Source organism: Ctenopharyngodon idella, chromosome 8 (genome assembly GCF_019924925.1).
Source record: "Ctenopharyngodon idella isolate HZGC_01 chromosome 8, HZGC01, whole genome shotgun sequence".
Classification (NCBI taxonomy): domain Eukaryota; kingdom Metazoa; phylum Chordata; class Actinopteri; order Cypriniformes; family Xenocyprididae; genus Ctenopharyngodon; species Ctenopharyngodon idella.
The window spans coordinates 4,166,328-4,310,506 of record NC_067227.1 but is presented as its reverse complement, the minus strand read 5'-3'; the positions used below and the strand labels follow the sequence as shown (position 1 = coordinate 4,310,506).

Below are 144,179 nucleotides of genomic sequence, written 5' to 3'. Positions count from 1 at the left end.
CCAAATTAGCAAAATCCTACTTGTGTATTCCAAGCACCTCAACGCCATCTGAATGTCTGTTCTCTGCTGCAGGCTACATAGCTTACAAAAAATGAGCCATGACCCAGAGCATGTGGACATGCTGACATTTTTGCATTCCAATTGTAAATTTTGTAAAAGTGAATAAGAAACATGTTCATATAAACAACTATGAAAAGTGACAGTTTTCCTGTTCTTCTGCATTCTATCTTATGCTACAGTAGCATTCTATCTCATGCTACAGTAACATTCATTGTTTGTTTATTATTTATGCTAATATCTTATTGCCAGCATGTTTATGTCCTAATTTCATAATGTGAATTTTATGAGTACAACTCAGTACTTGTTTTGCTTTTGTTTATTTATATTTTGGATATTTAATGAAGTTTTACTGTTCAAAAACTGGGCAAACTTTTGTTTTATTTAAGGTTTAAAATGTCAAAATTAAAGATAGTTAAACTCAATATGTGTCTCTTGCAATTTTTAAAGTACAATTATATACATAAATACCCTGATTTAGGGTTTTATATAGTTATAATAAGCAAACGTCTAATAAAAAAAAAAGGCTAAGTTTTTATCAGACTAATCAATTAATTAAAAATAATCACCCAATTAATCGATTATCAAAATAATCGTTAATTGCAGCCCTACCATTCAGTCAGTCATGTTCAACATTACGTCAATACTAACGTAATGGGGTCCCTATGGAACACACCACTGAACTGTGTTACAACTGTGTTGGAGATGCTGGCAAGCCACGGCGTGCCCTTTTGGCAACTGCTCCACAAATGTTGTAACCTACCCAGCGCCTGAAGTAAGCCTCCATACAGGCTCTTTCTCCATAAGAGAAGTCCTCCATACCGTACCGTTTACTGTCAAGGAAACCATATTGTGGACAATGATATTACCTGGCAGGGAATCCCATCATATGTGCATCTAGTTCGGTACAAGGGCTCACCCGCCGGGAATGCACACGAGTACTGGGCCTGGCGTCAGATGCCTCCGCCACATCTGACTGCCGAAGGATGCTTGAGGAACTCGATTCAGGGTTCACAGAGTGTGGAACTCACCTGAAGAGGAAATAGGCTCTCGTATTCTCCTGTTAGAGGGGAATGGAGCCGTAAGCAAGCCAGTATTCCTGCACGTTATCTGTTTGTTCCACCTCGCTGCCCCACTGTGGGTATGCCTACGGTCCCCTTGGTCCCGCTTGTACGGTCTCTGCGAGCCTGGCTAGCGCTCCCCAGTCCATTTCGCTGGCTCATTCGGACCATTCACTTCGCCCGGCGTCCCCCCAAGTTCAGGGGCGTCCACTTCACTACAGTGAAAGCTGTCGATGGCCATGTTTTGCATGCGGAGATCGCAATCCTACTGTCAAAGGACGCAATAGAGCTGGTCCCTCCAGCTGATATGAGGTCAGGGTTCTACAGTGCCTACTTCATTGTACCCAAGAAAAGTGGTGGGTTACGACCAATCTTGGACCTGCGAGTTTTGAGTTGGAGCCTCCACAAGCTACCATTCAAAATGCTCATGCAGAAACGCATAAGCCGTTCCTGCGCTTTGCGTTCAAGGGCCGAGCATTTCAGTACAAGGTCCTGCCCTTCGGGCTGGCCCTGTCTCCCCGCATCTTCACAAAAGTCGTGGAGGGAGCCCTTGTTCCCATGAGAGAACAGGGTGTTCGCATTCTCAACTATCTCGACGATTGGCTCATTCTAGCTCGGTCTTGGGATCAGTTGTGCGAACACAGGGAGCTGGTACTCAGTCACCTCAGCCAGTTGGGCCTTCAGGTCAACTGGGAAAAGAGCAAACTCTCCCCTGTGCAGAAGATTTCTTTTCTCGGTATGGAGTTGGATTCGGTCAAACAGACAGCACGCCTCACAGAGGAATGTGCTCAGTCGGTGTTGAACTGCTTGAATACGTTCAAAGGCAAGACAGCGGTCCCACTGAAATTCTTTCAGAGGCTCCTGGGGCATATGGCAGCCGCAGCGGCAGTAACTCCGCTCGGTTTCCTTCATATGAGACCGCTTCAGCACTGGCTTTATGGCCGAGTCCCGAGATGGGCGTGGCAATGCGGCACGTAACAAGTGGCAATCACTCCGGAATGTCCCCAAGCCTTCAGCCCATGGTCTTACCCCTTGTTTCTTTAGGCAGGAGTGGCCCTAGAACAGGTGTCCCGGCATGCTGTGGTATTCACAGATGTCTCTGCCACCGGCTGGGGTGCCACGTACAACGGGCATGCAGTATCAGGGTTGCGGACGGGCCCCCAACTGCATTGGCACGTCAACTGCCTCGGCACGTCAGCTGCCTCGAGTTGCTAGCAGTACGCCTTGCCCTGAGCCGCCTGAAAGGGCCATTACAGGGCAAGCATGTGCTGGTCCATATGGACAACACTGCGACCGTTGCGTACATCAACCATAAAGGTGGTCTACGCTCCCGTCGCATGTCGCAACTCGCCCGCCATGTCCTTCTTTTGGAGTCAGAAGCATCTGAGGTCGCTTCACGCCATTCATGTCCCCGGTGTGCTCAACCGTGTGGCCGACAAGCTGCGCTGCCGGGAGAGTGGTGACTCCACCCCCAGGTGGTCCAGCTGATTTGGAGAGGCTCAGGTAGACCTGTTTGCCTCGCCAGATACCTCTCACTGCCAGCTGTTTTACTCCCTGTTTGAGGGAACACTTGGTACAGATGCACTGGCACACAGCTGGCCCCGGGGCCTTCGCAAATATGCGTTTCCTCCAGTGAGCCTACTTGCACAGACCTTGTGCAAAGTCAGGAAGACGAGGAGCAGGTCCTGCTAGTTGCGCCCTATTGGCCCAACCGGACCTGGTTCCCGGAACTCACACTCCTCGCGACAGCCCCTCCCTGGCGCATTCCTCTGAGGAAGGACCTTCTTTCTCAGAGACGGGGCACCCTTTGGCACCCGCGTCCAGACCTCTGGAAACTCCATGTCTGGCCCCTGGATGGGACGCAGCAGTTCCAGGTGACTTACCCACCAAGATACTTAACACTATCACTTCAGCATGTGCACCATTTACGAGACATGCTTACGCCTTGAAGTGGAACCCGTTCGTCGAGTGGTACTCTTCTCGCTGAGAAGACCCCCGAAGATGTTCGATCAGAGTCGTGCTTTCCTTCTTGCAGCAAGGGTTGGAGTGTAGGCTGTCTCCCTCCACCCTCAAAGTTTATGCTGCCGCAATATCCTCATACCACAACCACATCGATGGTAAGTCTTTTGGTAAGTACAACCTGGTTGTCAGGTTCCTTAGGGGGGCGAAACGGTTAAATCCTCCTCGACCCCCCTCTATACCCTCTTGGGACCTTGCTCTGGTGCTTCGAGCACTCCAAAATGCTCCCTTTGAGCCCTTGCAGTCAGCAGACTTAAATATTCTGTCTATGAAGTCTGCTGCTGGTTGCATTGGCCTCCATCAAAAGGATAGGGGACCTGCAGGCATTTTCGGTCAATGAATCGTGCCTAGAGTTTGGGCCGGGCGACAGCCACATGGTACTGAGACCCCGGCCTGGCTTTGCTCTGTCCAGTTCACGCTTTGTGACTGTACAGAACTCAGAGTCTCAGGACCTCAGACCAGCTCTTTGTCGGTTACAGAGGCCAGCAGAAGGAAAAGGCTGTCTCCAAGCAGAGGATGGCCCACTGGGTAGTGGACGCCATCGCCTTGGCTTACCAAGCACAAGGCGTGCCCTGCCCGCCTCTCTGACAGATATTTGTAGAGCTGCAGGCCGGGCGACACCTAACACGTTCGCTAGATTCTGTAGCCTTCATGTTGAGCTGGTCTCCTCCCGTGTTCTCACCTCAACCGGTCAGAGGCACGGAGAGGCCCGAGCTTAGTGTCAGCTTGCTGCGCTTACATGTGCTTATTGCTCCAGAGAGTCCTTACAAGGCAGACCCTGTTGAGTCCTCCGATCACCCTTTGGCAGCCAGACGTGGCGGAGCATCTGGCGCCAGGCCTATACTCTGTTGTATCCTTGAGAACCGGATTTAGACTGGGTTCCATATGTGTGATCCTACAGGGATCCCATGTGTTATTCCACGGTTGCTCCTAAACGAAGCCTGTGTCTTTCCCTCTGGGAGAACCCACCTCTCATCAGGTTGGAGTCACCCCAGTACTTCCATATGTAGTACAGCCCTATGGGGTTAGTCCATATGTATTTCTCCACATAACTCCTGATTGACACTCTCTGTGTTAGCCCTGTCCCACCATCCTTAGGCAAGGGGGTACAGGAGGCTTGCAGAGAGCGCTGGAAGGGGGCAGCTCCTGTGGCACTTTGGTAGGGATTCCTATTCGTCGGTCTGTCCGACATACGTTGAACGTGACTGACTAAATGGGAACGTCTCAGTTACAAAGGTAACCCTCATTCCCTGAAGGAGTGAACGGAGACGTACGTCAGTTGCGGGACCCTGCTGATGCTGCCGCCTAACCTGTTCGGCTCATCATGCAACGTACCTGCTGCTCATTAAATACCCGCGCTTTGAGGCGAGCATCTGCTGCATATGATTGCATGCCAATGTGCATTGGCTCATTTTATTTACACTTGAAGCAGATTGGCCTCTCTAGCGAGATTCCTATTCTTCAGGGAACGAGGGCTACCTTTGTAACCGAGACATTTGGCATGCTCCAGTGCTCCGCCTAGAATAGATTTTAGTCCGTTACTAACCTGATCGTAGATTTAGCTGAACATAGATTTAACATAATCTACTAGAGATAATAATTTCAGAGTAAATCAGAATAAAATGTATCATGCCAACTCACCCTTCACAAAGACCCGCCCACCATTATTGTTGCTACATCCATCAAACCATGGTGCTCTGCTCTCACACTACACATCATGTTCTCATGTAGTGAAAAATACATTGCGGAGCAAAGAGGACACTGACGATGTGCCGACAGACAAAACAGAGTGAGTTACTTTTGGTATGAAACAAAGTCTAAGCTTTCAAATTCCCTTCTAGCCATAACCACTAACTCTCCTGTGTGGTTTGTTTGTCAGAAAAAATGGCAAATTCTGAATTATGATTGGTCAGATCACCTGTCAATCAAACTCCTGGTAAATTTAAAGATAATCATTACAATACATCAAATGCTAAGAAATAAAGAGTAAAAGATGCATTACCTGATATCTGAAGGATATATAATGCTTAGTGTCTGGCTTCAGAATCGCCCTGAGCCTTTCGCAACATTTCCTTAAGTACGCAGACCAAGGTAAACATTCTACAAATGGAGGCTTGGAAAACAACAATTGGAATTTGCATTCACTACGATCATAGACCAGGGGAGTTCGCACCCCATTGAGGAACAGGGGGTAATGTGGATGGAGACCCTCGGAAAGTGCACACTCTGTGTGGTAGGCAAAGTATCTCTAAACTCTTACTTGTATTACCTTTTGGTCTATTTCTCTGGACATGAGACCATTGTACCAGTCACACATTTCAAATAATACCAAACATGACTGTTAATTCAATTGCATTGACACAGAACATTATATTTTTTATACAATCATTCTGTGTGAATGGAGTGATAGGAAGAATGGGTAAAGGGAAGGAAGTGGGGGAGATGGAACAAATGCAAAGGAAGGACAGAAGGGAAAGAAGCTTTCCCACATCTTCACTTAGTGGGGAGTGGAGACGGATGCCTGTATGTGTTTGTATTGTTTGTATCCCAGGAGATTCTTCTTTCAGCCTTACATCAGTAATGTGTCTATTTATCTATATCTGTGTAAGGGAGGCTAGGCTTAATGAAGAAATGTCTGGCTTGATTCCAGAAGGGGTGTCTGTAAGAACAGAGTCCAGTAGTACAATTCCATTTGACCACTTTTTTAATCAATTGAAGCAGGTAGAACAAAGCAGATGAGCAGAGAGTACATGTTTTTTTTTTTTTCTAGACAAGAACAAATAAAAACAATTGAATCAAGATAAATCTTATTTAAATTACACAATCAAAAGATATAGAAACAGGGAAAATAAACTTACATTTCTACAGACCTACAGCCCAGCCTGTCACCACCTCTATCGACGGATGCTTCGCCAGAGCCCCCTGCAGACATGAAGCTTCTGCCTGCCGCGATGTTAGAGCCAATGCCCAAGGAAGGGAGGACAGCGGCAACCATAGCCCCGGAGCTGAAGCACCCCAGAGGCTAAGTTTACATGCAACCAAATAATCCGTTAGTAATCTAACAACTTAATCGAGTCGATTGATCTTGATCTGAATTAAATTTCCATCGGATTGAATGAGGTGGTGGTTTATTCCTTTTCTAATCTGATCGAGAGAACTCGTAATATGGGATTAAATTCCCACCTAAAGTATTGTGGTCATGGATCAAAAAATAATAAGCGTGAATCAAAAATTTAAAAACACATGTAAAAATATATTGCACAAACTAAAAAAAATAATGCAAAATGATCAGAATAGCAAACGTGGTCACGGATCAAAATATAATAAGCGTGAATCGAAAAATTAAAAGCGCATTTAAAAAAAATAAAAAGCATGAATCAGAAATTTAAAATCTTTGCACAGATCTTAAACTTGTTTATGTGTTCCTTAAAGTAGTTTTCCTTGGTTTTATTATTCTGTACTTTGTGCTCTTACATTTTCTGATCATATTTTACTCTTTTGTACACTTGTGCTGTTTTTCTCTTTGCTCTTCTTTCCATGTTCTGCTCTTGCTTTTCCAAATGTTGCAGTACAAGTTTCATGTAAATTAGCGTGGGCTTAAGTGTCACCATCGGTCCACTAGTTCTAGATTGACAGCTCCTCCTCTAGCCAATCAATCGAAGAGTGGGAGATGACATCATTTCAATGCGACTCATGGCTACTGATGCTCACAATCACACAGGAGAAGATAACCATCACAGCTGGCAATTTCCGAGCTGGGGTGAAATCTTTCCGTGGCAGGACACGTTATACTGTATGTGCCTGCAACTCGACCTGTCACCAGTATATATGTCTACCTGGCAATCTTTTATTGTTAAATTCACCATCCTAACGACAACCTGTCACTTTAATGCACCTACTACTGGACCTGACACCTCGAAACGCAACTGTCACTATGCAGTGGCCTCACAACGTTACTCTACCTCTCTGTCGGTCATGTTGCCTGCCAATGGTTACCCCCCCCACCATCAACTCTGCCGTGGGCTATCATCCTGTTGACCCGGGACCCTCTGGGTCAGCAACATCTGGCCACTCATCCCATCATATCTTCCATGGTTGCTTCCTCCATCCACTCCGCCTTGGTATATTCTTCCTGTTTTCACCATCCCTTCGTCACCTCCTTGTCCGCCTCGAAAGCCCCCACCCTCCCTCATCTTTTCTGTTATGGCGCGAGGTCGCGCCTTCCAGAAAGGGGCATAATGTAACATATATTAAATTATTTTTGTCTAATTAAAGTTTAATTTTCATGGACTTTCAGTTTGTTTCTATCCAGTTTCCCTTTTCCTTAGTTTTAGATTCCCACCAGTCTTTAGTTACTATGGTTACAAATATGATAACAGTTATTAGTTATTCAGTTCAGCTGTGTATCGTTAATTAACCTTATTTGCCTTAGTATTTAAGTTCCTGTGTTTTCAGTGTTCGGTTGTGTAATGATGGGTCAACAGAATGGGGATCCATTTGCAGCTTTTATTAAGAATAGTATACACACAGGTAAGGGCAGAGGCAGAGACGAGAACGGGGACAGGCAATGGTCGAGGCAGGCGGCAGACAAACGGTATCAGGAAGCAGGCAGAGATCAGGGCAGGCGGCAAACAAACACAGTCCAGTAAGCAGGCAAGGATCAAGGAAGGCAGCAGAGAATCACAAAAGGTAAACAGTCCAAACGGCAACAGTATAACAATCCACAGAAAACGCTTAGAAATGATCACCGGGGCAAATCAAGACTTCGCAGTGTGTGTGTGTGTGCATGCTGCTTAAATAGTGTGAGTGTGATGTGGTGCAGGTGTGTGTGCAATCAGTCCCAGGTATGAGGGCCTATGGGAAATGTAGTCTGAATGATGGTTATCAATATTCCGGTGAAGGCTCCCTCCGGTGGTGCGGGGGAGGAAGTGCGGGAGCCTCACTTGTGACAGGTTGTCAGCTCTCGTTAATGTTACATTGTGTTTTCTTGCCTGCCTTTTCTTGGAGATACCTTTGGATATTATTAAAGGCTGTTTGAACCTGATTCTTCATCTTCATGTGCTTTCCTACATCGTATCGTGACTCTGTCTGTCTAAAAACAATTTGGGCTCTTAGCTATTTTTATTATGCATCTATATTTTATAAAGTCTCTCTGTTACACTTGACAATTTCTGACAGATTTGTCATAACACGTTTACTTCAGCTAAATAACCTTTACAAAATTATTGATGCATGCACTGCATACAGCTGTACTTGTGACAAAGTTTTTTTTTTCCCATGACAAGCCACAGCAGCATAAATCCTCAAATGTTTTTCTGTCTTAGCTATCTCTCATCCAAATATTGCATGAATTGTATTTATCCACAAAAGAACTAGTTCCCCCAAAAATGAAAATCCTGTAATCAAAACTATAATTTCGTCCATGGAACGAAATTATACAATAGAAGTCAATGTCACCAAAACATTGGTTCTGATTTTTTGAAGATGGTTTTCCACTCAACAAAGCCACTTCCTATGTTATGCAATCTGCCATACAATTACTATATAGATTGGTCAATGATGTGACGGGTCATTTTTTTTGTCCAAAGGCCTTAATAATAATAAAAAACAAAGATATGACATCCAAAGTATGTAAGGTAATACAACTAGATCTCTTTTATTGAAGGTTTTAATTATATTTTGCTACATATAAAGGTATTTTAAAGATTTTGAAGTGCCAAAAGGTCATATGGTTTAACCGTCCAAAGGTCAATACAGCCATTTCATTTGTGATTAAAATATCTCAAAATGTAATAAATATGTATATATATTTTTATTTTGGCATGATTTTATTACCTTATATATCAACGTAGTGCAAAATGGTATCAAAATTATGTGTAGAAGTCATTGCTTTGTTATAAGAAAGAATGTCTGGAAAAGTGAATTTCATTTATGTCATTCAGAGTAACCTTTTGGCTTGTTCAAGGTGCATCGGCACTGCACAGACCGATGACATCAAAGTACCGCGAGAGTGATTCAAAAGCACAAGGAGTCTTATGCTCTCCAAATGCTCTCGCAGTACTTTGATGTCATATGCCGATCGGTCTGCGCAGCGCCGATGCATCTCGAACAAGCCTAATATAAAGGGACCGTTTTGGATCATGTAGTCAATATCATGTGACAGGATGTGACATCATTCAGACACCTGCAAAGGACCACATGGTTGTGAAGCAAAGTAACTAACTCTCTTTTAACTATTTGAAAAATTCATGTTTTCACTTGCTCATACACATGTCCTGAAACATCAGGTCATTCGGTACAACCGCTATAAAACATGGAAAATATTGTAATATTTTAAAAACCTGTACTAAATATAAAATGTTTGATTGTCCTTTTGTTAGCTAGCTAGTTAAATATCACATCATTCGGAATAACCAAATGTATCATTCTGTAAAACCGAAATTTTGGTTAAACTGAATGATATTTTTGGTGACAAATTTTGTCCATCTTGTAAAAAATGACAAAAGCAGTGTTAATTGATTATGAAAACCACACAATCTCATTGTTAACACTTAATAAAACTTCAAAATTAATTATATCTCCATTATGTTTTTTTTTTAAACTTTTAAAAACCTTATTCGTCAACGACCCAGATAACGTTTTCAATAAAAGAAGAATCTTTGCAGCTGCAAATGATATTATTCTATGGTGTGAAATCCAGATTTACCCAAGGCTGACGGAGGTGTGCTGGAGGCGGCTGAGCACACTGAAAAAATCACCGTTTTCTACATGGCTGCTTTATAGCTGAATTGAACTCATTTCATATTGATGGCCTTTACACAGTTATTGAACCAAACTGAATCAACAGTGAACTGATTTCAGCTGAAATATGACACTTTTTTTCTTTTTAGAGCTGCTTTAAAGCAAAAGCAGAGTTGATCTCTGTTTGCATCACTGAATCATTATTTTTCTATTTATACCTGTAAAGCTGCTTTGAAACAATCTGTATTGTATAAAGCGTTATAGAAGTAAAAGCGACTTGACTTGACTTTCTGATTTATTCATCCTCATGTCATTGTAAGAACATGACTTACTTTCTTCTGCGAACACAAAAAAAGATTCTGAAGAACATTGGTAACCAACATTTGTAACATTTTTGGTGAAAATGACTTTCATTATATGGAAAAAAAAGACATTTCTCAAATTATCTCTTTGTCAGTACAACCGTGCAATGTGTTATCACAAGTGCTGAGCTATTCTTGTATATTGTATATTCGTCTAAATTAGTAAAATTTGAGTTGAAAATACTATTATGTGTGATGTGTATGTTTAAATCTGCAGCCTGTCATACTACATGCTCAGTGCATAAACACACAATAACTATTTGTCCCACATGCATAGATCAGTGTGTAACTAATGAAATCGCTGAACGTGTGTTATGCGTATATTGTCAACACTTTTGCAGGAGCTAGTTGTCACACTTTTTCGAGCAATAATTTTGCTTATGTAAGCCACATACTATAAAATCTTTCCATCATTATTACTCAGAAAGATATAGTTAATTGAACACGATGACTTATAGCAATGCACATTGTCACACTATAAAGGGAAAGTTGTGCACTGTTGTTTATTGGCACAGGTAAAGAATATATTTTTTTAACATAATAATGAGATTGATTTATATATCTCTCATCAACAAAAGAGAAGCTTTAAGGTCTTCTTATAAAAGCTCTATAGAGCTTTATTTTAATGTTGAAAGCAACATCCATAAATATTATTGTAATTTTACCATTGTTCTGTAAAATTAAATTATTATTATAATTAAATATTATTTTTTTTATTTTGTATTATTACTACAGTAATATATTTCTTTACTGATTTGTTTAATTGTTATAATTTAATAGAATATTTAAATAATAATAATAATTATTATTATTTCAGTAGGCTACTATTCTATTAAATTATACAATTATTATTATTATTTTTATTATTAGTTTAACTATTAGTTTATTATTAGTTCATCTATTGTTTTTATCATTTAAACCTGTTTTTCTTGTTGTCCTTGTTTTTTTTTGTTTTTGTTTTTGTTTTTTGGTTAGTCATGTCAAGTCACATTTATTTTAGACAATACAGATGTTTTTTGTAAAATTAATTCATTATGAATTAAAGTAAACATCCACTTGGTTTAATATTTAGTTAGGCTGTATGATGCTTTATTACATTTTTAAATGTGTGTTGTGTCTTTATATGTAAAGTATTAGGCTCTAAACTTTTTTTTTTTTTTCCATTCACGCGTCAGCACGCGAGTGAAATGAAATGAATCTGACGACAAAACATTTTGACTCATCATCGTGTCCTGGACAACCGGACCCAGGAGATACCGCTCAACAGCACAGATTCCCCGCCGGTGGATGATTTGGATGTGAACACGGATATTTATTCCAAAGTGCTCGTGACGTTGATTTACGCGGTGCTGTTTGTTGTCGGTTTAATCGGCAACTCCATGACCCTCTACATATCCTTCCAGAGGAGATCCATCAAACATCTCCAAGGCACCGTCCATTATCATCTCGCCAGTCTCGTGGTGTCTGACATGCTCATTCTGGTGCTTTGTATGCCGGTGGAGCTGTACAACTTCATCTGGATTCACCATCCGTGGGCTTTCGGTGAAGTGGTCTGTAGGGGCTATTACTTTCTGCGGGACGGCTGCTCGTACGCGACGGCGTTCAACATCGTGAGTGTGAGCGTGGAGCGCTACATGGCGCTCTGCCACCCGTTCAAAGCAAAGAGTCGGACTCATCTGCGCGCTCTGGTGCGCGTCGCTCATTCTCGCCTCACCGATGCTTTTGACAATGGGGCAAATTTACGTAGGTGAAGAGAGCATCTGCACCACCGTGGCCTCCACCAACACCGCCAAAACTGTTCTACAGGTGGGCATGTAACTATTTCACCCTAAATGATCCATGTTAGTTCTTTGCATTTGTGTACTTTAGATAGCACTAACAATAACGTAGCTTCAGATTATTAGCAGTCTACGATGTACATTGACTTTCGTGGGTGTCTACGATTTTAAAGGAACTTACTGTAGGCCTACTGTATTGGCAATATCAGATTATTATCTTTGTTGTTTTGAACATGCGCCATGGTCGTGTCATGTTATCTTGGTACCTTGTAGTGCCATATAAATGCCATGAAATGAATATGGTCATTCAGTCAGGGGCGCAATGAAGAGTTTTAAGGGGGGTATGCAAGACATAATTTTGGGCACCCTTCTTGGATTTTCTTTTTTCTTCTTTTGACGTTTAATTACAAACTGAAATAATTTATTAATTAACATTTATATTATTTCAACATTTATATTCAACATTTATTTCAAGTAACGTCCCCCCTCCACCCCCGAAACGCGATTGATTTTAACCCTTTGACGCGTACAATCACACCGGTGTGATTAGAACGTTTAGTGCATCACTGATAATTCAAACCTGCTTTCCCGCTTTGGCTGGTGATAAACCAGAGACGGACGCATTCAGTGCTTTTCATAGCTATATCACAACTACTCAGTGTTTTCAAACACATACTGTTTATTTGAGGTTTCAGACATTTAAATAGACATTAAAATGAAGTACTGTAATAAAAAAATAAATAAATTAAAAAAAAACAAAAAACGAAGTGTTTTATTCATATCAGTCAGATACACGTTATGGAACAATAAAGTTAAGGCTACCTTATGCTACGCCCAGTTCACTGGCCACTTAGCCTACTTTTATGTATTTAGGGGAAAATTGATGAATTTACGTGATGTAAATCCGACAGATCCTCTGAATTGCGGAGCAAACTCACGGCGCATTATATCAACTAACATGATCATTAAAGGTATTTAAACGACACAACACATTCACTTCCACATATTTGACAATCGGAATAAATCATACAACTCATGATATAGGCTAGTTAACAAGTTATATATCCAATATTTTGAATAAAAAGAAAAAACGCAATAAAGCAATACATATCTGCCTGTGTGGCTGCATGACATCACCAATTAATTAATAGGCTACATTCTAAAATAATGTTGTAAATAGGCCTAAATAACAGTCGCCTCAAAAAAAGTCACACTGGTGGCTAGAATATAATAGAGTCCATAGAATATAAAGATATCCCCAGCCAACACAACCAAATTTGGGAATAATGATTCAAGGTTTCTCTGAAGAATAAAGTTACATTCCCTTTCGAGGGAACTCCCGCTGCGTCAGAACGACACTTTGGGGAACGCTTCCAGCGTGACAGCGTCTGAAGTACATATTGAACTAGTCCAATCTTGATTGATGTTGCGTGATGACGTCACGTGTGCCAGCGTCCCGGAAGCTATAAAGGCAAGCCAGCACACAACAGTGTCAGGTTTCTGTCTTCAGCAAGCGTTCTGTATTGATCTTGTCTATCTTATTTGGTGTTGTTTGTCACAATATATCATTATATCTATATATATCACTATTATGGCAACCCCAAAGCAGTTCAGACAGTGTGCATCTCCCTGTTATTCCCGAGGGAGATACACATTCACTGTGTGTTATCTGCCTGGGAGCGGAGCATGCACAGGCGGCAATCGAGGGTGCTGTCTGTGCAAACTGTGAGCTGCTGCCGCTCAGAACGCTCCGCTCCTGCCTGGCATTGTTTGATGAGTCAGGCCAGGCTCGCGCTCCCCGTGGATCAGGACCTGTGTCTGCCGATGCAGCACGCCATCTTTATTCATGGGGTTCGCAAATGGAGCTGGTGGAGGATGTTGAGACGGCTTCGGCCCTTTCTCAGCATTCAGAAACCAGCTCCGCTGTTCTCACTCAAGGCTCGGAAGCACGCTTTGTGGCTCCTTCCGACCTGGGTGAGGATCCGATGCTCGAAATGTCTGGTTCTGAGGAACTGGACGTTTTGAATATCAAGGCAGGTGAGATTGAGGATTCGCCACTTCAATCCCCTGCTTTTGAGGAGCTGCTGGAGGTTGTGACCAGAGCTGTGGCCAAATTAAATATTGAATGGCCATCTGAGAAGTAGGAAGCGTTAAAGAAAAGCAAGCTTGATGAACGCTTCCTGCAGGCTCAGTCACAGCCTTCACGTCGGAGCCTGCCTTTCTTTCCCGATCTCCATACTGAGGTGTCGAGATCATGGAAAAGGCCATTCTCTGCCAGACTGTCAAGCCCTAATGTACATAATTATTCCACCATTATGGGCTCTAAAGAGAATGGCTATAGGATGATGCTGCGGGTTGAAGAGTCTCTGGCATCATATATCTCACCCGACGCTGCGTCATCCATAAAGGCTCCGACAAAGCATATATGGCGGCTGGTCAAGCTGGGGCAGGCATACCAAGCCGACATTTTAAAAGAACTAGATGACGCAGGGGAGGTCACGCTCGACGATATTAAAGAGCTCCGTCGAGCTGCAGACCTGTCTCCCCATGCTACCAAGGAGATGGCCCATGCCATCGGCTGCTCCATGGCAGCATTGGTAGCAACGGAAAGACATTTATGGCTGAACCTCTCTGGTATCGGTGATAAGGACAGGGCCTTCCTCATTGATGCCCCGCTATCATCTTCTGGCCTCTTCGGCGATGTAGTGGACACCGTAGTCGAGAGATTTTAGGAGGCGAAGCGCCAGTCAGCTGCGTTCAAGCAGTTTCTCCCCCGCCATCGGGACGCATCGGTTTCCAGCGAACGAAAATCCATTCTTGTTGCGGCCCTGTCAAGTTTGCTCCCTCTCACTAGGCCTGCAGAAAATGTTCTGTGTGTTTCCCCTGCCGGCCAGCCGCTTCAGGGCACCGAAATTATTTCACCCATAATTCCCGAGGTCAGTCCCGAGAGACTGATTTCCCTAGTGGAGCATGTGGAAGCTTGGAAAGCTCTTCAAAATATATCCTCATGGGTCCTGCGTACGGTCGAGATAGGTTACAGACTTCAGTTCGAGTCCACGTTCTACAGCCGGTATTTCATAGTCCCCAAGAAGGATGGAGGGTTACGCCCCAATACAGATCTCAGGGTGTTGAATCGTTCTCTGAGGAGATTCAGATTCAAAATGCTAACCATCCCGATCATTGTGAGTCAAATCAGGTCCGAGGACTGGTTTGTTACCATAGATCTGAAAGTCATGTATTTCCATGTATCCAACCTTCCCCAACACAGGAAGTTCCTGAGATTCGCCTTCGGGGGAAAGGCGTACCAATATCGGGTTCTTCCGTTCAGTCTAGCTTTGTCCTCTCGCACCTTCACGAAGTGTATGGATGCGGCTCTGGCTCCTCTGAGACTCCAGGGCATCCGTATACTCAATTACATCGACGACTGGCTCATTTTAGCTCAGTCGGAAGAGATGGCAGTTCAACATCGAGATACGTTTCTGGGGGTGGTGTGGGATTCAGTTACGATGCGGGCACAGCTGTCTCCTGCTTGTATAGAAAGTATCCTGACTACAGTCAGCAGCATCAGGCTAGGCCATCACTGTCAAATACTTTCAAAGAGTGCTGGGGCTTCTGGCAGCAGCATCCAACATATTACCTTTTGTTCTGCTGTACATGAGACCCCTGCAGTGGTGGCTCAGGCACAGGGTTTTTTCCCTGAGGGGAAATGCGCAAATGCCTTCGTTCTTTGACTATGTGGAATAAACCGTGGTTCCTGTCCCAGGGTCCTGTGTTGGGAGCGCTCTGTCAGTGTCTTATCGTGACAACAGACGCGTCCCTCACAGGCTGGGGAGCTGTCATGGAAGGCCGCTTTACCAGAGGTCTGTGGAGAGGGCATCATCTTTCGTGGCACATAAACTGCGTGGAGATGATGGCTGTGTTCTTAGCCCTAAGACACTTCCTTCCAGTTCTCAGAGGCCATCATGTCCTGATTCGGACAGACAATACGTCGGTGGTCTCGTATATAAATCGTCAGGGGGGTTTGAGATCGCGCCCTCTGTGCAGACTGGCGCATCAGATCCTCTTGTGGTCCCAGGGGAAACTACTCTCTCTCAGAGCTATGTATATCCCCGGGGACCAGAATTTGGGAGCAGACGTCCTGTCGAGGCAGGGGCTGAGGCACGGGGAATGGAGGCTCCACCCCAAGACGGTGGAACAGATTTGGGAGAGGTTTGGCCGGGCGGAGGTGGAGCTGTTCGCCTCTCACGAGAACACCCACTGCCTGCTTTGGTTCTCCCTCATGCATCCAGCTCCTTTGGGACTGGATGCTATGGTCCAGACGTGGCTGAGGAGACGTCTGTACGCCTTTCCCCTGATCGCTCTGCTCCCGGGAGTTCTAGAGAGGGTCCGCCAGCACGGGGTCAGTTTACTTCTAGTAGCCCCGTACTGGCCGGCCCAAGTGTGGTTTTCAGACATCATAGCTCTCCTTGCAGGCACTCCGTGGCAAGTACCTATCAGACGAGACCTGCTGTCACAAGCCAGGGGCCTAATTCATCACCCCCGGCCAGAGCTTTGGAAGCTATGGGTCTGGCCCCTGAGGGGGACCAGCTTCTAAACACTGGTCTCTCAACCGAGGTTGCTGAGACCATCCTAAACTCTAGAGCTCCCTCCACGAGGAAACTTTACATCCTAAAGTGGAATGTGTTCACTTTATGGTGCAGGGAACGCCAGTTGGATCCAGTTAACTGCCCAGTGGCTTCAGTGCTGAAGTTCCTCCAATGCCGTTTCTCTGATGGTCTTTCCCTGTCCACATTAAAGGTCTGTGGTGGCTATAGCAGCCTTCCACACACCTTTAAATAAGGGCCCCTTGGGGAGGCACCAGTTTATTACTCGTTTCCTTAGTGGTGCTCGGAGGATGAGGCCTGTGGTCCAGATCAGAGTTCCTGCGTGGGACCTGGCAGTGGTTCTTGAAGGGTTATCCCTGGCACCCTTCGAACCCATTGATGAGGTGGCAGAAAAATTTCTATCTTTTTAAGGCGCCTTCCTACTCGCTATTACGTCTGCTATTGCTCTCTCCGTGGCCCCCTCTTGCCTGGAGCTCGCCCCGGGTAGGGTCAAGGCCATTCTCCACCCTAGACCTGGTTTACGTGCCTGTTATTCTGCAGGCTTTTCATCCTCCACCTCATGTGTCGGCTGAGCAAGAGAGGCTACATCTATTATGCCCTGTTAGAGTCTTGGGGGCCTATGTGCATAGGTCCTCCGCCTGGAAGAAGTCGGACCAGCTACTGGTGTGCTTTGGGTCACTTAAGGAGGGTCCCCCTGCCTCTAAGCAGACTATTAGCAGGTAGATTGTTGAGGCTATTTCTTCAGCGTATGAGGCGCGCAATTTGCCTTCGCCTTTCCTGATTAAAGCCCACTCGACTAGAGGAGTGGCTTCCTCTAAAGCCCTGCTATCAGGGGTCTCCCTTGGAACGTCTCGAGTTATGTCTGTAACCCTTGTTCCCTGAGAAGGGAACGAGACGCTGCATCGGAACGACACTTTCAGGAACTAAATACCCACTGCGCCACACCGAAGAGGTTGCCCTTTTTACATTATAAGCGATTTATCTTAGATTATAACTAACCACTTAAAGTGTGTGTGTGTGTGTGTGTGTGCGTGTGTGTGACAGAGAGATTTGCAATTTGTGAACACTGTAAAAAAAAGAATTGTTGGTTTAACTTAAAATAGTAAATGACCTGGTTGCCTTAAAATGTTGTGTTCATTGACATTAAAAATTTGAGTTAATACAATGAAGGTGATTGGTTTAATCAACAGAAACTCAAAATATTATGTTATCTGAACCATATTAATTATTGAAGTTGATTTGACAAAAGAAAAAAATGTGATAATCATGAAAATAATGTTTTACAGTGTAGAGCAGGATAGAGTACGAGGAAAAACAGGGAAACCGTCAATGATTGTATAACATTAGATTGATCAAAGATACATCAGAAGAAGAGGGACAGATGGCATCAAATACAGCATTTTACATTACAGTATGTACTGTATGCCATGTGATACTGTAAACAGATTACCATGGTAGAGACTGCCACATTACTATAACCAGATAGACTATAGATATAGAAAGATGGTTCACTCTTATAAGTTATGAATGGGAGAAACTGCAATGCGCAATATGGCGAAATACGTCCCGCCTTCTAAGTAAAAGAGCCAATCGCTGATTGATAAAGTCATTGTGTCACTGCAGCTGCCGTTAGAAGCTCCGGTTCCCATAGAAATCTGAGACTCGCGCTTAGGACTGCACATGCACGTTGGCTCGTCTAGCCTGAAAAATAAGCTTTTTAATGCTATTTGTGCATCAAAAAAACAACATTTATGGGACAGTTCATGTCAGATTTTGATGTTGATTTGAAATATGTTATTTAATTGTGAGTTCGTCAAGCAGTTTTTGAGATTTCCGGATTCCCCCATTCAAATATATAGGACTTGGTCTTGGATGCCCGAAATAGCTGCCCAGAGGTGTTGCAAATATGGCCGCAAGTGAACAGACTTTCCTTGAAAGGGACTTTGCTAACTCATCCTTATAAAGGTCAACTACAGTATAGATTCAGTCATATGGTACAGTGAGAACATTCACTGTATTGGCAGCAAACTCTGTTAGCACAAAACCTCATGGCCATTTTATAACTTCATCACACCTTTTGATAACAAACTGACATTTTATGCCAATTATGTAATTTATGTAATGTAAGTGTATTTTCTAATGTGGCACTGTAGCCTGTGTAACTGGAATTATTTCAGCAACAAGGGTGATTTGAAACATGTATCTTGCATTGTTTGCTACTGAATTAACTGAATGTTAAAAGTACTAAAGAAGATCATACTGTTGTGTTTTGGTGATTAAACTAAATATTCTCATTACATATCACAATGGTCTTGTGTTTTGAAACAGTGATTATGTAGAATGAAAATATGTACAACTAGAATGAAAGCATGAGATTAGGCTTTGAAAGAATGACTAGCTGTGCGATTGGTTTGGATTTTTGTACTAAGTGTTTTGAAAATGTACGCCTTGCTTGTGAAAATAGTACCAAAGCGAATAAAAAAAACTGTATTTACAGAAAATATAATACATTTCAATGTAGCTCTTTGCCATTTGTCTATATGTCAGGTTTGCTTTAAAATCTGACCAAGTCTACAATGAGAGATGATGCAGTAAAGCACTGAGTATAAAGTAGTTAACATGACCATATGTCTGAGAGAGTTAGTGATACATAGAAGGCTGCTGGCATGCCAAAGACGTGAATGCATGTGACTGCACTAATTGACCAAACCATAGAGGCGCTTTTTTTCAGGTGTTTTTCAGGGTTAGGTGTGTAGAAACTGTTATTGGCAGGGAAGGGATTTCTCCCCTTTGGATTTTGGGAAATAATCATTATGTCTTTACCTTAACGTTTCCGGGCCCCACTTTTTGAATAGTTCCTTGAAGTGTTTTTCCTTACAGGTAAATGCCCTTCTCTCTTTTGCCATGCCAATGCTGGTGATCGCAGTGATGAATGCCCTGATTGGACATCAGCTCCAGAGAATGACCCATCATGACTTATACTGTTTAGCAGCTTCAGATGTCACAACAGAGACAAATCGTGAGCGTTCCCTACGTCATAGTGTCAAAGTCCTATGTGAGTAAAAGAAATGCATGATTTTACCAAAATGTTCAGTATTTTATAGGATGACACTATAAAATAGAAATTGCTGCTATTAGATGCCATACAGTGTAACTACATTTTGGTGAATTAACAAGCATTCATGGCCGCTGAAAAGTAGTAGAAGTATATATTCTGACAAAATAAAAAAAAATTTCAAGTAACATATAAATCGCATATATTAAAGCAATATCACACAAGAAAGAGTATGTTATAGCCATATATTACTATAACAAGGAACGATGACTTGGGCTGTTTCTGAGAAGCACTGGAGTAAGAAGGAGGCAGTGCAACTGTTTCATTGTTTTTTAAACAAACAACTGTTTAATACTGATAAATTTACATTTTAGACAAAATTTTGCAAGTTTAGTTTAGTTCCAAAGTAACAGCAGAAGCATTGCAATAGTAGTGGTGTTGCTTTCTGTTTCTTACTGAATGAATCAGTGGTTTTCAACAAACTAGTTAAGTAAATGATTCAATGACTCATTCATAGTCACTTATCTTGTTCTTGAATGAATCAGTGTTTTTGAACAAATCAGTTGAGTGATTCAAATGGTTGACTCATAAGTACAATCACTTGTTGCCACCTACTGGCATAACAATGTATAGCCAGCTAAAAGATTCACTAAAAAATGGAAAGCAGACAAGTTGAGTAATACGAACACAAACAGTGAAAAGTCTCAGTACTGTTGCTGTCCTAGAGTGTAACCGTCGAGCTCCTGATGTAAAAATCCCATTCATTTTCTCCAGGGGAGTTGAACAATAAAAAAAGACCTACTGTGAGCTACGAGGTTGTTAATCGATGGTATATGCTTTTGTTGAAGCCATCAACCTGCAGTATTTCAACTATTATTTTTAAATCAAGTTTAGCAGTAGCAGTCCTAGTGAAAACTACATTACCCATGATTCTGCAGAGAAATTTACACCAATCAGAGAATAGTTTCTTTCTACTGTATATACACAATCTTTAAATCAATAGTTTTATATATTAATCTGTCCTTTTTAATTCGCAGTGCATGGGATTGTAGTTAATTACCTTATTAAAGCCGTTAAGTACACAGTCTTGTACCTTTGTCTTTTTGTCTGATTTTCAAATACTTTTTTCTTCACATCAGAGTTTGTAATGTTGCGATTCACCTCCTAGCTCATCGGTTTGCTTCATGGCTTATAACCCTTAAATGAAGACTTTTTAAAAATCCCAAACGGAAAAATAAATGGGAAAAATACTTTTGGAACCAAGGCTGCTGAAAAAATGGGCAGACACTGTTGCACTCTATCCACTAGAGTGGGCGCGGCCATTTGTAACTTCATTATGGGAGACTTCTGGTGTCATCTGCTTCCAGCTATTTTAGCTGCACAAACAGCTGCTTGATATTGTATACTGGTATTTCTTATATTATTTGAATGTACTGTCGTAATTATAAACACACTGGTTTGTACCGCAAATAGTTTTACCATTTAGTGCTCTTTGTTATTCTTCTAGTCATTTACCTAGTGGCTAATAAACTGGAAATCTCACATATTCAAAAAAGACAGAAAGAAAAAAAAACTTACTTCCATGTTGCAAAATAAGGTGGACATCAACACACTTGGAGTGCCTCAATCAGATTCGAGGACCAGAACTGTTGTATATTTCATTATATTATAGTACGTTTTACCAGTGCCCAATTGTCATTTTCATCTCATGTGAGTACACATTTTAATCAGGGGTAAAAGCTTTAATTTCTTGGTTTTTAATAGTTCATTGACATGTGTTTTTTCTCCATTATCAGGTGGGGTTGTTTTGCCTTTGTTTTATGTTGGTTTCCTTATCACTGTCGCCGATTGATGTACTGCTATGTAATGGAGTGGACAAAGTAAGTTTTGCATTTTTAATATAAACTATATATTTGCAAATAAATATTTGCTTTTAAAAGAATTTGCAGATTTTGTAACCTTGATTTTGTTTCTTCCCCCACAGTGCACTTTATGATTTCTACCATTACTTTTACATGGTGACAAATGTACTTTTCTATGTTCTGTGTTCAATCCCATCCTTTACAACCTGGTCTCATCCAAATTACCGCCAAATATTTTTTTCCAGTGTCACTTATTTTTGCCAGATGCACTCTAAAAGCCAGAGGACTAAACAGAGCAAAAGGAGCTTACAACTACAACAGCAGCTTCGTTCCTCTCTGGTCACACCCCGTACCAGCCATCAGACCCTTTGTCCTATGGTGGTCATTTAGACTTGTTGACTACAAATGTATGTGTTGCTGTTTTGTTCCATCAGTGCTGAGGGACAATTTCGCATAATTTCGGAACAAAGGGAGGCAGAATTCAGTGAAAAGGTTTTGACTTTAAAAGACATTCTTCTTTCGGAATATTGAACATTACAGTATACACTACTGTCTACTGTAAGTGCACTAGGCTATGCTCTAAAAGATGTTGTCAATATAACAGTGTACTCTGTCAGTATTTCCTGATATAAACTATGGCTGCGGTTTTGACAGGGGCGGGTTTACCATTTCGGGAGCCCTAAGCAAAATCAGGATGTGTGAGGCCCCCCATGCCCCAGCATTGCATTTTACTTTGAATTGCACAACAGTGATATTGAACAGAATTAAGTGAGACATTAAAAATTGATTTATTTTACTTTGAACTGCATAACAGCAGACAAAAAACTTGCCTCTTGCTTATTTCAGGTATAAGATAAACTTTCTTGGATTCATCAGAAGTCTTGATATTGTCCATTGTCTTCCATATTAAAATTATAGAGGATCTTCTTTTCCAAATCATTTCACTGTGTCTCCTAGTTCACGCAGGTTTGCATATTTGTGAAATGCAATTTGCTTTTTCTTTTAAGCGACCAGATCCACAAGCGAAATCCAAGTGAAAATATGATTCCTCTTTCAAAGAGCTTACAACAGAAGCAGACACGTTACACATGTTATAATCAACATAGCTGTTATGATTGGGTAGGCTTTTGTTGGAATTTAAGCGATTCCAATTCCTATCGATTCCCAGTTTCGATTTCAATAAGTATAAAAAATTCAAACATTAAAAGTCAAACATTTAGATAGCAAACATATTTATACTGTGTCTTTTTGCAAAACATTTTGTTACAGCTAAATACCACAAACAAAAATCAGCAGCCTGAAGAACACAAGGAACTTTGCCTATAGGTTTTAACAAAAATATCAGCAAAAACAACTTACTAATAGGCTATATATTTCAAACATTATTAAAGTCAACAGTCTGTAATAAAATACGAACAAATAAACAAATGAGCAATTGCACAAATTAATACAACTGAACAAAGATCAAATCAAATATAATCAAATGTAAAATAACACTGCATTGTTTTCTTTTTATAAATAAAATATAGATGAATCCTTATTAAAAATATTCAGTCAAGATCAGTGACTTTCTGGGGATATTTTGACAATTTTGTTTTGTTGTTGGCTGTTCAAGCGCAAGAGAATTGAATTCAGTATTTGCAGTTTGCACACTATATGAGAGGCAAGTACAACTTCTTGCGCTTGAATAGTTGAAAATCACATTAATTCCACACACAGGAATTGATAAGCGTACTGTAATAGAAATTCTAATTTTATAACAAGTATCTGATTCCTGACCTTAAGTATCTGATTCCAGAATTGGAATTCAATTCTCAACCCTATTTCTTCCGGCAAACCTATAAGATAGTGACATGTTTCATTTTGATTTTTCAGCAAAAAAAATTGTAAGCTTTGGGAAACTTTCAGTATTGGATTTCTTCTTTTATTTTCTCTTTTTTCGCTTGGATATGTGTGCTTCATGGTTGTTTCTACTTATCCAGACCGGTAATAAATTATGTCAAAAGGAGTCATAAATTGAGCTGTTCATGGGAACACATCAGAGCACACTAGGAAACAAGGGCAACCAAGACAAACAGGAACTAAACACAGGAACTAAACACAGGAACAAGTAATACAGACACAATAGAAATAGAATTAGAGTCTAACTGAAACATCAACAGCAGGATGGTAGAGGAGGAAGGTGAGGAGAATGGTGGAGCTGGTAGTAAGAGCCCATGGAAGAAACCAGGAAGGCACCGGCGGTGGAGGAGTCCAAGGTGAAAAGGATTGACCAGACAGAGCCGAAGAGATGGAGATCTACGGTGGAGCCTTAGGCGGTGCAGTCCAGGGCAGAGCCATGGAGACGGAGGCCCGAGGTGGATTCTGGGGAACCAGGTGGAGCCACAGGGAGGGAAAGACAGGGTGATAACTGCTATACTGCTGAACTGGAGGGCCAAGGCAGAGCTGGAGGCTAGACATACTGAGGTGGTGCTGGTGGGAGTGTGGACACAGGAGTAGCCTGAGGGAAGGAAGCGCTCAGTTGAGCCAAAGGGGTGGAGGGCCAAGGAGCAGCTGGGGAATTTGAGCCATAATGCCGAGCTGGGGATTGGTTAAGCAAATTTCTTTATTCTATCAAATTAGAACATCTGCCATTTGGTAAGAATATTTTTCACCAATTTATCAACTAGAAATTTTGGATAAAAGTAGAAAGCCTTTCAAAATGATGGATACATTTAACAGGATACACATGGTTCACAGAATTATACACCAGTTTCCCCAAATTATACACACATTTCATAATTAATTACTATAATTTTTGGGGGAAGGGTGACAATCTGATACTACAAAAAAAATGACACTGTAAATGTTTTATACATTTTGGAAAAAGTAATGCCAACAAATGTGCATAAACATTATACAATATGAAAATCGTAATAAATGCTGTCATTTTCAAGTACTGTGACCTGGTCAGGTCATGGATAAGCAGGCATTATCCTGCCATTTTGATGTGACTACTTAATTTGATCCATATGACTGATTATGGTTCTTTGGCCAAACAGCATGCAAAGTAGAATGACAAGCCTCTGACATGATCTTTTCTCCTCCTCTTTCTTGTTCCATTTTTTTCTTTGGTATTTCAATGAACAATTGTGTGACTTTTATACAGTATTTGAGACATGGAGCAACAAAACATTTTTTGCAAGTGACTCATAATATTAGATAAGTGGTAAGCATTTACTATTAGAAATATTCTAGAGCACTGAGAGTTTTGCAAATAGTGTACCAGAAAAGCATATCATGTGGGAGCAACAAAAATGTGTTAACAGTCTAGCTGCAGATTTTCAGGTATTCAGGTACAGAAACTAATCAAATGTAAAATAACACTGCACTTTATAAATAAAATATACATTACAAATATAGTTACATAAGTTATTCAGTTAAGAACAGCAAGACAATTTTCTCTTTGTCTCATATTGTTTGATTAATGTTTTTGACGGCAGCAGGGATTTTAGGCTGCTGTCACTTTAAGAGCTGCACGGATATACTGTTATGTGTTTTCTTTGTCAACGGTTTACATTCAGTTAAGACATAACTGACTGTGTTTACGGGAATATTTTGACTTTTTTTGTGTGTATTTGTCCATTCAAGTGCGAAAAGATGTGGAAGAGAGAGAACTCGGTTCAGCATCGTGCACTATTCCGTATCAGAGGCAGCTTTCTGTGTGCGTGTTTTGGATGTGTGTGCAGCACAGAAAACATTGCATGGGTCTTCTTGCGCTTGAATGGTTTAAAGTCATATTGAAATGCACACAAAGGAATTGATAAGAGGAATCAAAATTTTAATTTTATAACAAGTATCCGATTCAAAAGCACAGCTTTCGAATCACTCTTGTGCACAATACTTGATGTCATACGCCAAACAGTCTGCAGAAAATAGCAAAATATGCAAAATATGGTCATAAGTTCCATCATTACGATGTTCCGTCAAGTTCAGTGGGACTTACGACCGTAATTGAGCAACGATGCTTTCGGGAAAAGCACCCCTGCATAGCACATTTGGCGTGAGAATTACATGGGCAGTGTGAGAGCGCGAGACAGAGCCTGAATGCATGAGAGTTGGCAACCCTGCTATAAGTAACATATGCACCTACTTCAACTAACTCTCATTAGAATGTTAGTTCAGTATTAGTAGATTGTTAGGGGTCGGGTTAGGGTTAGTAGAATAAGTTGACATGTACTTGCAAAGTTACTTATAGAACACCGTTGAGAGACCATCACATTTGTTATGTGTATACCATCACAAGTGTTAGCAGATATTAAGCAGACAGTCACCATTTTCACAAATTTGCATTTTTGTTGTTTACATGTAGACGATAGCTATCATTTTCAAAAACTTGCACTTTGAAACACTTTCAAAAGCTTACGTTTTCAGGCCACCAAAACGCCATTGTCGTGTAAATGAATGGCCAAAATGCATAAAAATGTTTCCATTTTTAGTTGAAAATGGTGTAGTCTAAACGGACCCTCGAATTGCCTGAATTGACCGTTCGCAAAGACCCGCCCCCTTTAGTTACTGTTGCTATGTCCGACAAGCCATGGTGCTCTCTCGCCACACATCATGTTCTCACGCAGTGAAAAATACATTGCGGAGCAAAGAGGACACTGACAACGCGTCAACTGACAAGACAGAGCAGGTTACTTTTGATATGAAACAAAGTCTCAAATTTAAAATTTTGCCATTTTTAAAAAATTTAAACAATAAATACCATTTTGTGGCTCTTTAATGTGTCGTGACAGATCGCTATAGCACCTCAGATCAAGTGGCTCATGAACCGATCTTCTCTTCCTCCTAGTTCATTTATAGCATCAAATAAACATGAATGAACAAAAGAAGGAATGTTGTTTCAACCGTGGAAAGACGTCAGTACACACATTTTTCAAGTTCAAGTCCACCTACATTAATCTGCTAACTCCCCTGACTGCTTTGTCGGACAAAATTGCGGATTCGGCGTTATGACTGGTTAGATTGACTGTCAATCAAAGTCCTGGCAAAGGGTCAATTGCTGTGGTGCTCACACTACACACCAAGGTTTCTTGTCATCTGTCGTCGTCTTGTCATAGCAGTGCGCATACTACACAACACAACACTGACGAGGTGCACAAACTACAAACTAGTTTGGTCAAGAGGCCATTCCGGCCAACAGCAAAAACAAAAAAAAGAAAAAAGTTTTCTCACATAAAATTTTACGTTTATACCGTCTGCAATGTATTTGGCTGGATTACAGCAGTTCCACCTTGTCGTTGCATTGCAAGCAAGATCACAAGATTTACAAGATCACGTGGCAATAATATCAAACTGCTCGAGATAGGCTCAAATCAAGTCGCTGACCTGCTCATACTCAGTGTTGGATAAAGTTACTTTTAAAAGTAATGCATTACAATATTGCATTACTCTCTTAAAAAGTAACTAACTGCATTACTTAGTTACTTTTTATGAAAAGTAATGCGTTACATTACTTTTGCGTTACTTTTTCTCACCTGGGCTGGGCTTGCTTGTTTGTTTTTAATAACAAAAAAAGTTATATTTTTGGCATATGTTAAGGCCCTGGAACGAGGTGTAGTTACTTAAAAAATAATCTGATTATGTAATTCAAAATACTTGTAATGTGTTACACCCAACACTGCTCATTCTTAATGAGAATCGGCGGCCTCAACAAGCACCGATTTGACTGCGATTCGGTTTTGTTGCAGACTTTGGAAATCTGTCTGTGACAGCAAAATCCAGCCAAAAGTCGTGTAGTGTGAGCTTGCTTTAAGGAGCGATTCCCCTCTGCCTAACTCCGCTGCCGAGCCCACGCATCATCTCAGGGGCGTCAGCCCATCTGAACGAGTCCCCGCACGCTAAGACGCAGAGGCCCACCCTTGCCCCCACCGTCGAGACATCCACCATCTTTCTCTGCGCCTTTCTCTAATTATACATCCTTCCGCTGTCTAGATTTAAGGCAAAAGATTCTGTTCGCATCACAGGAAGCTAAATCCAGTTTGAAGTATGACCCAAAGATAGTTCAAAGCGTGTTTCTCTGACACAAGCTGATTTGAGTGACAAACTGCTCTTTGATAAAGTCAATCTGGCATGTGCTCACAAAACTGAGTGCCAATGTAAAAAGTAACTTGTCCTGCCATGTGTCACTAAAGTGCATACAGTTTAACTCAGTGACAGCACCATCGAGAAAAAGAGAAAAACATAGTGTCAGAAAAGGGATGTAACTAGTGCGTCCCCACCACCACAATGCTTTCCAGCACAATGCTATCACACTCCTGCAACTCGAGTAAGGTAATACTTCGCATGTCAACAAAGTGGATTAGATGTCGACTGTACTCACTGTTACGCCCGTTTCACACTGCAAGCTTGAGCGGAACGTGAGCAGCATGTGAGCGTAACTACATCATCACGCGCGAGTATTCACACTGGAAGCATTTGTACTGTACGGCTCCATGCTACATATAAAGTGATGATACAGGGTGAGCATCGATTCCTCCTTACTGGTGTCCAGCAGCCAGTCCTCAGTTCCCATTCCCTCAGCCGCAGATGTCGCGGGCTCACTCCCCTGGTCAGACTCGCTCAGGGGCTCAACTTCCGGGCTGATGGTGAGCGCTGGCTTCTTGTCCTCGACTCTGGCTCACTCGTCCCGGCGGATGGTCCCTCAACGTCTGTGAGGGGCTCTCGCGCATTCTCCACAGTCGAAGGTGGTAACTTCAGCTCTGGGTCTGGCTGGGTTCTGCTCTCCAGACACTTCAGCACAGCTTGCCTCCAATTCAATCCGGTGGTGTCTGGGAGATTGATGGGTGAAAGTTCGCCCGATCCAGAACAGGGTCTTTAGGGTCTCGTCGTCGAGCGGGCTGGTGACAACAAGATCAGAAAACCCAACAGTGAAAGAGAAAAAGTTGTGGCTTTCCTGAACCACGGCAATGAACTTTGCCTGTTTATCCATTTGGGCGGTCTGGTCTTCTGTCAGCATACAGAAGGAGACAACACAGGTAATATCGTTTACAATGCTTATTAACACTGGTAGCAGAGATCAGGTGAATCAAACAGGTGAGTAGATGGTATGTAGATCGATTGAAAGAACTTAACTCAGTAGTAACAGTCCCTGTTTCTTTGTAGAGATGGATGGGAAGCAGCCGGATAATCAGGATTGGAGCGTAGGATCCACGAGGATGGATGGCGATGAGAACCATACGTGTGGTGATCAGGTGAGGAGTGAGGAAAGTGGACTGGTATGTATCAACGTCAAGACCAGACACTGAGGTGAGGAAAGTGACTGCAGATATAGGGAGTCCTGATGAGGGTAATGGTTTGCAAATGCAGGTGATTGGGGAGTTAGAACAGGTACATTACTTAGGGAGGATTGTGTCCACAGAAGGAGTAAAATGGACCCTGTTGAGAGCCTTGAAAGAGAAAAGGCCCAGTACAGTGGAACAGTAGTTGACCTGTTGAGTTATTATAGACAGTACAACAAAGATTTCTCCAAGATCGCTGTGACTTGCTGAAAGAAGCAGCTGACACAAATGAGGAAGGATGTAATGGAACCAATAACAAATGTACAAGAAGCACAAAAAGGAGTGCCTTCTTGAGAAGCTAATTTTATGGACAGAACAACATCAGCAGAGATTGGAGAAACAAACAGACTGCTTGGCGGAACCTCCGGTCCTTGGATTCCCTGGTTTTTCACAGCTGCTTATACTCCATACAGACACCTCAAACCAACTCAAACTTAGTGCTGTTCTGTACCAAAGGCAAGATGGGAAGCTTAGAGTCATTGCATACGGATCCTGCACTCTGACAGCCTCTGAACAAAGCTATCTTCTTCACTCAGGGAAACTAGAGTTTTTAGCCTTGAAGTGGTCCATCACAGAGGAGTTTTGCGATTATCTGTACTACGCACACTGAGGTGGAGAGGTCCTGGAAGAAACAAATATTTCCTTTCCAACATTCAAATTAGGGTGCTCCGCATGTGACGTCATGGACCGCTGTCTGCCAATAGATTGGTGTGTGTGTACACGTGCTCAGCCACCGGTCACTCGGAGAGCATTCTCCATAGCATCAACACCAAGACACAGCGTCTCGTTCCCCTTACTGGGTTGCATACTCAACCCAAGACATTTTCTCTGCTGGTTTTCCACATCACAGATATAATTTTAAATGGGTTAAAATACTGCAAATGATGTATAACTTTTAGACTCATTCTTTTTTATCATCACTTACTTTTTTGAATGAGGAAGTTTCTTTATTATTTTTTAATACTGAATGGAAAATTCATATTGAATATTGAACTATATTAGATGAATGTGATCACATGATTTCGAAATGCATTCATTTGCAATCGTCAGAGTGTGTTGTTGTTTTTGTTTGTTTGTTTGTTTCAAGAGTGGAAAGATTTGGGAAAAGAAGACAGTGAGCCTGCCTAGGGTAAATCAAGATACCATCTAAAGAGCATGGTCGGCTGCTTCAAGTGGCAACAGAATCCCTAAAGCCGATTGGAATTCAATCAGATAAAGACATTTCATGGACATTTGAAGAAAAAAAATCTTTTATTTTATTGTATCCATTACAGTCAAGCTGCGTGTGTCTTTGGTGTTGATCTAAGCTTAATTTGGGGTATACACGCCAGGTTATATATACAGGATTGTGTAATAAATGCCAAGTGTTCTAGTAATCCAATTGTGCCTCAGGTTTAATACTGTTCCACAAACCTAGAGGGATGTCTAGAACTGCTACACAGTTGTCATATGATTTCTGTGACACTTGTGGGGTGACAAATCTACAGTAATGACAGGCATGCAAAAACATTTAAATGTATGCAGGAACTGGGTTAAGCAAATTTAAAAATGTAAAGTAAATGTGAACAGCAATAGTGTTGCTGGCCATTCAAAACCTATGAATTCAGCACTGGTTTTCAGCCTCCATGGAGAGCATTAACTATATTTTATACTCAAATGTGATGTGTAATACCACAATACTCAACTCAACAAAAGCTGCTGTATACACATCCCAGAGTCATTTTTTATATTTTCTCACCACCTCTAAACTTTTAAACCTTAGTGATTGTAATCCAAAAAACCCCTGCTGAGAGTTTAGAAGGTTACAGTTTGTAAAATATTTTATGAATGTGGTGTAATGCTCTATTTAATAATTGATTGACATATGCTTTGTGAGTTTAGATATGGAAATGGGCATTTGTATCATTGAATATGGTTTAAGCAAATTGAAATGAGTTTTAAGAAAATTAAGAGTAGAATATAAGCCTGACACTCAAACGACTAGTCACTGCACATCCCTGTTTTATGACCAAAAGGCCATCTTAAACAATGTGTCTCAGTAGCATTTACATTTTCCTTGTGGGCTTTACTAATTGTTTCTTTTTCAAAGTTTCTTGCTCAAAAAGTGAGTTCAGCTTGGAAGGAGATTACTTATTGGGTGGCCTTTTCGCTTTACATGAAATTGAACAAGCAACACCCCTGTTCTCCCCAGAGACCACTGAATGTTTCAGGTAAGCAAGGATTTTTTTATCAGCTGGGTTATCAATATGCAATGTTGTAAATCAAAGCAGCATTTCCTCAAAGTCAAATTTATAAAATGAAAATTAAATTACATGCTATTAACTTCCTCACTGATGTTTTCAAGGCACCGTTCCTCAAAATCTGGCTATCAGATGATGCAAGTAATGAGGTTTGCTGTTGAGGAGATTAACAACTCCACCACTCTTCTGCCCAATGTTTCTCTGGGCTATGAAATTTTTGACCATTGTTCTAATACAAAGAATTTCCCTTCAGTCTTAAGTTTTATCTCAAAGAATGGATCAATAAAACCTAAAGAAAAACTCAACAACTATCAGCCTAAAGTGATTGCTTTAACAGGGCCATATGGAAGCACAAGAACTATTACTATTGCACCACTGATCACAATGGACCTTATACCATTGGTAAATTGTTTCTTTTTATACAGTTTACATAACAAAATGCTTACACACTTACTCCCTACCCTTTGTTCAGGACTACCAAGTTCTCTCTCTCTCTCTCTCTCTATATATATATAATGCTAATGAATTGTTTATAGTTTAGTGTTTTCTTCTCCTTCAAAGGTGAATTATGGAGCTTCTACCTCTGCGTTAAGCAACAAACTAAAGTATCCCTCTTTTGTAAGAACAATCCCTTGCAACAAAAACCTGATAGAGATGATTATTCACATCATACGGTGGTTTGGATGGAACTGGGTTGCCTTTCTTGGTAGCCAAGATGATTACAGTTCAGACGCACTAAAGCTGTTTAACGAGTATATAAGTAATACTAGCATTTGTTTGGCTTATCAAGAGAGTATAAGCCTAAACACAAACTACAATCTAACATTTCAAAAGATTGATATGCTCAAGATCAATGTCATTGTTGTTTTGGCTCTGTCACAATATGCAAGCAAAATTATCAAAGCAGCCATAGCAAACAACATCCAAGACAAAGTATGGATTGCAAGTCAGTCATGGGCGATGAATCAACAGATTCCCAGAGAGCCAGGAATTGGGAAAATTGGCACAATCATTGGTATTACGGAGAGATTGTTGTCAGTGCCTGGATTTAATGAATTTGTCTATAAAGACAGGAGAACAACTGATGTTAACCATGATGAAGAGGGTGACATCCAGAGTACAAGAAAGATGTGTAATCAGGTTTGTGATTACTGCACATTGTTGACCGCAGAGGAGATTATAAATGAAAATCCCACATTATCCTTTGCCATCTATTCTGCCATATATACCATAGCTCATGCTTTACATAAGGTTATGCAGTGTGACATGAATGAATGCCGCAAAAACACAGCGGTTAAGCCATACATGGTGAGTGAATTCATTTGAATCCATGACAAGTTGAATCATTGTTTTAATTACATTATTGAATAACCATGTTTTAATTAATTAAATAATGAATAATATTGTTAATATTTTTATGAAATTGCATATTATATTATTTTTATATAATAATTTAATAAATGAATAAAACAAAGGTAATATTCATTTAACTAAAGTTATAGTAATATTTTACTTTTTTTTTGTTGTTGTTAAAAAATAAATAAATAAATCACCACAACTTACAACAGCTTCTGGGAGAAATAAAGAAGTTGGATTTTCCACTCAGTGGCCGTCAGGTGAAATATGATGATAATTATGATCCAACCATCAGTTATGCAGTTGTGCTCTGGCACACTGATGTGAATCCTCCACAGTTTGAGATGGTGGGCACGTATGATACATATCCAGAAGTGACTTTTACCATCAACAACTCTCTCCTGCCCTGGCATAACAATGGTTCTGTAAGTCTTAATTTGATAAGCCTTTATCTAAACATTTAACTTTATAGATTCCAGTTTTTCTCAATCAGTTTTGAAATACTGACATCAAGACTATTACAACCCGAATTCCGGAAATTAAATGTTCAAATGTTTAAATTTGAATAAAATGAAAACTAAAAGACTTTCAAATCACATGAGCCAATATTTTATTCACAATAGAACATAGATAACATAACAAACGTTTAAATAGAGAATTTTTACACTTTTATCCACTAAATTAGCTCATTTCAAATTTGATGCCTGCTACAGGTCTCAAAAAAGTTGGCACGGGGGCAACAAATGGCTGAAAAAGCAAGAAATTTTGAAAAGATTCAGCTGGGAGAACATCTAGCAACTAATTAAGACAATTGACATCAGGTCTGTAACACAATTAGCTATAAAAGGGATGTCTTAGAGAGGCAGAGTCTCTCAGAAGTAAAGATGGGCAGAGCTGTGAAAGAGTGAGTAAAAAGATTGTGGAATATTTTAAAAACATTGTTCCTCAACGTCAAACTGCAAAGGCTTTTATTAAATAAAAAAAAAAAAACTGGGCATAATAAAGAAACTGCGTCGTGGTAATGGAATCCCAGTTTCAAATCACCCCGGTCGATAATCAAACAAATGCACAAAACTACTTAAGGAAAATGATTGAATTTATTAAATTCATTAAATTATTAAATTTATTAAAAATAAATATAACAAGTGAAAGGGAGCATCTCTTCAGGGTGTCCAAAGGCCAAAATAACAAACAAAACAAATCTAGAAAGGAAAAGAGGGAGGGATTAAATAACCTAAGTAAATATAAAAATAAAATACATTTACCTTCCCTAACTCCCTAACGAAAAACAAAGTACAAACCAAGTTACCAAAATAAATAGGCAGGACACCCCTATGCTCCACGTTCTTGAAACATAACTTTAGGAACAGTTGAACATGACCAACAGGTTGTACAATCGGTACACTTTCACTTGGAAGTAACAAGTTTGATAATCGGCCGGAGGAGGGATCCAGGATCTCTCAACCCAAACGTGGCCAAACCAACAATGAGCTCCATGTTAAAGACCACGCCTCCTCTGAACCGCCAATAGAGAAAGTGTACACCATCACTGGACAACCTACTAGAACACTGACAGAACAAGAGGGAAAAGAAAACAAACAACACATACCAAATACAAGAACGCAGGTTGTAAGACTTTGCAAATCTCATCATCTACAGTGCATAACATCATCAAAAGATTCAGAGAAACTGGAGAAATCTCTGTGCATAAGGAACAAGACCGAAGACCTTTATTGGATGCCCGTGGTCTTCGGGCCCTCAGACGACACTGCATCACTCATCGGCATGATTGTGTCAATGATATTACTAAATGGGCCCAAGAATACTTTCAGAAACCACTGTCGGTAAACACAATCCGCCTTGCCATCTGCAGATGCCAACTAAAGCTCTATCATGCAAAAAGAAAGCCATATGTGAACATGGTCCAGAAGCATGGTCCTGTTTCAAAGTGGAAACGTGTTCTATGGTCAGACGAGCCAAAATTTGACATTCTTGTTGGAAATCACCGTGAAATCATTTCAGGGAAGGCCTTGTGTATTTCAGCAGGACAATGCAAAACCACATACTGCAGCTATTACAACAGCATGGCTTCGTCGTAGTAGAGTCCGGGTGCTGAATTGGCCTGCCTGCAGTCTAGATCTTTCACCTATAAAGAAAAAAACGTCAAAGACGACCACAAACTCTTCAGCAGCTGGAAACCTGTATCAGGCAAGAATGGGACCAAATTTCAACACCAAAACTCCTGAAACTCATAACCCAGACATCTTCACACTGTTTTGAAAAGAAGAGGAGATGCTACACCATGGTAAATATGCCCCCGCCCCAACTATTTTGAGATATGTAGCAGGCATCAAATTTGAAATGAGCTCATTTTGTGCATAAAATTGTAAAATTTCTCACTTTAAACATTTGTTATGTTATCTATGTTCTATTGTGAATAAAATATTGGCTCATGTGATTTGAAAGTCTTTTAGTTTTCATTTTATTCAAATTTAAAAAACGTCCCAACATTTCCGGAATTCGGTGTGTAGATTGTTCTGTTGATTGCATATGCATGTATACTACTGAAAAAGCACATTTATCATAAAGCTGACAAAAGATCTTTTTTTCTATGTTTGAAAGCAAGATCTGAGAAATTTGTGGGTAGGAAATTATGTGATTTGTATTTTGTAATTCAGAATGGAAATTGAATATTTTTCAGATGGCTTAGTTTGAGAATATTGACCTCAGTTTAGAGAAATGTGTAAAATCAGTTGAGAAAAACTTTAAATTTAATGAAACATTTTCCTATTCCTTTAAGGTTCCTTTCTCAAACTGCTCTGCTGAGTGTAAGGAGGGATTTTCAAGGCAACCTGAAGGTTTTCATAGTTGCTGTTTTACGTGTAAAAAATGCCCATACAATAGCTATGTGAATTATTCTCGTAAGTACAAATTAAGTATCCAAAAACATTACATGCAGTTCAAATTTTTAATTTATTTTTTTTTGTTGTAATTTTCACAAGCAAGTGTTACATTTTCAAAACTCAAAGTAATCTCAGAAAAAACATTAAAATTGCACTTTATTTGTGATTTTTTATTTATTAGACATTTTAAGTTTATAACTATTTACAACAAAGCCCAAGATCTGCCCACAATCATAAGCTATAAAGATAAGACTTAATAAAATTAAAATAAATAATTAATAAATAAACGCCGTGCACTTTAGCTGTGCTGCACTCCAAAAGGGCAATGTCCAGCAAGTAGGACATCCAAATGGACATAGCTGGGGTAGATGGTTCCAACCACAATTTCAGGATGACCTTTTTATAAGCAGTAAGAGCAGCGGACAGAGTCCTCTTTTGATTGACAGACAGTGACAGCGAAGCATCATCTAGCAAAAGAAAAACCAAAAAGGAGGTCCCAGAACATATGCATATACACCGATCAGGCATAACATTATGAGCACTGACAGGTGAAGTGAATAACACTGATTATCTCTTCATCACGGCACCTGTTAGTGGGTGGGATATATTAGGCAGCAAGTGAAATTTTGTCCTCAAAGTTGATGTGTTAGAAGCAGGAAAAATGGGCAAGCGTAAGGATTTGAGCAAGTTTGACAAGGGCCAAATTGTGATGGCTAGATGACTGGGTCAGAGCATCTCCAAAACTGCAGCTCTTGTGGGGTGTTCCCGGTCTGCAGTGGTCAGTATCTATCAAAAGTGGTCCAAGGAAGGAACAGTGGTGAACCGGTGACAGGGTCATGGGCGGCCAAGGCTCATTGATGCACGTGGAGAGCGAAGGCTGGCCCGTGTGGTCCGATCCAACAGACGAGCTACTGTAGCTCAAATTGCTCAAGAAGTTAATGCTGGTTCTGATAGAAAGGTGTCAGAATACACAGTGCATCACAGTTTGCTGCGTATGGGGCTGCATAGCCGCAGACCAGTCAGGGTGCCCATGCTGACCCCTTTTCCACCGCCAAAAGCACCAACAGTGGGCACGAGAGCATCAGAACTGGACCACGGAGCAATGGAAGAAGGTGGCCTGGTCTGATGAATCACGTTTTCTTTTACATCATGTGGATGGCCGGGTGTGTGTGCGTAGCTTACTTGGGGAATACATGGCACCAGGATGCACTATGGGAAGAAGGCAAGCCGACGGAGGCGGTGTGATGCTTTGGGCAGTGTTCTGCTGGGAAACCTTGGATCCTGCCATCCATGTGGATGTTACTTTGACACGTACCCCCTACCTAAGCAGTGTTGCAGACCATGTACACCCTTTCATGGAAATGGTATTCACTGGTGGCTGTGGCCTCTTTCAGGAGGATAATGCACCCTGCCACAAAGCAAAAATGGTTCAGGAATGGTTTGAGGAGCACAACAACAAGTTTGAGGAGTTGACTTAGCCTCCAAATTCCTCAGATCTCAATCCAATCGAGCATCTGTGGGATGTGCTGAACAAACAAGTCCTCACAACTTACAGGACTTAAAGGATCTGCTGCTAACATCTTGGTGCCAGATATCACAGCACACCTTCAGGGTCTAGTGGAGTCCATGCCTCGACAGGTCAGGGCTGTATTAGGTGTGGTCATAATGTTATGCCTGATTGGAGTATGTACCTGGACTTGCACTGCTACACAAAATTGCACTTTTTTTTTTTAAAGTTTCAGCATATTTTAAATGATGTTAATAGAAAACACAAAATCAAAGTATCCTTTTCACTACAGAAAATAAGTGTTTAATCTATATAAATGTTTAATTCACAGTAACTGCCTTTCATAATGCTGTTACTACTATAATGCTATCTTTTCATTAGCATCTCTTCTTGTTTAGTTTAATACATTTGTCTATCATTTAATCCAACTGATCTTAATATTTAATCGATGAATCATTTGGTACATCTATACATTCTATAAAAGTGGCTTGCAATTTCCAAAACGGATAACTAAATATAAGGAAATAATTACAGAATAAGCAATTTATCTCACATGAAAACCACTGGTGTCAAAAGTATTCACATTCATTAGGTAGAAGTATAGATACTAGGGTTTAAAAAAGATTTCTGTAGAAGTTGAAATATCAACTCAAGCTTTTTACTCAAGTAAAAGTGTAAAAGTACTGGTTTCAAAACTACTTAAAGTATAAAAGTAAAAGTAATGTAAGGGAAAAAAATGTCATTAAGGACAAAAGCTTAGGCCGCGCCACAGGGGCCTATTGTGCACTACCCCACCCCCACCACCTCCTCAAAAAAACATTTTTCTAAAGGCCATATAATGACTATAATGTTATATTAAAATGTTAATGTTGAAAAATTTGGGATACACTAGGCTACCTGTTTGTACCAACCTCCTCGCTGGTGCTTGGTTGGGACATTTTGCTCGAGTTCTCTTCTTGAGTCTCTGCCACGGACATCTTCGTACTTCGCTGCATAAGTCTGCTATGTCCAGTGTTGGGGGTAACGAGTTACAAAGTTAGTATAGCCTACTTATCACAACATTGTCAATCGCAAACGTCAATTCAAACGTCTCTCTACCGAACTGCCTACTGTAGCTTAATTTGCGGAGGACGAAGAGAAAGCACCCGTTTGATAAATAAGCCAGTAGTGGAGAAATAATAACTTTTAAGAAATAATCTTTTTTGAGTAACGACCCCAACACTGGCTATGTCCTCCTTGCTGGAGTGTGACGTGATTTGTGTCATGTGCAGGTGCGATGGATCGCGTACAAACCAATAGGGTGTCAGAATGGTATATGTTTATACTTCTCATCCAACCACAATCAAATTCACTTTATCCGGATGGCGCGATTTATCTGGATAGGTTTTTTTTTTTTTTTTGTGGGGATATTTTTGGTTCCCATGAGGAAAACAACTTTAAATCATACTGTGGTGACTTAAATTATGTTTTTTTGAAAATCTAAAATATCAGAAATTTTTCTGTGGTGGGTAGGTTTAGGGGTGGGGTTAGTGTAACCTCATGGCCGTATCATATCTTCTTCAAATCTTTTAATCTCACACTGGATACATACTATCTCAAACATTATGTATTTTACTTTAAAGGCACAATGTGTAAGATTTTTTGGATTAAAATATCAATGTTATATTTTGTTGACTTATGTACTTATCCCAAATGTTTCCAAGAATGTTTAAATCCAGAGAAATAAGCAATTTTAACCAGGACACGGACTGTGTCCGTGCGTCGCCTATCAATGACCCGCGTTACCCTCGATTTCCTCAACTATTTGGATGGATACATTCATTGACAGAAAACTAATCATGTTATATAGCTCAACACAGGAAGTCTTATTGTTTAGATCTTGTTTGCTAGCTTACTGCAGTGTGCATTAAGTGTCTCATAGCAGCCGCCGAGCAAACACAGCGAAACAACTTTCCACACACAAATGTATCTACTATGATAAAAAAGTTCCGCTGCTCTCGAGCCGTGTGTCGCGCTCGTCTCTCATTAGCAATCACTCCAGCGGTCTCATTCAGCTCCCACAGCACTCGGCCCTGCTCTGCTTCATACTACAGTAACATTAATAATCTCATCCATGAACATGACTTCTGCCCGAGTCCCATCCCGATTCTTTTCCACTGGCTGTAGACAAGAAGACAACCCCTCCCATGATTCCGCGGCATCAAGCTACATCTTTGTTTTGAATAAGCGACCTCTAGTGGTGAAAATTTACATATTGTGCCTTTAAGTCAGTTACATGTTAGGTAATGTGTGTATTTTTTGAATGCGACAACTGTAGCCTGTATTACTGTAATGTCTTTAATTCAGCAACAGGGCTGATTTGAAATATGTATCTTGCATTGCTTACTATTGAATGAACTGATTGCTAAAACTACTACACTGAAAGAAGATCATTATGTTCTGGTGATTTAACCAAATGTTCTCATTATATATTAGAATGAGCTTGTGTTTTGAAACAATTATTGTGTAAAAAAAAAAAATGGTATATTTGCTGTGCTAGACTAACTGAGACTTGTTACAGCACTTGTATACAGTTGCCCTCTTATTGGTCTGATTGCTTCTATTGTTCTTCTCATTTGTAAGTCGCTTTGGATAAAACCGTCTGCTAAATGACTAAATGGAAAGAAAAAAATGGAAAGAAAACATGTATAGATTGACTAGCTGTGTTACAAGTGTGAACAATTTGGATTTTTGTAGGTTAGAATTTCCACCTTATGAAAATAGTACAAAAGTGAAGTATATTCTTTTAGTGTACTGTACTTCTTTTTCAGAAAGCTTACTATTATAAACTTTCATATTATTTTTTCAGGGGACCCCTATACCTGTTTTCCATGTGCAGAGAATGAATGGTCTGATGAAGGCAGCACAACATGTAAGAGACGTTCTGTTGTCTATCTTCAGTTCACAGAAATCCCCTCCATCGCTGTCTTGGTTTCTGCCATATGTATAATTATTTTACTCATTGCCATATTTTGTATTTTCGCCTACAATTACAACACACCAGTGGTGAGGTCAGCTGGTGGTAGCATGTGTTTCCTGATGTTGACGTGTTTGATTTTGTCTAGTATAAGTGCATTCTTTTTCTTTGGAGAACCCACATCTGCACTTTGCCTCCTGAGAAATGCCATATTTGCATTTTTCTTCACTGTCTGTATTTCCTGTTTGACTGTCCGTTCCTTTCAAATTGTTTGTGTTTTTAAAATGGCTGCTCAGTTCCCTAAGGTGCACAGCCTTTGGGTAAAGCACAATGGCCAGTGGCTCTTCATTGCATTGGTGTCTGTCATTCATTTAATTTCTTGTGTTGTATGGATGACTTTTTCTCCTGACAAACCCATTGCCGACTCATGGACTTTTAAAGATCAAATTATGCTCATCTGTGAAATGGGGAATGCATTAACCATAACCATAGTTGTGTTCATAGGTTGGTTTCTTGGTTTCCTGTGTCTCTTGTTTTCTTACATGGGAAGAGATCTGCCGAAAAGTTACAATGAGGCCAAATCAATAACCTTCAGTCTAATTTTGTACTATCTGACCTGGATTGTATATTACACAGCATACCTCTCTTTCAAAAGTAAATACATCACTCTTTTAAATGCAATTGCCCAGATATCTAGTATAAATGGCATTCTCTTTAGCTATTTCATACCAAAATCTTACGTCATAATATTCCAACCACAAAAGAACACTCCTGCATACTTTCAGACATCTATTCAGAATTACACCCAAACCATTAGTAGGACTTAGACATTAGTCTTTGTGTATCCACCTTATTTTTAATGTGAGAGCAGTGCTGCCATTTGTAACTTGAATGTGCAAGGCTTCCAGTCTCATCCACGTCCAGTTATTTTAGCTGTACAAAAACAGTCCTTTATGCTGACGGATATTGCTAGTATTTATCATATTATCTGAATCTGTTATCGTAATCATAAACATGATTTGTATCACAAATAGTTTTACCGTCTACTGCACTTTGTTATTCTTCTAGTTATTTAGAGGCTAATGAATGGGAAGTCTAGCACATTCACAGAAAGTAGCTTACTTTTGAGTTGCAAAATAAGGTGGATATGTGTTAACTCTTAAACTCTGTGTTAGTGGCTTAGATTCTTCACTTTTATGTTACCACAATGTTAAAGAAACGCATAGGCAAAGTAGAGAATCTGTTCTGGGGTTCAATCTGCATTAAGATAATATGTGATTTTTGAGAATAAAATGAGTAATTGACATATAAAAAGCTTTTGTTTACATGTTCGCGTCAACACTAATGTAACAATGTAATGTAAACAATTTTTGTTTCTCTTCTTTTTTTAAACTTATAATAAAGAACACTTTCAGAACGTCCATAATAGTGTCCAATTGTTACATTACTTGTTTTCAAAAGTAATATTATTACTTTACTTATTACTTCTGCCAAGAGTGTTTTTTTACACTACTTGTTATATTACTTTTCCGTTACACCCCATAAAATTTGTAATTGTGTTCTTTTTTCCTCAAAAATTCTAACTTGACATGTGCATCTCATACATATATAAATGATGTGAACACATCCACCTGGAAGTTTGGAGTATGGCTAGAAAGACCTTGATTAGATGGTTCAGGTGTGTTTAATTGGGGTTGGAGCTAAACTCTGCAGGACAGTGGCCCTCTAAGAGCAGGATTGGACAACCCTGGTTTAGATGGACTACTAAACATGAAAAAGAGTGGACTGACCTGAAAGCAACATTTACCACAGAGTCTGTACTGACCTTTTTTGACTCTGCAAAACCATTGAAGATACCTAGATGCTTTAAAAGATGGGTTAGGTGCAATACTGCTACAAGCTGATGGTGCTAGATGGAGACCAGCGTATGCTTATAGGACCATGACAGATGCTGAACGACGGTATGCACAAATAGAAAAAGAGTGTTTAGGATTAGTATATGAATGAGAAAAAATCCATAGTGATGTTTATGGTTTGGACATATATTTGGGAATAGAAAAATGCAAAAAAAGAGCCAGAGAAGCAGTATACTGGCTAGGTATAAATGCTGACATTGAGAAGATGGTATATAGGTGTGAAACATGCCTCAAATACAGAAACAAGCAAGCCATGATAATAGCAGACTTCTGAAGCTTGGGAAAAGGTTGGCACTGATCTCTTTCATTTCAATTGGAAGAATTATCTGTTCATGATATATAATTATTCCTAATAGATGGTTTTACTGGCAGGTACAACAGCCAGTACACTGTAAAAAGTAATACGCTCTATCTACTCAATAAAACTGTGGCAACAGATTACATGCAATATTATTAATTAAATTCAACATATACAAATTGAGTTAGAATTAATCAAATAAATTCCTTAAAAGTCAACCATTTAAAATGTGTAAAATTAGCAAACAACATTACAAAAATCACAAACTGAAATAAAAAGCAGAGTCAAACTGCCCAACTAAATGAAACACCGATCACAATAATGGTAACCAAACATTTTCAATAAAATCAACATCAACATCTAAACCTGTGTTAATTCTTGTATTTCTCGTTGCTTCAGTGATTCTGCTTGTTATGATCAGGTGTCTAAAATTTTGGCAATAAAAAATAAAGAGTTCTTAATCCATCTTTGACGTCTGTCTGTTATTCAGATATTTTTTGTTTAAATTTTACTTAAATTTTACTTGTTTTAAATGGTTGACATTTAAGGAATTAATTTGATTAATTCTAACTCAATTCTATTTCTTGAATTTAATTAATAATATTGCTTGTAATCTGTTGCCAAAATTTTATGGAGTAGAGTAGATTTTATGGATAGCGTATTACTTTTTACAGTGTAATGTAATAAATCAAATTGATATTTACCACACATGGAATTCATAAAGCAGTAGTTAGTGACAATGGGCCATGTTATAATTGCAAGCAGTTCCAGCAATTTGCAAGGCAGTATGAATTCCAGCATTTAAGAGAAAGAGCAACCAAAATACCTCTTTCCAAGAAGAATGTAGTGAGAGTTGAATGCAAATAAATGGAGCAGAAAAGCAACTGTAATGGAAGAAATGAATCCCAGATCTTACAAAGTGCAAACAGAAACTGGTCAAGTGGTCATAAGAAATCGCAGTAGTTAGTTAAGAGACTTTAAATGAGCATCAGCAAGATGATCTTTATCCAGTGAATAATTGCACATCTATCCATTGTTGAAAAATCTCTTGACGAAGCACGTTGATAGGCGTGCTCTTGCTCTTGCTCTGGGTGATGTGTGTGTGCACGCTTATCAGGGAGAAGTGCCCATACAAGGAATTCTGTCCTTTATTACGTGATAAAGGGCCATACTCGAAAAAAACTCCCCGAAACCGGTATTTGGCACAGAAATACTCTATCATACGTCCAACTCGTGTTTTGAAACTTTGGCCATGTTTTGCATGAGAATGCAACTCTTTAACAGTGTATATAAGTCAGAATGCATGAAATAACATTAGACCCCCCTTTAATTCTGATATGTAAAAATGTGATGCAGAACTTGTTTCAGTTTGTGTAAAGTGTTAGTGTTCAATGGCATGCCCGTTTTTTTTACATTTTGTGTTTAAAATGTTGAATACTGTGATGAACGATGTGTCACTCTAAAGAAAAGGCGGATGTACAGTAACATTCAAGATCATTGTTATTTTTGCTGTTTGTTAGATGTACCACTAGATGGCAGTGTTATGTAAAGTTATGAAGAGGACGCGGTAGAGATGAAAAGGGAGCACAGAGAGTTCACAATTCACAATTTTTGGTGTCTCCAGTTACCTAGCAGACACAGGGAAAACATACAAACTCCACACAGAAAGGCCTCCTCAGTCAGCCGGGACTCGAACCGGGGAACTCCTTTCTGTGAGGCAACACACTTGAGCCACAGTGCCGACCCAGTTATACCATCCATAAAATAGCTCATTACAACCTTATTCAGAAAACAATCCTGTCCAAAGTGAGTTACGAAGGTGCAATATTTCATGCTCTGTTACTCTAGCTTGATTTGCCAGAACCCCTGGGACTGAACAAGTTTTGACATTTCACCTGCCATTTCACTTGTGATTTCTTCTGATTTAGGAATTTGATAATGTTCGCATATTATGCTCTCATTCAAGTTTTTCAGATCTAACCATTATTTTCTTTACACAGACCATTGATTTGACCCAGTCACTCACACCCAATGTCACCCTGTCCAACTCCTTTTTTAGATGCTCGCAGAGAGGTGCCAGAACTCTCCTTGGTGCATGGACTACAGGCTGTGAATCTGTTTTAAAGGGTTAGTTCACACAAAAAATTAAAATTACCCCATGATTTACTCACCCTTGTGCCATCCTAGATGTATATGACTTTCTTCTTCCAGACGAATGCAATCGGAGTTATATTAAATAATGTCCTGGCCCTTCCAAGCTTTATAATGGCAGTGTATTCGCTATTGTATTCTATTGAGGATGAGATTTTGAAGCCCAAAAAAGTGCAACCATCGATCATAAAAGATATCCACACAGCTCTGGGAGGGTTAACAAAGGCCTTCTGAAGCAAAGCGATGTGTTTGTGTAAGAAAAATATCCATATTTAAAACTTTAAAAACTAAAATAACTAGCTTCCGGCAGACGGCCGTACGCACGTTGACTTATGCCAAAAGAGTAACCCCTGACGCAATGTAGGAGTAGCGCAAGCTTTGATGCCGCTCCTTTTTTCTTATAACAAAATCCGACATTTCTCTTTAAAAATTCTCATTTTAGACTTATAATTTGTGACTGGTGTTTTGTTTTGCTCTCTCCTCTGCGCTTCCGCGTTCGTCAATACATCATGTGTCGGGTCAGAGTTCACTCTTTCACCATAAATTGATGCATACGGCCATCTGTCGAAAGCTAGTTATTTTAGTTTTTACAGTTTTAAATATGGATATTTTTCTTACACAGACACATCACTTTGCTTCAGGAGGCCTTTATTTTTAAGGACAGGATACATTTAATTGGATACACATGGTTCACAGAATTATACACCAGTTTCCCCAAATTATACGCACATGTCATAATTAATTACTATATTTTTGGGGGAAGGGTGACAATCTGATACACCAAAAAAAAAATGACACTGTAAATTTTTTATACATTTTGGAAAAAGTAATGCCAACAAATGTGCATAAACATTATACAATATGAAAATCGTAACAAATGCTGTCCTTTTCAAGTACTGTGACCTGATCAGGTCATGGATAAGCAGGCATTATCCTGCCATTTTGATGTGACTACTTAATTTGATCCATATGACTAATTATGGTTCTTTGGCCAAACAGCATGCAAAGTAGAATGACAGGCCTCTGACATAATCTTCCTCCTCCTCCTCCTCCTCTTTCTTGTTCCATTTTTTTCTTTGGTATTTCAATGAACAATTGTGTGACTTTTAAACAGTATTTGAGACATGGAGGAACACAACATTTTTTTGCAAGTGAATCATAATATTAGATAAGTGGTAAGCATTTACTATTAGAAATATTCTAATCTGAGAGTTTTGCAAATAGTGTACCAGAAAAGCATATCATGTGGGAGCAACAAGAATGTGTTAACAGTCTAGTGTAGAGGAATTTTTATTATTTATCATTTATTTTCTTGATTTATAAAATGATGCATTGATATTTGTTTTCTTTCTGTCTTGTATGACATTTAATACAGATTGTTCAGTGGAAAATTACTGCTTATGCTGTTATTTTTTTGAGAAGCGCTTCTGAAACTAACAAAGGAAGTGAGGCAAGGGTGCAGATGTTTTGTCTAGGCAGCTTGGAGTTCAATAGTGCATCTGCTAAGGTTTAGACTTCTCTTTTTTTTTTTTTTTTTTATGATTTTAATAAAGTAACATGTTTTAGGATTGGTTTGGGGTAACAAGGGACAATAAGAGGGGTATATAAGACAACCAGCACTGTGTGATGGTGTTCTTCTCTGTCGAACTCTGTATCTGCATTGAACAACCTTCTTGCAAGAATAAAATCAACAAAGACATTTCCTGAGTATTTGTTTCATTACATTCTCACCACAAAAGGAATAAAGACACTAGCTGCAGATTTTCAGGTATTCAGCTACAGAAACTAATCAAATGTAAAATAATACTGCACTTTATAAATAAAATGTACATTACAAATATAGTTACAAAAGTTATTCAGTTAAGAACAGCGAGAGAATTTTCTTTTTGTCTTTTGTTGTTTGATTAACGTTATTGACGGCAGCAGGAATTTTAGGTTGCTGTCACTTTAAGAGCTGCACGGATATACTGTTATGTGTTTTCTTTGTCAAAGGTTTACATTCAGTTAAGACATAACTGACAGTGTTTATGGGAATATTTTGACTTTTTTTTGTGTGTATTTGTCCATTCAAGTGCAAAAAGATGTGGAAGAGAGAGAACTCAGTTCAGTAACGTGCACTAATCAGTATCAGAGGCAGCTTTTTGTGCACATGTTTTGGATGTGTGTGCAGCACAGAAAACATTGCATGGGTCTTCTTGCGCTTGAATGGTTTAAAATCATATTAAAATGCATGCAAAGGAATTAATAAGAGGAATCACAATTTTAATTTTATAACAAGTACCCGATTCAAAAGCAAAGCTTTCGAATCACTCTTGCACACCCTCTTACTTGATGTCATGTGCCAAACAGTCTGCATAGCACATTTAGCGTGAGATTTACTTGGGCAGTGTGAGAGCGTGTGACAGAGCCTGAAAGCTTGTCTCACGCCAAATGCATGAGAGTTAGCAACCCTGCTATAAGTAACATTGCACCTATATGTCAACTAACTCTCATTAGAATGTTAGTTCAGTATTAGAAGACTGTTAGGGGTCGGGTTAGGGTTAGTAGAATAAGTTGACGTACTTGCAAAGTTACTTATAGAACGTCTGTTGACAGACCATCACATTAAGTGTTAGCAGATATTAAGCAGACAGTCTACTAATACTCGAATGAGAGTGATTGGACATGTAGGTGAAACGTATACTGTATAGTCAAAAAAAAGTCTAAAGTGGACCATCAAAATAAAGTGTTACCAAATTTGTGAATTATGATTTTAATCCAAATGTAACAGCCAACTGAAACCTTGTTATAGTTGCAAGCAGTTTGTTTGAAGAGAGTTTGAATTAACCTATTTTTAAAAAGTTTTATGGCTTAGGAATCTTGTTCCAGAGTGGACCCTCTGATTTTTTTTAAAAGCTAACATTTGGGATTATATAAATGTATTATATGAATAAAATATATTAATGAGGCTAGTTTTACATACAGAAAAGGACAGACGAAGTAAGTGAACAGTTCTTTATTGCAGGTAAATGTGAGCAGAGCAGGAACACAACAGGTAGAATGTATGAAGCAGGAGAGTATGACTTGAACTTAGCTGGATGGTAACAGTCTTTCTGATGCAGGTGGTGTGGTGGTGAAGCAGGCAGATGAATAGGGAACAAGATGACGAAGACGACGAGAGAACAGATGACTGAAGATGAGGAACAGGATCAGGATGAACAGGTAAGCACTCAGGTGAGTATTGGTGAGTCTGTAGTCGAGTGATGAGACCAGACACTGAAGTGAAGGGAGTGATGGCTTATAAAGGGTGACTTGATGATGGTAAACAGGTGCAAGTGATCAGAATTCCAGGGATAGTGAAAGAGTAGGCAGATCTGGTGGTGATGGCTGGGTAGATGGTGTTGCTGACTCTGCGACAGTACCCCCTCCTCCACGGGTGGCTCCTGACAGCCGGATATGGCGACGACGGGGACAACCTCAACCTCTGGGAGCAGGCCGATCAGGGTGTTCATGGTGGAACTGGGTGAGTAGTGTGGGGTCGAGGATGTCGTCTCTAGTGACCCAGGAGCGACCCTGGGCCATACCCCTCCCGGTCTATCAGGTACTCCAGGCGGTTGCCCCGTCGTCACGAGTCAAGGATGGACCAAACCCGGTACATGATGTCTTCGTCGTCGACTTCAGGAGGAGAAGGTACGCCTTCATCACCAGATCCTGTGGAGGGAGACAGAGGGTCAGTGTAAGGTTTTAACAATGAGACGTGAAAGGATGGTGAAATTCTATACTGAGGTGGAAGGTCCAAATGGTAAGTGACATCATTGAGCTGCCTCTACACGGTGAAGGGACCTATGTAGCGGTGACTCAGCTTACGGCAGGGCAGGCGAAGACGGATGTCCCAGGTAGATAACCATACCTTCTGTCCAGGTTGACACTGAGGAGTTGCTAGCTGTCGAACATCTGCTTGGTCCTTGTGTCTTCGCACTGCCTGTTAAAGGTGTACATGAGCTGAGTCCCACACCCTCTTGCTCTGCTGGAACCAGTTGTTGACAGCTGGAACCTCCGATGGCTCTCCGGACCATGGAAATAATGGTGGTTGATGTATGAAGCAGGTGCGTGTTATCCTAACACGCACTGAGTAAGCCCGGAGGGAGTTCTGGGCGTACTCCACCCAGGGGAGGAACCGGCTCCAGCTGTCCTGGTTCTGGTGGCAATATGACCACAGGTGCCTCCCGATCTCCTGGATCTTGCACTCAGTCTGGCCGTTTGTCTGGGGATGGTAACCAGATGATAAGCTGATGGAGATCCCAAGGAGCTATTGGATTCGGAAGAAGGAAGGTCAATCATGAAATCGATGCCCAGATGCGAGCTTGATAGCCAGGAGCTCACGATTGCCGATGTCATAGTTTTGCTCCGCTGGGGACAGCTTTTTTGAGTAGAAGGCACATGGAGGGAGGCATGGAGGATCACCCTGCCAGTGTGGGAGCACTGCTCCGACTCCAGTGGTGGATGCATCTACCTTGACGACAAATGGCAATTCTAGATTGGGATGACGGAGGACTGCTGCTTTCAAGCTTTCGAAGGATCTGGTGGCAGATGGTGTCCAGGACAGAGATTTGGGCCGGTTCTTCAGTAGTGAAGTGAAAGGTGAGCTGAGAAAACTGTAGTTCTTGATGAAGCAACAATAAAAGTTTGCGATGGCCAGGAATCTCTGTAACTCCTTTACGGTGGTGGGTTGTGGCCAGTTCTGGATAGTTTCCACCTTCCTCTGGTCCATTTGTATGCCATGCTGGTCGATGATATACCCTATGAATTGGACAGAGGTTGTGTGGAACTTGCATTTCTCCAGCTTCAGATATAGGTGGTGCTCACGAAGATGCTGAAGGACCTGCTCCACATATTGGCAATGCTCAGTCAGAGTTTGGGAATAAAAGAGGATGTCGTCTATACAGATGATGATGAACTGGTTGAGGAAGTCCCGGAATACCTCGTTCATGTAGTTCTAGAAGACCGCCGGTGAGTTGGATTGGCCATAGGGCATCACCTGTTATTCATAGTGTTCTGAAGGGGTCTTCCCTTCGTCACCCTTCCAAATGCAAATTAAATTGTAGGCACTTCGTAAGTCCAGCTTGGAGAATATGCGAGCTCCATGCTGCTGGGACCAGAGGAAGGGGGTAGCTGAACTTAACTGTTTGTGAGTTTAAGGTCTGGTAGTCTATACACGACCGCAAGCCTTCGTCCTTCTGCCCACGAAGAAAAAGCTTGAAGTGTCAGGGGATGTTGATGGACATATAAACTTCTGTTGAAGAACCTCCTGGATGTACTCCTCCATGGCCTTCTGCTCCGGGATGGACAAAGGGTAAACTCCGCCTTTGGGCAAAGCAGCCCCAGGTAGCAGGTCGATTGCAAAGTCCCATGGCCGATGTGGTGATAATTGGGTTGCAAACTGCTTGCTGAACACATCCTGGAACGCCCGGTATTCAGGAGGAATCTCCACCTTACTCTCTGTCTCGTGACTTTGGATGGAGGTTGAGTTGAGGGAAACGACAGAAGAAGGACCAGAGCTAGACTGAAGACTGACAGGAGGAACCTTGATAACTGAAGATAGGCAGGCTTGAAAACAGGATTCTCCCCACTGAAGGATCTCACCAGTGTTCCAGTTGATTCTTGGCTCATGATGTTGTAGCCACAGACGCCACAGGATGATGTCAGCGGTTGAACCTTCCAGCACCATGAAGGAGCTCTTCTCTTCATGCAGACTTTCGATGCGGAGTGTCAGGGTAGGGGAGAAGTGACAGATGCCACCACAGCCCAGCGGTTTTCCCAGGATGAAGTGTATTTCTAGATTTTGGGGGCAGCGTTTCTTTGATATTGAGCCTTTGTAGGAGGTTGTGAGAGATGAAGTTCCCAGCTTAACCAGAGTTGATGAGGGCTTGTGCTGAAACAGAAGCACGATGGGTTAGGATATATATTGTAGTTCTAGTTAAAGGAGCGATTTGAGGAGGAAGTTGAATTGTACTCACCGCTGGGTGTGGTGGTCAGACTGGACAGTTGGTTATAATGTGTCCTTCTCCCCCACAATATAAACAAGGTTTGTAATCCTCCACTGACGCTCGTCAAGAGTGAGGTGATTGGAGTCGATCTGCATTGGCTCTTGTGCTGGAAGAGTGACAGGTGTTACAGAGGGCGGAGAATGCAGAGCGGGTTGTTGCAGTAGGCATGCAGATAGGCGTTGTGACACCCGGATGGTTTTCTGGATGAAGTTCTCAAGCCCCATCGCATCATCATATAGTATATCACCATCAGTTGACGAATATCTGCATTTAATCCTTGACGAAAAGCAGTAAGGAGGGCAGTCTCATTCCAGCCACTTAGGGCCACTAGGGTGCGAATTGTAAGGTGTATGTACTGACAGAATCTGTACCTTGACGAAGATTGAAGAGTTGATCATGTACGGAGAGGGTTGATACAGTCTGTCTGAAGACTTCCTTGAAGTGGCTGATGAACTCTGACAGGGAGTTGGTGATTTAAGCGTTGGACTGCAACAACGATTGTGCCCACTGCAAAGCTCGACCGGACAGGAGAAAGATCATAAACACCACTCTGGCGCAATCGGCTGCATTTCAAAGTATAGCGAACACTGCAGGAGAAACTCGTTGCAATCCTCTGCCTTACCGGTGTATGTCCCTGGTCGGGCCATGGGACCGGCAGAGGCAGCCGCCGAAGGAGATAGTGTTGTGGAAAGCAGTGATTGTCGAACTGCCTGAACGAGATTGGTGAACGGATCTGTGTTTGTGCTCATTGCATTCTGCATTTTTGGTGGTCTGGTCTTCTGTCACATACAGAAGAGGACAGACGAGGTAAGTGAACAGTTCTTTATTGCAGGTAAACGTGAACAGAGGAGGAACACAACAGGTAGGATGTATGAAGCAAGATAGTATGGTGCTCTGGCGTAGTTTACGCAAGCGCCGGAAGTGATCTCTCGTGCGTATACGTCACTCATTGTTTACACGGTGCACAAACATTGTAGGTACGATGGCTAATCAAAATGGTACTTACTTGCGCTTATCCGGATTGTTCAAACCAACTTAAAACTAAAAGATTACGTTCTCTCGCGCAAACTCATTTGGGAGTGGTGACTTTCCATGTATTCCCATCTTCTGAGCCTGCTTGCCTGAAGTTATGGTTGATTACTCTTCGGCTGGATATCAACACACCCATTAACGTACTAAAGTTGTTGAGGGTCTGCAGCGATCATTTTTCCCCTGATGATTTTACATACCCAGGAGAGGATCACGTACAATTTAAACCATCAGCTGTGCCTATGGTTTTTCCACATCCAACTGAGGTATGTGAACAAGATCTTTGTATGTGTCCTTTTTATTTGTAAAGCTGCCCTTATGAAAAGTAACGAAATAAAATGAAGTTTTGATGTAATAAAACCATGTTTTTTAGTGGTTTACTTCCATTTGTATAACAACTGTTGTACTACAGGCACCATGTTTAAACTACGCCAGAGCACGTACACACCTCACGCACCGGATGCCATGTGCGCGCTCAAGGCAGTTGGACATAGTGGTGTATTAGAGGTAAAAAATGATATAAATACTGTTCGGTTTCTCACACAAACTGATCGTTTCATGTCTTAGGACATCAATGTCATCACGAGCCGCAGGGTTTAATTTGGATTTGTCTGTGCATGTTTTTTTTACTCTCATAGATTTTGTTACCATTGACATGCATTATACGACTGACAGAATGCAACGGTTGGAGTTAAAAATCATCATTTGCGTTCTACTGAAGAAACAAAGTCACCTACATCTTGGATACCCTGGGGGTAAGCAGATAAACATCAAATTTTCATTTTTGGGTGAACTATCCCTTTAAGTAGTGAACATAATGAGGATGATTACTAACACACAGCTGACACATATGGACTAATAATGACATAACCGAGGAGACAGATGAGTGGTGGGAATCTGAACAAAGAAACCTGACAGATGAAAACAAACTGAAAGTCCATGAAACTGAGACTAAACAGAATAGAACGTGACATCACGCACCCTGCCAGCAAGGCACAGCCTCGCGCCGTAGCACAGTGATGGCAGAAGGAGGGATGGAGGAGGTTTAGGAGGAGGATGTGGATGTGGCGAAGGGATGGTGACAGGATGTGGTGAAGGGCTGGTAATGGCAAGACAATGAGACCCAGGGATGGTGATGGTGGGACAACGAGACCCCGATGTAGACGGTGGAAGGTGCAGACCCAGAGCTCCCCAGAGCCGACAGCCCATGGCGGAGACGAAGGTGGGAGCAGCCAAGATGTAGAAGGCATGGTTTCCGACATCTGGGCGACAACCAACGGAGACGAGGGCCCAGGATCTGATGCTGTGGACAGAGGGTCGATGGTGTTGTGGCGACGAGCGTCACAGGTGGAGCCAGAGCACCCAAGGACTGAGGTGACGGTGGTGAGACCAAGGACAGAGGTGATGCTGAAGAGAGGAAGGAGCCCACTGCAGTCATAGGGGAGGTGGGGCGGAGCATAGCTGACAGCCCACATGTCAGTGGCATAAGTGGAGCAATGACTGACCAAGAGAGAGCCGGTGGGACGAGGGAACCCATGGAGTCACTAGGCTGAGGGTCTCTGGAGGAGCCGAAGGTGGGAGGAGCCAGGACGGAGCCGACAGGTCGATAGGCCAAGATGGAATGAGGGAAACAGAGACCGGAGGCAGGGCATCTCTAGAGACGGCACAGGGCTGGAAGCTTCTAGTAGCAGCAGGGCTGGAGGACTGGCTAAGCTCTGTGAAGGAGGTGATATCAGACTGGACAGGATGATGGTGAGTAGGGCACAGTCCACACAAATCAAAGAGAAGAACAAATCTGCGTCCACAACATTATCTTTAAACAGCGATGAAGGAGATGATACAGGTGGGCTTGGGTGGGAATCGATTCCTCTTTACTGGTGTCCAGCAGCCAGTCCTCGGTTCCCATTCCCTCGGCCATAGATGTCGCGGACTCACTCCCCTGTGATCAGGTGAGCAGTCAGGAAAGTGGACTAGTAGGTATCAGCGTCTAGACCAGACAATGAGGTGAGGGAAGCGACTGCAGATATAGGGAGTCCTGATGAGAGTAATGGCTTGCAGATGCAGGTGACTGGGGAGTGAGAACAGGTACATTACCTAGGGAGGATTGTGTCCACAGAAGGAAGTAAAATGGACCCTGTTGACACTGCAGCGGTAAGAGCCTTGAGAAAGAAAAGGCCCAGTACAGTGGGACAGTTGAGAGCAGTACTTAACCTGTTGAGTTATTATAGACAGTACAACAAAGATTTTTCCAAGATTGCTGTGACTTGCTGAAAGAAGCAGCTGACACAAATGAAGAAGGATGTAATAGAACCACAAACAAATGTATAAAAAGCAAAAAAAGGAGTGCCTTCTCGTGAAGCACATTTTATGGACAGAACAACATCAGCAGAGATTGGAGAAACTAATAGACTGCTTGGTGGAACCTCCGGTCCTTGGATTCCCTGGTTTTGCACAGCTGCTTATACTCCATACAGACACCTCAAACCAGAGACTTGTGCCAAAGGCAAGATGGGAAACTTAGAGTCATTGCATACGGATCCTGCACACTGACAGCATCTGAACAAAGCTATCATCTTCACTCAGGGAAACTAGAGTTTCTAGCCTTGAAGTGGTCCATCACAGAGGAGTTTTGCGATTATCTGTTCTACGCACCCATTTTTACCATATACAGTGGAAATAATCCGCTTACTTATATACTGACCAGTACCAAGGTCAACACAACTGGATGCAGATGGGGTTGCAGAACTTGCGGACTTGATTTCACCAAATACCGCCCTGGCAAAGAGAACATTGATGCAGACAGCTTATCCAGGCCACTGGACACAGTGTGGAAGCTCTGTTTGTGGGGATCACAGGTTGACCTGCCCCCCCCCCCCACATTAAGTGAACTTCATAGGGACGCTGAAAAGACATACATGCATTATACCTTCGCCCACGCTGTTGGATTCCGTTTTTGGGCTGACGGGTGGTTCTTACACTAGCAGAGAACAAGTTGCTGGTGGCATCTAGCTCTGCGGAGCTAGATGTGCTGGGAGTACTGCATGATAGTAAGATTATTGAGCCTTCCTCTGTCAGCCCTGCATATGGGAAGTTATTTGATGTGATGTTCCATGCCACTGCCAGGTTGAATTTGACTTAGGATCATGAGAAGCTTGAAGTTGCTTCCTGGCAGGCCATGATTGCTTCCCATCTGTGAGCCTTCCGTTCCTTCCGGACCTTCACACTGAGGTGGAGAGGTCCTGGAAGAAACATACTCGGCACAAATATTTCCTCTCCAACATTCAAATTATTCTAATGTGGAGGGACTATGTGAGCAGGGGTATGCGAGGATGCCCCCTTTGGAAGACACGTTGGCTGCTTAAGGCCATGGACCAGGGGCAGGGATTGTTACCTGAGGTGGTGGCTGAACTGCACCAGACCACAGATTTGGCTCTCTGGGCCACCAAGAAGATAGCTGCTGCCATGGAGTGATAAGCACAGAGCAAGTTACATTTATTTTCTTTTAAAAAAATGGGAGACAATGAATGCTTTCATGAATGAACCGCTCTCTCTGTGGCCTGTTTCCTATCAGGCTGGGTGCAGTACTGTCTATATCAGGGGTGTCCAGACTCGGTCCTGGAGGGCCACTGTACTGCAGAGTTTTGCTCCAACCAGCTCCAAAACACCTGCCTGTAAGTTTCTAGTATGCCTAGTTAGACCTTGATTAGCTGGTTCAGGTGTGTTTAATTAGGGTTGGAGCTAAACTCTGCAGGACAGTGGCCCTCCAGGACCGAGTTTGGACACCCCTGGTCTGTATATTATGCAAACTGTAGGATAGCGCGCCCCTCTGTGGTTGCTATAATCAACATGAAGCTTGGTGAATGGGGGTTGCATTGGGCAATGCTTTGTGTCCACGTTCCCATTTACTGCCCTTTCCAATTGTTCAGATTTAAGGGTTAATGCTTTTTACTATAATCAGAGTTGGATAAATAGGAATGAACACTTCTTATTAGGGTTTCAAGTAGGGCTTAGACTCCCCTCTGTTTCCCTCGGGGTATAGAGCCTGGCGAATAAGAGTTTCAGGGCGTGTAAAAAAACAATATGTCCCATGTCTTTTGCCCCCCTTTATAGATCTATTCAGCAGGGACATTGCTCCCCTTTGGGTGCTGGCATTTCTGAAGGTTGTAGCCTGCCATTCTCACTACTACTGAAGTCTGAGAAGTTTGCATGCTCTCTTCGGTTGGATGCTCCCTATGGACAGAATATGTTCTGCTAAAATGGACACTGGCATTAGGGAACAGTGCCACTGTAAAGTCACATATTAGGTGTTGATACGCTTTATGTTATGCTCACTCTACTTGTACAGATTTCACAACCTAGTGGGCTGTCATTTACTCAGCATGGCATAATGGGTATTGTGTTCCCCATATCGTCAACACCAAGAAGCAGCTTCGAAGTTCCACTTGGAAAAGGAAAGTCTTGGGTTGCATATGGGAACGAGACACTGCATCTCTTTGCCATACTTAAAGGCATGCCTGCACGTCTCCTTCAGATAAAATAGTTGATGACGTGTAACTTAGGTGCCCTTTTATGCGCAAGGGCGCTCCACGTGTGATGTCATGGACCCCTGTCTGCCAATAGTTTGGTGTGTGTGTGTACATGTGCTCAGACACCGGTCACTCTGAGGGCATCAACATCCACTTGTTAAGTCGTGACGTAAGGAATGCCGTTTCTGGGTCCAAGCCTCGACTCGTTTCACTTGAGAATGGCATCTCCACGGCCATTTATGAGCGCTTATTTATTCATATTAAACATTTAACATTTTAAAGTTAAACATTTAAAATACTTACAGTCTAAACAACAGTCTCCGTGCTCGCAGCGTCACAGGCATTAAAATTTTAACGATTTGTAAAAGATGAATCACTGTCTGGCCATCTGGGATGTTGGTATGGAGATAAAGGTTATGATTATAATTTTTTGGAAGTATTACACCACATCGTGTGTGTATATTAGAACCATTTGTTGTTTTCTTGTGGTATAAGAGCATTTGGACCCGGAAGCGCTGCAGCGTGACGTCAGACTTAACAACGGAATAGCATCAACAGTGTCTCGTTCCCCTTCTCAGGGAACCAGGTTGCATACTTAACCCAAGACATTTTCTCTGCAGGCTTTCCACATCACAGATATAATTTTAAATGGGTTAAAATACTGCAAATGATGTAAAACTTTTAGACTCATTCTTCATCTTATTTTTTTATCATACTTTTTTAGTATGAGGAAATTTCTTTTTTATTATTTAATACTAAATGGAAATTTCATATTGAATATTGAACTACATTAGATGAATGTGATTACATGAATCCGAAATTCATTCATTTGCAATTGTCAGAGTGTGTTGTTGTTTTTGTTTGTTTGTTTCAAGAGTGGAAAGATTTGGGAAAAGAAGATAAGTGAGCCTGCCTAGGGTAAATCAAGATACCATCTAAAGAGCATGGTCGGCTGCTTCAAGTGGCAACAAAATCCCTAAAGCCGATTGGAATTCCAAGCAAAGAAAATCAGATAAAGACATTTCATAGACATTTGAAGAAAATAAAAATATTTATCTTTTATTTTATTGTATCCATTACAGTCAAACTGTGTGTGTATTTGGTGTTGATCTAATCTTAATTTGGGGTATACACGCCGGGTTATATATACAGGGTTGTGTAATAAATTGTTCTGATTTTTACAAAGGAATGAATGTATAATGAGTTTATTTAAGCTGGACAATGACACCATTTTCTTTAAGAGCTGCTGTGCAGCCAAAATTATTTGCCAGTTATCACTGTAAAGCTGCTTTGACACAATCTGCATTGTAAAAAGCGCTATATAAATAAAGGTGACATGACTTGACTTAATAAATGCCAAGTGTTCTAGTAAACCAATTGTGCCTCAGGTTTAATACTGTTCCACAAACCTAGAGGGATGTCTAGAACTGCTACACAGTTGTCATATGATTTCTGTGACACTTGTGGGGTGACAAATCTACAGTAATGACAGGCATGCAAAAACATTTAAATGTATGCAGGAAATGGGTTAAGCAAATTTAAAAATGTAAAGTATATGTGAACAGCAATAGTGTTGCTGGCCATTCATAATCTATAAATTAGCATTGGTTTTCAGCCTCCATGGAGAGCATTAACTATATTTTATACTCAAATGTGATGTGTAACACCACAGTACTCAACTCAACAAAAGCTGCTGTATACACATCCCAGAGTCATTTTTTTTAATATTTTCTCACCACCTCTAAACTTTGAAACCTTAGTGATTGTAATCCAACTGTAAACCCCTGCTGAGAGTTTAGAAGGTTTGTAAAATATTTTATAAATGTGGTGTAATGCTCTATTTAATAATTGATTGACATACGCTTTGTGAGTTTAGATATGGAAATGGGCATTTGTATCATTGAATATAGTGGTTTACGCAAATTGAAATGTGTTTTAAGAAAACTAAGTCTAGAATATAAGCCTGACTCTCAAACGACTAGCCACTGCACATGCCTGTTTATTGACCGACGGGCCATCTTAAACCATGCTTCTCAGCATTTACATTTTCCTTGTGGGCTTTACTAATTGTTTCTTTTTCAAAGTTTCTTTCTCAAAATCTGAGTTCAGCTTGGAAGGAGATTACTTATTGGGTGGCCTTTTCCCTTTACATGAAATTGAACAAGCAACACCCCTGTTCTTCCCAGAGACCACTGAATGTTTCAGGTAAGCAAGGATTTTTTATCAGCCGGGTTATCAATATGCAATATTGTAAATCAAAGCAGCATTTCCTCAAAGTCAAATTTATAAAATGAAACTTCAATTACATGCTATTAACTTCCTCACTGATGTTTTCAAGGCACCGTTCCTCAAAATCTGGCTATCAGATGTTGCAAGTAATGAGGTTTGCTGTTGAGGAGATTAACAACTCCACCACTCTTCTGCCCAGTGTTTCTCTGGGCTATGAAATTTTTGACCATTGTTCTGATACAAATAATTTCCCTTCAGTCTTAAGTTTTATCTCAAATAATGGGTCAATAAAACCTAAAGAAAAACTGAGCAACTATCGGCCTAAAATGATTGCTTTAACAGGGCCATATGGAAGCACAAGAACTATTACTATTGCACCACTGATCACAACGGACCTTATACCATTGGTAATTTTTTTCTTTTTATACAGTTTACATAACAAAATGCTTACATACTTACTCCCTACCCTTTGTTTAGGACTACCAAGTTACTATATATATATATATATAATGCTTTTGAATTGTTTATAGTTTAGTGTTTTCTTATCTTTCAAAGGTGAATTATGGAGCTTCTAGCTATGCGTTAAGCAACAAACTAAAGTATCCCTCTTTTGTAAGAACAACCATAAGCAACAAAAACCTAATAGAGATGATTATTCACATCATACGGTGGTTTGGATGGAACTGGGTTGCCTTTCTTGGTAGCCAAGATGATTACAGTTCAGACGGACTAAAGCTGTTTAACAAGTATATAAGCAATACTGGCATTTGTCTGGCCTATCAAGAGCGTCTAAGTCTAAACGCAAACTACAGTCTAGCACTTCAAAAGATTGATATGCTCAAGATCAATGTCATTGTTGTTTTTGCTCTGTCACAATATGCAAGCAAAATTATCAAAGCAGCCATAGCAAACAACATCCAAGACAAAGTATGGATTGCAAGTCAGTCATGGGCGATGGATCAACACATTCCCAGAGAGCCAGGAATTGGGAAAATTGGCACAGTCATTGGTATGACCGAAAGATTGTTGTCATTGCCTGGATTTAATGAATTTGTCTATAAAGACAGGAGAACAACTGATGTTAACCATAATGAAGAGAGTGACATCCAGAGTACGAGTAAGACGTGTAATCAAGTTTGTGATTACTGCACATTGTTGACCCCAGAGGAGATTATAAATGAAAATCCCACATTCTCCTTTGCCATCTATGCTGCCATATATACCATAGCTCATGCTTTACATAAGGTTATGCAGTGTGACATGAATGAATGCCGCAAAAACACAGCGGTTAAGCCATACATGGTGAGTGAATTCATTTGAATCCATGACAAGTTAAATCATTATTTAAATTACATTATTGAATAACAATGTTTTAATTAAGTAATGAATAATGTTGGTCATATTTTTAAGAAACTGCATATTATAATATATTATTTAATTAGTATACAATAATTTCATAAATGAATATTATTATAAGTGGTCTTTTTCTTTTTACAGCTTCTGGGAGAAATAAAGAAGTTGGATTTTCCACTCAGTGGCCGTCAGGTGAAATATGATGATAATTATGATTCAACCATCAATTATGCATTTGTGCTCTGGCACACTGATGTGAATCCTCCACAGTTTGAGATGGTGGGCACGTATGATACATATCCCGAAGTGACTTTTACCATCAACAACTCTCTCCTGCCCTGGCATAACAATGGTTCTGTAAGTCCTAATTTGATCTAAACATTTGACTTTATAGATTCCAGTTTTTCTCAATCAATTTAGCAAATTTCTCCAAATGAAAGCCAATGCTCTCAAAACAATTAACACAACCATCAAAACAGACTCTTTCTTCAGTAACATAAAATACAGCAAATACTGACATCAAGACTATTAGATTGTTTTCTATTGATTGCATATACAAGTATACAATTGAAAAGCTAATTTATCATAAATCTGACAAAAGATTTGTCCATGAAAGCAAGATCTGAGAAATATGTGTGTGTGTTAAAGGAAATTATGTAAGTAGTATTCTGTAATTCGCAGTCCGTTTATGGAAAGTATGTACTGTTCAGATGGCTGAGTTAATTGTTTGTATAAAATCAAATAATAAAAATTGTAAATTTAATAATACATTTTCTCATCCCTTAAAGGTTCCTTTCTCAAACTGCTCTGCTGAGTGTAAGGAGGGATTTTCAAGGCAACCTGAAGGTTTTCATAGTTGCTGTTTTACATGTAAAAAATGCCCGCGTAACAGCTATGTGGATCATTCTCGTAAGTACCTTAGGAAGTGGTCAATGACACCTTGACATTTAAGTTTCTTCTGTTCTTCCATTCTATCACCACAGTACACTTTACTGGAGAAATGATGCTTTTTTAAGTGTGATTTGAAGACAAAATATTCTCCCACATTCATTTAATTTCTCATTCTGTTGTAATACTAGGACCTAGAAAAAAGGTCCTTAATGTAATCTGCTAGCTAGCACCATTTACTACATGGTACAAGCTGGTTGCATCTGCAGTCAGTGAGCTTGGTGCTCAACATTTAATTAGTTTGGTTCTGTTTGCTGAAAGCAAGTCTTACAGCAAGAAATCAGAAACCCTCCACCTTTCCCAGCTCAGCTGAAATGAAGTTTTTTTTTTTTTTGTTTGTTTGTTTGTTTGTTTGTTTTGTACAGTGCAGAGTATGTGAGCAGAGTGGAGTAATTATTGAAAGTTTAGATAGAAGAGGGAAAATTTTTGCCGCTCCACAACCACTACACAGTGAGAACAATCACTGTATTGGCAGTAAACTCTGTTCTAGCACAAAACCTCATGGCCATACCATATCTTCTTCACAACCTTTTCATAACACACTGGATGGAACATTACAAACATTATGGATTTTACTGTAAGTCAGTTACATAAGTTAGGTAATGTAAGTGGTTAATACAACTGTAGTGTGTATTACTGTAACATCTTCAGCAACCAGGTTCATTTGAAATGTGTCAAAAACCACGTTTTCAAAATCAAAATTTAAAAAAATCAAAAACCAAATTTTCACTTCAGGTTATCTTAAAACAAAAACACGACAAACAGAATACCTAATATAACAACAAGATCAAGCAAAGACTAAAATAAGGACTATATATACACGCAGAGAAATACCAGGGACAAAACAAAATAGTTAACTCGATGCAGGTGAGACACATGAGGGCAAATCAAACACTATGGCAACAGATGACAGATATAAAGAAAACTGAACTGGGAACAGTGCAAAACTAACAGGCTAACAACTTAAAACAAGATTCAAACCCAGAAACATACGTAACATTAACACCCAATCAAAATGGTGCATCCACATGCCTTAAAACATCAACAAGAGTACAACATAGGAGGGTGGACAGGGGCTTAGGAGGAGGATGCAGAACTGGCAGACGGGACACAGGACGAGGGAGGAGCCAGGGAGGAGACGATGGCTGGGGGAGCCAGGGAGTGACCCCAAACAGTTCTAGCAGGCTGAAGACCCACGGTGGAGCCGATGGAGGGAGGAGCCATGGTGGTTCCTTGGTGAAGAGGCAGAGCAAAACCAGGGGGATGACTTATAGAGGTGGGGCCAGTGGTTGTGGAGACCCAGGCTGCGCCAAAGAGCCGAAGAGACCGGCTGACAACAAATGACCTGGAGACAAAGGCAGAGCCGCAGTGACAAGCGGCTGAGGAGGAGCCAGGGTGACAGAGGACTGAGGCAGAGCCGGTGTGACTGAGGGCCGAGGTGGAGCCAGAGGAAAGGAGGAGCCAGACAGAGCCAAAGGGTGGAGGGACGAGGTGCAGACAAAGGTCCAGAAGTCCGTGGCAAACGCAGAGCGATGACTGACCAAGGCAGAGCCGGAGGTACGAGGAAGCCCATTTGAGTCAGAAGGACGACGGTCCCAGTTGGAGCTGTGGGAGATTGGTTGATGGGCTGAGGTGGGGTGACGGGCTTGGAGGTTTGAGGTAGAGCTAGAGAGTCAACACACCAGGGCGGAGCTGGTGAACAGGAAGCCCAAGGCAGATCCAAGCTTCTAGGAGCCAGCGAAGGAGTCAAAGGACTGAAGGGAGCTAGCGGAGACAGGACCAAAGAACTGGATTGCACGGGCAGAGGGTTACGAGATGGCCTACTTGGCCATGACAGGGCAGGCAGTGAGTTCAAAAAATAAATACAGGATAGGCAGAGGAGGTGGGAGTGGGAGGCAGGGTGGGAACATCAAATCACACTGATATGATGCTAGGCAATGAAACATACTTGGTACTTGGCAACAAAACAGACTTGGTGCTGGGCTACGAAACAGGGATGGTGCAGAGACTTACATACTCATTGGGGTTCAAAGTCAGCACACTCATATCAGCCTTGGTACTCTGGGTGAGGCTCCATTCCATGCCCTCGTACTCTGACCCACAGGAACAGACACAGGGACTGGCTCGCACAGCTGGTCAGACTCCTTTTCTGGCTCAGGCTCTGGGACAAACTTGGCTTCGGGTCATGAGGTCTTCTAATGCCGTGGCTAATGGAGCAATGTATGCTGCAGTCGCTAGCGGATTTTGATCCTCCTCACTCTCACCGTTGGAGATGAGGGATCCGCACTGATGTAAAATACACTCAAAGTACTTGTGGAATTTCCCTCAAGGGCCGCCTGGTTCCCTTTGTGCAATATGATGACATCAGCCTCTGCGTATTTTTATTTTTAAAATACGCAGAGTTTGATGTCATCATAGTGCATGAAAGGAACCAGATCTCGAAACCTCTTTGTATGTTACTCAAGGGACGCATCCCCCTGGGAGAGGAAGAGGATCTGAACTGCTGTTAGATCCTTTTGATCGGTCTGATCTTCTGTTACGTTGGAGTTTCAAATAAACGGAAATAAAAGAGTTGGATGTATTTTCAAGCATTAATCCTTTTTAATCAAAATAAACTAAAAACTAACTGAAAATAAGGACTATATATGTACACAGAGAAACACTAGGGACAAAACGAGATAATTAACTAGACACAGGTGAGACACATGAGGGCAAATCAAACACTATGGCAACAGATGACAGAGACAAAGAAAACTGAACTGGGAACGATGCAAAATTAACAGGATTACAACTCAAACAAAACTCAAACCCAGAAACAGACATAACACTTGCATTATTTGCTACTGAATTAACTGATTGTTAAGTACTAATTTGAAAGAGCTGTTGTGTTTTAGTGATTAAACCAAATGTTCTCATTACATATTACAATGATCTTGTGTTTTGAAACAATTATGTGAAAAGAAAACATGTTTAGCTGTTTTAAAAGAATGAATAGCAGTATGAACATTTTTGTACCTTGTGAAAATAGTACTAAAGCGAATAAAAAAGTGTAAGTATATTATTTTAAAGGTTATTATTACGTGGCGACAGCCACGACACAGTTCCTCAACAGCCGTGATGAATACAATCCTCAATTGGATGGAACTGGAATAAATACTTTGAATGTTGCGATCCTGTCGGACTTATGATAGCTACCTGAATCGTAACAAAGCACTGTTGGCCAGAGGAGAACTGGCCCCCCGACTAAGCCTGGTTTCTCCCAAGGTTTTTTTCTCCATTTAAACACCTATTTGCCACTTGTCTGCCACCTGATGTCACCTGATGGAGTTTGGGTTCCTTGCCGCTGTCGCCTTTGGCTTGCTTAGTTGGGGACACTTGACATTTGACTTGACATTTGATATTCAACAGTGCTTTGATCTGCCTGCATTGACACTATTCTTTTAAGAGCTGCTGTGCAGCCAAATAATGTACCAGTTATCAATGTAAAGCTGCTTTGACACAATCTACATTGTAAAAAGCGCTATATAAATAAAGGTGACTTGACTTGACTTGACTGTAATAATTATTCTTTTTAAAAGTATGCTGAAGTATACTGTATTTCCTTTTCACAAGCGTATGGGTTTTGGCAAAATATTATTATAAACATTCATATTATTCTACTGTTTTTCAGGGGACCCCTATACCTGTTTTCCATGTGCAGAGAATGAATGGTCTGATGAAGGCAGCACAACTTGTATGACACGTTCTGTTGTCTATTTAGAGTTCACAGAAATCCCCTCCATCTTTGTCTTAGTTTCTGCCATATGTATAATTATTTTACTCATTGCCATATTTTGTATTTTCGCCTACAATTACAACACACCAGTGGTGAGGTCTGCTGGTGGTAGCATGTGTTTCCTGATGTTGACGTGTTTGATTTTGTCTAGTATAAGTGCATTGTTTTTCTTTGGAGAACCCACATCTGCACTTTGCCTCATGAGAAATGCCATATTTACATTTTTCTTCACTGTCTGTATTTCCTGTTTGACTGTCCGTTCCTTTCAAATTATTTGTGTTTTTAAAATGGCTGCTCAGTTCCCTAAGGTGCACAGCCTTTGGGTAAAGCACAATGGACAGTGGATATTCATTGCATCTGTGTCTGTCATTCATTTAATTTCTTGTGTTGTATGGATGACTGTCTCTCCTGTCAAAGTTACAGCTGACCCATGGACTTATAAAGATCAAATTATGCTCATCTGTGAAAGGGGGAATACTATAACTTTAACCATAGTTGTGTTCATAGGTTGGTTTCTTGGTTTCCTGTGTCTCCTGTTTTCCTACATGGGAAGAGATCTGCCAAAAAGTTACAATGAGGCCAAATCAATAACCTTTAGTCTCATTTTGTACTATCTGACCTGGATTGTATATTTCACAGCATACCTCTCTTTCAAAAGTAAATACATCACTCTTTTAAATGCAATGGCTCAAATATCCAGTATAAATGGAATTCTCTTTAGCTATTTCATACCAAAATCTTACGTCATGATATTCCAACCACAAAAGAACACTCCCGCATACTTTCAAACATCTATTCAGAAATACACCCAAACCATTAGTAGGATTTAGACATTAGTCTTTGTGTATCCACCTTATTTTTAACGTAAGAGCAGTGCTGCCATTTGTAACTTGAATGTGCAAGGCTTCCGGTCTCATCTGCTTCCAGTTATTTTAGCTGTATAAAAACATGAAATTGCAAACTGGTATTTGTTATCATATTATTTGAATCTTTTATCATAATTGTAAACACACTGATTTGTAGCGCAAATAGTTTTACTGTTTACTGCACGTGGTTTCTTCTAATTATTTACTTATAGAAGCTGATGAATCAGAAGTCTAGCACATTCACAGAAATGAGCTTACTTTCGAGTTGCAAAATAAGGTGGATAGGATGTGAACTCTTAAACTCTGTGTTAATGGCTTTGAAGGCTGACATGCTAACATCGCTGCTGAAGAACTGTGCTACACTACTACCTTCAATAAATTCTTCTCCCACAAGAAGTCTTGTCAAGCTTACTTATTTTAGGTATTAGAGAAATCTAATACATTGGAGAGCCACCCAAATGACTGCTCGGCCAAATACAGCAAAATCTAACAATTGGCTTAGATCCTTCTCTTTTAAGTTACCACAATCTTAAAGAAACACATAGGCAAGGTAAAGAATGGAGATCTATTCTGAGGTTCAGTCTAAATTAAGATACTATATGTGAATTTTGGGAATAAAAAGAATTTAAAAAGTAATAAAAAGCAATTTAAATATTTATAAAACTTTTGTTTACATGCTAGTATTAACACTTAAGTGTAATATAATGTAAACACAAATGCTTGTTTTTAACTTGTAATAAAGAACACCTTCAAAACTTCCATAACTTAGCGTCCAGGTAATACATAGATTTGTGTGGTTTGAATGTTTGTCATCATACTGACTGCCTATTCAAACTCATACGTGTAACAGTATGTAATAGTCTAATACATTTAAGTATACTATTAGTAACAATACTTTTTTCATTACAAATTGTTTTATCAGCATTACATTTTTGAACCTGCAATTTTTTTTTTTAGAATGTCCTGGTATGTATTTGGCATGTCCCAGTTTTGCTTTAATGACAGAATGAAATCTGTCCCTTACATTCAAAGGACTTAGCATAGTGAATATCACAAATTTTGCAAACATTTTATTAGTCACCTACAAATAGTTCCAAATAAATGTTTCATATTTGTTTTCTACATAACTTTTTTTGCAATTTTCAAAATGCTTAGTGGAGTAGATCGAGTACAGTTTCAATGGAGGGACAGTTGAAACGAGTTAAATAACTTGCATGTGCTCACCTGAACATGCATGGTAGTGTTCTCATCAATTTAAAGGACGTATGGATCTCTAATCCAAGATATCGAACAGAGTCTATTTAGGGTTAAGAATTTCCCTTTACCCCCTCTCTTTAACATTGAGGGCCCTATCATACTCCAGGTGCGATGCGAAGTGTTTTTTGCTAGTTTCAGCCTGACGCAGTTATTATTTTCATGTCCTGCACCACGTTGTTTAAATAGCAAATGCATTTGCGCCCATTTGTGCGCCCATGGGCGTGCTGGTCTGAAAACGTGGTGTGTTCAGGCACATTGTTGCTATTTTGAGGCAACTGATAGCCATTGAACGACTGAAACCTGGTCTAAAGTCAATGCCGCAATATTTGTTTTGTTATTTAAAGAGCGCGTTAGTAATATGCGCCTATATGCAGGTGCACAACACGCGTACACTCTGTTTATTACACACACAGAGACACGCAGCAGCACACAAACATGCTAATTATTAAAAAGAAAAGGATTACAATGTAAAAGATTATTATTGTGAGCATAAAGATAAAAATACTTTGGTGGAATCCGGCTTGTCTCGTAGATGGTCTGCTCGCGCGCTTTAACCTCGCGCACTTGCAGATCCGTTTCCTCATTATAGAAGCGTTCAGTTTTTCCACTTGCAAATTCCACCGTGTAAATAGCGAATCTACCATGGCACGAGTGCAACTGGCTTTTAAAGGGAATGGGAGATGAGACTCTGATTGGTTTATTGTTATTGGCAAGCAACATCCAGGGGACCACTAACAGAAATTGAGCCATTGTTAGGGGATCCCAAGGCGAAGCCAAGGTGACGAGCATCTGAGGCAAAGCCAGAGTGCCCGAGGTGGAGCTGGTGCGACCGAGGACCAAGACGGAGGGAGGGCAGAGCTCCCTGGAGCCGAAGTCGTGGAGAGTTGGAGTGCAGCGATGGATGGCTCATAAGTCCCTAGCGCAGACAGGGTAATGGCTGACCAAGGTGGAGCAGGAGGGACAAGGGAGCCAGGTGGAGCCATAAGGCCGAAGGTCTCTGGTAACTAATGGTAACTTTATATAATCATGCCATGGTTCCCCATGTACCATTAGCTAGAATAATATTACAATATTAGAATAAAATATAACAATCAGAGGTTGAGGCTCACCCTATTTAGTGTGGTTCAAACAACATGTTGTAAACAGAAATTTCATTATTAGCCTCTACAGTCTAAGCACACTTAACTAATGCCAAGTTGTTAGGCAGAGCTTTAAAACCTCAGGTTATTGTGCTCTAGTGCTCTGCCTAAGCTGGATTTAAGTCTGTTACTAACCTGATTTAGCTGTAACATGGCTTTAACATCATCTGCTAGAGTTAATAATTTCAGAGTAAGTCAGAATAAATTCAAATGTAATCTATCTATCTATCTGTAACATATTCAGTAATTTTTTCTTAGTTTCATTTTCATGGACTTTAGTACTTAAAGGGTTAGTTCACCCGAAAATGAAAATTCTGTCATTAATTATTCACCCTCATGTCATTCCGAACCCATAAGACCTTCGTTCATCTTCGGAAAACAAATGAAGATACTGTATTTTTGGTGAAATCCGAGAGCTGTCTGACTCCTCCATAGACAGCAATTTAACCACCACTTTTAAGGCCTAGAAAGGTAGTAAAGACTTTGTTAAAATAGTCCATGTGACTACAGTGGTTCAACCTTAATTTTATGAAGCGACGAGAATACTTTTTGTGTGCAAAAAACAAACAAAAATAATGGATTTATTCAACAATTTCTCCTCTTCCCTGTCATTATCCTACGCTGTTGATGTTGTACACATAGTGCAGCGCTTCCGGGTTCTATGTCAGAACGTCGGTTCAGTATTGGCCGGCTCCTGCGTCAGCATCACACCCATGCATTGTGGTGCTCATGTGAACAGCGTCGACCAATATGAACAAGATGAACAAAGGTCTTAAGGGGTTTGGAACGACATGAGGGTGAGTAATTAATGAGAGAAATTTAATTTTTGTGTGAACTAACCCTTTAACTTCTTGTTATTTCAGTGTTCAGTTGTCCGATCTCGTTAATGTTACATTGTGTTTGCTTGCCTGCCTTTTGCTGGAAATACCTTTGGATATTATTAAAGACTATTTGAACCTAATTCTTAATCTTCGTGTGTTTTTCTACAATGTATCGTGACAGAAGACCAGACCTCAAGTGGATTTTGCAGCACAGTTTGCTGCTTTGGCCCGGAGGGGCCATGATTTTATACAATGACGAGACCGTTCTTTGTATTGGATCAGGGCTAATTATCAACATTAAGTAGACCTCCCAGACAGACACCAAAGGACTCAACTGGAGGGAAGCCATTCTGCATTGTCTGGAGAGGTTCTTCCCCATATCCATACCACAGCCAGACCTAGATCCCAGGCCATCACCACCCCTAGTGACGGATGCTTCGCCAGATCCTCCTGTAGACAGGAAGCTTCTGCCTGCCGCGACGTGTGAGCCAATGCCCAAGGAAGGGAGGACAGCGGCCACCATCGCCCCAGAGCTGAAGCCCCTCAGAGGCTATGTTTACATGCAACCAAATAATCCGTTAGTAATCGGATTGAACACCTTAATCGATCCTCACCACGTCACCAGGTCACCATGTCCCGCCACTCCCTTGACTCTGCACAAGGGGCTCCTCTCCTAACGGCTACCTCTCCGTTGGTTGTCCCCAGGATGTAGCCTGCCAAGTCACCATCTTGGCTCCTCCCTTTATCAACTCTGCCGTGGGCTATCGTCTTGTTGACCTGGGACCCTCTGGGTCAGCAACATCCAGCCACTCATCCCATTATCTCTTCTATGGTTGCTTCCTACATCCACTCCCTAGTTTATTCTGCCTGTTTTCACCATTCCTTTGCCTGCTCCTCTCACCATCCCTTCATCATCTCCTCGTCCACCTCCAAAGCCCCCACCCTCCCTCCCTCCCTCCCTCCCTCCCTCATCTTTTCTGTTGCAGTGTGAGGTCACGCCTTCCGGGAGGGGGTGTAATGTAACATATATTCAGTTATTTTTGTCTTAGTTTCATTTTCATGGACTTTCAGTTTGTTTCTATTCAGTTTCCCTTTTCCTTAGTTTTAGATTCCCGCCAGTCTTTAGTCACTATGGAAACAGATATTATTATTATTATTATTAGATTATTATTAAAGGCTGTTTGAATCTGATTCTTCATCTTCGTGTGCTTTCCTACATCGTATCGTGACTCTGTCTAAAAACTATTTGGGCCCTTAGCCTTTTTATTATGCATCTATATATTAAAAAATCTCTCTGTTAAACTTGACAATTTCTGACAGATTTGTCATAACATGTTTACTTCAGCCAAATAACCTTTACAAAATCATTGATGCATGCACTGCATACAGCTATACTTGTTTGTTTTTTTTCCATGACAAGCCACAGCAGCATAAATCCTCAAATGTTTTCCTGTGTTTTCCTGTGTCTATCTCTCATCCAAGTCTTGCATGAATTGTATTTATCCACAAAAAAATTCTGTATTCAAAACTATGATTTTGTTCATGGAACAAAATTATAAAATGGAAGTCAATGCAAAACACTGGTTATGATTTTTTGAAGATGGTTTTCCACTCAACAAAGCCACTTCCTCTGTTATGCAATCTGCCATACAATTGCTAGATAGATAACATTTTCAAGCAAAAGAAGAATCTTTGCAGCTGCGAATGATTTTCTACTGTGTGAAATCCAGATTCATTTTACCCAAGGCTGAAGGGGGTGTGCTGGAGGCGGCTGAGCACATTGAAGACTAACAATCTGTCCTCATATGCTTCTGTGACAACTAAGCCCTATGAATTCATGCAGCAACACTGATAAGAAATAAATACACAGTGCAGAGCTCAATGAGCCATTAAATAATACTTTTAGATTTGAACAGTCTTTGCTCTAATGCAGGGGTTTTCAATCCAGAGACTATCAAATATGATCGTCCTTGTGTGAGGAACCCCCATCCTAAAATTTAAGAGGTATCTGTCTTTTATAACACCCAATTTATACACTGAAAAGTTATGTCTTAAATTAGTTTGTATTAAGTTACATTATCATATATTCACTATATAGTAATGTACTGTGTTTCATTTTAATCTAATTCCATTTACTTATATTGATACATTTTTTAATTATTTATTTTAATTTATTTTAATCTATTTAACAAATAACTATTTGATCACATTTTATTTACATTTTACTTATGTATTTTAATCTTATTATTTATTGATTTTTTTGACATGTTTATTGACATTTTTTTTTTACAGTTTTACTCTAAACTTTTCCAAGGATCCCCTGTCACTTCCTTGCGACCCCAGTTTGAAAACCCGTGCTCTAATGAACTGTACACCACTGAAAACATAGTGTTAAAAAATTGTCATTTATTAAGCCTGGCTTGCTTATTTGACACATAATATTCAACAATATTATTGATTTGACTGCACTGACACTATTGGATGAGAACTGAACTGAGCTGGACAATGACATCACTGTTTTCTCCAGTACTGCTTACAGCTAAATTGAACTCATTTCATATTGATGATCTTTACACAGTTATTGAACCAAACTGAATTAACAGTGAACTGATTTCATCTGAAATATGACACTTTTGTCTTTTTAGAGCTGCTTTAAAGCAGAGTTGATCTCTGTTTGAATCACTTGATCATTATTTTCCTGTTTATCCCTGTAGAGCTGCTTTGAAACAATCTGTATTATATAAAGCGTTATAGAAATAAAAGTCACTTGACTTGACTTTTTGATTGTAAGAACATGACTTACTTTCTTTTGTGAACACAAAAAAAGATGGTAACCAACATTGGTAACAGTTTTGGTGAAAATTACTTTCATTATATGTGGAAAAAAAGACATTTCTCAAAATATCTCTTTGTCAATACAACCGTGCGATGCGTTATTGCACAAATCAACATTATGTCACAAGTGCTGAGCTAAACTTGCATACTGAATCTGGATTATTCCTCTAAATTAGTAAAATTTGAGTTGAAAATACTATTATGTGTGATGTGTATGCTTAAGTCTGCAGCCTGGCATACTACATGCTCAGTGCATAAACACACAATGGCTATTTGTCAGCTGAGCTATAGAAATGTAACTGAAAAAGAGCAGAATAGGGTGCTTGTTTAAATGTAGACTAGGAGAAACTGAAATTGACTTTAGCAAGCCCTGAAGTAAAGCAACATTACTGGTGTTAAATAATTTAAGCCCAGTTTGGAACGTGAAAATGCTACGCTGATTCAAATCTCAAAGAAACTCTTTAACACCATCAGCACATGGTTTGTCTAGTCAAGTTTCAGATGGGTTTAGTGCCAGAGGTACAGTCCTGAGGTTGGCAGTAACAATATCCCTATGCAAAAGAATCATATGACACGTATGCATAGATCAAGGAGAGGCAGCTAGACAAAATGCCCCACATGCATATATGATTGTGTAACTGTGTAACGTGTGCCGAACATGTGTTTTATGCGTATATTGTCAACAATTTGCAGGAACTAGTTGTCATACTTTTTTGAGCAATAATTTTGCTTATGTAAGACAAATACTATAAAATCTTGGCTACAAACAAGATTTAGAACATTTCCATCATTATTGCTCAGAAAGACACAGTTGATTTAACATGATGACTTATAGCAAGGCATGTTGTCACACTATAAAGGGAAAGTTGTGCACTGCTGTTTATTGGCACAGGTACAGAATATATATATATATATATATATATATATATATATATATATAACATGATAATGAGATTTCTTTATATATCTCTCATCAACTAAAAAGAATCTTTAAGGTCTTCTTATAAAAGTTCAATACAGCTTTATGGTTTAACGTTGAAAGCAACATCCATAAATATTAGTATTGTAATTTTACCATTGTTCCGTCAAATTAAATTATTATAATTAAATATTCATTTTTATTTTGTATTATATTTCTTTACTGATTTGTTTAATTGTTATAATTTAATAGAATATTTAAATAATAATAACAATTATTATTATTATTATTTAAATAGGCTATTATTTTATTAAATTATATATAATTAATTTATTATGAATTGAACTAAACTTCCACTTGGTTTAATATTTAGTTATATGATGCATTAGTACATTTTTAAATGTGGGTTGTGTCGTGTGCCATAATATGTAGTTAAATAATAGGCCCTAAACATTTTGCCTTCAAGCGTCAGCACGCGAGTGAGTCCCGCGCGCCCTTATTCCATATAAAGCAGTCACGCACAGATGCTCATCAGTCACCTCAGCTGCACATTCCAAACGGACACAATTAATCAGTGTTTTATGTCAAGCAATTGGAGGTTTTGAACAGAAATGACGTCAAATGAAATGAATCTGACGACAAAACTTTGGACTGATCGTGTCCTGGACAACCGGACCCAGGAGATACCGCTCAACAGCACAGATTCCCCGCCGGTGGATGATTTGGATGTGAACACGGATATTTATTCCAAAGTGCTCGTGACGTTGATTTACGCGGTGCTGTTTGCTGTCGGTTTAATCGGCAACTCCATGACCCTCTACATATCCTTCCAGAGGAGATCCATCAAACATCTCTAAGGCACCGTCCATTATCATCTCGCCAGTCTCGCGGTGTCCGACCTGCTTATTCTGGTGCTTTGTATGCCGGTGGAGCTGTACAACTTCATCTGGATTCACCATCCGTGGGCTTTCGGTGAAGTGGTCTGCAGGGGCTATTACTTTCTGCGGGACGGCTGCTCGTACGCGACGGCGTTCAATATCGTGAGTCTGAGCGTGGAGCGCTACATGGCGCTCTGCCACCCGTTCAAAGCAAAGAGTCGGATGTCCCGCGGGCGCACAAGGAGACTCATCTGCGCGCTCTGGTGCGCGTCGCTCATTCTCGCCTCACCGATGCTTTTGACAATGGGGCAAATTTACGTAGGTGAAGAGAGCATCTGCACCACTGTGGCCTCCACCAACACCGCCAAAACTGTTCTACAGGTGGGCATGTAACTATTTCACCCTAAATGGTCCATGTTAGTTATTTGCATTTGTGTACTTTAGATAGCACTAACAATAAAGTAGCTTCAGATTATTAGCAGTCTACAATGTACAATGACTTTCATGGGTGTCTACTATTTTAAAGGAACTTACTGTAGGCCTACTGTATTGTACTGTATTGGCAATATCAGATTATTGTTGTTGTTTTGAACATGCGCCATGGTCTTCTCATGGTTATCTTGGTACCTTGTAGTGCCATATAAATGCCATGAAATGAATATGGTCATTCAGTACCATGGTATAAAATATGGAATTTATTTTTTATTTAATCCTCGAAATAAACAGAACATTTCATAATTTTCAGAATTAAAAATGTTGCTATCTACAACAGAGAAGAAATATTTAGGATTCTCCATTATTTCTAATTAAACACATTTGTGACACTGATCATGTGAAGTCTTAGATGGTCAAATGATTCCACTGAAGCACAAGAGGCTCTAGATATTTCTCAAATCATGCTGGAGAACATGAGGATTTGTTGAGTTGTCAGCTTGAGTGCTGCTGTCATAACGAATAATGACAACATAACAAATAATAATTTTTTTTTTTAATTTTTTTAATTCCAGTTTAGCTTTTTACTTAGAGACAGATATGTTATCATTTACCGCTTTGGTGCAATTTTCACAAGCAATTGGTCAATTTTCAAAACTCTTAGTACTAATATCACAACAGATCATCAAAAGTGCACTTTTTCAAACATTTCAGCATATTTTCAATTGTGTCAGTACAATACAATCACAAAGTATCCTTTTCACTACACAAAATAAGTGTTTTATCTATGTTTCATTCACAGTAACTGCCTTTCATAATGCTATTACTATCAAACTTTTGATTTGCATCTCTTTTCACTCAGTTTAATACATTTGTCTATTATTTAATCCAAATTATCTTAATGGTTAATCAATGGATCATTTGGTACACCTATAGATTTCTATAGATATTGATTCTATAGGCATAGTTTCTATAGAACTTATTTGCAATTTCCGATATGGATAACCAAATGTATTGAATTATAAGAAGTTTATCGTAGATGATGACCACAATTATTAATAATTGCATTGCATTGTGAACCAAACAAGGATGAAAATACCAGTAATTTTAGACCTTGTTTGGACTTTCTTTTTTTTTTCTTTCTTTTTCTTTTTTTGGTCTCCATGAGGAAAACAGCTTATAAATCATATGAAATTTTATTTTTTAGAAAATGTAAAAATGCAGAAAGTTTTGTGATGGGTAGGTTTAGGGGTAGCGTTAGTGTAGTAGAATATACAGTTTGTACATTATAAAAACCATTACGCCTATGGAGAGTCCCCATAAACCACATATACCAATATGTGTGTGTGTGTGTGTGTGTGTGTGTGTGTGTGAGAGAGAGAGAGAGAGAGAGACAGAAAGATTTGAAGTACACAAAGCAGGACAGAGTACACTGGGACTGTATAACATCAGAATGTACATCAGACAGATGGCATCGTTTTACATTATAGTATGCCATGTGATACTGTAAACAGAGGTATTACCATGGTAGAGACTGCCACGTTACTGTAACTCACCCTTCATTTGTAAAGATCAACTACAGTAGATTCAGTCATATGTTACAGTGAGAACATTTAATCTATTGGCAGCAAACTCTGTTAGCACAAAACCTCTCGACTGTGTCATACTTTACACCTTTTGATAACACACTGAATAGACACTATTACAAACATTATGGATTTTATGTCAACTATGTAATTTAGGTAATGTAAGTGTATTTTCTAAGGTGGCATCCATAGCCTGTGTAATTATTTCAGCAACAAGGGTGATTTGAAACATGTATCTTGCATTGTTTGCTATTGAATGAAGTGATTGTTAAAAGTACTAAATTGAAAGAAAAACATACTGTTGTGTTTTGGTGATTAAACCAAATGTTCTTATTACATATCACAATGATCTTGTGTTTTGAAACAGGGATTATGTAGAATAAAAATATGTACAACTGGAATGAAAGCATGAGATCAGGTTTTAAAAAAAATGAGTGTTACAAGTGTGATCAGTTTGGATTTTTGTACTAAGAGTTTTGAAAATCTACACCTTGCTTGTGAAAATAGTACCAAAGAAAATAAAAAAAACTATATTTACAGAAAATATAATACATTTCAATGTAGCTCTTTGCCATTTGTCTATATGTCAGGTCTGCTTTAAAATCTGACCAAGTCTACAATGAGAGATGATGCAGTAAAGCCCTGAGTATAAAGTAGTTAACATGACCATATGTCTGAGAGAGTTAGTGATACATAGAAGGCTGCTGGCATGCCAAAGACAGTCCCATGAGCCCTCAAAACAGTCACTTGTGATTTAACTTAAACAGCTTGAACTGTATCTGCTGAGCAAAAAAAAAAAAAAAAAACCTCTATTAAAATTTCTTTTTAGATATAACTGAACACATGTGTATATACTGTACATGACCTTATGGACATGAAGTGATCTGAGATGGTGGGGGGAAAAATAAAATACATATTCTATGATTTGGAGAATATGTTTCTCACGGACAAGCTAATTTCAGAATACTAGCTGGTAAAAAAGCTCTGTATTTGTATAGGGAGGGAGGAAGAATAAGAAGAAACCTTATATGAATCTCAGAGCAAAATTATTAATTAATCAATCAATTAGAATGACACCGTAAAGAGCAAAGCACACAAAAATAGAGCAAAATGAGACTGCACTTTTTTTCAGGTGTTTTTCAGGGTTGTGTGTAGAAACTGTTAGTGGCAGGGAAGGGATTTCTCCCCTTTGGATTTTGGGAAATAATCATTATGCCTTTACCTTAACGTTTCCGGACCCCACTTTTTGAATAGTTCCTTGAAGTGTTTTTCCTTACAGGTAAATGCACTTCTCTCTTTTGTTGTGCCAATGCTGGTGATCGCAGTGATGAATGCCCTGATTGGACATCAGCTCCAGAGAATGACCAATCATGACTTATACTGTTCAGCAGCTTCAGATGTCACAACAGAGACAAACCGTGAGCGTTCCCTACATCATAGTGTCAAAGTCCTACGTGAGTAAAAGAAATGCATGATTTTACCAAAATGTTCAGTATTTTATAGGATGACACTATAAAATAGAAATTTCTGCTATTAGATGCCATACAGTGTAACTACATTTTGTGAATCAACAAGCATTCATGGCCACTTAAAAGTAGTAGAAGTATACATTCTGACAAAATAAAATAAAAAATTCAAGTAACATACAACCTGAATTCCGGAAATGTTGGGACGTTTTCTAAATTTGAATAAAATGAAAATCTAAGACTTTCAAATAACATGAGCCAATATTTTATTCACAATAGAACATAGATAACATAACAAATGTTTAAACTGAGAAATTTTACACTTTTATCCACTAAATGAGCTCATTTCAAATTTGATGCCTGCTACAGGTCTCAAAAAAGTTGGCACGGGGACAACAAATGGCTGAAAAAGCAAGCAATTTTGAAAAGATTCAGCTGGGAGAACATCTAGCAACTAATTAAGTTAATTGATATCAGGTCTGTAACATGATTAGCTATAAAAGGGATGTCTTAGAGAGGCAGAGTCTCTCAGAAGTAAAGATGGGCAGAGCTGTGAAAGAGTGTAAAAAGATTGTGGAATACTTAAAAACAATGTTCCTCAACGTCAAATTGCAAAGGCTTTGCAGATCTCATCATCTACAGTGCATAACATCATCAAAAGATTCAGAGAAACTGGAGAAATCTCTGTGCGTAAGGGACAAGGCCGAAGACCTTTATTGGATGCCTGTGGTCTTCGGGCCCTCAGGCGACACTGCATCACTCATCTGCATGATTGTGTCAATGATATTACTAAATGGGCCCAAGAATACTTTCAGAAACCACTGTCAGTAAACACAATCCGCCGTGCCATCTGCAGATGCCAACTAAAGCTCTATCATGCAAAAAGGAAGCCATATGTGAACATTGTCCAGAAGCACCGTCGTGTCCTGTGGGCCAAGGCTCATTTAAAATGGACTGTTTCCAAGTGGAAACGTGTTCTATGGTCAGACGAGTCCAAATTTGACATTCTTGATGGAAATCACGGACGCCGTGTCCTCCGGGCTAAAGAGGAGAGAGACCTTCCAGCGTGTTATCAGCATTCAGTTCAAAAGCCAGCAACTCTGATGGTATGGGGGTGCATACGGTATGGGCAGCTTGCATGCTTTTTTTCAAGGCACTATGAATGCTGAAAGGTATATAAATGTTTTAGAGCAACATATGCCCCCCTCCAGACGACGTCTATTTCAGGGAAGGCCTTGTGTATTTCAGCAGAACAATGCAACACCACATACTGCAGCTATTACAACAGCATAACGTCATTGTTGAAAGAGTCCGGGTGCTGAATTGGCCTGCCTGCAGTCCAGATCTTTCACCTATAGAGAAAAATATGTCAAAGACGACCACAAACTCTTCAGCAGCTGGAAACCTACATCAGGCAAGAATGGGACCAAAACTCCAGAAACTCATAACCTCGATGCCCAGACGTCTTCACACTGTTTTGAAAAGAAGAGGAGATGCTACACCATGGTAAACATGCCCCCGTCCCAACTATTTTGAGACCAATTTTGAGACTAATTTCTCAATTTAAACATTTGTAATGTTATTTATGTTCTATTGTGAATAAAATATTAGCTCATGTGATTTGAAAGTCTTTTAGATTTAATTTTATTAAAATTTAAAAAACATCCCAACATTTCCAGAATTCGGGTTGTATAAATCGCATATATTAAAGCAATATCACACAAAAAAGAGTAACAAGGAACGATGACTTGGGCTGTTTCTGAGAAGCACTGGAGTAACAAGGAGGCAGCACAACTGTGTAATTGTTTTTTAAACAAACAACTGTTTAATACTGATAAATTTACATTTTAGACAAAATATTGCAATTTTAGTTTAGTTCCAAAGTAACAGCAGAAGCATTGCAATAGTAGTGGTGTTTCTTTCGTTACTGAATGATTCAGTGGTTTTCAACAAACTGGTTGAGTAAATGATTCAGTGACTCATTCATAATCACTTGTTTTGTTCTTGAATGAATCAGTGTTTTTGAACAAATCAGTTGAGTGATTCAAATGGTTCACTCATAAGTACAATCACTTGTTTCCACCTACTGGCATAACAATGTATAGCCAGCTAAAAGATTCACTAAAACAAAATGGAAAGTGGAGTGATACAAACTCAAACGGTGAAAAGACCCAGTACTGTTGCTGTCCTAGAGTGTAACCGTCGGGCTCCTGATGTAAAAATCCCATTCATTATCCCCATAGGGCAGAGAAATCTCCACCAATCAGAGAATTGTTTCTATACACAATCTTAAAATCAACAGTTTTATATATTAATCTGTCCTTTTTAGTTCACAATGCTTTATGGGATTGTAGTTCTTTTCCTCATTAAAGCCGTTAAGTACACAGAATTGTACTATTGTCTTTTTGTCAGATTTTTAAATACTTTTTTCTTCACATTGGAGTTTGTCATGTTGATTCACCTCTTTGCTCATTGGTTTGGTTAATGGCTTATAACCTATAAACGAAGACTTTTTAAAAATTCCAAAGGGAAAAATAAATGGGAAAAATACTTTCGTAACCAAGGCTGCTGAAAAAGTGGGCAGACACTGTTGTAATCTATCCACTAAGAGTGGGCACGGCCATTTGTAACTTCAGTGTGCATGACTTCTGGTGTCATCTGCTTCCAGTTATTTTATCTGCACAAACAGCTGCTTGATATTGCAAACTAGTATTTCTTATATTATTTGAATGTACTGTTGTAATTATAAATACAGTGGTTTGTAGCACAAATAGTTTTACCATTTAGTGCACTTTGTTATTCTTCTAGTCATTTACCTGCTAATGAATTGGAAATCTCACATATTCACAAAAAAATAGCTTACTTTTGCATTGCAAAATAAGGTGGATATCAACACATTTGGAGTGCCTCTATCTTGTCCAGTCAAATTCGAGGAAGAGAACTGTTGTATAATTCATTATGTAATAGTCATTACCAGTGCCAAATTGTCATTTTCATCTCATGTGCATACACATTTTAATCAGGGGTAAAACCTTTAATTTCTTGGTTTCAATAGTTCATTGCCATGTGGTTTTTCTCTGTTATCAGGTGGGGTTGTTTTTGCCTTTGTTTTATGCTGGTTTCCTTATCACTGTCGCCGACTGATGTACTGCTATGTAACGGAGTGGACAAAGTGAGTTTTGCATTTGCATATAACCATATATTTGCAAATAATAATTTTGCTTTTGAAATAATTTGCAGATTTTGTAACCTTGGTTTTGTTTTCTTCCCCCACAGTGCACTTTATGATTTCTACCATTACTTTTACATGGTGACAAATGTACTTTTCTATGTAAGTTCTGTGATCAATCCCATCCTTTACAACCTGGTCTCGTCCAAATACCGGCAAATATTTTTCTCCAGTGTCACTTACTTTTGCCAGATGCACTCTAAAAGCCAGAGGACTAACCAGAGCAAAAGGAGCTTTCAACTACCACAGCAGCTTCGTTCCTCTCTGGTCACACCCCGTACCAGCCATCAGACCCTTTGTCCCATGGTGGTCATGGAGACTATGTACTGATGTTAATTCATTCTGGACATTTAGACTTGTTGACTACAAATGTATGTGTTGCTGTTTTGTTCCATGGACAATTTCACATAATTTCAGAACAAAGGGAGGCAGAATTCAGAAAAAAAAGGTTTTGACTTTTTTTTAAAGACAGGCCTACTGCTTTCTGATTATGGAACATTATAGAGTATACACTATACTGTCTACTGTAAGTGCACTAGTAGGCTATGCTCTAAAAGGTGTCGTCAATATAACAGTGTACTCTGTCAGTATTCCCTGATATAAACTATGGTTGTGACTTTGAATGAAAATGATTGAAAATGCACAAGGCTACACTTTTTCTATATGGCATATCTTCAATTTCAATAGTACAAAGTTACACATATTTGTTTGTGGGATATTGACTGCAAGAGATTGGACTGGGTGCACGCTTTTACTGTTGGTCTGTCAACAAATTACAGTACATTGTCATTGAAATACAAAAAAAGAAAAACACAAGACTATTTTAAAGTAATAAAAAAGAGAAAGGTACACACAGAAGCGACCTGGGAATTATATAAAATGTCTTTATTCTATATATATACTCTTAGCCTACTGTGAATAAAAAAATAAATAAAAAAATAAAAAATAAAAAAATCATTTTGTGTAACCTGTGAAGTAAATTTAACACCATTATTTTCTCAGCAGACTAAAATGTCTCTTTGATATAAGACATACCAAGCGTGTTACTGCCTCAGAGTTACACATCTATGCATTGCACTCGGAAGGTGTCTCGCGCGTCGCGCTTTAAGAAATAGCGGGTTGCGCGTGGGGACATTCTTTTGAACTGTGCTATTCATTACGTTTAATAGGCTGTTCAAATAAATTGAATAGGTAAGAGGCGAAACTCAATGAAAAAAGTCTCTAATAGCACGTAGCAGACAAGGCGATATTTTTTTATGTCCAGAATAGCATACAAGTAAATAAAGCGCACGTGAAGTGGGCGGGAAAATTGATTCAGTGTTGATGAACGTTGAGCGGCAAAAGGTAGGCCTACGGTAGAAAAATAAAAGACGTCTAAAACTTTTACAATTTTTTATTTTTAAAAGAATAAAGCTAATTTTGAGGATATGAGGTGAAACCGCTGCTAAAGACAGCAAAAATTCAGGTGTATTTAAGTTAATCGATTAGCCTTACATAAGATGGCGTCTCAAAAACTAGCGAGCTCTCTATCTAGGTAACATTCTGGGGCGTCATAGGCGCACTTCGAAAGCACTAAATGTTTGGTGTCCATCTAGACAGCATTTTGGAGCACCATTCAAACATTTGAACGGTCCCTATTAAGGCTGTCTAGGTGGGCAGCTAACTATATATTTTGAGACAAACACAGAGCCTAATAAATAGACAAACGCTAATGTTACGTAAGGACTTTGGAGTGACAACCTCTACTGAAGTACAACATGTATATAAACAAGAAGGAATTTCTTATGTTACGAATAACTACATGTAAATGTACGGCATAAATGCAAATAAGTTCAATTCCAGCTCACGGTTTCTCATGACAGACACGGCACACACCACGATGTTTTATTCCCAACTCTTCATCTCGAAACGGGGCACACTGGCCAAGATCTGGCTGGCAGCTCACTGGGAGAAGAAAATAACCAAAGCACACGTGTTTGAATGTGACCTGGAGGCCACTATCAAGGAAATCCTATCCCCCCAGGTAAGGTTCAACCTGGTTAATCCATATATTGGCACCAAACCAGGTTACTATTGTGGTTAACTTACTGCTCATGTTTATAGCTAGAATAAAGTGTAAAGCTAAACTAGAAAAAGAAAATAATTTTGTGTGTGTGATCTAACTCTATGATTCAACAGATTAAAATTGGTCTGCGAACTTCAGGTCACCTTCTTTTAGGAGTTGTCCGGATATACTCAAAGAAGACCAGATACCTTCTCTCAGACTGCAGTGATGCGTTGGTCAAAATTAAAGTGGCTTTCCGGCCAGGTGAATGCAGCCTGTTAAATCTGTCAGTGACAGCAGAATGAGCAAACACTGCAACTCTAATGATATTTCATTTTTGACCATAGGACAGACGGACCTGCCTGAGGATGCAATGGAGGCCACGTTAAAAGCTATCACTCTACCAGAAGACTTTACTGACTTTGACACTCAGCTACCTGATCTCAAGTATTGTGTTTATCAACAGCACAGCTCTTCAGATATATTTTTTTCTGATGTAGTTTTTTTTATGACCTATTTGGCATGCTGTCTCACCTAGCACCATTGATGTGGTAGACCACTTCTCTTTGAATCAGTGTCGCACTGAAGATATTACTCTCAAAGAGAACTTTGGGAACCACTTTCTCACCATCGAGGGAATAGGTATCAACTTGAAATAATCAACAAAACCAAGTAGTTTTTACATAGTCTATGCAAAACCATGCATGCCTCTGTTTGTATTTTCTATTTATTAAAAGGGGAGGAAATCCAGTCTTATCAAGGATTGTTTGATCAGAGTTTCAGTGTTCATGGCGACTGCTTTGGTGATGAGGAAATGGCTGTCGACCTCATCGGTGAGTTCATGACATTGACACTGAATATTCACACTCTAAACCCTAATGCAATTTCAGTAGATTAATGACTATGTTTAAAGTCAACATGAAATCAAAACATTTTTTTTCACTAATGCATACAGAAACCCTAAGAGGCCAAGGATGATTATTAGTTTTCTTTCTTGTTTTCTTGTGGTCACGACTTAATTTTCTTGTGATCTTGACATAACAAAAGTTGTTTTCTCGTGATCTCAACAACAACAGTTGTTCTCTAATGGCTCAGTTCCACCGAGCGGTACGGTTCAGTACGGTACGCAATTTTTGCCGTTTCCAATTTCATTGTCAGAAGTTGTGAATGGTACCCTAATTCCGAACTGTACTGTACCACTTTTTTTGGGACCCTTCTATTGTGGTGCCTAGCACAATAGTACCAATAGTACCGGTACCAAAAATTGTGGAGCTACACTCACTGCAAAACGTTGATTGGCAAACAGAGAATCGTCACTTGTGCGTGCTACAAGGGGAATGACAACACAATACCATTGCAACGCAATGTGTATTTTTCGGCTGTTTTTCCTTGCAGCCCTTCAGCCTTTACTTAAACAAAGCTGCTATATGTCCTCCATTGTTGTTTACTGTCACTTTCTTCTTCACACGAGAATGACGTTGATCGCTACTTTCCGGCATACGCCACGCCTATCAAGTAAGGGTACTGTTGGTGGTGGAAACAACACAAGCCGGATCAGAGTTTCCCGTCCTGAATCGTACCGTACTGTACTGTACTGAACTGAACCGTACCGTACCGTACCGTACCGCACGGTGGAAACGAGCCATAAGTTACACAACTGTGCCAACAGGTGGCAGTATAGAACTGAATATAACTGATGGGGTATGGTATATGTTATCCACCTTACAGTGTATGCGTTTGGAACAGAGTGAAGACCTACTTGTTCGTGATCACTATAATTTGTGTAGTAGGCTATTGTATGCGATTCTGAAAAGTATAACTTATGTTAAATGCTTGAATCAATACTAAACTTATTTAAATGTTTTTAAAAAACTTAGGATACATTGAAATGCCCTCATGTTACATTACAAAAGAAAAATGGGTTTCATATATGGTTTAATGTTAACTTGAAAGGTGAATTGTATGATTTCTTCACTACCAAATGGAATTGCGAGAAGTGACTATTTTTATACTGTTGACTACTATTTTTATTTTTAAACATGTTTAGGAAACATGGCTACCCCCCATGGCTCAGTGTGCACATTAAACTGGGCATAATAAATATGTTAAATTCCAAAAATCAAATAATATATAAAATGATCACACGTTTATGTGTTGAGAATGAATTATGAGTCCCTTGCATTTTTGTGCATTTTTTACATTTGATTTTGTACAAACACATTTGCCTAATTTTTGTCTTTTATTAAAAACCTTAATGGAACCTCATCACCTTTACACTTCTCTGAGTCCAATATTTGTTTCCTTCTCTTTGTTTGTGGTCTTTCAAGATTTTATATCGAGTAATACTGAGGATGCTCTGATGCCTGATTTCTATGCGGACACTCCTGATGAATTACCAGCTACACCTCCTCCAACTGCTGTCGGTGCAGGAGGTAATGATGTTACTTTTTGTTTTACATATTTGCATTACATTATATTTTGCCCTTTGAAAACGATGAGCCAGCAGCCATATTGTTGTTCGTGGTTTATTCATCTCAGTATTTTATTCTCATTAGCTGTTAGGAATAAGTAAATGTTCTGACAAGATGTCAGTGGATATATACAATTAAATAGTCATGTGAATGCTCGGATATAGATTTAAGTTGTTTTATTGGCATGGTAAAAAGTCTTTACATTGCCAAAGCATTGGTAACATTAAATTACAGCATACATATTTACACACAATTTAAAAAAAAAATTGATAAAATAATACCAGTGAGAAGGAAAATGCAAAAAAGTACACAATGATTTGTTTTGTCATCTAAGTGTATTACAAGTCTTGCTGGCAAAAAATAAGATCGTAACAATTAGACATGTTTGATTTGCATTCATGCATTTTGCTGTCATGCAGAATAAGTCTGACATAGCCAGTTTACAATGGGATGCGACTATAAATCAAGTTTTTTAATTTATTTTCAAAATGAGGCTAAAATGACATGTATTTAAATATAAATATTTAATAACAAATACATTTAGGTGTGTAGTATGGGCTTTACACGTTTAATACCCAACCTTTAAGATTATAATATGACAAATGCGTAATATCTGATTGGTTATGTGGTGTACAATAACAATCTTAACATTATCAATCAAGCAATTTCCCTTTGCTTCCAACATTAACATTTATCACTGTGTCATTTTCTTAAAGACTCCGAGTCTGTGCAAGCAGAACTTTCCTGTTTAATGGGTAGGAGCAGTCCAGCCTTGACTGAGACCACTTTCTTGGTAAATGCAGAGGAAGGTTTCGCTCTTGCACCTGTTGCTGTTACATGTGAGTGTTAACTGCTCTGGAGAATATAATGAGCAGTAGTATTGACCTTTGCTTCAAATTGGTTAACCGTGTTCACTGTTGAACCGTTAAAGGGATAGTTCAACCAAAAATTAAAATTCTGTCATCATTTACTCAACCTCTTGTCCTTCCTAATCTGTATGACTTACTTTCTTTTGTGGAACATAATGGAAGATATTTTGAGAAGTTTTCTGTGTTCATATTATGGAAGTAAGTGGTCACCAATACTGTTTGGTTACCAACATTCTTTAAAATATATTTCTTTGTGTTCCACAGAAGAATTAAAGTCATACAGGTTTGGAATGGCACGAGAGTGAATAAAAAATAGAATTTTCATTTTTGGGTGAACTGTCCCTTTAATGTTGGGGTTTTAACTGGTCTCATGAAGCCACTTGAGGGTGCTGTTGAAAACCAGGAATAAAAAATATCAATTTTGTAGGCCAGATCATGGTAATGAATCAGCTGCTGCAGGATGTACACAGTGCACACTATGTAGATTTTCTATGTTCATGGAATACCATGATGGCCTTCTATGTTTGCCAAAACATGTAGTATGCAACCAGAGTAATATCAACCACAGTTTTTCTTTACTGATTTTATTGCACTGCCAAACATACAGCCATTTTTGCATAATATTGGATCGAAAATACAAAATTTGTTTGTTTGGTTTTTTTTTTATATTTTGAGATGGCAACTAGATGCCACTCAATGTGTTAAAGGATTAGTTCATTTCAGAATTAAAATTTTCTGATAATTCACCCCCATGTCATTCAAGATGTTCATGTATTTCTTTCTTCACCCGTAAAGAAATTAAGGTTTTTGAGGAAAACATTCCAGGATTTTTCTCCATATAGTGGGCTTCAATGGGGAGCAACGGGTTAAAGGTCCAAATTGCAGTTTCAGTGCAGCTTCAAAGGGCTCTAAACTATCGCAGACGAGGAATAAGGATCTTATCTAGTGAAACAATTGGTCATTTTCTAAAAAAAAATTAGGTAATCACGTTGGAAAGGTCACGCGTAACATAGGCGGAAGCACCGACCCAGTGTTTACAAAGTGTGAACATGCAAAGACTAAATCAAACAGCCTTTACAAAAAAAGGTAAAACAATGATGTCGGACGATTTTGAAGTTGGAGGAGAAAATGAGATGGAGTTATTCCTACCCTACCTTGCTGCTGGGTCGGTACTTCTGCTTACATCACATGTGACCTTTTCCAATGTGATTACGTAATGCGCATCCCAGAGCTATTGCAAGACGAGCATTTGTGGTTAAAAAGTATATAAATTTCTTTTTTTTTTTTTTTTTAGAAAATGACAATGTTTCTCTAGATAAGACCCTTATTCCTCATCTGGGATCATGTAGAGCCCTTTGAAGCTGCATTTAAACTGCAATTTGAACCTTAAACCCGTTGCTCCCCGTTGAAGTTCACTATATGGAGAAAATTTATTTTCAACTGACGAAAGAAAGACATGAACATTTTGGATGACATGGGGGTGAGTAAATTATCAGGAAATTTTAATTCCAAAGTGAACTAATCCTTTAAGCTTGCAAATTTGTTTGAAATATTGTGTGTTTGAAATATTTTCACTGACTAATTTTAGAATTATATAGTACACATACTGCTCAAAAACCAGTACGCTAGTATTCCATTCTGAATCTAGGCATGGTCACAAATCTGCTAATACTTGCAATTGACATCAGACTAATGGAAAGTTCAAACATGTGCTCAGCATCTTCAACATTGAAAAGAATGGCGAGGAAGAGGAAGCTGGTGATTGACCGGTCAAAGGAACTTACCGACGATGCCATTAGAGATCAACTGGCTGACTGCTCTGACCTTTTAACCCCTTTGGAGATAGCCCCGCCCACTCGGCAGCTCATGGAGTGGAGGGCGAATGGAGGAGTGAAGCAGCTGTTCTCAAGTTTTTGCCTTCCATTTTTACACCCTGACTTAAAGCAGGTATCGCACACCCACTGCTGAAACAGCAGCAGAGCTCAGCTGAAGTGCACAGCTGTCATTATTATACTGTCAGTGTAGCATTAAGCAGTGCATCATAGGTAAGTGTCCTCTCCCTCTATTCCTCTAGCTGTTCCCTTGTGACACATCACCTAGGAGACAGGGCTTGGAGGGAGGAGCGAGACAGCAGACTGACCCTGAGGAGATGAGAGAGCAAACTAGAGAGGGTAAGAAATCACATTGCTTCAGACACAAACAGAGTTGATGAAAATCTATCATTTACTCCCTCATGTCGCTCCAAACCAGTTTGACTTTCTTGCAGTTCCATTGTAAATGTCAAAAATAATACAGTATAGTTCACCCATAAATTTAAATTCTATCATCATTTACTCACCCTCATGTTGTTCCAAAGCATGATTTTCTTTCTTCTGTGGAACATAAAAGAAGCTGTTTTGAAGAATGTTAGTGAACAAACAGTTTTGGTGACCATCGTCAAAATGGTCCAAAAAACAAACAAACAAACAAAAAAAACACTGAAAATACCTTTTTTATTGTTCCACAGAAGAAAGTAAAGGTGCGTCCCAATTTGCGTAATTGTGCACTATTCTATGCCGTTTTGTAGTATAAATGAGTAAATGTGAGTAGTGTGTTCACACTGAAAATTCCAAAAGGTGCACTTTTAATATCCGGATTATGCACTTAATTAACCGAAAAAATGAAGTTGTGTAATGTTGGACACTTCATGCACTGTTGGAGCTTAATTACTTAGCCCCTCCCCTTCTGCTAACAGACTTTGATGTTGAATGACAAAACAACCTTATAAAATTACTATTAAAAACTACACTACACGGTCAAGTACATAATGTATAAGTGTGTAGTGTATAAGTGCGTAGTGTATAGTGCGTCATTTGGGACACAACTTAAGTCTTACAGGTTGGGAACAACATTAAGGTTGGTAAATGATCACAGAATTTTCATTTTTGGGTGAACTATCTCTTTAACAGCTGATGCCATTGCTGTGGCATGGTTGAAGAATGTCTCTGGTGCTTTTTTTTCTGTACAGTGAAATTGAATTGAATATTGAAATTAATTGTATTCCAATTCTGGAGTCAAATGATAGCATCAGGATGGCACTGCCTTCTCAAAACCTTTCTTGTGTGTTGCAAACACACAAGGAGAACTAGATATTTAGTGAATAATGACTTGTAGTCTGCACATTCTGCAAAATTTTGTTGTGAAGAAAGTAAGTTTAGAATGGCATGAAGGTGAAATCTCAGCAGATTATCACTGTGTGTGTACCTATAGAGGTCGGGGAGAACACTGCTGGGCCGGTGCTGGATGACTGGAGTTTGCTGCAAGACTCTGTTGTTCAAGATCAAGCAGAAGATGCAAACACTTCTGTCACTCATCCAGAACCTCCAACTACCTGGAACACCACCAGTGTAAGAACTACACATGCGCTTAGGCCGCTTTTTCATTACATGGTTTAAGTGACACAATTCCAATATTCCAATTCCGATCGGATATAACCCATGAATGTGTAAGCAGGAAAAAAGCACATGGATTCCGATATTCTCAGATCGGTTTCAGGTCTAATTCATATGTGGAGATAAATCTGATATAAATCGGATACGTGCATTTGCATCTGCCATGAAAGCAGACAGATCGGATATTCCCCTGTTAATGCGAGCCGTATGTCATTTAAAAAGCGATGGTGGTGAATGATGTCGACGTGATCACATGACTCTTTTCAATGGTGCAATGGAGGACGCAGGCTCAACCCAATGTTTTACTGACCTTTAAAGATGGTGCAAAAAGCAAAAGCTTGTATAATCATGAATTACAAATCGTGCCATTTTGTACTTCTAAATTGGGTTGTTTCGTTGAGTGTATAGTGTAAATACAGATATCGGATATGGGTCACTTTTAAAAGAAGATGTTTTTTTACCGTCAACAAAACGGAATTGGGCATCAAGACTTGTAGTGTAAATGCAGCCTTAATGAGCACTGACGTCAAGAACTCAAAATTGACCCTGAAATAACTTTCGACCATTCTTTCACCCTTTTGGTCATAGGAGGAGAGTAGGTTGGAGGTGTCGTATCCAGAGCCTGTCTCCGAGATCTCCATGTTTGTTCATCCATCTGTAGAGATGAGGGAAACCCCACTGGTGACACAGACTCAGGTAGTGCTAAACACTTAACTACACACAAAACACATTTGGTCTCTTCAACACGGCCACATGTACCGATTAGGCGTTATTACACATCTTTTGAAAGAGTACCAATTGAATCCCTGGATCCAAAAACTTTTTACTAGGAGCACTGTAGCCCCTTACTTAAAATTTTAGGAGCGCAAGCAGAAAATTTAGGGGCACAGTGCAGTTATTCACATTTTCCCCCTTTTTGACTGTATTACTGACAAATGCTTTGGTAATAAATAGACTTAACTTACAGAAATTACAATGTGCAGTTTTATTTTAAGTTTGCAAGGCTCCAGATTAGCATCTGAGGGCAGCATTATCATTCTTAATGTCTAAATAATAATTCAAAAGCAAAACGATTGAAAATATATTAGCCAGTGGAAATGGCAGCCACCTACTGGTTACAATGGTAATTTAATGTCTTTTTTAATTTTTAAATAAATGTGATTTTTCCTACGTTGAAACTTTTAGTTTTATACATTTTATTAATTTCATAATCTATGAAGGATGAACAAATAATGTTTTGGTCATCACATTAAAAATAACATTTAAATATGATAATATTAGAGTTTTGAAGTGCTGGAAAAAGATGTGTGAAGTACTTGAAAGCATTTTACTATTCCTGCCAAACTTCCATGGTTACAGTTAGTGTTATTACATTAAATCCATGGCGAATGTTGTTAATTTGTGGACTGAAAGCCCTCTATAACTTGTTCATTCATGGCACAGTGTTTCTCCTGGTTTCCACGTCAGCGCTGTTTGATCTGGTATCTACGGTTAATAACGGAAAACTCTGCGCTGAATTTGAATGCTTCTCACTAGATCTCGAAGCGATGTTATTAATTATGTGGCGAATTCAAATGCTTTCTTTACTGGATCTCCCAGCGCTGTGTAGTAACAGTGTCATGTGATAAAGATCGGCTCATGACGTTGTGTGGCTCGCGTGTCGCGCCAAACCCTGCATCCCTATGTGCATACTATCCATCCTATCCATCCTAAATAGTATTAAATATTACTAATGTCACATAATATTTAGGACGGATAATATGCACATTGAGACGCAAGCAAAGAGTTGCGCTGCACTGACATTGGTCCTGACTGATAAACGGTCCATGAAGCACAAATGAGTAGCGCAGTTTTGTTCCGCTTTCATTACATTTACTTTGCTATTTGATGTTGGGCAACGTTATGGTTTCACGCCAGCATGAGTGCTAACAAATTTTGATCACGCCGGCAGGAAAAATGGTCGCAAAATGCGAGCATTTAGTCGCAGTCTGGAGCCCTGTAATGAGAACACTTTTGTAATAGAATGTTGTGAATTCTTTGTACTTTAGTTGCCCGTGTTTCAGCGTTGTTACGGGAAGAACGCATCCACAACAAGAGTAATCCTATGTTCAGACAAGCACATCAAGTTCACTTGCGCATTTGCATCCTTTCGTGCAGATGTAAGTTGTGATTACTTTTATGTTGTATATATCTTATTAGTCTCATATAGGATGTGTTTGGTTGAGTTGATTAACTAACGAGCAAAGCACTTCAGTTTACTGGTGTTCATTCACTCTTCAGTGTCAGCTCAAACGACATTTCACCACATTGACTATGAATGGGTTATTTGAGACAGACATATAAAGGTATAGGACTGTGCAAGCTTTGGGGGTGTTGATGGACTCGATCTACTCGGTCTATGGTTTGATTATTGTCCTGAATTCGATAGTATCCGGTAGGTTTGACAAAAATGCGATTTTTCTCAGCTTTAGAATGTTGCTTTTTGTTTATGAAACTTACCCATATTCAAGTGGTAAAAAAAACTAAAATGCATGAAGCTAGAATAAATTTTATATATATATATATATATACATATATATATATATATATATATATATATATATATATATATATATATATATATATATATATATATATATATAATATATATATATATATATATATATATGAAGGCAGAGGTTCTGTTCTTTCTTTTGATATATCATGTGTTCAGATTTTCATACATTCTTGGGGCCGTGAAAGTTTTGTGAAAATGCTGGTGCTGGCTGGCAACTTCTTTAAAAAACGCTGGAGAGGAGTTAAATAAGCAGACCTGTCACAACTAATCTGTATAATATATAATAGTTGTAAACAAATTTCTGTATCAGTTAGTGAGCTCTTTGCACTGTGCTAAAATTGAGGTAGCAATCCATCTGATTTGTCATTTCTTTGCACCTATGTGTTATATGAATGAGTTGAACTCGAATAACATTCAATATTCCAGTTACTTTTAAAAATGTTTAACATAACTTTATTGCTCCTACATTCTGTAAACTAATGGCCGTTGCAGGAAATTGCGATATTATTTGAGCTTTCAAAGTTTTCGTAAATATTTAAATATTATATTACAATTTATTCACAATGATTGAATCCACATCTGTATAAAAAAAATACGTTTCTTGTGGCTCTTGAGGTATGCGCGTGAACGATCTTTCAGTCCTGCTCTCGCAAGATTCTGTCTTGCTCCCGCTAAAAATAAGTTATATTTCTTCCCGCTCCCACCCACAATTTTTATGTTTTGTCCCGCTGCTGCCTGCACAATCCCACAGATGGAGATCTACAAGGATTTTTTAGTCCAGTTTCAGTATGATTTTTTTTTTAGGTTTTTCCTATTCCCTCACAAAAATGACGCTTCTGACCTCACCATCTTTCTCCTGCCTCTTTCCACGCACACATCAGTATCTTCCCTGCCGCCACACACAGCAATTCAAAACTTGTCCCATGCTCTGAGAGGCGTGTCCAATTGTGCTTTTGTTACATCTGAATTTGCTGTATTTCCGCTTAATTTCAGATTGATTAGGCTCTTTTCACACTTAAAATAGATGATAAAAATTACTTATTTTCTTACCTGTCAAACAATCTGAGTGATCCTTTATGGCTCTTATTATGTTACTCAGTGCAGCTGAGATGGTTTTTACCAGGACACTATTATAGTCATATAATGCAAGCATTTCCATTTTGCAACACAGTCTATCCTAACAGAGAGTGATTTAAAATGTGGTTGTTATTGTTGTTCAAATGTTGTTACTTCATATATTTCATAGAGCGTATCCATGAATGGAAATCAAAAATAATTTTTTTGAAAGAAATGAATACTTTTTTTATTCAGCTAGGATGCATTAAATTGAGCAAACATGAAAATAAAGACTTGTTACTAAAGATTTCTATTTCAAATAAATACATAGTTCAGTCATGAACTCTAGATGCCGCAGGCTGATGGGTCCTTAACGCAAGCTGAGGATAATTACAGCATTGACTACTTGGCACAAGCTGATTGGTCCATGTCACTTCAGCAGCTAATGAGCTTGTTGCTCACACATTTAAATGGCTGGTAACATTCACTATAGCAGTTTGCAGTGCGCATCAAAGTTCCTCTAAAACCCTCCACCTTCTCCTGCTATAGATCTGCTATGGGTTATTGATATATGCTATTTGTGCAGCAGTGTATCGGCGTATGTATTGGCAGTAGCAAGTTCCTGTACTTGCTCTGCAGCAGCAGCAATAATCTACAGCAGCGTAGCAGATCTATTCTGCCAAGACCAAATACGTTAACATTATCATATCCATTACCATGCTAACAATCTTCCGAGAGTTGTCATGATTGAAATGCTGTTTTTGAACTTTCTATTCATCAAAGAATCCTGGAAAAAAAAAAAAAAAAAAGACATATAGTGGTTTCCACAAAAATATTAAAGTCGGCATAAAGCGGAAGTTGCGATTGTCTTTCTTCTCTACTGTGACGTCTATCCGAGTGAAACGGCATCTGAAATGAGAGGGCGGGACTTGATTTTGTCCTTCGGGAATTGATTGGATCGTTGGAGGTTGGGCGTTGCTAACAAAATGGAGGCAGATCTGAATGCCCGTTTGCAGTCAGTGGGGGATTTCTCTCCACTGGACTCACTGCCAGCACCCTCATGTTACTGTAAGAACTTTATTTATTGAGGATGACGAGGACGGTCAAAAGCACTAAACAGCGAGAGAGCGCACGAGAGACACTGACTGACTGACGGTGCGTGTCTGTTGGTGCAGAGCGAGCGTTTTCGATTCATTCCTATGGAAGTTGAGCCTCATACTCGCGCGTAAGATAAACGTGACGCTCAACTTCTGTAGGAATGAATCTATGCTCTGGTCGCTTGCTCTGTTTCCGTGGACACGCAGCCTGACAGACTGAGAGTGTCCTCCATGAGGTTCCTTTCAGTGTTTGAGGGTACTGTATACCCCAATGACTGGCATCAGCTCCAGCGACGGCATTTTTCCCTTACGTCACTGAATCTGCTGGCAGTTCCAGATAGCTCCGCCCTCGCGCCATAGCATGTGACAGGAAGAGATGAGTCATTTTGAGGGGGAGAGCAGGTTAATGTTTTTGATTAAAGATTACGAGGGCACATGCATTTTAAAAAAATAATAAAGTGCACGGATAAATTACTGATAATAAATACTACAATATTCCATAAAAAAAAGTTGTCAATTTTGATTTCATGCCGACTTTTGATTTCAGCACAACTGTTTTAGTAGCTTTGGATAAAAGCCTCTGCTAAATGCATAAATGTAACATTTTTTTTTATATCATCAGTAATGTTACTGAAAAAACACATGAAAGGATAACACTTTTACAGTAGAGAGTTGCTGTGTTCAGAGGAGAGAATATGTGTGTATATGTGTGTATGTGTATGTGTGTGTGTATAGGTGTGTATGTGTGTGTACCTGCAGAACATTAACCTCTTACCTTTGTCTGCAGTCGGCTCTAAACAGCCAGGATGTGGAGGATAAGAGACTGACCAGTCGGGCACACGACCTCCTCCAGGCCCTTAAAGTAAGAAACAATCAAACGCCAAATCCAAAGACAGTGTTGTTGCTGATTGGGCCTGGCATGAGGAGCAGCTGTAGATGAGGATTTAGGAGTGAAGGATTAAGAGAATGGGAAATTAAATGTATGGGTGATGATGAGAACAGCAGGTTTAAGGGCATAAACGCACACACGCTGTCATTCATTTGACACTCTGTTCACAGTAGAAACGCCAGGCCGTGCTGAAGCACTTCACTTTCATATATGAAATATGATCTGCATAGGATAGGGATATAAAACTACTAAAAACAAACACTGTACATAATCTAATAATCAAAACTCTCATCATGAAGACAAAACAAAGTTAATGAATCATTTCAAAGTTTTTTTTTGTTTTTTTTTTTGTCTTCCCTTGCCATTTCGAAATAATTTTCCAAATTATAACATTGTTTATTATGAAATGCTCTTAATATACTGATTAATAATGCTAAATGTATGGGGAAAAAAACAAAACGTCTAAAGGTGCCATGCGTTGATTTGTCACAAACTTGGTTTGATTAAACAGTCAGAGTATAGTATGACAGTGTATGACAGATAAAATAATTGTATTTGCTGCATTCTCATTTTCTGCAGCATTTTAGCAAAAGTATCTATTTTGCCGCTCACCGTGTTTAGTGGGAGAGAGAAACAATGCGCACGGAGCAGAAAGGGCTTGAATGAAGTGCATTTGGCTTTAGATAAAAATATTAGAGGATATAGCGGCGAAAGATCATTACCGTAAACGACTCAACGCTTGTGGTGTGAACCGCTCCGTTGTTTTGACGCACTGCTCACGTTAAACTGTAGAAACGGTAAAATTTAGCAATTATGTCTCGTGGTCAGGTTTGTCATTTTTTTTTATATAACACTTGTATAGGATAATATGAAATATAATCTGTGTAGGATTGTGTAGTTTGACTTGGAGATCTTGTCTGGTCCAGGAGACATGGTGATTGATTGCACAGTTTGAAGTGTCAAGATGACACATCCACAGACCACAGTTCACTGACTGCCGGATGTATATAACACACAAACATGGCATGGTCTGTCAGTTCCAACTGACTTCATGCAACTTGTGGGTGTTGGAGGTGCACCAGTCTGCCTGGAAAGTCATATTTTCAATATACTATGTTGGTACAGTGACAACTGAACTGTTGTGGAAGAACCAATCTTACATGTTTCTGTGGAATAAAGTCCTGGTATTACAGTAGCTGCTTTCTGTCTAAACCAAAAGAAACTTAAACTAACGGTTGCTGCAATAATGTTTAATTACCCACCATATTCCTACCTAAAATTAACATCTGCACTGGACAAAATATTTATCACTGCCTTTTATGCTTAACTTGAACAAGAAAATTATTATTCATCCTAAAATATGAAATAAATGTCATAGAAAGCTAACTTTCTCATACATGTTGATGCATTGTTACAACACTAATTTTATGTTTTAAAACAAATTATGAGTAAAGTGTTTGTGTTTCTTGAAAAATATTGCTTCAATTAATGTTTTGCAAAATAGAACCTTATAATTCCAAGTGAAAAGTGATATATTTTTTTTTAAATAGAATTAGAAGGTTCTATCTGCATTTGACCCGTTCCAAAAATCCACATTTACAAAATTTGAGAGGATTATGAGATTGTACATTTAGAATACATTTAGGGTCTCTGTCATTTTAATGTATGAAAGAGACTTGTTCCCCATATCGTTTAACCGCTCAGAATGCAGATAAATTCCAAGGCGGCGAGTTGTGCAAGTCAAACATCATTTGATTGCTCTCCAAAAATAATCTATAAAGATTCCTTTCAAAAAAAAAAAAGGCTGACCCTCCTGAAAGACACAATATAATTTGCATACTTGATAATGTGTTAGTGGGTATGCATGTTTTAGATTTGAACCTGCACTAACTTCTCCTTTCTCTTCAGAGACAAGACTCTTCTCCCAATGCCGTGTACAGTCTTCACGCTTTATGTGAGAGCAGAAGTCGTTCATGTGTGGCAGCCATGTTTTTCTGCTTGCTGGTGTTAAGGAAACAACAAATCCTCAACCTGCACCAGAGCTCCCCATACAGTGACATTATCGCCACACCTGGGCCTCTCTTTCTTTCCCTCTAGAACAGGTAGCCATGAGGCCATGGAGGGAAAAACATCTGAGGCTTTGACTCATTAAAGGGCTTTGCTGTGTCATACATGTTCTTAATTGGAAGCAACTTTGATGAATTTCAGGGGTTTTTTTTTTGTTTTTTTTTAAAGAAATTTAGAGGTGTTAAGAATCTCTGTGGAGACCTGCTTAATGCAATGAAATGCATCTGTATATATATATATATATAAAAAAAAAAATATATATATATATATATATATATATATATATATATATATAATGTTGTACTCAGATCTATGTGAGCTGGGCTATGGCTGAATCGTACCGTAGAACAGCACACAACACAGTGAATTGTCTGGGTCAAATGATCATTAATATGATAGTTTCGGTTTAACCAATTTAATGATCTAAGTAAATTAACATTTGTTCATTACTGAAAAGTGAGTTGCAATAGCTTGAAAGTCAAGCATGTATAGTTCTCTTAGTCTTTTCTTCCTACAGTTTAATGTAGTAATAGTTAAGTTTTTAAAACAGTTCTGCTCAATGTTGGTTATGTTGATCTGTATTTTCTTTTCACCTGATCCTTAAAAAACATTAAATGTATAAATCGAATAAATAAATAAGTACCGGTAAATATTGCAAAACTAAAAAAAAAAAATCATTTACTCTTTCTCCTGTTGTTTCAAACAATGACATACTTTCACAAACACTAAAGGAGAAGTTTAGCAGATTGTTCAGGGTGGTCTTTTAAAATGAAAGTGAATGGGGACTGATGCTATACTGAGAAAAATAGCATCGTCAAAGTAGATAGAACTCGACCGTTTCAGATCTCTAATCTGTCTCTGCAGCTGCTTCAGCATTACCTTATATTAGTGTTCACTGTATGCTCACTTAACCCTATAAAGCCTACTGTATCATATTTGATGCATGAATTTCTAAGGCCTCTAGATTATCAACCTGATCAAAACTTTGCTGAAAAACCTGTTTCACCAATCTTCTCAATCTTCTACATGCCTTCTGTCATCTAATTTTGAAGATTTTTGAAGGTTTTTTTTTTTTTTTTTTTAAGCAAGTAAAAGGCCTTTTAGTATAATTGTAAAAATGTCCCCCTTCAGGTCCTTGTTCACGTGTCTTGAGAGCTTATTGATTTTTATAAAGTAAATGTTAGAACATATTTTATATTATTAGTAATATTTCAACATTTACTGGACTGAAGCAACTTAGGTTTACTTGATTATCCGTACGTACATCATTTATTAAGAGAAATCATGTTAAAATGTGAGCATCTAATATGATACATAAGTCTTTTGAGGAATGTTTATTTGTTCATCTCTCTATCATAGTTGTATTGCATTGCATTGCATTATGTTTTGCCCACCCCAATAAAAAAATACAGAGCAGCTTTGATCATAAAACTTTTTAAATATCATCTTAAGACATTTTATTGGGAGGGTGACAATTGATATTTATATGCATTAAATTAGTCTGCTATACTGTTATAAAGATCTCACTGATTTACATTACATAAGGAATTTCATCTTACTTTTTGGCCATATAAATATCAGCAACAGCACAAAATTGCATACTTTTGCAGTTTGGGCCTCTGAATAAAATTTAAATTTCCCCAATTCCCCAATAATCTTACTATGTGAGCCATAAATGCCTTATGTATCAAAAGTTAAAATTTAAAAAAAAAAAAAAAAACACAGGCATATATAAACTTTTGTTTTTAGAACTTGTTTTGGTAAATATTTTGTCTAAAGGCTCTATAAACTGTTTCATTAAAAAAATAAATTTTACAGTATGTCTTGTTTTGATATGTTGGTATTTTAAACTTTATCCAGCAAAATCAGTGGTACAAGCATTTGCCATAGACTCCCATTGATGAACGGCAATGAGGTAAATTTAATCATGAAGAGTAATTACATTTTAGGGGAAGCTGCTGTCTTAAAGCAATCGCCACTATGGTTAACTAACGTTTCAAAGGTTCAAAGCCACTATAAAAAGAGATATGTGTTCATAATTTGTAGTGTAACTGTGCAAAAAACTTTGGAGTCCAGATCGGAAGATACCCTCATTCTCTGCGTCTATGATTCTATAATAAACCGACCCCCTTTTTAAACATCCGCTCTCTGTCCCTTTAAGAAACGCCGTCGCAGCGTCACGCAAATGCGTCGTTTCTGCTTTCGCAGGTCTCGTGCGTGCTCTCATCAGCAGCATCCATCCATCATCAATCGACCCGGGCGAAATGACGCGGCGCGCATTACTGGCCCGCGCGCAGGGCACAGCCAACAACATCCATGAACAAACTTCACTGGGATACTGCAAAGCATCGTCGACGGAAAAGCAGAGGATGTAAGTGGCGTTCAACCCGGTCTTTAATTCTCTCGACTTGCAGATGTTCCATAAACTCGACTGTAATGTTATGACAGGAGCTTCATGTTCATTATCATAATGATTTGTGTATCATAAGTGCGTTTCTCAGCATAAGACAGTTTAGACTAAGCTTGTTATATGATGTTGTTTATGCCCACCAAAACCAACGACGCACTGTTGCTGCGTTTCAGTCTCAGACAGGCGAATAGTATTCTGCTGATATACTGTTACGTAAGACAGCTTGTGCCCTTTACTTTAGGGACGATTTACCTGCAACATAGGGAGAGTGGTGACGTCTTGCCAAGCTCCCACTATGGGTCCTGAAACCATGGGATTTCAAGGTTTTTTTGTTTGTTTTTTAAACAAAAATGTTTAAATATTTGCTTGTGTTATGCATTTTTGAATATTATTTATATTATTATTATATTTAGAACAATCTAGTCCTATTTAGCTATGGGCGTAGAGTCTGCAGACACCAAAGTGACCTGTAGCTGTCAGATGTTGTTCAGAGGCAAGTGTTGTTGAATGTGTAGTAATGTGAAATGAAAGTAAAATCAGCCCTAAAAACACTGGATGGAGCTTCAAAAACTTGACTGACAGCATTAAAATATTACCGTAGTCAAACAGAAAGACGGGACAGTTGTTTAAAATGTATTTTAGCTCAGTGTTTTTTGTGTCATGATCTTGGCCATTATTTACAAGGACTTTTGGATTTGATGTTGATTTGGCATAAATGTTTAAAATGAAAATTTATTTCAATTAATTCATTCAATTGAAGTATATGACATTTTATTTTACATTTTACATTTATTCATTTAATTAAGACACTTTTATCCAAAGTGACATAAATGATTCATCTTAAAGGGTTAGTTCACTCAAAAATTTAAATTCTGTCGTTAATTACTCACACTCATGTCGTTCCACACCTGTAAGACCTTCGTTCATCTTCGGAACACAAATTAAGATATTTTTGATGAAATCCGAGAAGTATCTGACTCCTCTATCAGACAGCAATTTAACCACCACTTTTAAGGTCCAGAAAGGTAATAAAGACATTATTAAAATAGTCAATGTGACTGCAGTGGTTCAACCTTAATGTTATAAAGCGATGAGAATATTTTTTGTGCACAAAAACAAAACAAAAATAACTTTATTCACCAATATCTTCTCTTCTGTGTCATTTGCATAAGTTGTTTACGTTCAGCGCTTCCGTGTCCTACATCAGAACGGCGACTCAGTATTGGCTGACGCTGTTCACGTGAGCAGCACGACGCAAGTGTGTGATGCTGACGCAGGAGTCGGCCACCAATGAGTCGGCATTCTGACGTAGAACATGGAAGCGCTTGGACGTAAACAACATTTTGGGTGAACTAACCCTTTAAGGAGGCAGTAAAAAAGTGTCAGACATTCAGAATACTACAAGATAGAACATGGAGGGATTAAGAAATAGTGAAAGTATAGAAGATTTTTGGATTTTTTCAGCTGGATGCAGTTAAAGGATTAGTTCACTTTCAAATGAAAATTACCCCAAGCTTTACTCGCCCTCAAGCCATCCTAGGAGTATATGACTTTCTTCTTTCTGATGAATACAATTGGAGTTATTTATAAATATCCTGACACGTCCAAGCTTTATAATGGCAGTGAGCGAAGATCAACAAGTATGAGCTGAAGAAATTGTCTCCATCCATCATAAACGTACTCCACACGGTTCTGGGGTGTTAATAAAGGCCTTATGAAGCGAAGCGAAGCGAAGCGATGCGTTTGTGTAAAAAAAATCCATATTTTACAAGTTATGAAGTAAAATATCTAGCTTCCACCAGACCGTCTTCCATATTCAACTTATGAAGAAAGTGTAAATTGGCGTCGCGTCAGTTACACCTTTTCTGTAAGTTGAATAGGGAAGGCGTAGGACGTAGCATAAGCTTTTTGAACTGCAAGAGTTGTACACTTTTTTCGCAAGTTGAATACGGAAGGCGGTCTGGCAGAAGCTAGTTGTTTTTACTTCATAACTTGTTAAAGGAACACTCCACTTTTTTGCAAATAGGCTCATTTTCCAACTCCCCTAGAGTTAAACAGTTGAGTTCTACCGTGTTCGAATCCATTCAGCCGATCTCCGGGTCTGGCGGTACCACTTTTAGCATAGCTTAGCATAGTTCATTGAATCTGATTAGACCGTTAGCATCTCGCTCAAAAATGACCAAAGAGTTTTGATATTTTTCCTATTTAAAACTTGACTCTTCTGTAGTTACATCGTGTACTAAGACCGACGGAAAATGAAAAGTTACGATTTTCTAGGCCGATATGGCTAGGAACTATACTCTCATTCCGGAGTAATAATCAAGGAACTTTGCTGCTGTACCATGGCTGCAGCAGGCGCAATGATATTACGCAGTGCCTGTGACCCCCTGTTTGCACAGGGAGCGTGTCTTGCAACCATTGAGACATTTGTGAGAGACGCTGCGTAATATCATTGCACATGGTACGACAGCAAAGTTCCTTGATTATTGATTCTTAATACTGTGTGTGGTTACCTGGATGATCCACGACTGTTTTTTTGTTTTGTGATGGTTGTTCATGAGTCCCTTGTTTATTCTGAGCAGTTAAACTGAGCTCTGTTCTTCAGAAAAAATCTCCAGGTCCCAAAAATTCTTCAGTTTTCCACCATCTTTTGCATATTTGAACCCTTTACAACAGTGACTGAATGATTTTGAGACATTTTCACAGATTCTGCAAGTGGTTCACATACTTTTTCTTGCAACTGTATGTGTAAACATTCTGCTTATTTATTGTGAAAGGTTTTATTTTTCAAAACAGTGTCAGCCCCCCCCCCCCCCCCCTTTTTTTGTTGCTGATGACAGTGCCGACTTCTCAGTGAATCAAAACTGGGTCATGCTAGAAAAAGCACAATTTATTTGTCATTGCACAGTGTGCAGAATCAGTCCAATCCAAACATATAGCAAAACTGCTAACAAAGGGGCCACTACTATCGGCATCTTCACGGATGATTGAGAAGATTCTTGGACAGTTGGGATTAAATATTCTGAGCACTTTTATCAAAATGCATGAACATAATCTAGAAGCACATGAATCTCATAGTTCACGCTAGCTTTGTAATGGCAGCCAATGTTACGTCAGTCACACACACACACACTCATGTCACCATGTTAGGCACCCGAGAAACAGTTCACATTTCTGTGAGTGTGTGAATAGCTCAGTGCAAAGTGTGAAAGAACCCGTCAGCTATGTATATGTGTGTGTGTGTGTGCGCCTTTGTCTAGTTCATTTTGTTTATTGTTCTGAATGTTTGGTTTACATAAGCATTTATTGTCTTGTGAGTCATGTGGCATCCAGAATGAAATACTGCCTGTTGGATTCTGTTCAGCATCTTGTGAATCTAATATTGTCAGGCATGTGTCTTTGTGGATTTGGTATTGTAGTGGGATACAAGGTTACAGAGTCTCCTAATAAACACTTGTGTTTTTGGCTATCGAATGGCAACATCAACTTATAGTTCAGCTAAAAATGAAAATTCTGTCTTCGTTTACTCACCTTTATGATATTCTAAACTCTCATGACTTTCTACCGTAAAACATAAAAAGAGTGTGTCTTCAGAATGTCATATGAATAAAGCGCACAATAATATGGACCACTTTTGGGTGGTCCATATTATTCTGCTTTTGGGTCAATGAAAAATACATAATGCAATTTATACATACAGGCATACCTGAATATGCCTCTTCTATAATGTACATATTTTTATTTATAAATATATCAAATGTATAAATGATACTGTCCTGATATATTGAAGAAAAAAGCCTCATTAAAACAACAAAGTTCTTGATACGAAACCTTTATAAAAAATTCATTATACCATTTTTGTTCAAAAGTGACAGTAAAAACAATTATAATGTTACAAATATTTATATTTCAAATAAATGCTGTTCTTTTGAACTTACTGTTTGAGAATCCTAAAAAAAGTATAATTTTTTTCCACAAAAATATGAAACAGCACAACTTTTTTCAGCATTGATAATAATACTATTTGAGCAGCAAATCAGCATATTAGAATGATTTCTGAAGGATCATGTGACACTAAAGACTGGAGTAATGATGCTGAAAATTCAGCTTTACAGTCACCGGAATAAATTACATTTTAAAATGTATCAAATGTATTTTTGATCAAATAAATTAGCCATGGTGAGTAAAAGAGACTTTTTTCAAAAACATTTTTTGACCCTGAACTTTTGAACGATAGGGTTGTGTATAAATTTAAAGTCGGCATGAAACAGAAGTTGCAATAGTCTTTTCTTCCCTATTGTGATGAGTGAAACAACTTCTTGAACAAGAACAAATGTAGGGCGGCACTTGATTTTGTCCATCTGGAATTGACTGGATGGTTGTGGATTGCTATTGGTGGATCTCATGTGAGTGACAGGTTGTCCCGCCCTTATGCCAGCAAACACGTCATCAGAGAAGAGAAGAGATGTCGCTGCAGGAGGGAGGGGAAGTTATTTTGATTAAAGATTAAGAGGGCACATGAATAAAAAAATTATGTACACTAATAAATAATTTATTATAAATACTACAATATTGCATTAAAAAAATGGCCAATTCTGATTTCATTGTGACTTTAAACAAATCACGGCTTTTTCATATTTGAAAAACTATTTTCCGTTAATCAGAATTATGTGGTGCAGCACACATAAAGAAACATACATTAAAAAAAACATAAATCAGGAAATGATATCGTAGAGAGGAGCCCCTCATGTGTGTCAAGGTCAGTAACTCTTTTAAAATATAACCTTTTGTATTCCATTAAAATTGTTCCTGTCCAAGAGACCAATATCCGGTCTTATCTGTTTGGTACTGATTATATTTCATATTCTGTGGTGTACGTGTGTTTTAGAGAGATCTGTCGTGAGGAATCCTTGTAATTGTGCCCTTACAAGGTGTCAGTCCTTACCCATGTCGCTCCCAGTGAACCGAAGGCCATCTGCTGGTTCCCGCAGGTAATGCTACCTGCCTTCTTTAACATACATAAGCAGACACTTTGATAGTTTTATAATTATTATAATGTGATATATTCATTCAGCACCAGTAGTGTGAATTCCTTTAAAACACATACAGTGTAAAAAGTTTGAGTTTCACTGTGACAGCATGTTTGATATGCACGTCAGAGCTCATCTGTCACTGTGTGTGTGTGTGTGTGTGTGTGTGTGTCATAGAAGGTCTGCTGCCCCAAGCAGCACTCGACACTCACATGGGGACTCGACTGTCCGTAGCGGTTACTCAACAGCATCCTGCAAATGCACAGAGAGCAATACTGTACCACGCTCCAACCCAGCCACACCACGGTGAGCGACACACACTCAGAGGCAGATTAGATCCGTCTTCCATCAGGGTCGTGTTCCAGATTTTGTATGGTGGCAAAAAGTACAGTACAAAAATAGAATTAATGGAACAGACATGACTCTATGTCCGTTTATAAGTCTAGTTACTAGTTAATTTAAAAAGTTCTGTAATACTGATGTGATTGTGCATACTGGAATAGTTCTCACAAAAATAAAAATTCTGTCTTATTTACTCCCCCTCATATCACTCAAACCTGTTTTACTTTCTCTGTAGAACACAAAAGGAGATATTTTGTAGAATGTACAAGCTGCTCTTTTCTATTTGAAAGTGAATGGGCTATCATGCTTCAAAAAAAGAAAAAAAAGCACCATAAAAGTAGTTCATACTACTCACATCCTTCCTCTGTAGATTGCGATTGACAATGTATTTTTAACTTTATAGGGTTAGTTCACCCAAAAATGAAAATTTTGTCATCAATTACTTACCCTCATGTCGTTCCACACCCGTAAGACCTTCGATTATTTTCAGAACTCAAATTAAGATATTTTTGATGAAATCCAAGAGGTTTTTTATCCCTTATATAAAGCAACATAACTACCACATTCAAGGTCCAGAAAAGTAGTAAAGTCATCGTTAAAATATTGGCTCAACCTTAATGTTATGAAGAGATGAGAATATTTTTTGTACACAAAAACAAAACAAAAATAACGACTTTATTCAACAAATTCGTCTCTCCCATTTCATTCTCCTACACTGTTTATGTTGTATAGACAGTGCAGCGCTTCCAGGTTCTACATCAGAACGCCGGCTTGGTATTGGCCGATGCTGTTCACGTAAGCAGCACGACGCAGTTGTGTGATGCTGATGCAGGAGCAGTGTAGAAGAATGACAGGAGAGAGAAGAATTTGTCGTTATTTTTTTTTTTGCGCGTGCAAAAAGTATTCTTGTCGCTTCATAACATTAAGGTTGAACCACTGTAGTTATGTCGACTGTTTTAACGATGTCTTTACTACTTTTCTGAACCTTGAATGTGGTAATAATGTTGCTTTCTATGGGGGGATGAAAAAACCTCTTGTATTTCATCAAAAATATCTTAATTTGTGTTCCAAAGATGAACGAAGGTCTTACGAGTTTGGAACGATATGAGGGTGAGTAATTAATGACAGAAATTTCATTTTTGGGTGAACTAACCCTTTAAATTAAATGTTTGTAAAATGGGACTGGTGTTGCATGCATGTTGACGTCTTCACCATTGCCATTTGCAAAATGCACGCTAGCAATAAAACTGACCACATATTCAGGGTCAATATATTGTCTTCGACAATAAAACTGTAGACCGGACAGCTTCTCAAATGTACAGCACTAATGTGGAAGTTGCCAGTCACTCAAAAAATGTAGAGCTATTTTAGCTTGAGTGAATCCCTGATCAAAGTAAAACCAATTTGTTCACTGATGATGCTGAAGAATTGCGGCAAGCTTTTGCTGCCCCTAGTACAATAAAAAACAACATGCTTTTATGTCAAATACATGGAAAAAGTTGTGATCAAAAGAAAACAACTTTTATGTTGAGATCACAAGAAAAAAAAAGAAAGAAAAAAAGTATAATGCATGGCCTCTTAGAGCTTCTGTAATTTTCTCTTCAGCAGAGAAATATAGAATCTGTTGCTTTCTGTGAGATGGGTAAAAATCATTGTTGCATAAATTTACACTGTCACACCATTTGCCGAGCCTAATAATTACACTTGGACCTGTTATTTAGTTTGATCTGTACCATTAACTTGTTAAATATTTAAAAATTATGAGATTAATCATGATTAAATATTAATTTTTCCTTTCTCTCTGCCCAGACGGCAGGCAAAGTATGCAACCTGTAGTGAGAATCACGGGATCCGTCCACCAGCTCCTGAGCAGTATCTCACCCCACTGCAGCAGAAGGAAGTGTGTATTCGTCACTTACGAGCTCGGCTGAAAGAAAATGTGGAGAGGCTTCAGGACCGGTCAGTAGGGCTTCTATCTGTCATTGTGTCAGTGGACTTTTATAGCTTCCTGCCATTCTAGCAGTACAAGATCATGTCCTGTTTATCATTCATGCATGCACACACACAGAGTATATCTCTCACTTTATAACTCGCAATTCTGACTTTATAACTCGCAATTGTGAGTTTATATCTTGCAATTCTGACTTTATTAATCACAATTTTGAGTTTGTCACAATTTTAGCTTTATAACTCGTAATTTTGAGCTTATATGTCACAATTCTGACTTTATAACACGCAATTTTGAGTTTATTTGTCACAATTTTGACTTTATAACGCAATTTTGAGTTTATATGTCACAATTCTGACTTTATAACACGCAATTTTGAGTTTGTCACAATTTTGATTTTATAACGCAATTTTGAGTTTGTCACAATTCTGACTTTATAACACAATTTTGAGTTTATATGTCACAATTCTGACTTTATAACATGCAATATTGAGTTTATATGTCACAATTTTGACTTTCTAACGCAATTTTGAGTTTATATGTCACAATTCTGACTTTATAACACAATTTTGAGTTTATATGTCACAATTCTGACTTTATAACACGCAATTTTGATTTTATAACGCAATTTTGAGTTTGTCACAATTCTGATTTATAACACAATTTTGAGTTTATATGTCACAATTCTGACTTTATAACACGCAATATTGAGTTTATATCTTGCAATTCTGACTTTATTAATCACAATTTTGAGTTTGTCACAATTTTGATTTTATAACGCAATTTTGAGTTTATATGTCACAATTTTGACTTTCTAACACAATTCTGACTTTATAACACAATTTTGAGTTTATATGTCACAATTCTGACTTTATAACACGCAATATTGAGTTTATATGTCACAATTTTGACTTTCTAACGCAATTTTGAGTTTATATGTCACAATTCTGACTTTATAACACGCAATTTTGATTTTATAACGCAATTTTGAGTTTATATGTCACAATTCTGATTTATAACACAATTTTGAGTTTATATGTCACAATTCTGACTTTATAACACGCAATATTGAGTTTATATGTCACAATTTTGACTTAACGCAATTTTGAGTTTATATGTCACAATTCTGACTTTATAACACAATTTTGAGTTTATATGTCACAATTCTGACTTTATAACACGCAATATTGAGTTTATATGTCACAATTCTGACTTTATAACACAATTTTGAGTTTATATGTCACAATTCTGACTTTATAACACGCAATTTTGACTTTATAACGCAATTTTTAGTTTATATGTCACAGTTCTGACTTTATAACATGCAATTTTGACTTTATAACGCAATTTTTAGTTTATATGTCAATTCTGACTTTATAACACGCAATTTTGAGTTTACATGTCAATTTTGACTATAACACAATTTTGAGTTTGTCGCAATTCTGACTTTATAACTCACAATTTTGAGTGTATATGTCGCAATTCTGACTTTATAACTCGCAATTGCGACTTTATATCACGCTATTCTGAGAAAAAAGTCAGTATTGCAAGATAAAAAGTCGCAATTACCTTTTTTATTTTTATTCTGTGGCGGAAATGAGCCTCCATAGATATCAGATGAGATGTTGTCAGGCTGTATGTCAATGTCATTATTCTAACTTTATTTTCATAATTTGTTACGAAATAAAAAGTCTCTCCTCAGAAAAACTAACTTTTCCTGTCCTGTCAGCCATGTCTGGTCAGTGCTTAAATGAGGCGGTGCACGCTGTATTAAATAAAGTGCAAAAGAAATTACAAGCATGCAACATAAGTTCTTTTGTCAATTAGTAAGTCCAATAAATGACAAAACTGGATCTTTGTGTGTTAGGTGGGAAGGATTGTAGGTATGATGATCATTCTATACATCAGGAGCAGTTTCCATGTTTCAATAACAGTACATGTTAGTATTGTGTATTTACCATGGTATCTGTTGTTTCCATAATCCCAAAATTCTGCTTTATTTTCACCGGGTTATTTTGTATATTTTTAAATGACTGAGGGGGCTCATACCAACTTATTAACTTTACTGTATTAACAAAAACTAGTTTGGGACTGCTACAATGTACGTGTACGCGTTAAGTAAAGTGTATATATATATATGGAAATAAAAATATATACTTTACTTAACATACACATACATTGTAGCAGTCCCAAACTAGTTTTTGTTAATACGGTAAAGTACACGATATATATATAGGAATTAGGTCAAATTCCTAAAAAAAAAAAAAAAAAAAAACTGGGTCGTGGCTTAATGACCATGGGAAAATGTGGGTCGACGGCCAAACCAGTTAAGAACCACTTATATAAGGTAACTACATGGGTTAAGGTTAGGTTTAGGAGTAGGTTCAGGGTTAGTACGTTATTACCCAGTTATTGTAATTACTATAAGTATATAGTATGTACCTGGGGAACAGGACTGTAAAATAAAGTGCTACTAACATTTTTTTAATAGACACGAAGTAAGTTTCAAACCAAATGTAGTACCTACTAAACCGTATGTAATTTCAGATGCAGCATTAGATTTATTTCTATGCCCTTGTTTTTTTTTTTTTGTACCACGGCAGAGACTCTGAGATCGAGGAGTTACGGATGCAGCTGACTCGGATGCAGGAGGACTGGATAGAGGAGGAATGTCATCGCATAGAGGCCCAGCTGGCCCTAAAAAAGGCCCGGAAGGAGATCCAGCAGCTTCAGCAGGCTGTTGAAACAGTTAGGTCCAATCTGGGGGTCCATGAGGCAGAACAACAGGACTGTAAGTCTGAAGGTCTAGGTGTCGGTAGGATAGGCCAACGAATTGGGGCGTCTAGGTCTTGTGGCTGCTCTCCAGCCCACACCATGAGTCGCAGCGCCACCTTCACCAGGCTGAGCAGTGATACGTCACCTTGTGCTACAGATCGCAATGGAAACGTACTTTCCGATCGCTATATTCCCGCCAACAGAGGGGCAATGACGTTACCGAGGGGTGACGGACGTACTCATCTACTTCTGGAGGCAGCTTTACTGTCTGAACAAGTTCCTCACGCAACGCTATGCTCCACTTTGTCGCGATCATCCACCTGCGAGAGATTGTGCAGCGGAGAGACGGTGTTGCCCGTTAGTCGATCCTGTCATGCTATTAACAACAACTGTAGCTGTGGTCCACATGCCTACCTCCCACACCACCATCTGTTTCTGCACCTCCCACAGGAGGAAGCACCACCTCCTCCACCTCCGCCTCCTCCTCCAGCACCGCCAACAGCACCCCCTAGTGCATCCGAAGTAAGTGACAGGCCAGGGTACCGCTCACAGGCCTGCAGCCCCACCATAACCTGGATCTCCGAAGAGGGCGGAGGAGAGGAATTGAGCATCATCGCTTCAGCAACTTGCGCACCAGACGTTACTTTAGCTGAACCACAGGTGTTTTCGCCATCCTCGGCCACTACTTCACCTGCACAGATGTCCTACATCACAGAAACTTTACCGCTAGACAGCACAGTTGAATTTACATCATCAACAGCAACACCAACAGTGTTGACCAAGCCACAGGTTCAGCAACCTTGTCCCAGAGCGTCGCCACCTCTCGAGCTGCCACCACAGGAAACAACCGTAGTAAAGGTCAATGATGAAGATGGAGTGGGGGAGGATGCAGAATCAGCTCCCCCTCAGAGGAGCCACTGGAGCCGCTATTTCCTGATCGACCTCATAGCGGTGGCCGTTCCCGTAGTTCCGACATTGGCGTGGCTTTGCCGAGGGTCACGGAATGAAGGCATGCCCATGTACAACATGGGCTCCCTGTTACGCGGCTGCTGTGCCGTTGCACTGCACTCTCTTAGACGGGTTGGCAGTGGCTGTGGTCGCGGCCCCTCGGGAACAGGAAGAGCGACACCTATCTGATAACCCTAGCATTACCATACCATCAAAAAACTTTTAACTGGATCTTGGGCCTCATTTATAAAGCGTGCATACACACAGATTTGAGTGTGCGTACGCTAAAATCCAAACGTTAATATTTGTAAAAATGGTCTTTGATGTGGAAAAGTGCTTAGCGTCATGTCAGGGTCTGAGCAGACGTACGCACTTTTCCTTGTCAGAGTACTGCAGGTTTTTGGAAATCTAAGCTATTCTTGCAGCTCGCCATTCTAAATGAAAGGATTTGGACAATGACTGGTGATCTTGTATATGTACACGACATTAATTTGGTGTCGTTTACAAGGCGGAGAACTGAAACCATTCAGCTGCGTGCAAGTTCAAGATCATTTGCGATTTATAGATTTCACATATGAAAGAGAGGCGTACGCTCGTTTTCTGTGTGTACGTTTATTCTATGAATCTCACGTACGCAGTGTTGGGGAAAGTTACTTTGCATGCATTACTCCCTAAAAAAGTAACTAATTGCATTACGTAGTTACTTTTTATGAAAAGTAATGTGTTACATTACTTTTGCGTTACTTTTTCTCACTTTGGCTTGCTTGTTTGTTTTTTAATAACAACAAAAAAGTTCTACTTTTGGCAAATGTTAAGGCCCTATCACACCAAAACTGAAATGAATAAGCCTCAGGCTGAAGGAAAAGCATATTCACGTCTATACAGTAGAGGGCGCAGCTCAAACAAACCTTTCAGCTGTGCTGCCATTCTGGAGAATAGGATACAGTAGAAGGAAGTTCAACACTCTTATTTCTAAATCTAATATAAAGTAATTTTTGCTTATTAGTATGGTTGAATTGGACCATTGAAGGTCAGCAGCAAAGACTTAATAAAGTGAAATTAAATACATAAAGTATATTTGTGTAATTCAATACAGTTAATTATTACAGGTTAGCGTAAAATTCTGAGATTGCATTTCACCTTTTTTATTCATTTTGAGGAATACTGAATGTTTTCCTGCAAGTGAGATGAGTAAATTCATGTTCACATTTAGTCTAGAACTACAATAGTAGTGCACACAACACCTCTGTACTTACCCTTTTTCTCTCAACATGGTGACTGGTGAGCTGTCAATCAATAAGTGTGAAAACAAAGAAACTTGCATTACTTATTTGAGAAAAAGTAACTCAGGTATTTTGTTGTAAATTGAAAAAGTATTGCGTTACTTTACTAGTTACTTGAAAAAAGTAATCTGATTACGTAACTCAAGTTACTTGTAATGTGTTAACCCCAACACTGCACGTACGCACATCTGAGTAATGACTGTAAGATCAAATTTAGGATGGTTTCTGCGCAACATTTTATAAATGAGGCCCCTTGTGTGGACTCTTTGTCCTTGATCTCCCAGCAGGTAATATCTTTGAACCAAGGAGGCTTAAATATGTCTTTGGTTCAAATCCTTGTTTGGGACAAAGATCGAGGGAATGTGGCCCTAATTTGCACAGACAAAAGTTTCAAGGCTCATTTCCACCATTTGTTTTTCTTTTCCTTCTGGTTCTCTTATCTGCTTTATTTCCTCCCTTTCTTGGCTGAAACTCAGCAGGCAGTACACAGTCAAAAGTAGCTGTAAACAGCACTGACCAAACAGTCCAAGCTACACAATGTACAGAAGTTTAGGCCTTTTAAGCACAAATTTTAATTAAATGCCTTAAGAATTATTTTTATTCAGTTCATCCAAGTAAAAAAAATGTACTACTGAATGAATGACCTTGGTCCATCACTGTCAGTTTAAGTAAATTTTCAACATTCCCCCTATGGGATTTTAGTGATATGACATTTATTCACTGACATTAGGTGTCAGACAAGAATGTGTAAATAATTTGAAATATTCTCATGTAAACTGTTCCATTGCAATGAATTACAGTAATTCTGCTCAAGTTTCATGAATGAGGCCCATTCACAGGAAAACTTGTTACTTTAAAGTTGCATGTAACTTTAGGTAGGTTACATAGACATGGGTGCTCATGAAAAGAGGAAATCCATAGCTCAAACCAATTAACAGAGCTAGGCTTTCAAATTTTAAACCTTTACATACCTGTTGCTAAGCACCCATTGTCAATCCATCTTATTTCATAAAATAATAACACAAGAAGCATTAGGTATCTCTAAAAAATATGCTTCACTCATTACATAGAATTAAAACTTCACATGAAAATGCCTAAATGTGGAGTGTTATGTGGATCACTATGATGTCATTCTAGACTTTTCTACTCAAGTTCGTTTTATCACTTGCACAACTGTGCTTCATATATGAGCAAAAGAGATTTTGAAACTGCTTTACTGTGCATTTGCATAATATTTATGGATTTTTGAATTGTAGTACAGCTTGTTTGCTAAAAATGCCAAATTGTATTGATAAAGCAATGGAAGGTGATGGCCTAAGATGACTTTATTAATCTGTTCTTTGGGTGGTAGATTTTCATTTATTTTTAACTCAGTCTCAGGTGGAACTCAGGTGAATAGTACTAGAGAGGATGCAAAATTAGTCAAAACCATGCCAAAATATTAATTCATTAGAAACACTAAGGTTATAAACATAACAGTGGTTGTGAAGATGTACATTTACTGTCATAAAAGTCGTTTTTAGATTTTTTGATCAACGCATCGCTTCAAACCCAATGGGTCTAACTATTGCATGCATCCAGATTTCAGTAATTCATGCATTTGTAAAACAAAGTCTTGTTTATTTGAAGTAAAACAAAAGAACAAAACCAGATAATTATAGCGTTCCAGTTGATTATTGTAAGGGCTTAGAATGCATGTTAGCACAAGAATTCCTAGTAGTTAACTATCAGCAAACTTATAGATTCTATTTCATGTAGACATTTGAATAACTCATGCTGATTTGAAGAGCAACGTATGATTGTGTATTTAGACAGAGCCTGTCTGCACTCAACCCTAATTGTAAATTTGGATTGTTTGGTTCAATTGCACCTTGAAAATTAAAGTGTTTCATTAAAATGACATGGCTTCTGTTGTGCTAATGACTTTTTTTATTTGCATTGTCCTAGACTGTAGTGATGGGTGCTTTCGAAACTGCTTCATGAAGCTTCGAAACCTTTACAAATCTTTTGTTTCAAATCCGTGGTTTGTAGTGTGTTTCAAAGTCAAGTGATTTCAGTAAACAAGGCTTAACTGTTTCGAATCATTTTAAAATTTCAATGGTTCATCCCTGGCGGTGATCTCTGTGAACCCATGAACAAGTGTCTATAGTTTTTACCTGATCTCTGATCAGTTTTATGCACTTGTAGGCGTTTTAATGAGGCATTTGTATAATTAAAAGGAACAATGGTAGTTAATAGTCTCTTATTTGCCTGTTTAGCTGAGCCATCCACAAAACAAACAAAACAAGCCCTGAAAATTGATAAAAGAACACATATTACGCAGACACTTAATATTTAATGATATTAGATGATTAGTTAATTGTATTTGATAGATTATACTTTCAATAAAACACTTGAAATGGGTTTTTAAAAGCTGCTTTATGCTTGTTTGGCCTGAGTTTTTGTTGCATTTACACTGTTTTGATGTGGTGGGGTGGGGCTATCCAGCACAAAATACACACTATCAGAGACAGGGACCAAATGACTGTCAAAATGTCCTGCCATTTATCGTCATATGACAATGATGCACCTGCAAACACACCATTCCAGTTTCCCAATCAACACATCAGAGACCAGCTTGATCTTTTTATAAACAATTTATTTTCAAGTAGTTTGTTTTATACTTAACCAGATTTCCCCACCAGAGTACTTATTACCAGCTCAGCCAAAACCCTGTTGCTGTGATCGCGTTTACAACACAGAAATCAAATATAAAAAGAGAGGAGAGGAGAAAAAAAAAAAAAAAAAAAAAAAAATGAAATAAAATTGTGTCTTAGTGAACTTCCAATGATTGAGAGTATACCAGTGATTATGTCAAGCAGAAAAGAAATAAAAAGGCAACAAAATATACAAATGCAAAACAGAGCTAAGCTAAGTGGTATCGCTATTAACACTACCCCTTTTGAGGATCACATGCATGGAGCAATGTTCCTTAAAAAGGTTGACCTGGAAGAAAACAGAGAGAGGTTTATTAAACAACTGAACCGTGTTCCTCAAAGGCCATAAATACGATTACGAGGGTTTAATCGAACAGCCTGTTAAATAAACTCTACATGACAGTTAAGACTGAGACTAGAATAATCTCCTTTAAAGATTATCTGTTAGTTATTAAAGCTATCCATGCAATTGGATGAACTATCTACAAGATGTTTTTCATGTATGATGCATTCATAAAGTGTATTAAATAATGAGTAACAATAACAAATGAACTGAATGTGGAAGACTTTGCACATACCCTGAAAGAATGAATAGGGAATAACCTGAGTCCAATCGTGGGGGCTTTATTCCAAGCCAATCAGCTCCACATCAAATACGAGAGTGGCGTTGGGAGGAATGATGCCCGGGTGCCCCTTGCTTCCATAAGCAAAGTCCGGAGTGCAAGTCAGCTTGGCACGCTGCCCAACACTCATCTGTTACAAAGGGGTAAAAGTCATTTTGCCAAATTAGGTATAGTATGAAACAATAAACGGATATTAAATAAGTGACATGTCTTGGTTATCAAAACCATAATAAACAGCGTGTGTGCATTTGTCTGAAGAAGCAAAAGAGGAAATCTTCCAATTAGACAGAGACCTACTTTATGAACAGACAGTTCCAAACATCTTAATATGGGTCAGGTAGATTTATATAGCAAATCATATCCATTTTTACCCCGAGGATTACAGGAAGAATGTGCATTTACCTGGGCTACTCCCTCATCCCAACCACGGATCACTTCCTGTTTGCCAATTTTGAATTTGAAAGGCTTTCCCCTGTCCCGGGAAGAGTCGAACTTGCGTCCATCTGTCAGGGAGCCTGAGAGAAACGGGATTTTTTTTTTTTAGCACATATGAATCATGCGAAGAAAAAGCCTTTTATGGTTGCTATTTATTCACAATAATTTGGATTCATCAAAATAAACTAATAAGGTCGTTCGAATCGAAATATTTTTGATAGTGTTAATCACGGGCGCGTTCAAATCGAAGCATTTTGAAAATCACATACCCGGAGGATTCGAATTGCAGCGTTTTTTAACATCACAGCTGCTGAAAATTCGGATCTAAACATTCTGAACATCACAAGCGCGTTAAAAAAGTTCGAATGTGATGTTAAAACGAATCTCCAAAAACGTTTGTCTGGCTGCCCGCTATTTTTCAACACAGCCCATCTAATCATAAATGACGGCAATAAAGCCACTGTACATCCTCAAAAACAGGCCACGGTTTCCGAATCCGGCGCTGTCAAAGAGTCGCATTTAACAGATTTGAGTAAAAGGAACCATCAAAACGTGGTAAATATTAAGGCCAATTAAAATATTAAAGATTTAAAGCCTCGACGAGCTGATCGCGAATGCGAAAGTGTCTATTGTGTCAATGCGGCTAATCAGCTAATGCTGGCTAACACCCTTCAGGGATTCATCATCAACACGATCACTTATCAACTTACCCACGTAGTGCACGACACAAGTCTGTCCTTTTTTAGGGAAAGTGCTTCCTAAAAACCCAAAACAAGAAGAGAAAACGATTAAAAATGCATGTCAAATACTGTGGGAAGAGGTTAGTGGTTAGCTAGCAGGCTAACGCCCGTGATGCCAAAAACAGGCAGAATAAATCGATTTAAAATTCGGCTCATTTGATATATTTAAGTATTGTGGTTTTTGAATTGTCAATGTGATTCCATGCGTGGTGTATTTTACCGTCTCCAGGTGTAATGGTTTCAACCTCGACTCCCATCCTGGCTGCTTGTTTTGACTCCTGAAGCTCTGCACACAAAATGTGCTTCAGTAATTGTGATTGAGGGCAGAAAACCCCTGTCTGCGCCACACACGAGCATCTAGCACCCCCTGCGGCCAAACACCGAACAGCGCTCTACCTCTGTACGTCCATCAACCTCGCATTGCCATGGAAACCACAGTTGGTAACTGATATTAACATTTAAGGTCACATTATAAGGGTAGCGAGATTAAGTGACCGTAAATTTGTCTTTTTTTTTTTTTTTTTTTTTACTGCCACTGCATTTTTTGGGACGATCATACATGAACAAAAGTGGTCAATGTAGAAAATATGGTGAAATTCTTCTAACATTTAATGGATACAAAATGTAGTTTTGATCGCTAGGTTTTTTTTCACCTACATATATTTACCATATATTTAAAATATATTTTGGCCTGATAAAATACATTTTTTCCCGTATGGGATGACACCATCAGGAGTACAATATTAATACAACAACAACAATATTAATTTGGTAGTTGTGTGCTCTGTTCAGAATTAATTTGGAAAAGGCAGCAAAATTAAAGTGGAATAAAATGTAAATAAATTTACAGCCGTATGTGTATTTTCATTATACATCTAAATAATTTTTCATTACACAACAGTGCACACAAGAGTGCTGATATTTAATTTTAATATTTAAAGTCGTCATGAAATCAAAATTGACCCTATTTAATTAGTTAGTGCATATTACTAGTTTTGCATTGAACAATTAATCCGTGCAAGTTTATACACAGAAAAAAATTGTTTGTCGTGGTAATCTTTAATCAAAATCTGAAAAGTTACTTCCGGTCTGGAATGGCGTAAACCACTCCCCTGCATTGGTCTGCTATGAGTGAGAGATGGACAGGAGGAGCGCTAAGGTAAAACCCTGCCCTCTATTCAATATTCCGTTTCACAACCTATTTTTTTTTGTTTTTTTTTTTTACAGTCTATGGTCAGAACACTGGAGAAATGTCGTTTGCAACTTCCGGTTCACGGGGACTTTAAATGTGTATCCAACTCCTCCCACAGTCCACCAAGCCACGCCCAAGACACCAGGCCACGCCCACCCAAAGTAACTTTAATCGCTTTTTCGCTTCATTATCGCCACCTAGTGAGAATAAATACGGATCGTATAGATCACAGACGGCAGAACTCATCTGGTTCCCTCCAGCTTTTTAAAGTATTTTAATTATGAAACTATAAAATGAGTTTGCGTGTTCCAGACAAACTGTCTGCATTAGTGGTGAGGCATTTTCAGTGACTCTTTTTTTTCAGGTTACATACGTTGACTGTCCATATGAGTGAGTCATTGAACCAATTGACTCAACCGATTCGTTCAGAACACTGATTCATTCAGGAACTCCACTAACCACAATACTCTGTGTTTCTCGCAGAGCAACTTCGTTCTGCATTGCCTTTGTTTGCAACACACAAAGAAGGTGGCAATATTTTGTCTACAATGTAAGTTACTTAACTTATTTGCTATTTGTAGTAGAAAATATCAGCATTGCACTCATGCAGCCTACAGCGAATCACAGCTGTGCTGCTATTCAGAACAACAATTGAATTGCAAAATTTTAATACAGAACAAATTCATCAACAAATTCTAAATAAAAGAGGAGGGAAACGAACAGAAATAAATGTTTATTTAGGGAGTTTAGATTCATACAGGAATGCTTGCTAAGTATGCCTATGTTTACGCATCTACACCAAAGAACTTATATTGACTATATTGGCTTCTATACTCTTTGTCTACACCCATGTAACTTTTGACCTATCATCTGGAATGTCTTGAAACTTCAGTGCAAGTTGACGTGTGGCTTGAGTTTCACTCAACTTTGATTCATGATGTTTCACACTTGAATTATGTTGTTGTGATGATGTTGGGTAAGCTCTAGATTTATGAAACTGGTTTGCTGACTTGAAACTAGACATCCTGACATCATGTGAATCAGCGCTTGTGTTGCAGTGTTTTTGAGGAGATGATTCTGTAGAATTTTTTGCTTGAGTGACAGATTTGTTTGCATTAAGATGAGATGTTATTCTAGGCTTTGATTTGAAGATGAAACTCTGACTGGGCTCATAGATTTGTTGACTTATGGGAAACCTTTCTGTTTCTAAATTGGAAAGCGTGGCGCTGTTAGACCTAGAAAAGCAGAAGAAAACAATACATTATTATCACAGAGAAAACATTCATAAATCTTATCAGATTTATTTAGCTATCAGGGAACATTCTCAGAACTTTAGCTAACGTTCTGGCAAGGTTTTCTCAAAGTTATGAACAAACGTTCTTCCAGTAACGTTAATAGAATGTTCATTAAAAGTTACCAGTTCTTTAATAATGTTCTTAAAAGGTTAGCACAAAAACGTTATTTATGCATTGTTCATGGAGCATTTTTTTCTGAAATGTTTTAGCTGAAAACCCGTATTATGCTTTTTTCAAATATGACTTTTCATGCATGCAGTGTTTAATATAGCTGTTTGCGAATGTAAAAGTTCTGCAAAGTTTTAAAGATCAAAGTTCACAACAAATAATGTTATTGTCTCCAAAATGAAAGAATCGATTCTGAACTGCTGAAACGAGTTGTCAGCAATTCCAGTCTCACTTCCTGTTACATACCTATGTAATAATGTAACAAATTTGTCTAAGTCTATGGTCTTCATTGGCTGTCCACGAACAACATCTTCTTGACCCGCCCTCAAACACTGTAGTTGTAGCCGAGGCCTAAAAAAGTTTGGTTCATGTTGTCGACATGTCGAGATGTAAGCGGTAGACCAATCACAACAGACTGAGTCATCTGACCAATCAGAGCAGGCCCGCGGAAGGGAGGGGTGTAGAGAGACTTAATCTTCGAACAAACTGTTTTTAGACTCTTTGAGAAACGAGGTAATGTGCAATGTATATTATGAGAAAATTAAGTGTTTTTTAAACCTACTGTAGACCTCCAAAACAAAATAAGCATAATAGGGGCACTTTAAATATTAATACTTGTTTCAGAATGTTTATAGAACATTTAAAAGTAACATTCCCATAAAATTTGAAGAATGATAAAGTGGAATGTTTCCTTAATGTTCGCATAACCAAGAAAAACAATAAGACATTTTGAAAAACTGGACATTTTAAACATTCAGAGAACATTCAGTAATGATGTTTTCATAATTTAAAGGGATAGTTCACCCCAAAATGAAAATGATCCCATTTACTCACCCTCAAGCCATCCTAGGTGTATATCTTCTTTTAGACGAATACAATCAGAGATATATTTAAAGATATCCTAGGTCTAATGGTACTGAATAGTAATTTTGAAGCCTAAAAAATGCATCCATCCATCATAAAAATAATCCATATGGCTCCAGGGGGTTAATAAAGGCCTTCTGAACCGAAGCGATTGGTTTTTGTAAGAAAAATATCCATATTTAAAACTTTAAAAATTAAAATAACTAGCTTTCGGCAGATGGCCGTACGCATCGATTTGTGGCGGAAGAGTAACTTCTGATCCAACGCATGACGCAATGACGAACGCGGAAGCCAGACTCAGAGGACAGAGCAAAACAAAATAAGTCTAAAATGAGAATTTAAAAAAGAAATGTCAGATGATTTCGATAGAAGAGGAGCTTGAGTTTCTTGCACAGCCCTATTTGTTTGAACCACGAGAGGTGTCTAAGCTTACGATACTCCTACATCGCATCAGGGGTTACTCTTTTGCCGCAAGTCGACTTGCGTAGTATGCGTAAGGTCGTCTGGAGGAAGCTAGTTATTTTAATTTATAAAATTTTAAATATGGATTTATTTATTTTTTTACAAAAACGCATTGCTTCGCTTCAGAAGGCCTTTATTAACCCCCTGGAGCCGTATAGATTATTTTTTATGATGGATAGATGCATTTTTTGGGATTCAAAATCTCACCCCCCCTATTCAGTACCATTATAAAGCTTGGAAGAGCCAGGATATTTTTAAATATAACTCTGATTGTGTTTGTCTGGAAGAAGATAGTCATATAAACATAGGATGGCTTGAGGGGGAATAAATCATGGGATAATTTTCATTTTTGGGTGAACCAACCCTTTAATGGGAAAGTTAGCAAAATATTCTGGTTAGATATTGGTTGACACTAGTACATCTTACCTTGCGTGTCCGAGATCTTGTTGAATCTGCTTCCGACGTGCTTCATTGATTGGGTACAGATAGAAAAACACCAAACCCACCAGCAAAGAGGTGATTGGTATGGGGGCCAAAAGCAGTTTCAGTGCCAAGATGACTCCATCCGCATGACTACATGCACCTGCTTTATATCCTGTGAAGCTTAAACAGAAAAACACATTGCTCAGTGTAAACATTTCAATATGAACATTTCGGACTTCCATAAAAAGGGCTGAACTACTGTAAACATAAGCATGATTTTGTTTTGCTCAAACATTCTTGCCTGACAGTATTTAAAAACTTGCAGGACATAGAGCGTGAACAATTGTACTTGAATGTAGGGCCAGAGTCCACAATATTTTTAAAAACTGACAGTCTGCCACATAAAATCAGGCATTACATTAGCTCGGAGAGAGCGAGTGCTGACTCACTGCAGTGTCATAGTGGAGATGCCAGCAGACAGACCTCCTCCAAGCTTGTTGCAAAACCTCGAGCAGGAATAAAACAGGGGCTCCAGGCCCTTGCAGGAGGGATTCTGAACAGCAAACTCATCCACTACATCTGGCAGCATTGACCTGAGCAAAACAAAAGTATTTTATGCATTTAAACTAGATTTTTAGTGAGTGATGCTTCCCTGTGCAAAACTCACAACCGCCAATAGGCTATGTGGTTGTTGTGGTTGTGTCCTGAGTGGTTCTTAGAACATTGCTGTGTGGTTTCTATCGGGTGTTGCTTACTGGCCCAAATTCAAACCTTCCAGTCGATATTCTGATCTCTACTTCTGTGTATATCGATGAGATTTCGTCACCCATTTTATCTCTTGGCAGGCAAAATCGGGTCTGTTTGCTTATAAGGGTAATAGCACACAAGTTTAATGTTTGGATCATGACAAATAACAGCATCCAAGATAAAGAAAAAGTGACATCTTTTAACAAATCTAGCTTAAAACAAAAATGTGCCAAGCTCTAAGAAATTTGGGTAGCACTTTATTTTACAGTTTCCATACATACTATGTACTTAATATAGTAATAATATGTTAATAACTAGGTAGGTACTAACCCTGAACCTACCCCTAAACCTAACCTTAACCCATGTAGTTACCTTATATTACACAGTACTGTAAAATAAAATAAAAATAAAATTTTCTGTTGGTTTCACATGACTGTTGGTTGACCACATGACTTTTTTTTTTTTTTTTTGGCAGATAATTGTTTTTTCAAATATTATCAAACAGTGAAGCAGTTTTGTTAAAATGTATGACTCTTAAATGTCATGTTGTGTAACCATCAATTAAAAAGTAATAATATACTTTCCTTAAATCCAAATACATGTACACTGTGTGCAGAATTATTAGGCAAGTTGATTTTCTGATCATATTTTTTTTTTCCAGGCACATTTTACCAATTCCAAACCACATTAATCTTAATAACTACTATTAATTTTATATTTAATCATTTATAAGTGATATATAATTGTTCATGAAGGCTGGAAATGAAAAACGCCTTATATTCAGCTGTGTATAATTATTAGGCAGGTTTTCATTTACAGGCAAAATGAGCCAAAAAAGAGATTTTACTCAGACTGAAAAGTCAAAAATTATTAAATGCTCATGAGAAGAATGCAATACTAATGCAATACTAGAAATTGCAGTTAAGGCATGACCAATGGATCGCAAAATGCTCATTGGGTCAGCAGGGTCAGACAAAAACAGGTGGAGAAGAAAAGACACATGTTAACTGCAAAAGAATTAAGAATTAAGGTGAAGAATTAAGTGTGAAACCATCAGGAACCCTTTAGTCTCCAGCAACACCATTTTCCAGAACTGCAACCTACCTGGAATCTCCAGAAGTGCAAGGTGTCAGGATCTCAGAGACTTAGGTTAGGTAAAGAATCCTAAAAAATGACCCCCACTTAATAAGAATCAGCTGAAGTGTTGTAAAATACATGAATACTGTTTTTTGTATAGGCTTTATAGACAGACAGATTGAAGGACCAGCACCACATCCTCTTGTACCACTGTTTGACGAATTTATCTTCCAGAAACTAGCAGTAAATTTTGGCACTTTTATTCCATATCTGCAAGACGGACTTTTCAGGATGGGAGATGGACTAAAAATGAACTCCCACACCTTACTGCCAGATTCTGAAATATAAAAAACAGTATTCATTACATCTCTTTTTTGGCTCGTTTTGCCTGTAAAAGACAACCTGCCTAATAATTATGCACACCTGAATATAAGGCGTTTTTCATTTCCAGCCTTCATGAACAATTATATATAACTTATAAATGATTAAATACAAAATTAATAGTAGTTATTAAGATTGATGTGGTTTGGAATTGGTAAAATGTGCCTGGGAAAAACATATGATCAGAAAATCAACTTGCCTAATAATTCTGCACACGGTGTAAGTGAATTTAATAAATAAATATATTTGTTAATTTTTTCACAAATCATGAATTATTAATTCACTAATATTAAGTTTTTGGTGAGCTGCACTGCATGAACTACCTGAACTAACCATGTCATTAAAATTGGTTGGAACACATGACTTTGTTGGTAGATTTTTATTTGGTGGACAAAGTTTTAAAAAAAATTATAAGCATTGAAGCAGTTTTGTAAGTTTTTAAATAATAATAATAAAACATTATAATAATAAGTATACAGTAATAAAATATTTCACTTTTAATTATCTCATCATTTTAATTAGTCTTTTTTGAGGCTTCATTATTGAGGCCTTGCACCTTGACAATTCGGACTTTTCCCCAAAAAATATTGCATTAAAACATTCTCATCATAAAGGTGTAGGGTAAACGTTAGGGCTGGGTAAAAAATATCGATTTCTCGATTTTAATCGATTCTCATTTTTACGAACCGATCTCGATTCTTAAATCCCAAGAATCGATTAGTCTAGTCTGTTTTCAGTTGATGAATGAACAGAACATGTAGCGCGTCTCCCATCCAATAAATCACAAAAATCTTTGTGCTTTGTTACTTTTTATATGAAGCAAAGTCTCAGATTTCAAATGACGTCCATCTTATTATGAGATTAAAAAAAATAAGTACCGTTTTGGCGCTGTTTAATGTGACGGATCGCTTTAGCGCCTCAGTTAAAGAGAAGCGGCAGTACGGAGCGCATGTGAACATCCTCTCCTCCGCTTTAATACCAGTTACAGCGCGAAATAAACATGAATAAACATCTGAAGGTATGTTAAAATACACAGTACAACTTACCGAAATCCATATCATGTCTCGTGTAATATCTCAATCAGTGTTTCAACCTCGGAAAGACGTCGATAAAACAGCTTGTGAACAATGTCACGTAACGTCACATTTACCTCAGAAAAACAGATTCAGTGACCATAAACTCATTAGTCAGCTAGAAAAATGAACTCTATTGAAATATGATTATGCAATTCTAAAATTTATTTATTATAAAAAAAAAAACTATTGAGTGTAATTTAAGTGTTTGTATATTTATCTGAGTGGAGCTCACAGACACCAGGATGGATTAACTCAATGGTTTTAGTTCTCAGATTTGGCTCCCTTGTTCTGGAAACCAAAGTGTTTCTGTTTAGATGCCGTATATACAGCGTATCTTTAGGCATATTTGTACCTAGTAAGTTAATTTTAACCTTCAATATTATAGTAGTACCAACTGACTCCCCATTAGTTGAGAGATATACTGATATACTACATCCAAAATAATCGATATCGAATCGCAAGCATGCGAATAGAAATCTAATCGAATTTGTAAACCACATTGTAAAACCACAGACCATCAATAAACTGTAAATTTATAATATTATGGATTTAAAAGTACAAGCCAGTAATGCCTGTAAAGTAATATATTAGTGTAGCAAACAATCTTATACAGCTAGTAAGCTAACTATGTTCTGTAGCATCTGCGCTATGTTGCTAAAACTATCTTTTGGATTTAACTGTAATTATTTTTCACATGCAGGTTCCAGGTTATAATATGCAAAAATCTAAACATTAATCTCTTAATTTTGCAGTAAGTAGTTATAACTACCCCCCCCCCCCAAAAAAGCTTAACCACCTTAAAAATGGACATTTAAGAGGCTCCTCTTTTGTTGCAAGTTTTCAGACAGCTTTCAAAATGGCCGCCAGACAGTGTGAACACATGGATACCCATATCTCAGTGTGCAATGGTCTGATTTTCTTGAAATTACAGGAGATATGTAGTAGTAAACACATCAGTTGGTTAAGACATCAAGTAGGATAATACATTATTTTTTCTTTTTATAATCTGAGCTCTGAGCCTATTCAAGAAATTGTTTGTATGAATTTCATTTTAATATATTTTGTATAAATGAATAAATTTGGGCAAAAATTAGCATCATTTTATTGACCCATCTCCTTATAGTTAATACTCCTTAACTCTGAGCAATAGTAACAGCAAAAACCACTAATTATATGACCTCTCCATTGGGTTCAATGAATGATTAAAAAAGTAATTTAACATTTGACAACATAGCAAACCCAAGTGCACATTTTCCCTTTAAAATATTGTTATTAGCGCAAGTTATGGCAATGTCCAGCATACAATTAAAGTAAGATTTGCTGATAGATTGGCATGTGCTAAACTCTCCATGGGGGAGAATGCTGGCCTGATTAGCAGGTCTTATTGTTACTCACCATGGCAACAAGAACAGTGCAGCTAAACTAGCTCCAACCAAAACACACATGACCGTGTACACCGGAAAGTTCTCTGACATGGCAACTAAGACCACCAGAGCTGGTATGAGGAGCTACGGAGAAACACAGGCAAAGACATATAGATCGCTATAAAAATCTTAAGTTGTTTTACAGTGGAAACAAAATGGATAGCTGAAGTATGCACATTTTGTTACAGCTACTAGTCCAGAACTGCAACCACTTGGGTACATCACCAGAATCATTGTGTATGGTCTCCTCACCATCAGCATCAGAGGGAACTTACAGGTAGACCTATAAAAAGTGCCATTTTCTTGCCCAGCTTCACCAGTGTCATCTGCCACATTGGCACTGATATGGTTGCGGCCACCTGTGCGCACAATAGGACATCCAAGGAGTTAAAAATCTCATGAACCATGTAAGGTCATGCTAAAATTATCCTTCCGTTAGTACAATTCCTTTCATTTTGCATTTGTATGTTCAGACTTACCAGTATAGCTAACATGAGATACTGGAATTGAGCTCCTAAACCAGCAACATGAGTGCAAAACAGTGTGAAATTCCCCAAAGACATCTGGAAAATTTCAGTAAGCATTAATAGAGTACTCTCATATGAGAATGGAATTATTTTATGTATTAGTACCTAGCTTAAAATTAAATATTAAGATTTATACAATACAGAAGGTAGGTTTTTATTATTTATATCACATACAATTTCAGTCAGATTGTCTTGACATGCATGTCAATGTGCTGTTTTTGTTGTAGTTCTGATTTTCCATGTACTTTATAGGTTAACTAGAGATCCTACCTGAAAAGCTAAAGTGGAGAAGAGAAAGCCGAGGACCAGACGCTGGTATGACACATGGCCAATGAGCTTCTTCAAAGCGTTCAGGTATGTAGTGTGCATGTGATCACTGTGAGGCCCTACAGGAGCCAGAGCGAGATGCAACAATACATCTTTACAAAAGCTATGAAATTTGACACCGAACTGGTATAGAGTATAGAGCTAGTTTGGTGGGATTTTATTCGTAAACACTGAATTTACTACAGTTTAAACACATGTAGCCTGCCATAAAGTTGTTATTAAATGTTGCTCAAAAAACCCTCATACTCAATAATATGATCAGGGAATCTGGCAAAACAAAACAAAACAAAACAAAGCAATCTTTGAAATTTAGGTGTGGTCACACTACACTTTTCATTCCATCGACTTCTATACGCATACGAATGTGGGAGACAAAAACACAAGCTCAAGCCAATAAGTTTCACATTTCGCTGCATTCCAAAGTTCAAGTTTGGTGAACTCTGACCTGCAAATCTGTATCACAGACTAACAGAAGATTGATAAGTCACAGTGTGACCTTTTAGCTGAACTAAAGGCACAGTATGTAAGTTTCGCCACTAGAGGCACCGTTAATGAGAGTGGAACCATGGTAGTTGTCGTCTTCACCTCCACAGCTGATGGAAAGCAATCCGACGGGACTCAAGGCAGAAATAATGTTCATGGATGAGCTAATGTTTTATTAACGTTACTGTGGTATGAAGCAGGGTGAGGCCGAGAGCCACGGGACATTTTACGTAGCTTTTTTCATTATGCTTATATGCCATAGTCGGCCACTGCTGGACCTTTAGTTTTGTTGCTTTTGTTTATTTTACAATTAAAGTTACGTTAAACGTTCACCTCCTTCCCTGAACTTGAACTTTCTTACAGTTATGTTTGATCACTTAAATTCACATTATTTTATTCCACTCATAAAACAGCAGCAAGTACTGAATTACTACTTATACAGGTCACTTTATTTGACAAATTAAAATTGTGAGGTAACGCAACGCATTTGAGTGTGTTTAAAGTTATGTTAACGTTACTCTGAGCGTTCACAGTAAATCAAGAAAACAAGATTCAAACAATAAGACTAAACGTGTTGAACTATATAACAATGATTATTTTTCTGTCAATAAAGGTATCCAAACTGTTGCTCTCCTGTCTAAAAAACATAACATATCAAAAGGTCTTTGTTGTTTCCATGGTTTCTACGGAAGCAGGACCAGAAATCGAGGGTAACGTGGATATGACATCATTGACACGGTCCATTACACTGGTTAAAATAGCTGATTTCTCTGGATTTAAACATTGTTGGAAATATTTTGGATAATGTAAGTACACAAGTCAACAACAACATACACAACATTGTTTTAATGGGTTTTGGATATTTTAATCCAAAAATCTTACATATTGTGCCTTTAAAAGAACGCAAACTTAGTAGATTGCATATTTTTACATTATTTATGTAATATACTGTATGTTGGATAATGTTTTAAAAAATCATGCTGAAGAATGTGACGTCATTTTGCGACCATTGCAGTGTCCGTAGAAATTTCACGTGCTTAAAGTCTAGTGTGACCACGCCTTTACTCTTTGAAAAAGTAAAGTAGTTTGTACACAAATGTACGGCACACCTTTTTGTTCTTTGACCCCAAGGAACAGCACCATACAACAAACAAAGAAGAGTGCACTCACGACTAGTGCTGATATCATGAAGGCACTTCTCTGTTGGGAAACACAGACATATATGTAAGTGTAAATGCAAACAGACCCAGGGTGCAAATTACAGGGGCATTAATAAGACCTCCCCACCTAAAGTGTGAGGGATCACACTAAACTGTACACATATAAGGAACTTTTCAACTGTGTTTCCAAACAACGTTTTAGCTAGATTACAACAGTTGAAAGTTGGATTACATGTTAGTCAGAGTGTGTATTTTCACATGGTCCTATAGACTAACTGTCCCCCGAGGCTGCAAATTACCCATAGAAATTCCATTAAAAAGTAATTGTGTAATTGCCACACATTATCAGACCCAAAAAGTATACCTCATAGGTAAATACTTTTTTATGACTTTGTTCAAATCCCTAAGTATGAGCAGTATTACAAGCTAAGCTTTCCTTAGCAAACACCACTAATTATAAATGGTAAAACACCTGAGTAATGTCTGAACATTTGCCCTACACAGTATTTTATAGTGTGGCATTGGTGTGTAGGAGTTATTGTTACGGTTTCATGAAGCGCTGTGCTGTGTGGGAGATCCGGTGCTTGGTCCACGTTCAGACAGGCTTGATCTCTGTCTTTGTTATACACCCACAGCACCTGACCCTGAATCATGGCCGCCATCAGCATAGCTAACGCCTCCACACTCATCCCTGATAGAGAGACAGAAAGAGGGTGAGACAGATGTTCACGCAACCATACAGCCACCGATAATACCAACTATTGCTCAGGGAAACGCTATCACACACATCCTGCTTACAATTAGGGCCGTCTTGGCAGTGTAATAATAGGTTAAAATGGCCCTGTTCCAAAACTTAGTGAGCTGCCTACTGCCGAAATGGGCAGCTGCCTTATAAGGCAGCATTCTAACCAAAATGGAACAATGTAAGTGGCTGATTATGATCTATGTAGGTCGCAACTTTGTGCCACACACAAATGTGGAGCAAGTGATTGAGTGCTGTTTGCAATTGTAGCATGTATGGCATCAGTTCTCTACAGTGTTACTGTTACTGCATTTGAAAGAAGTATCTTGTGCTCACCAAGGCTGCATTTATTAGATTTAAAATACAATAAAAACAGTAATATTGTGAAATATTTTTTACAATTTAAAACAACTGTTTTCCAGTTGAATATGTATTTAAAAATGTGGTTTATTCCTGTGATCAAAGCTGAATTTTCAGCATCATTACTCCAGTCTTCAGTGTCACATGATCCTTCAGAAATCATTCTAATATGATGATCTGCTGATCAAGAAACATTTCTGATTATCATCAATGATGAAAACAGTATATTTTTGTGGAAACCCTGATTTTTTTGATCAATAGAAAGTTAAAAAGAATATCATTTATTTGAAATGTAAATATTTTAAAACATAAATGTCTTTACTGTTACTTTTGAGCAATTTAATGCATCCTTTATGCATAAAATAAAAAACTTTTTCCTTTTGTAGTATTTATATAAAATTATATAGTATTTATTGATATTTTGAATTAGCTTTTATTTTTAAAATTTTCAGTTTTCATTTTAATTAAGTTTTCATTTTAATTTCATTTTAATTATTTATTTTAGGTTAGTTTTAGTAATTTTAACACTTTATTTCATTTAGTTGGCAACATCTAATTTGACTTTGTCTTTCATCTAAAATGTATATTTTATTTTATTCAGCTTTATTTCAATTAAACAAAAACAAAATTGCAACAAAGTTTAACATTAGCATGTTGCTAAGCTAGTAGCACAGTATCCTAAGACACGTAATAATGCATAGCACAAAAAACATTTGATCAAATAGTAAAAAAGGAAAACACACCCTCATGTTGTGTCAACCTGTATGAGTGTCTTTGACTTCCATGGAACACAAAATATGAATTTGTGAAGAATGCCCTCTTTTCCATAACATTTCTTAAGAATTTCTCCTTTTGTGTTCCATGGAAAAACAAGTTTGAAGTTTGAAACAACATGAGTGTCAGTAATTGAAAACAGAATTGGAATTTTTGAATGCTGACATACAGTATGAGTGTTTAAATGTTCTCACTGTAAGCTGTGGCAGAGTCTCTGTCTTGTTGATCTCCTCCCAGAAACATGTTGAGGGACGTATATGGAACACTGTAGCACTGCAGGAAGCATAATGTTCACTTTGAAGACGTCAGGAAATAGCACAGCACATGAAAGACATGCGGGGGTAGCTGAGTGATGTAACAGCCACTTGACCTCAATCATGAACACAAGAGTGATGCTAATGGAAGTCGGCTAATTTGCCTACATAAAAAGCTTTTTCTGAGCCAGTAATCATCACATGGGGAAAGGACAGGGCATATGTTAGTGATTGATAGAATAAGGAAGGAAGTCATACACTCATGAAGGTCTCAAAAAGACAGCTGATGGTTAGGTACCAGGGCACTCTGAACGCTGAGCTTACTGCATTGTGAGGTATGAACCACAGGAAGATGTAAGCGAGAATGGCCAACGGCATTGACAGCACTGCCCTGAGACAGGAAGAAGCAGATGAGTCATATCAAGCAGGGTAAAGCATCCTCATAAACCACTTTTCTCATTTCTTGCATGTGCTGGAAACTTATAACATGCACTTTACAACCATTCCATTCTCAACACTTTATTAGAAGAGTCTATGAACAACATCTGTACTGTATACTGTCCATTATCATAGACAATAACTATGACTCATACTTCAGTGTGAAAACAAACAGGAAATACACGTACAGTAGTGCACTTACACTGCTTTACACAGGAAAGCAGGCGAGAGGCTTTAAAAGCATAAGTCAAGTCAAGTCACCTTTATTTATATAGCGCTTTTTACAATGTAGATTGTGTCAAAGCAGCTTTACATTGATAACTGGTACATTATTTGGCTGCACAGCAGCTCTTAAAAGAATAGTGTCAATGCAGGCAGATCAAAGCACTGTTGAATATCAAATGTCAAGTCAAATGTCAAGTGTCCCCAACTAAGCAAGCCAAAGGCGACAGCAGCAATGAACCCAAACTCCATCAGGTGACATCAGGTGGCAGACAAGTGGCAAATAGGTGTTTAAATGGAGAAAAAAAACCTTGGGAGAAACCAGGCTTAGTCGGGGGGCCAGTTCTCCTCTGGCCAACAGTGCTTTGTTACGATTCAGGTAGCTATCATAAGTCCGACAGGATCAATAAATGTCAAGCTATTTTTGTTAATGCATTTACATGAATGGTTCAGTAATTTATTTGTTTAGTAAAGTTCTAAAATGGACTCTTTTCACATATGGAACACAGAAGTAAACTATAGCAGGGTAAACCTCCGTAAGGTGACATGGGGTGTTTTTTTTCACTCGAACTTTTGGTATGCACCCCGGGCTCAATTGACGTCAGAGTTTGGTCGTTTAGATGAAGCGTACCCGAATCCGCATAAAAAGTGTGGTCCATGTACAGTTCATGTGAACTCCGGAACATTTCTTGAACGCAGTCGTATTAAATTGCAAAAGTGATACCCACCAAATGCGGGTGGATTTCAGCAGTGGCGTGTAACGCAGTCACTCCTACTAGCCACTTTGGTGGGTTGAATTTTATATATAATATATACATTTTTCAGTTGTTAGCTTTTAAAAAGGCATCTGAAATATTAAACTAAGTGCACTATATTGTTGTCAAAAATAGATTTTTCGATACTGAAAAATCTGAAACGCTTTCAATACTTATTTTCTGCAGAATAGATACACAATAGCTGCTGCTCTTTCTCACTCTCTCATTTCTGACAGAGTTGACAGACAAACCCGACTCCCCTCACTCACTCGTTTCATTTGCTTTGGATGAATATTGTTGGTGTTACAGGACTTGAATTTCGGCATGGGATTGTGCGTATTGCGCGTATTGCACATCATTTTAACCATTCACACAGATTTTTTGCTTATACCCAAAGTGTGTTCACATAAAGCTGCCTCCCTGTACTAAATTGCATTCTTTTTCACTGATTATTGTGCTTAAACAGTCAAATTACACATAAAATAATGTCAAAATGCGAGTATTCACGTAAACACAGTCAGTTATGTTTTAAACAGTCAAATTACACACAAAATAATGTCAAAATGCGAGTATTCACGTAAACACAGTCAGTTATGTTTTAAGTGAATGTAAATAGTTGAGAAACAAAGCGGGTAACACATTCACTATTAACTATGACTTTTGCCTCAAACTCTTAATTTACTGCTTATTAATAGTAAGGTAGTTGTTAGCGTTTAAGTTTAGGTATGGGTTAGGATTTAGGGATGTAGAATATGGTCATGCAGAATAAGGCATTAATATGTGCTTTATAAGTACTAATAAACAGCCAATATGCAAGCTAATAAGCAACTAGTTAAAAGTGAGAATTGGTCCCCATACTAAAGTGTTACCAGAAAGCGCATGTGTAACGGTATAATGGGTCCGTGTGTCAAGTCTTAAAATGACAGCAACCTAATATACCTGGTGCCAAATTATGAGATAATTTTTAAATATAGCTATATGGCAGTTTTCCCCCATGCTATCAATGTCAAAATTGTGGCCAGTGAAAATGCTGAGTGGCTAGTAACTTTGGAAAACCTCTAGCCACAGTGGCTGGTGAGAAAGAAAACTACTCCAAAGCATTCAAGATTTACAACAGTTTAAGTTGGAAATTTGATTTTCAGGTCTATGCTCAAAAAGTGGTTAACAGGTAATAAATGGAACATTACTATTCCATAAATATAATTTAGTGCCATAAATAGCCCCCCATCAAGTCCATTATCATAGACAATAATTATGACTCATACTTCAGTGTAAAAACAAACAGGAAATGCACGTACAGTAGTGCACTTACACTGGAAGCCTATCAGGAAAGCAGGCGAGAGGGTTTAAAAGCATAAATGTCAAGCTATTTTTGTTAATGCTTTTACATGAGTGATTCAGTAATTTATTTGTTTAGTAAAGTTCTAAATGGACTCTTTTCACATATGGAACATGATGTGAACACTGTTTTCCGTACTCAATAAAACTGTCTCTGCATCCGAAATCGTGTACTGTCTGAGTAGGTACTACATTTGAATTTTTTAAATGGAACATTACTATTCCATAAATATAATTTAGTACCATAAATCTCCTAGTACCACTCATGTCACAAACTCGGCCTCTTATTGTATCACCCACCATGGGAGAAGCTTGCCGATCTGGGTCCACCTACTCCTGCTCACTAGATAGCCGACGAGTGGGTCAGTCACGGCATCCCAGGCATGACTGATGAACAGAATCAAAGATACAGAAAATGCCTCCATCTGAACACACAGCAAAACAGAGAAAAATAAGGGTAAATACGGGAATGCATATTTTCCATGTCAGAGATAAGATTGCTGAGATTAAATGATTCTATTCAAGAAACTCAGTAAGTGTTTTTCCTCCATTTTTGGCATTCAAAAGTAGTGCAGTTTTCTGATTAAATTTTTTTTTTTTTTTTTTTTTGAAAGCAAAATAAATGGATTATATTATAACAAATACACTGCTCAAAAAAATTAAAGGAACACTTTTTAATCAGAGAATAGCATCAAGTCAGTTAAACTCCTGGGATATTGATCTGGTCAGTTAAGTATCAGAGGGGGTTGTTAATCAGTTTCAGCTGCTTTGGTGTTAATGAAATTAACAACAGGTGCACTAGATGGGCAACAATGAGACGACCCCCAAAACAGGAATGGTTTTACAGGTGGAGGCCACTGGCATTTTTTTCCCTACTCATCTTTTCTGACTGTTTTTCACTAGTTTTGCATTTGGCTAGGGTCAGTGTCACTACTGGTAGCATGAGGAGATACCTGGGCCCTACAGAGGTTGCACAGGCAGTCCAACTCCTCCGGGATGGCACATCAATACGTGCCATTGCCAGAAGGTTTGCTGTGTCTCCCAGCACAGTCTCAATAGTATGGAGGAGATTCCAGGATACAGGCAGTTACTCTAGGAGAGCTGGACAGGGTCGTAGAAGGTCCTTATCCCATCAGCAGGACCGGTATCTGCTCCTTTGTGCAAGGAGGAACAGGATGAGCACTGCCAGAGCCCTACAAAATGACCTCCACCAGGCCACTGGTGTGAATGTCTCTGACCAAACAATCAGAAACAGACTTCATGAGGTTGGCTTGAGGGCCTGACGTCCTCTAGTGGGCCCTGTGCTCACTGCCCGGCACCGTGGAGCTCGATTTGCCATTGGTCACCAGAATTGGCAGGTCCGCCAGTGGTGCCCTGTGCTTTTCAGATGAGAGCAGGTTCACCCTGAGCACGTGACAGACTTGAAAGGGTCTGGAGAAGCCGTGGAGAACGTCATGCTGCTGATGGTCTGGGGAGGCATATCCATGGAGGGACGCACAGACCTCTACAGGCTAGACAATGGCACCCTGACTGCCATTAGGGATCGGGATGAAATCCTTGGACCCATTGTCAGACCATACGCTGGTGCAGTGGGTCCTGGGTTCCTCCTGGTGCACGACAATGCCCGGCCTCATGTGGCGAGAGTATGCAGGCAGTTCCTGGAGGATGAAGGAATTGATACCACGCTCCCCAATTGGCCCCCACGCTCACCTGACCTAAATCCAATAGAACACCTCTGGGACATTATGTTTCGGTCCATCCGACTCCGCCAGACTCCACCTCAGACTGTCCAGGAGCTCAGTGATGACCTGGTCCAGATCTGGGAGGAAATACCCCAGGACACCATCTGTCGTCTCATTAGGAGCATGTCCCGACGTTACAAACTACTACTAAGTACCATTTTGAGTTGCTGCAATGAAATTTCAAAATGGACTAGCCTGCTGCATCATTTTTTCACTTTGATTTTCGGGGTGTCTTTGAATCCAGTCCTCTGTAGGTTGATAATTTTCATTTCCATCAAACAATGTGGCATCCTTTCGTTCCTAACACATTACCCAGACCATACCAGTATAGATATCCAGCATGATATTTTTCCCCATTGAGATCTGATGTGTTTTCAAAGTGTTCCTTTAATTTTTTTGAGCAGTGTATTTTGTCAGTGCCCTATTCCTTTTTGGAGGATCGTAGAAGTGTGAAAAGGTTTGTTTTTTGTAATCTTTTTAATCAAAATGTACTGACTTGCCACTGAAATGACCTCTCTTTTTGGCTGATGTGACTTTGGCTGCACTGGCTTTTTTAAATAATTTGAATGAATAACCAATTAGATTTTTAGGTACTGTTTTAGCCATTGTGCCACTTACACAATCCAATCAACATAACAGAAGGATATAGTGCTATTAGGTAAATAGAACATGCAGGTCATATTCTGCAATAAATATTAATTTGACAATATAAATCATTATTAATCTTTGGACTATAATTCAGCCAAAGGTGAGAAAATGCTGACATCATTCTTACCTGCACTACATCCAACAGAAAGATCTGTAGAGAAAAACCCATAGCAATGTTGGTCATCTGATATGGTACACCTCCTACTGCATAACACAGCTTTCTGGAAAGGGCAAGCCTCACCTTATTCTGAAGACACAGAAAGAGCAATAAAGAGAGAGACATTGGCCTCTTAAAAAAAAAAAAAAAAAAGCATACAAACATTTAAAGGAGGTATTCTCTGTATATATGTGTTACAAAATACTTTGTTAAAAAGAACTCACAGAGGTTTCTTGACTCTCTTCTGTTTTTCTGTTACCATGTTCATCAGTGATACAGGTGAAAGCACTCTGTTCTTTATCCGGCCGTGTTGTAGCACTCGGCATACTGCGGTCAGCGTTGTGTTGATTGTACGCTCTTTCAGTCTGATTAGTCTTTGGTGGTCTGTTGTTTTTAGTCTTTAATCAGTTATGATTACATACTCATTCTGCTGGTTTCACTAGTGCCTATTGATTCCTAAAAGGAGTGAAACCAGTGAAACTAGTCCATCTGAATCCTGAAGTGGAAGTGCAGCAACTTCACCGATCCTCCCACAGGAACAGCACACTGTAACAAGAGACGCTGTCGGTCACACAAGGACTACTTTTACAAAGTAAACACAATTTGTTGAACATCGAAGTGTATAAAATAGATTTTTCAGTCAACTTTTCATGATCAAATTTCATTTTTAGGGACATCATGTCATCTACCTGCAGAGAGTAAAAGAAAAAGGTTAGTGTTAGATTTTATGGTTTAAATTTTATTAAATTAAGTCAGATAAATAGTAAAAAAAAAAAAAAAAAAACTTGAGTATATCAATAAGGATCACATCCCATTCCAAGGATCACATCCCATTCCAAGGATCACATCCCATTTCAAGTTTTTTTTAATAGGTTTAGTTTTAGTTTTAGTTAACTAGTCATCCACTAAATTATAATTTTATGTCACTTGTACACTGCAATCACACAGGGTGTTGGCGATGATGCTCGACGGAGGGCGTGTCTAAAGCTTGGTGCTGACGCGACCATCATAGTGACAACAGCCAATCACATTACTTTCAGCTTGGACTGCAACACAACACAAAAAAGCCAGCTTTTGACAGCTAGTTTGTAATACGAAATGGATGACAATTTGGTTGCATTGCGATTGCTTATGTAGTCAGGTGACCGGGTGATTACCCATCGCAATGATAAGCTTTTCCTCCATTTTGATGTTCCTCTATTTTCTGGTGTTGCATGAACACAATTGGCTAGCCTCTGCGCTAGGGTATTTGCATAAAGTGGATCTGATTGGCTGACACCTGCGTCGGCACTTGGAAAGTTGAAAAAGTTTCATCTTCTGCCACTATCAACACCAGTGATGCAATGCAACGGAACCCACAATTCAGTTCAGCAATGCAATATGTCACCCATTCAAAGTAAATGAGAAGCATTTAATGCCAACACCCCGTGTGAATGCAGCGTTACGGATTATGAGTACAAAAGAGTGCACTATATATGGAATGAGAATTTGAACAACACTGCAAAATGGCACCCGTTACTGTACACATCACATAGAGAGCGATTTAGGTTTGACACAGCTACTGTGAATTAGTTTTATTCAGTGTTGGAGAAGTTAATTTGAAACTGTAGTTTGTCAAGCTATGAAGTAATTCAACTACAGTCAGGTCCACAGGTTGTGAATCTGGGCTTGCAAACCAAAGCTTCCCAGTTCGATTCGTAAGAAAGAGTGACCCGTGAACTGGAGAGTTACAGAGATCCGTTTTCACTGGCGGACTGTCCTCAGCGGTGCTTTTGCCATCCACAATCTATAAAGAGATACACATGTTGGCCACAAGAAAAGGTTAATATTTCCAGAACTTTGATGGAAATATAGTAAGGTCAAAACTATGGTCTAAAAAAGTAACTTCACCGCCCACCCCAACACCCAGTTTTCCTGGCCATAATAACAGGAAATGATGATCAAGTGAAAATATAATAGAAAAACGTTGTGACCTTCAAATACTGTATTCTTTTAAATGCTATTTTTATACCAGAGGAAACACCAGTTTTGACACCACCCCAGGTTAAACAACTGCATATTTGTTTTTTACAGTCCAAGCTGTTACATGGGATACAATGACAATACAGAAATGCTCGGAGTAAATTCATTTTTATTCCTTTTAGTCATACAGATTTCATTCTTTAAGATAAGTTTGCTAAAACGGTCTATTTGTCAGTACAATATGACACTGGTTTTTGGACTGTCATTTGATGACAAACCTCTTAACAGATTAAATCTGCTGACCTGCGCATGATTCCATATTTGGAATATGTTGTGTACCATTGCATTTAGTGTACCAAATGTTGTGTACCAAAGCTATCAAAGTTTTCCTCCTATCTTATAATAAAGATCTGAGGTAACCACAATAAAAACAATACAAATATTCAAATTTTTTTATCATCACATGACACAAAACACAAGATATTAAAATAAGCATTAAATCACTGGTCCACATTGAAAATATTTTTTTGATGACACAAATACCTTTGCAAGCATCAGTTCTGGATATCTCTACCAAAAACCTTGCCATCATTTGATTCAGCCTGTCAAGTACAGCCTATCATTGTTGAAAAAGACAACAATGCAAAAAACACATTGTGTTTAAAGGTTTATTGGCGTTCACCATAACCATGAAATCATTGAAGTCATTGTTTAAGAACACAGGTGGCTACAGTCATTCCAATGACCACAAAGCTTAAGCCAATATAATTGACACACAATACTCCTTTTCCACCAAGGCAGTTTGAGTGCTAGTTCAGAGCCAGAGCCTAGTTTCAAATCAGTTCTTTGTCTTTCAACACCCAAAGCACAAGCTCTGAACCAGGAAAAGTGGTTCGTAAGTAGCACCAAAACATGGCTGGTCTAGAAGTAAGAACCGCTTGCGTCAGGGGCTGGGGGCAGGGTTACCGTGGCCAAACAAAAACTTGTGACCTGCCATTTTTGAAATAGCAGCTAATCGAGCTAATAACAAGAACATGTTGGATTCGCTCTGTTTGGATGCCAGTGTAGGTTCGCAAAGCCATGAGCATCAATAGTACAGGGTATCCGCGGGGCATTAAAAAGCATTAAAAGTCATTAAATGGATTTTGCGAAAATTAAGGCCTTAAATGGCATTAAAAAGCATTAAATTTTATTCCAACAGGCATGAATTTTTTTTAGATAGTTTTGAAGGAAAATAATACCAGTTTATATTGAATATAGCCTTGATAATTAATAACTTTGATTTGCTGTCGCAAAATATGTACAACATGCACGGAACCAGTTTGGTAATTGCCTCCAGCTGGTGCAAAATTGCCGTAACGCCGTTTAGGACAGCGGCAGGCTGGGACATGGAGACGGAAGGTTGAATCAGTGTTGCCAACTTAGCGACTTTTCAGACCCCTTTTGCGACTTTTTTCCAAGAAAGCGCATTGTGACAAATATAGCGACTTGTTAACCTGATCTAGTTGTTCAGTGAGTGGCTGAGAGGAGCAGCGCATTCAGTTGAGGATGTGCGCTCTGTCAGAGAGCAAATAAAATAGATACTATTGCTTCTAACCTGAGTGATCATTTTACGTGTACATATAGCCAAAATCACAGCAAATGTCTTTATATTATGTGTATGGTGATTTTGTCAGACAACGTCTCGATTATAAATCAGGATTTTAGCGCTGGTTTAACATGTCAGGGCTCGACACTAACGCTTGTCAGTTAGTCCAAGATAAGTGGATTTTTTGAAGGGGCAAGTGAAAGACCTGATTAAGGACCTGATTAAAATGTCAATACCAAAAAAAAAAAAAGAAAACTCGAGAATGACTGATTTTATTACATTTAGTTTAAGTGGCGATCCATAGTGGATAATAATAGGCTGTATAATGTAGTGACGATAACAAGGTTGCGTTGTCGAGGCTCGCTCACCATCTCGAGGAGAAATGGAAACATGAGCGAAGCACACACAAAATAAGTTTTTATAACTTGATACAGGTAAGCAAAATCATATGACCAAGAATGCTGTTTTCCTAAATAGGCTACCATAACGATTAAAAACGTGACACTGATTGTATGAAACAACTGTTCAGTTAACAAATAGTTAATATTAAGTCACTTACATTTTAGAAGGAACATTGACTGTTTTTGTTCTATTTTAGCAGCAAAAATAGTTACAAACAAAGATCACAGCAGAACCATAGGACAACACTCAGCCTTGTTTTCATTACTGAATGATTAAGGGTTTTGAATGAATCGGTTGAGTCAAAGATTAAATGACCAAACTGCCTCATTCTTGAATGAATCAGCCATTGGAATGAACCGTTTAAATGAATGACTCACTTATTAAGACGGTTACTTGACGCCACCTACTGGTGGTTTAGTTTAATTTTCTATTTTCTGGTGGCTCTCTAGCCAATGGAAAGGCAAACTGGTTCTTAGAAGGCTTGTCAATTGAACCAACCCCGAACCAGCGATAGCACTGGCTCTGAACTAGCACCCGGTTTGTGCTGGTGGAAAAGGGGTAAGAGACACAGTAGATTCAACTAGACAACTCTAAAGTATATGGATAACAACAGACAAAATACTGAATGGGAAAAGCATAGTAAGCACTTTGAACAGCATATATTGCATTTGATTTCTGTCTGAATTGTGGTTGTTAGTCCCTTGTTGTCTGTTACATATTGGCCACTTTGGGACTCTCTTTGGCCTGGCGCATTCCATAAAGCCACTTGATCACTCGAGCATTTCTCTCAATGACGGAAACACCATAAACAGGACGTTCATCTTTTGCTGCTTCTTCTTCCTCATCTTCACCCTCAGCTGTATGCTCGGATGCTGGGGCACTGGCACTACGAAGACGTGAAACGGACACAATGTCAGAACCCGGTCTTGCTAGCTCCTCTAAATCTGATGGGTCAAGGCCACAATAGTTAAAGAAGCGTTCAAGCTCTACCCCAGCTCGTGAAAAGCAGTCACTGACATCAGATTTTGAGCGCGTCAGTGAAGGACGCTTCTTGGAGCTTGTCGAGGACAGCCGAGTGATGGCTGGAGATGGTGGGGACTGAAAGTCATTTTTGGCTAGGGACGAAGCAACAGAGGTTGGAATAAGTGGAGTCGGAGAGGTACGTGATAATGGTTCTGTGTTTGGCTTTATGGGGAGAGGGCTAGATGGGGATTTAGAAGGTGGTGAGGTTTGTGCAGCACTGTTTGGTGGTTTAATAGGTCCTCGGGTGACGTTTGTGAAATTGTGTAGCCTTTTGAAATCAATTGGTTGCTGATTTGGTTGTGTGTAGGGTCTAAGCAAGCGCAGAAGTTTTATTGGGACCTGCGGCATACCCAGTTGGACCTGTGAGCGGTTCTGTAGCTGTGGTCTACCGGCCATCCTCATTTGAGGTAACTGCGGTCTGACATCGACTCGCCGCACTGTCATGGTAGGACATCCATTTACCCCTGAGGCTTCTACTGCAGCTTTTCCTTGACTTGAAGTTGACCCAACAGAAGGTTCTTCCAACGGACTTGGTGTTGCAGAGGTGGCCTTGCATGGGTCTGTAGCATCTTGAGCTTTCTCAGTGCTGTTGGCTTGTGTGGAAACAACTGGAACGGTGGTATCGCTAACTCCATCAATCAGTTTGCAAAGATGTTCCAGGTCAAGGGGTGGTGTTTCAGTGGGTTTTGCAGGGATTTTTCTCGATGGCTGTTGAGCACCTTGTCCACTCTGGCTGTTGTTGGAAGAACAAGTGATTGGCTGCTGCTTTTTCAAAGCCACCTGTTGACTCTTGACGTACTTGGCCTTGTCTGCTTCCAAACGTTCCACCGCACTTGGTTTGCGTATCCCGTGAGATGATTTGACTGGACAACTCAACTCTGGGTTGCGACTTTGTGTGCCAGGAGTTACAGCCAGCCTTATTATTCTCCTTGGAGGGGGCTGTACAGCGTCAGTTGACATCCTTGAAAAACTTCAGCTGTTTTATTTGGTTTCCTTTTTCTGCAATGGTTTGCTCAAAAGTAGATGATGGACTTATTGCTATATATATACTTCCACATTAATGCATTGGATACCTGTGGGAACAGAAATGATAAGTGAAAGTGAAAAAGTGAAAGTGACATGTGAAGGCCAAGTATGGTAACCCATACTTTGAATTTGTCCTATGCATTTAACCCATCCAAGTTAGTGCACACACATTAGGAGTAGTGAGTAGTGAACACACGCACTGCAAACTGTGGACACACACACCTGGAGCAGTGGGCAGCCATTTGCGGGGGAGTGACTGGGGGTTAGGTGTCTTGCTCAAGGACACCTCAGTCATTCCTGCTGGAATTAAACCCGCAACATTTGAGTTACCAGTCTGACTCTCTAACCACTAGACAATTGCAAAGTCCAGCTAGACATAATGCTAGACAGCCTACTTTTCTATGCAAACAAACTTCTAACAACATTGTAATGTTTTTATAAAGTAGAAGTATATTTGCTGAGGAGAATGGGAGTGGTGCTTGCCTACACAAGTCAACAACCACAATTCTAGAGCATTGTGGGATGGTTGCCAGGGCATTGCTACGCAGTTGCTAAAGAATGGCAAGATTGTTGCTAAGCATTTCGGGTGGTTGCTTACTGGCCCAAGCCCACCCCCAAGTCTCTATTAAGTTGTCAAGTCTGACATCATGCAGCATTGTTTCCTCAGGTCCCAAAAGCAAACAACAAAAGTTGCTAATATACACTCACAGTAATATATACTCACTCGCTGTAAGCCCAGAGGAGGTAGTGTACAGAGTGAGTTTTTAAAAGCTTAGTTTAAAGGTGTGCTATATATAAAGTGTTCATAAATGGCTGTTGAGATAGTATTCTCAATTTAAAGGGCTAGTTTACCCAAAAATGAAAATTCTGTCATCATTTATTAACCCTCAAGTTGTTCCAAACCTGTATTATTTCTTTCTTCTGCTGAACACAAAAGAAGATACTTTGAAGAAAATGGGTAACCAAACAGTTGACTTCCACAATATGGAGAAAAAAAATACTATGGAAGTCAATGGGGCACATCAACTGTTTGGTTACTGACATTCTTCAAAATATCTTCTTTTGTGTTCAGCAGAAGAAAGAAATTCAAACAGGTTTGGAACAACTTGAGGGTGAGACAGACAAATGATGACAGAATTTTCAATTTTGGGTGAAAAATTATCCCTTTAAATGGAGTCATATTGATAAATAATCATAAATTCTGGCCAAATTGTGCAGCCCTACAAACAAAGCACAGCAAACATTTTCTATATATATATAAAAAAAAAAAAAAAAAATTGTAATAATTGTCTCCAAATCATGCAGCCCTAATTCGATACTTCACAACAAGCAGATACACAAGCACTTTTCCACCATCAGGCCGGATGATTCTAGGCATGATGAGTAAAGGTACCAGTAGCATTCCCGTTAGAACATCATTCAGTGTGGTATGATAAACTCTCACACAGATTTCCAAGCATGGATTGCTAACCTCAGGACAAGAGAACTGTACAAGTTGGACCATTTTGGTCACTTACAATTCTGATTTTGCAGCACAACAATGGAAAAAAACGAACAGTGTCAAAATAGGCGGCATGATTCGGTGGCAGAAACAAATGTGTTGAAAAGTGATATATGAAATTCTGGTCTCTACATATGGCTCCAGTCCTTCCTTAAAGTCTATGAGAATTATTTCCCACCAGTTTTATCGTTATGTGCAAGCTTAGAAAAATGATAGCACTATTTTAGCTCGTGGAACAAACAGTACAGGGTGAGTTATGCTTCTAAATTAAATACTTAGGGGTTTAAGGGTTTTATCAAATCCCTAAGCCAAGGTATGAAGCAATAGTAACAGTGATACTTGCTTTAGCAAACCACTAATGAGCCCTTTAGGCTGCTAATGTATGTTCCAGGATGAGTTGAAACCATTATGAAGCCATTCTCAGAAAACTCCCATTAGCAGTGGCTAAAAGGCTTCCACTTTCTTCTAGAATATTGATGAAACTAGCATTCACTTAATTGATTTTTTGATTGAATACTTAATTGAATACTTCCTAAAATAACTATAAATCACATCTATTTCAATGTGCCTCCATTTAGAGAGCCATCTTTACTGATATGAAAACATTTATCCAAGATTGTGATACTATGCCCACTAGGAATGTGACCCCAGGGAGAAATGTGACACTGAAGTCACTGGTTAACTCAAGGGACTTTTTGTTTCAGACTGGAATTTTATTCCCAATTTTGTTAATAAATGACAGCAGTGCTGCTTTTATCAATGAACTGAAGATACTTTCACCATCTCATTGACTAAATGTTTATCGTTCCTTTAACATAACAGCCAGTGCTCCACCTAAGGTTAAAGTGCACTGCATATCCTTTCCCGTCTTTTACGATCTGCATATTATTCCATCTTTCATCCTCTCTGCTCTCCAATTGTCTCCATATCAATCAGTCTTTCTGACCTCACTCTCCCTATATTTCTACCAGTTTTACACACAACAACTGGTTATAATTCAAGATAAAGTAAATATGAAATCGATCCCTTAAGGCAAGAAAAAACAAGGTCAAGAATAAACAGAACACAAGTTTTCACTTACAGATTCCAGGGACAGGATACGGCATGTCTCTACATGATCCAGGATTATGTCTAGATTCAAAACAACAGTTCAGGGAATTAGAAAGACAAGTAGATAACAGAATTAAGCAGTAAAGTGTGTGTTAGCCTCATTGTTTAAAGGTATAGATAGCATTGACACACATACGCAGACAATACACACTCACACAGACAAACACATACCTGTGGTTGCCTCAGTAAACTCAACAGCAATGGTTTCCTCTTTAATTCTAAAGTTTGAGTCAGGTAGGACAGAGTCAGAAGTCAGTCAGCAATGTCTTTTGTGTGTGTCAGAGAGCAGAAATCAAGCAGGGCAGATGGTGCATGCATGTGTTTGCGTTAAGGAGAAAGTAAAACTTGCCAGACCGGTTTGATTCTCTCCCCAAACAATCCTCCTGCCCCTTTTCTTGTCCTATCCAATCAGAAACTCATTCCCACACCAGGAAGTATGTGCCATATGCCCTTTGAGTCACCTGATCACAAAAGGAAAGGCCAACCTTTTCCTTGAAAATATTGTCATGCCACCTTTTGTCTGTGATCTCCAAGCGTTGTTCTATTAATAGAGAAGACACAATTTGAAGCTGTGTGACATAAAATTAGTTGCTAGTCAATTCTCTTTGATGATACAATATATTATTCTTTTTGTCTATTTGGGAATTTCTATTTAAAACATACAGTATATTTTGCCATATATATATATATATATATATATACACACACAGTATCTCCCAGAAATGAGTACACCCCTCACATTTTTGTAAATATTTTATTATATCTTTTCATGGGACAACACTGAAGAAATGACACTTTGCTACAATGTAAAGTAGTGAGTGTACAGCTTGTATAACAGTGTAAATTTGCTGTCCCCTCAAAATAACTCAACACACAGTCATTAATGTCTAAACCGCTGGACACAAAAGTGAGTACACCCCTAAGTGAAAATGTCCAAATTGGGCCTAAAGTGTCAATATTTTGTGTGGCCACCATTATTTTCCAGCACTGCCTTAACCCTCTTGGTCATGGAGTTCACCAGAGCTTCACAGGTTGCCACTGGAGTCCTCTTCCACTCCTCCATGACGACATCACGGAGCTGGTGGATGTTAGAGACCTTGTGCTCCTCCACCTTCCGTTTGAGGATGCCCCACAGATGCTCAGTAGGGTTTAGGTCCATCACCTTTACCCTCAGCTTCTTTAGCAAGGTTTGGGATCATTATCATGTTGGAATACTGCCCTGCGGCCCAGTCTCCGAAGGGAGGGGATCATGCTCTGCTTCAGTATGTCAAAGTACATGTTGGCATTCATGGTTCCCTCAATGAATTGTAGCTCCCCA

The 144,179-nt window shown here is 38.9% G+C and overlaps 7 protein-coding genes and 2 pseudogenes across 12 annotated transcripts; 6 read left to right on the top strand and 3 right to left on the bottom strand.

Moving 5' to 3' along the window:
- The first annotated feature begins 11,448 nt into the window (after positions 1 to 11,448).
- LOC127517768 (neurotensin receptor type 1-like) lies at positions 11,449 to 21,929 on the top strand (annotated as a pseudogene).
- A 9,265-nt stretch (positions 21,930 to 31,194) lies between these two features.
- LOC127517767 (taste receptor type 1 member 1) lies at positions 31,195 to 40,650 on the top strand. The gene is made up of 5 exons (XM_051903858.1): positions 31,195 to 31,503; positions 31,663 to 32,409; positions 32,670 to 32,882; positions 35,258 to 35,378; positions 39,716 to 40,650. The coding sequence occupies exons 1-5, from the start codon at positions 31,195 to 31,197 to the stop codon at positions 40,648 to 40,650; spliced, it is 2,325 nt and encodes a 774-aa protein (XP_051759818.1).
- A 17,145-nt stretch (positions 40,651 to 57,795) lies between these two features.
- LOC127517842 (taste receptor type 1 member 1) lies at positions 57,796 to 64,904 on the top strand. The gene is made up of 6 exons (XM_051903988.1): positions 57,796 to 57,974; positions 58,108 to 58,405; positions 58,554 to 59,300; positions 59,496 to 59,708; positions 60,140 to 60,260; positions 63,970 to 64,904. The coding sequence occupies exons 1-6, from the start codon at positions 57,796 to 57,798 to the stop codon at positions 64,902 to 64,904; spliced, it is 2,493 nt and encodes an 830-aa protein (XP_051759948.1).
- A 7,528-nt stretch (positions 64,905 to 72,432) lies between these two features.
- LOC127517854 (neurotensin receptor type 1-like) lies at positions 72,433 to 73,233 on the top strand (annotated as a pseudogene).
- Positions 73,234 to 80,610: 7,377 nt separating this feature from the next.
- rad21l1 (RAD21 cohesin complex component like 1) lies at positions 80,611 to 97,868 on the top strand. Of its 2 annotated transcripts, XM_051903998.1 has the most exons (14): positions 80,611 to 80,846; positions 81,365 to 81,525; positions 81,681 to 81,810; positions 81,894 to 81,993; positions 82,085 to 82,188; positions 82,284 to 82,379; positions 83,874 to 83,978; positions 84,734 to 84,856; positions 86,604 to 86,833; positions 86,961 to 87,057; positions 88,136 to 88,272; positions 88,906 to 89,013; positions 93,815 to 93,889; positions 95,825 to 97,868. In XM_051903998.1, the coding sequence occupies exons 2-14, from the start codon at positions 81,382 to 81,384 to the stop codon at positions 96,011 to 96,013; spliced, it is 1,638 nt and encodes a 545-aa protein (XP_051759958.1). In that variant the 5' UTR covers positions 80,611 to 80,846; positions 81,365 to 81,381; the 3' UTR covers positions 96,014 to 97,868. The 2 variants fall into 2 exon arrangements, with proteins under 2 accessions (XP_051759958.1, XP_051759956.1); XM_051903996.1 differs by lacking the exon at positions 80,611 to 80,846 and having other exon boundaries at positions 80,933 to 81,525.
- A 302-nt stretch (positions 97,869 to 98,170) lies between these two features.
- Positions 98,171 to 113,524, top strand: LOC127517848 (syntaphilin). 2 transcript variants are annotated; one of them, XM_051904000.1, is made up of 5 exons: positions 98,171 to 98,354; positions 103,282 to 103,384; positions 103,604 to 103,729; positions 105,575 to 105,724; positions 108,317 to 113,524. In XM_051904000.1, the coding sequence occupies exons 2-5, from the start codon at positions 103,341 to 103,343 to the stop codon at positions 109,623 to 109,625; spliced, it is 1,629 nt and encodes a 542-aa protein (XP_051759960.1). In that variant the 5' UTR covers positions 98,171 to 98,354; positions 103,282 to 103,340; the 3' UTR covers positions 109,626 to 113,524. The 2 variants fall into 2 exon arrangements, with proteins under 2 accessions (XP_051759960.1, XP_051759959.1); XM_051903999.1 differs by having other exon boundaries at positions 103,601 to 103,729.
- On the bottom strand, positions 113,341 to 115,602 carry fkbp1aa (FKBP prolyl isomerase 1Aa). Of its 2 annotated transcripts, none has more exons than XM_051904008.1 (5): positions 115,434 to 115,602; positions 115,184 to 115,231; positions 114,441 to 114,553; positions 113,994 to 114,168; positions 113,341 to 113,704 (listed from the first exon to the last, which is right to left on the bottom strand). In XM_051904008.1, the coding sequence occupies exons 1-4, from the start codon at positions 115,468 to 115,470 to the stop codon at positions 114,040 to 114,042; spliced, it is 327 nt and encodes a 108-aa protein (XP_051759968.1). In that variant the 5' UTR covers positions 115,471 to 115,602; the 3' UTR covers positions 113,341 to 113,704; positions 113,994 to 114,039. The 2 variants fall into 2 exon arrangements, with proteins under 2 accessions (XP_051759968.1, XP_051759969.1); XM_051904009.1 differs by having other exon boundaries at positions 114,019 to 114,168.
- A 1,521-nt stretch (positions 115,603 to 117,123) lies between these two features.
- mfsd2al2 (major facilitator superfamily domain containing 2a-like 2) lies at positions 117,124 to 135,029 on the bottom strand. Of its 3 annotated transcripts, XM_051903993.1 has the most exons (14): positions 134,474 to 135,029; positions 134,220 to 134,339; positions 132,003 to 132,127; positions 129,208 to 129,340; positions 128,890 to 128,968; positions 127,365 to 127,510; positions 126,769 to 126,859; positions 125,120 to 125,235; positions 124,802 to 124,885; positions 124,598 to 124,681; positions 124,294 to 124,406; positions 120,067 to 120,210; positions 119,621 to 119,797; positions 117,124 to 117,640 (listed from the first exon to the last, which is right to left on the bottom strand). In XM_051903993.1, exons 1-14 carry the CDS (start codon positions 134,573 to 134,575, stop codon positions 117,247 to 117,249), a joined length of 1,908 nt encoding a protein of 635 aa, XP_051759953.1. In that variant the 5' UTR covers positions 134,576 to 135,029; the 3' UTR covers positions 117,124 to 117,246. The 3 variants fall into 3 exon arrangements, with proteins under 3 accessions (XP_051759953.1, XP_051759954.1, XP_051759955.1); XM_051903994.1 differs by lacking the exon at positions 129,208 to 129,340 and having other exon boundaries at positions 128,865 to 128,968; positions 134,474 to 135,027; XM_051903995.1 differs by lacking the exons at positions 129,208 to 129,340; positions 132,003 to 132,127 and having other exon boundaries at positions 134,474 to 135,024.
- Positions 135,030 to 136,768: 1,739 nt separating this feature from the next.
- Positions 136,769 to 143,265, bottom strand: fam110a (family with sequence similarity 110 member A). The gene is made up of 3 exons (XM_051904001.1): positions 143,033 to 143,265; positions 142,833 to 142,882; positions 136,769 to 140,297 (listed from the first exon to the last, which is right to left on the bottom strand). The coding sequence occupies exon 3, from the start codon at positions 140,182 to 140,184 to the stop codon at positions 138,913 to 138,915; it is 1,272 nt and encodes a 423-aa protein (XP_051759961.1). The 5' UTR covers positions 140,185 to 140,297; positions 142,833 to 142,882; positions 143,033 to 143,265; the 3' UTR covers positions 136,769 to 138,912.
- Positions 143,266 to 144,179: the final 914 nt, after the last annotated feature.

Bases quoted from the DNA above. Each gene is read 5' to 3' on its own strand.
- LOC127517767 (XM_051903858.1), top strand. From the start codon at position 31,195: ATGTTTTCAAGGCACCGTTCCTCAAAATCTGGCTATCAGATGATGCAA. The intron at 32,883-35,257 runs GTAAGTCTTAAT...TATTCCTTTAAG, and splicing joins CCTGGCATAACAATGGTTCT to GTTCCTTTCTCAAACTGCTC. The intron at 35,379-39,715 runs GTAAGTACAAAT...TTATTTTTTCAG, and splicing joins TAGCTATGTGAATTATTCTC to GGGACCCCTATACCTGTTTT.
- LOC127517842 (XM_051903988.1), top strand. From the start codon at position 57,796: ATGCTTCTCAGCATTTACATTTTCCTTGTGGGCTTTACTAATTGTTTC. The intron at 57,975-58,107 runs GTAAGCAAGGAT...GATGTTTTCAAG, and splicing joins GAGACCACTGAATGTTTCAG to GCACCGTTCCTCAAAATCTG. The intron at 60,261-63,969 runs GTAAGTACCTTA...ACTGTTTTTCAG, and splicing joins CAGCTATGTGGATCATTCTC to GGGACCCCTATACCTGTTTT.
- rad21l1 (XM_051903996.1), top strand. From the start codon at position 81,310: ATGTACGGCATAAATGCAAATAAGTTCAATTCCAGCTCACGGTTTCTC. The intron at 81,526-81,680 runs GTAAGGTTCAAC...ATGATTCAACAG, and splicing joins AGGAAATCCTATCCCCCCAG to ATTAAAATTGGTCTGCGAAC. The intron at 81,994-82,084 runs GTATTGTGTTTA...TGTCTCACCTAG, and splicing joins ACTCAGCTACCTGATCTCAA to CACCATTGATGTGGTAGACC.
- LOC127517848 (XM_051903999.1), top strand. From the start codon at position 103,341: ATGTCGCTCCCAGTGAACCGAAGGCCATCTGCTGGTTCCCGCAG. The intron at 103,730-105,574 runs GTGAGCGACACA...CTCTCTGCCCAG, and splicing joins TCCAACCCAGCCACACCACG to ACGGCAGGCAAAGTATGCAA. The intron at 105,725-108,316 runs GTCAGTAGGGCT...GTACCACGGCAG, and splicing joins GTGGAGAGGCTTCAGGACCG to AGACTCTGAGATCGAGGAGT.
- fkbp1aa (XM_051904008.1), bottom strand. From the start codon at position 115,470: ATGGGAGTCGAGGTTGAAACCATTACACCTGGAGACG. The intron at 115,232-115,433 runs GTAAAATACACC...TTGGGTTTTTAG, and splicing joins AACCATTACACCTGGAGACG to GAAGCACTTTCCCTAAAAAA. The intron at 114,169-114,440 runs GTAAATGCACAT...CCTTTGTAACAG, and splicing joins GGGATGAGGGAGTAGCCCAG to ATGAGTGTTGGGCAGCGTGC.
- mfsd2al2 (XM_051903993.1), bottom strand. From the start codon at position 134,575: ATGCCGAGTGCTACAACACGGCCGGATAAAGAACAGAGTGCTTTCACC. The intron at 124,886-125,119 runs GTAGGATCTCTA...GAAATTTTCCAG, and splicing joins TCTCCACTTTAGCTTTTCAG to ATGTCTTTGGGGAATTTCAC. The intron at 117,641-119,620 runs GTAAGATGTACT...CTGCTTTTCTAG, and splicing joins CAAGATCTCGGACACGCAAG to GTCTAACAGCGCCACGCTTT.
- fam110a (XM_051904001.1), bottom strand. From the start codon at position 140,184: ATGTCAACTGACGCTGTACAGCCCCCTCCAAGGAGAATAATAAGGCTG.